The sequence below is a fragment of the Grus americana genome, chromosome 17 (assembly GCF_028858705.1).
Source record: "Grus americana isolate bGruAme1 chromosome 17, bGruAme1.mat, whole genome shotgun sequence".
NCBI lineage: Eukaryota > Metazoa > Chordata > Aves > Gruiformes > Gruidae > Grus > Grus americana.
The window spans coordinates 6,845,417-6,982,805 of NC_072868.1; the positions used below are offsets into that span (position 1 = coordinate 6,845,417).

Here is a 137,389-nt window from a genome sequence, read left to right on the forward strand (position 1 = left end):
TTTGTGTCGGGTTTTTTTAATAAGCTTTTATTGAATGTTATTTAAATACTTTTCAATACGTTGAAGTTTCACTAATGCTTCCATAAATAATGAGATGAAAGAGCGCAGTAATATCATTCCAGGGCATTGGATAAAGGTGAACATTTCTCTCCGTCTGTTTTACCAATAACCTAAACTAACGCAGTTTCCAGACCAGAGCACATGATCTGAAGTGAACTGAAGTCAGTGAAAAGGTCTCTGGTGACACATAAGGACTTAGAGGAGACTGAACAAAGGTGTCCTGTAAAATAAATTTCTGGCCAAACAAAACTGGAAAGGCACAAAGATTACAATTCCTCTATCATAACAGCAGTGACTCATCCAGTTGCACAGTCACTTGGGGTGAAAAAGAAAACAGTTACTCAATCTCTCAGGGATTTAGACACAGAAGAATATATTATGCAAGTTTTAGCAGCGTTACTAATGGCCTTGAAGCGCACAACTCTACTATGACTCTCACTCGGCTCAGCAGATCACAAATAAGATGACTCACGTATCCATGACATGATAGGAAAATAGAGAGTCTGAGAAGTGCAGAGGCAGGTGCTAATGCAGTCACAGAGCACACAGCCAAGGGAAGATGAGAATTATAAAATCGTGAGCAAAGGACTGTGGAGAAGTTTGCATACTTGAAGACTTGAGAGTGTGGACTAGGTTGATGTTTATTGATCTCAAACTGCAGGGGCTTGCGAGTGTAACGCCAGCCCGTACGCAGAGAAGAGACGCTGCTGGCACCGGTCACCTGCGGTTCCCCCGGGAATCACAGCAGGCAGCACGCGTGGCCTCTGCGTGTCAGCGGTGAGCGAGTCCCTGCGTGCGCTGCACACCATTAGATTAGACCCCAGTGCAAGTCATCTAGGACCACCATAAACTTAACTATATTTATACTTGGGAGAACTTGCTACCCTGCTGGAACATCACGATTTTGTAGAAGCAATTAACTCTGACCATTTAAAGACTAATTAAACCCACCGGTGGTTTCAGCCGTAGCAGCTGAATGGGTTTCAGCCCATTATCTAATGACTAACTTCCTCACAGATGGAGGACTTTGACAGCTGTTCTCAGATCTGGATTGTGGAATAGAGCTCAAACCAAAGCCTGAACTAAACAGCTGGAAAAGCAGTTGTCCCTAAAGAAAACTGTAATTCTTTATGCTCTGGAGATCCAATCAAAGCAGTTATAAATACAGTTTAAAGCCAAACACTTTATAGAAGTCCAGTAATTAGGAGGGTTATATTAGAAAGCTGATGCCGATACCTCAAAATTTGGAAGTTTATGCAGGCTAGAGCACTGCAAGATGTTTAGGCCTGTATATGGATCAAGGCAACACTACTGTAGAAACACAGACTACATATGATTTTTTAATTTTTACAGTTGGTTTGACCCAGTCATTCTAATTTGCAGTTCCCTTCACCTGACTGAAAGATTCTGGATGGTCAAAGGATTATGATTCGATTATAACCTGTACATGGGATCTGTTACCTGCAAAAATACAGCCCGTGCAGAGCTGGGACCCTCAAATACGCCAGGGAACCGCAGGAGAAGTTCTGGATTGTTGTTATCACGACAGGGAGACCCTTGAGATTAACAAGAATAGCACTAACGCACAAACTCAAATGACATTTTTTTATGAGCTCAGATGCACAAAGAACTGCAGAGAACTACTTTATCTGACACATTTCCTTTAAACATTACCTAACTTCAAGGGTTTTATTCTAGGCGTTTGACCTAACATACAGATATGTATGGGATGTAACGTACAGACACATGAGGGATGCACCGTTTTGTTCTGCTGTCAGAACTGACTAATGTACCAGAGCAGGGTATTTTTGTACAAACTAGGATAACCTCCTGCCATATCCTGTCTTGTTCCCATAGCTGACAGTCACTAGGCTGACTTCATCCTTATCTCCTGTTAAACACGTGTGGTTTGAGGTGATGTTATGCAGAATCAGAGGGGGTTTATACTGGGAAGTAAAATGAGCACTTGGAAATCTCTTGTTATGTGGACAGTGGAAGGAAAAAGCTTTTTATCTGTATCCTTTGTGTTTCCCTAGGATAATCCAGTGAGGATCCCACAGTACTTAACAAAACTATTAGTCTCAAATTTCCTGTGAAGAAAACATTCTCAGACTCAGGGTTTAGCTGAGCTTCATTGCTGCATTAGTAATATACCTATGAAATTATTTGCCCAGGATTACTGGAAAGGGAACACAGAATTTTGGATTCTGCCTTTATTCTACATACATTCATGTGAACAAACAGTAAAGTAGTAGGGACGTGTCAAAAGTCTTCCTACAGATCCAGCTGGTGCACCTGAAAGGGTAATAAAAATATGTTAATAATAAAGTAAAGGCTCATATTTATCTGAAGGAAGCGGCTTCAATGATTTATGGTGTGATCTTTTCTGAAAGAAGGCTGTGTGTCTTCATGAATGTGGCTGATTACAAGAGAGATGATACTGTTAACATAATGTTCATATATTCTGAGTGTTAAAGCTGCCGTGGAAAATAAGTGGCTGGTTTACTGGGTGCCTTTTGTCATTTCTTGGCAATTTCTGGATGGCAATAAAGCTGTCATTCTGATTATTCATCCCTTTCTGTGAAGGAGGCAGGTTTTTCGGAAAGGGACTGTGTGAAGGAAAGAAGGGTCTGACACAGTAGGAAATTATGTGCAATAGCTGGAATTGCTATAGCCAGAATAAATCCTGTAATTCAAACCGGTCAGTTCTGACCCTGCCCTCTGATATTTCGCAACACTAACGCCAATTAAATAGCTCCAAAGCGCTTTCCTAAACTTCTCTGTAAACTTTTGTCACCTTCTCACTATTGTTTTATCCTCACGGCCTCTCATCCGTTTCGTTCTCTCCCAGACTTTACGACGAGGAGCTGTTTCACTCCTCCAAACCGCCAGCCGTGCGGTTCGCCGGTAATCCAAAACCGGGGAGGCCCCTTCACTGTGGGCAGCGGCAGAACAACGTCTCTTTTCACATGGTTCCTCCACCTCTTCTTCCATTTCAAAGGAGCACACCTCTAGCTTTTACAGCCGTGCGCCTTTGAAATACAAAGCGAGCGTAGCGTGAACGGATGCAGAAGTGTCTCCTTGAGCAACCCCACCGCCGAAAGGCTCGGCAGCTTTCCCACTTCCACCCAGGGCCCCATTATGACACTGCCCGAACCCCAGGGGCACCGTTCAGCGCTCAGCAAAGCACGCGGGGAAAAAAGGGGCAGCGACACGCCATAAATTCAGCGGCACGAGCGCTCGTGTTCGTATCACGATGGGACAAGAATGGGAACGAACCACGGATTTCCCCCCCGGGCTCAGGCCGGGCAGGTGACCGCCGTGTCCCCAGCCCCTGGGCAGCACCGCGTTACTCGCAGCCCCGTACGTCAAGTGGCGGGAGGCCGCACGCCCGCCTCCTGGGGCGTCCCGCTTGTCGCGGTCCCTCCGGTGAGGTCAGCGCTTCAGCGGTGACGCAGGTGTAACTCATACAGCTCCAACGCAACCTTTGCACGGACGTGACGCTTGTCACCGCGCCCGGTAACGCCTTGTCCCCTCTGGAACCCGAGGGGGGGGGGGGCAGTTGTACCCGTGGGGCCGGGGCACAGGACGCGCTAGGATGCCTTGACGGCTGTTAGCGCTCAGGGGCAGGGAAACGTAACGTTCCCAAATCCCGCGTGTGGCGGCGGCGGCCCGGGGGCGGCCTTGGCACCGGCCCTGGCACCGGCCCGCCATGTCGCCTGCCCGCCCGCGGCGCCCGCGCTGCTGCTATGGCAACCGCCGAGCGCCATCACCGGCCTTAGCTCGAGGGAGGCATTGAATGGCTGCCGATCGGCCTCATTCATTGGCTGTCCTGCCGGAGAAACCGCCCACTCACTGACCCTTTCGACCAATCGGCGTCCCTTCTCCTTACGACCGCCTCGCGTCGTCACTTCTTCCAAGTGTTCATAAACAACAATTCTCCCTCCCTCGCCCTTCCCCGTCCCCGCCTATCCTCCTGCTCGCGCGCGAGCATTCTGCCTTCTTATGGGCGGACAGCCGTCTCAGAGCGCCCCAGCATGGCGGGGACAGCCAATGAGCGGCGCCGGCGTTGGACAGCGTCCACCTGACGCCGCGGGGTGAGGGCGGAAACAGGAAGTGGCCGGAGGGGCTCGGTGGCGGCGGCGCCATGGGGGCGGCGCTGGGGGTCTGCTCGCTGGCCAGCTGGGTGAGTGGCGGCGCGGCGGAGGGAGCTGCAACCCCCGCCCCCTCCCCGGGAGCGGTCCCGGCCCGAGCGGTGGGGGCTCGGCTTGAGCGGGCGGGCCCGGGGCCGGTGACCCCGCTGCCCCCCCTCCCCTCCCGCGGCCTGTGGGCAGGAGCCCGGTCCCGGCAGCTCCGAAGAGCCGGGGGAGGCTTCAGCCCCTCGGGGCAGCGCGGGCGCCGGGCTGTAGCGATCCCGCTCCTTCCTCGCCTGGCCGGGAGCCGGGTCGCTAACGGACGCGGCCTGGCGGGGCGGTGCCGAGCCCGCTGCCGGGCGGCTGCCCCTCGCGTATCCCAGGAAGGGAGCCCGGGCTGGGTTATCCGCGGGTGCTTTCGAACGGGCTGTCGGTCAGAAACGCCGATGGAGCGGTTTCTGTGTGCGGCCCGGCGGGGAGGGAGTTTGGGTTTTCCTCTCTTCCTGTCGCTGTGTACCCGGTGTGAGCTGCGAGGGGAGGAATGCCGTCGCTATTTCTGTCTCTGCCCTTCAGATTCCCTGTCTGTGCAGCGGTGCCTCGTGTTTACTGTGCCGATGCTGTCCCAACAGCAAGAATTCAACAGTGACGCGTCTTATTTACGCCTTCCTCCTCCTCCTCAGTACAGTTCTTGCCTGCATTATGCTGGCACCGGGGATGGAAGAGCAGCTGAAAAAGGTACGGAGAGAGAAACCTCTTTCTCACTATTTGCCAAACCATTACTTGTGCCAGTGACTATCGATCCTGTTTATTTGGAGTGGATTACGTGAGAGACACAAACACCCCCATGTGCTTTATCCTGTGAGTTAAGAGACCACATGTGCTGAATAGCTTATAGCTGAACTAGTGAATTCAGTGAATGTACGTTTTTAAGTATGTGCCTGGTCTCTGAAACCTGAGCAGACCTGGAGGTGGCCAGTTGTTACCAGAGGCGTGCTGCTTTGGCATCTTAATCTTCCCGGATGCTTGTAGTGATGGCACGGGGACAGAAAGATGATAATAAGGTCTGTGCAGGCTGGCTGAGCACAAAGTCTTTTGTTATCAGATCTCCCAGAAGACAGCTGACCGAGAGCCTTAGCTGTTAGAGGGTTTAAAGAATGTAATTGCAAACACAGATGTAAATTCACAACTAAATGTGTCTTTACTCAGATACCTGGATTTTGTGATGAGGGGCTTCATACTCGGATACCGCATATGAATGGCTTTGTCGACTGTGATGTGTTTGTTGGATACAGAGCTGTCTATCGAATCAGCTTTGCCATGGCAGTGTTCTTCTTTCTCCTCTCTCTCTTCATGATAGAAGTGAAAACAAGTAATGATCCAAGAGCCTCGGTACACAATGGGTATGTGTGTGAGCCAGCTGTCTGGTCTTCCAACTTGTTTTCTCTCTCCTCTCAAGTTTCTTTGCTGAACACAGTGGGAAATTGTTTATGCACACATTGACAGCCTTGAGATTCTTCTGAACTGAGCACAGAGTAACATTTTAATCTCCTAAAAAGCCTCCTATTTATGTAATGTGTCAGCATAGTGGTAATGGGAAGCTAGACATCACTGCTAGTACTCTGAGGTTGGGTAATGAAAAGGACGGTGCTCTGGGCATCCCTCAGTTTCCATAGAGATGCTAGGTTTCAGTTATTTTATATCCCCTTCCTTGTGCTGACTAGCGCTCATTGGGTCATTCACTAGGTCAGTCTGACTCAGTAATCCAGCAGAAACTGGTTTCTGATTCACTGATTTAACTGGGTTAGTTCTGGGCTAGATAGCTGGATTATCATAGCCATGTAATTTGAATGGGACCTTTGGAGATCATCTGATCCAAGCCCCTGCTCAGAGCAGGACCACTGTGAGCAGGTTATCTGGGGGCTTGTCTAGTTGAATCTTAATGTCCCAAAGGATGGGGATGCTTTGACCTCTCTGGGCAACCTGTGCAATTTTTTGCAATATCTAATTGTAGATTCTCTTTTTGCAACTTGTGTGTGTTGCCTCTTGTCCTTCTACTACGCACCTGTGGGAAGAGCCTGGTTTTGTCATCTTTACATCTTTTGTTTAGGCAGCTGAAGACAGCAGTTAGATCTCCCTTTTCCCTTCCCCGAGCTGGATAGTGCAGAGTTAGCCTTCCTCCCTGCAAGGATGAGCTGCTGACTCATGTTCCGTTTGCTGGAGCAGGAGCTCCTCTTTCAGCAAAGCTTTCTAGCCAGTCGACCCCAGTCTGTTCTGTCACACAGGGTTTTTCTGTCCCAGGTGAAACACTCTGTATTTGCTTGTGTTGAACTTTGAGATTTCTGTCAGTCCATGTCTCTAATGTGTCAACCGTTGCTTCACCTTATCCCTCTGATTTGATGAACATCTTTATCTGCAATCCCACTGAATATATTTTTTTTCTTTAAATTACTGTTAGACACTCACCTATGTACAGCAAGGTGCTTGCAGATGATGTAAAACATGACTGTTGTGTGCGGAGCGAGACCAATATTTTCAAGTTGTATCTTCTTTTAAAGGTTCTGGTTCTTCAAAATAGCTGTCATTGTGGCTATCATGGTTGGAGCGTTTTACATTCCTGAAGGGCCTTTCACAAGAGGTATGGTTAATACATCATTGTGGAATTCTGTTTAATAAACTCAAACCTTTTCACAGACTTACCAGGCTATAGTTGCGATAGCGTAGGTTTTCTTGTAGAAGACACAGATTCTGTCCTACTTTAGAGTATCTTGGTTCATCCAGTATTTTGGTGACCAACTGCAGTTATGGCAATAAGCAGTCTCTCTTCAAGTGCAGAAGTGTTGTGTATTATTAATTTGGTACTCCATGACATGATTGCTACTGGGCTGAGTCTTCTGACACTACTTAGAGGCAGCTCAGAACACTGACGAGTGCTAAATACTTCCCTAGAGTCTCGGAAAAATCTGCACCAGAAACCTTTACTGTCTGTCCACGTCACAGGAACTTGAAATGGTTGTTGATTCTCAGAGAAATGTGCCATGATGGTACTTTTGTATGCAAAGACGTCCTGTGTTAGATCTTGCGTTCGCTCTGAAAACACATTGGGCTAAACGTTCCCATGCTCAGCTTGACTAGCATAGGCTGCACCCTTCAAATAGCTGGGACTCCTTGCATGCTTCTGTAGGACAGAGGCCAAGGTGATTCACAGCATCTGCATTTCTAAATATAGCTTCAGATTTTCTCATTATTTGCCTGCAGTATAATTAGGAGCTTTTTGTGTTGTGGTTTGTTTTTTATTTTTTTTAAACTGGGATAGCATGCAAATGAAGAAAGCTAACCCTATTTTTCTTTCTCCCTTTTCTAGCTTGGTTTGCTATTGGTGTTTGTGGAGCCTTCTGCTTCATTCTTATCCAGTTGGTGCTGCTTGTGGACTTTGCTCACTCCTGGAATGAGAGCTGGGTTGAGAGAATGGAAGAGGGAAATTCTAAATGTTGGTATGCAGGTAGGAATCTTAACCTGTAAAGGATTTGTTTCTGCTGGCCCGCACTTTGCAGAATATCACTTACTAGTTAGCAAACATATCCTAGAATTACACTCCACAGTCTTACTAATGTAAACATTTGGAATTAATAGCTGCACTGTTGCCTTTTTCTCATTAAATGCAAAATATTCTAGGTCTGACGGTCATAATAAACAACACTTAGCTACTTCCAGTGTGAGTGCAGAGCTAGTAGTCTGGATCTCTTCAGCTCTGACTTTGCTTTGCCACCTCCCCTCCTGAGGTTCTCAGGAAGAGAGTTGTGTCAATGGCGGTCTGCAGTACGACACAAAGCGTGCCTTGGCGCGTGCTCCCGCGCTGACCGCTGAATTACAAAGTGCTAATTGTTGTGGTTCTCTGCTTATAGCTACGAATGCTGCAACAGCATTTTGTAGCTTCTTATAAAGAACATAGCAGAATGGAAATGAAGATGGGTGGCCTTTAGCACCGAAGGGGGAATTCAGGGCTTGTAAATAGCCCACTAGAAGTGTGTGCAAAAAGCACTCTCATTTTGACACTGTGGCTTGACATCAGTTAAACCGCTGCAGAAAGGCAGGTCTTATTCCCCTGATGGCAGCACTGGATTTCCCTTAAGCTACACTACCTAGTAAGCTGAAACAGAAATTTAGCCATACCTAATAAAAATGTGTTCTGCTAGCCTAACTTCCTGAACCTGACTTCCAAGTGAGGAAGCAGGACTGTCTCTTTACAGTGGTAGCCGCTTGTTAAATCACCTTTGTGCTGTTAAACTACATGCTTATAGTAACAGTTATTTCTTCCCTCCAGCTCTGCTGTCCTGTACAAGCTTGTTCTACGCCTTGTCGCTGGTTTTTGTTGTGCTCTTCTATGTTTTCTACACGAAGCCTGATGACTGCACCGAGAACAAGTTCTTCATAAGCTTTAATATGATCCTGTGCTTTGCTGTCTCCGTTGTTTCTATCCTTCCAAAAGTTCAGGTATTATTTTTCTCTGCTATTTTCTTCTGACATACAAAGCAAGGAGGCAAGAAAGACATAGCACCAATTCAGTCAGACATAAGAACTTTAAAATTTGGCTACCACAGCTAGGAACATCTGAAAAAGTCACGTGCTCACACCAGTGCATTATGTAGTGATGTATTTCCTGAAGATAGGCTTTTTTTGGCTAACGTTGTTTTGGACTTTATTTCCATGTGGGGCACTGCTGGTGTGGTTTTAGTGGTGAAGGTTCTGGCAGAACAGAGAAACACATTAGGGAAAAGCAAAATAAGCTGGGAATTTATTGGCTTAATACTGTGGCTTTGAAATTATGGGTAAGCGTGTCGAATGTGAGAGGAAGCTTGTGTATTACTTGATTCTGAACTGGTTATTGCTCAGATAAATCATGTGCTAGATTCATATCTACAAAACTGTTAAGCAAGTTGGGATTAACTCAGTAAGAACCTGTAACTGAGTCTTGGGCACAGAAAAATTTGGTTTGCTTATCCCTTCCATGTTTGAGTTGCTCACTGCATAAATTGTATTACTCTAGGGAGTTTCTTCCAGTCTTTTAAACAGAACGAAGTCCAATGCATTTTTAAAAAAATTAAGTTTTTCGTGCTACTAATTTTTGAATCTGTGGCAGTAGGGTAAAACTATCCAACTATACATAAAACTTGGCCTTTTGGTCTTGGCTTGGTATTCTTTGAACAGGAACACCAGCCTCGGTCTGGCCTCCTCCAGTCCTCTGTGATCACACTCTACACCATGTATCTCACTTGGTCAGCCATGTCCAATGAGCCTGGTAAGCAACAGTGGGTCTTGAGCAACACAGTTTGGTGGGAAAGCAGACGTTGGTGGTGGGGCTCATAGTTATTACAGATCACTGTGGGGATTGCTGATCTGTCTAGATAAAATCTAGCGAGGCAGTAAAGCTGGCTTTACTGAAACCATCAAATTGCTTCTTTCAAGAACTAAACTGAGGGAAAGAAAACAGTGTCGGGGCATTCTGATTTTATTTATTTATTACATCCTTGCCTAGCTCACAGGAGGGAAAACTATTCCATGCCATTACTGCCTCTGGGGAATCAAAGAGATCAGCAGTTGAAGGGAATGAAAAATTGCAAGCTTATTTGTCATCTTTTCTTAGCTATAAATGCTGTCAAAGCTTGTCTTTCTTTAATTGGCCTTGAAATCCCTTTCAGAACGAAACTGTAACCCGAGTTTGCTGAACATCATTACCCAGATAGCAACACCCACGCTTCTTCCGGCAAATACCACTGTGGTACCTGCTACGCCAGCTCCGCCCAAGTCCCTACAGTGGTGGGATGCCCAGAGTGTTGTGGGCTTGGTTATCTTTGTCCTTTGCCTCTTGTATTCCAGGTAGGATCTGCACTGCTGTCAAATGCTAAACAATTGGGATTTGTCTGCCTTTTTGTTTGAAACTGGGTCTAGTGAAAAATGCACATGTGTTTATTCATATCCAGCTGCCCAAGCCCAAATATGGCTAATAAAACTGCATTCTGTTTTGTGGATATCTGCTCAGATAACAGAACAAAATGTGTTGAGAGACCTGGACTAGGAACACTGTTTAATTAGGTTAACAAAAGCTCAAATGAAAACAGATCTGTCTGAGGAGATTCTTTGTGTTTCCAGATGGATTTAAGAAATGTTATTTGCTAGTCCCAGATGTTCATTGTGGTCTCTTGCTTGATTAGCAAACACAGCTAACTGAAAAGGAAGTTTTTAACCATGTCACTCTTTGGGTTATACTGCAGCATTCGCTCTTCGAGTAACAGCCAGGTGAACAAGCTGACACTGTCTGGGAGTGACAGTGCCATTCTGGAGGAGACGGTGGGAACAGGCAGCGGGGCTGCAGAGGAAGGAGGAGTGCGCCGTGTCATGGATAATGAGAAGGATGGTGTTCAGTACAGCTATACCTTCTTTCACTTCATGCTCTTTCTTGCCTCTCTTTACATCATGATGACACTCACAAACTGGTACAGGTAAGAGCAAGACAGAAAGTGTTTCTAGGTGGATAGGAGACTCCTGCCCTATGAGTTAAGGTTTCACTAGAGTTGTGCCTTTGCAGTTGTGTGTTGCTGAATTAAGATGTAAAAAGGCAAAATCAGCAGCTGTAGTCCTTGTGGACTGCTTCACAGCTGCAAGAGCAGAAAGGGTGGTTGCCATCCTTCATTGGGTTAAGGTCCACCTGGGAAGTTTGTCAGAGGCAGCCTGGTGTTACTGGCTCGCAGCCTGGGAATGGTAGGCAGAGACAGCCATGCCTGCCACTTATTTCCTAGATCCTCTGTTGCAGCTTGTAACTGCTTTCCCCAGGACTACCATATTGTATAAATTAGCAAATACAGAGCAGCAGCCCTCAGGAATCTATTTCATACCTCACGGAAAGATTTCCTTTAAAAGTAGCACATCAACATATGCAGCCAGGACATTGCTGGTTTAGGTGTCTCACCATACTCCTCCCACAAAGGCCTGTGCACTGGAATGTCCCAGATCATTGTTCTAACTCCATGTGAAGGTTAGCAAGGAATAGTGGAAGGTGCTTTCTGTATCTATTAATTGACTACTTTACTTTTCAGCCCTGACGCGGATTTCAAAACAATGACAAGTAAGTGGCCAGCCGTGTGGGTGAAGATAACCTCCAGCTGGGTTTGTCTCCTTCTCTATCTTTGGACCCTAGTGGCTCCTCCTGTCCTTACTAATAGGGACTTCAGTTAAATTGCTGCACTGTCTGAGCTTACAAAAGTGGGGAACTCTTCACTGAAAGCCAAAATGTTCATGTATTGCTTTAGTTATACTGTCCATGTTCCTGTTTCTTATGTTAATATCAACATGCAGGTGGATAGAAGGTTATGTATTGTGTAATGCTTGATGCAGGATCAAAATTATTATCAGTTACCTTTCTAATTTAACCTTCAGTCCATGTTATCTTATTACTATATTTTTAAAATTCACTACCACTGTGCTGTCAAAGCACAAAAGAAAATACCTGTTCTGTCTAATAGCCACAACCTTTCTAGTGAATAGAAGTAACATTTAGCTAAAGATTAAGTAATATATTTTAAAGGACAATTATATTCAGTATAATGCACTAGTATGCTAACGCTTCACTTCCTGGAAGTGTAAGCTATGCTGCTTGATTTCTACATTCCACTGCAAAAGTTTTATTTAAAGCAAAAGTTTATTTAAATTATACTTACCTTCCTGTGTTGTGGCAAAAGAACAGGACTTTGAGGTTGAAAAACTGGTTAACTCTAATTCCTTTTAAGAACAAACTTGCCCTTTCTAAGAGCCAATTTCTACATTAACTTCTTTTTTAGTATGTTTGCCAAATATTGAATGGTAAGTGTATGACTAGCTTAAACACCTTTATGATTATGGTGGAAAAGTAGAGCTTCTAATGGATTTCACTTGTCTAATATGCTTATAAAAATAATGTACATTAAATGATTTGTTATTGGCACTAAGGTATTTGCACTGTAAACTCATTTGAATAAAGCAGACTAACTACTCAAACTGTCCCAGCTCTGTTGAGAAGTGTTAAGCAGCAGCAAAATACTACGTACTTACTGAAAAGCTAATTAGCTGCTGTGGTGCACTGTTGGATATGACTGGATGTTATCTCCATGCAGCATAATCATATTGTATTTCTTTTGAAACAAACAGCATCTTCTGTGGGATTCTCTGAATGTCAAATTCCATTCCTTGAAGTTTCTCAGGTAAAGTAAAATTTAGTTCTGCAGTAGAAGGCAACACCTTTTTCTAATATAACACTGTGGCACTGATACTTAGTTGCAACTGTGGGTTTAGTGTGGAACTAAAGTAGAAGTTGCTTTTGACTTTTACAATAAACTACCGCAAGATGACACAAGGCAAACACAGTTAAAATATCAAATTAGTAGCTGTTACAATGTATTTAATTACCCAGTCATGCATCATAAAATTACACATTTTGACCACTCCATTTTATAAAATGCAATATAAAAATAAATTTTGTCAAAATAAGATGTACACTTAACCACCCAACACCTCTAGGCCCACGTACAACAGAAGGCAAAAATTATTAGTTTGAATAACACTATGATTAACTCATGCCAAAATGAGATTTAACAAAAAAATTACTTCACCCAGTTCCTGAAAATACCTCGGGGTTTGTAACACCCATTTGCAAGAGTATAAATTCAAGTACTTTTATGTACAGTATGCAGCTACCTTTTCTCCTACTTAATGCTAAAACCCATGGCTGCCCAGTACAGTTCAAGTAGCTTTCCTTAGTGTGTGTTGGATTTGGCAGGGGTGGTTTATGAACTGGGCAAGGCATATAACCTCTGGAAACAAAGTTATTTCAAGTGGAAAAAAGAACAGATCAGTTCTAGTGCTGTGGGGAAAAAAAACCCCAAACAAACAAAACTAAACCCTGTAAGCTTTTCCTATATCTTAACTTGCAGATAAGGAGACTCTATACTTAAAACAAGTGTTTATTGTCCAAATGCTGACATGAGAAATTTTGGGAACAAACTGATTGCTTTGCTAGTAAGTGCTAAAGCTCAAAGAGCACTCTCAGCGCAATAGTCAGGCATGTATAAGATAGAGCTGTACTCTCTAGAAGACAAGCCAAGTGCTGGTTACAAACCTAAAAAAGGGTAGAGATACAGCTCGATAAAGTTGCAACTCTGAGTTCTAAGAAAAAGCAAATTAGAAGTACTAGTTAGATGCTTGACAAAGGTAAGCCTGGCTTAGTTCAAGCATCCTGACATCAACTGCCCAGCAGCCAGTTTTAAGAAAGAGTTCTAGAGGCATAGCGCAGGCTATTTTCAGCATCAGTAATGTAGCCTTATCTATTATGTTTAAATCATATGCTTTAGTCTTAGTTTCTCTGTGAGCAGAGAAAAGGGGAGGGAGAAATGGGTCTGGTGTGCCTACTATTTAAGGCATGCAAGAGAATATAAAAGCCTGAAAAAAAGAGTTGGTTTCTGTAGAGGTTCCTCAGCCTTCTGCTGAACACAACTAGATTTTTTTTTTTTGAAGGACACTAAATTGAATTTTGAATATTCAACCTCCCTCCCTAGTAGTTACATAAGGGGATCCAAGTAGCTGTTCTTATAGGTTAACTGTCAAAATACCGCTTCAAACCCTGCAGCACAATTAAGGAAAAGAGTATCAAATGCCGGTCATGCTTTCACCTCTAGGAAAAATGGTCCATCCTACTACTATTTTTTTCTTAAATGTATATTGTGGCTGGAATTAAGAGGCACTAAAACAACATGACCACCACTGGCTATGTTTGGGTGGTTAAACAGCATGGGCAGCCACTTAACGTTTCTAAATCCTCGTGCTGTATGCTACTGTCTTGCTAGATGGCACAAAGAACTGAATTAATCTCTGTAAAACAAGCAGCACCTTCTGGTCAGAAATGAGGAGGAAGGGGCTAGCAGTACTTTTTGACCTTATTTTAAGTAGCTGAAAATGATATGGGTTGTTTCCCCACACTAAAGGTAATAGCTGTCAAAGAAGAGTAAGAATTGACTTACAAGGGTGGGAAAAATCAGATGCTTTCAGTCAGGAAAATTCATCTCTTCCCACCTTTAATATCTAAAGCAGTTCTAGTGATGAGTTCCCTGCTCCCACAAATTCTGAACTGCCACCCAGAAAAAAAGCTTCATTGTTTGCCCCTTTTCAAAACCCAGTCTCCTCTTATAATACTTGGATGACAGGTATGGCATTTGCTACCCCCTAGTCCCAGGATGAGGTCTGCTGCCAGATCAGGAAGTCAGTACAGTGGTTGAGGAGTCTCTTTTTGGCAGCGCAGTCATGCTGTGGGGAGACTGAGAGGAAGACAGACATTCAAAACAGAGTTTGGCACTTTGAATGTCTGAAATCCTCAAGATGCTTTAGATTTATATTTACAGAAACATAACCAGTAACTATAATCACACTTGGCACTAAATAAAGATTTCATCGAGAGAAAGTGCTCTAGAGAGAAGTCTCCAATTAGAAGGGATGTTCTTTTTCACCAAAGAGTGAAATACTTCACCTTTAATTAAGTGGGTGTGCTTTCCTGGTCCTAGTGAGGTTTCCCATCTCCACACTATTATAGTGCAGAAAAACATGTGCAAAGAGCATGCTGAGAGTTCAGTTCTAAATCAAGAAACAGATTGAACTTGGGGAAGGGGAACAGCTTATTTAGACATAGGTATCTTACCCTGATTTGACATCGGAGTCTTAGTTCTGTCTCTAGACAAAGACCTAGAAGCACAGGTGTACAAGCTACAGGTAAATATTTCAGAGATAATTAATGTCTAACTTCATACAGGAACACGACAACCAAAGACAAAAGAGGTCAACAAAGTTGAAAACAAAGCTGTAACATTTCACAAAAGAGCCGACAAGCACAGTGAACAAAATGCTACAATACCAGGAAATTTAAGAATGTGCTTTCAAATAGCCTGTCTGCATTCGGTTTCACAGACTTAAACTCAAATTCTGCCCAAAGTAACAAGCTAAAGAAGCACCTTGCTGTCTTACATGAAGTATTGCCTTCTATATATCATATGCCAACTGCTACAAAGCCTCCTTACAAATTCTATGTATGAGTTACTTACCAATTCCTCATCACAACCAGCTAAAGAAAAGAACAACTGATAATGTGGGAAGGTGGCTGACATAGATTTTTCTTATTTGGTCCTGAACCTCATTAGTTGAAGCTGTATCTAATCAAAAGCATTAGCACTTGATCTGAGAGACTTCCTGTTTTCTGAAAGTGAAGATTGCATCTGTTTATAATAAGCTTTGGCACAGATTTGTAGTAGTTGATTCACCAGTTATAGTTCTTCCTACTGTGAGGAAGTTTCAGAGATGATATCCATACTGGTATTCATGGATAAGAAAGTTTTGTTCTGTCTTAATTTGAGATATTCACAGAGCTATTCCAGAAATGCCAACTCACAATCTGAACCAACTGCCAAGTTAGACTTTTATGTTTTTAAGCAACCTTCACTGACAGAACTACATTTTGCAGGGTTCAGAAGCAATTTTCTTGTCTTGGATTACTGGTGTTTTCATAAGGGGAAGGGAACAGATGGTCACAAAGCTAGTAAATCATCATTGTCACTTTTCACCTGGGCAGGGAGAGGATACAAGCTTACCATCCCGCAATATTTTTTTGTTCTTTATCATTAGAAAGAATAGGTCAGTTTACATCATTCAGAGGTTGACGAGCCTCAGGTATTCTACATAACTTGTGCCCTTTGCCTTTATCATCCCCGAACTCTGCCCTGCCCCCTCTTCAGCTTCCTTTGGTTCTACAGTGTAAAGTGCCTCAGCAGTCTGTTCCTAAACTCCAGGTTTAGGAGTAAGGCAGAGTTCACAACATCACCTAGCAGAACAGATCTTAACTGTGCCAGAAAACTTCCCTTCACTGGTTTGTTAATAACAGTAATAGAGCTGAGGTTTCATGCCTCGCAGAGAATCATCACATTGCTTTTCATCAGCATCCCCACTCACTAGCATGTCATGGGGAGAGCTGTCACAGGGGAGAACCAGCTGTGAAAAATCACGCAGAAAGTCCTCTTCAGAGGCTAGCAGTAGCTCATTCCATGCAGAGATGTCCAGCTTCCCTGAAGTACCACCATACTCCTCAGGAAGGATCACTGGAGGAATGTTTTGATGAAGGGAATTCAGATCACAGCCATGAAGAAAAAACTGAAGAAGAAAGCAAAAGATAGCTTTAATAGTGCATATCAAACACTTCACAGCAAATTACTGAAACAGTCAGGTAACAGGCTTATTTTGAGTTAAGAAGCAAATTTTAGAAGTGATGTCTTTATGGGCAAGTGGTAGCAAACAGCATTGGGCAAGTGCAGTTAGACACACTAGTGAGAGAAGTCTTCAGACAACCCAAGTCTAGTGCAGCTGAAATCCCAGCCATAGCGACTTGACGTTTTCTAGTCCATGCGGAGGTTTCAAATTCCGCTCATCCCCAAGTTCGTTCATGGGATTGGAAGTATTTTATCCTTGTAAAAAACATCATCCTTTGCAACTCCATCCAGTCCTACGGCGAGAATACTAGTGCCATGCAGGACATGCCTTGCATAAGGGAGAAGAGCAAGGAAGGGACAACACAGATTTCCTGTGACACCACCTCATCAACAAAGTGTTACTCGCCAAGATAATCCAACCCCAGGGGTGGGATCAACGTCCCAAATGCACAGCATATGTACTAAAGATCCATATTAATGCTATGCCAATATTAAAAACCTCAAAGCTTCTCTCTCATGAAGAATTTTCCCAACAGGCATATTTTAAAAAACTAAAGCAGAAAGGACCAGTTAGTCAAGTAAATGGCACCAACGTTTTTCTAGCTGTCAGGTTTTTCAACAGTTTTTACTTGTAGTGGCCAAGGAAGAAACTTACAAACATTAACATTAATGTTAGAATGACACAAATCCTTACCCGGTTTGCTATCTTTTCCTTCAGAAAAGGCTTGATGATTGCAAAAATGCCTTTGAATATACGAGGCTCATTTATTATGTTAACAGCTTTTATTCGAATAGGGAATCCATCCTGAAGGGTAAAGAAGATTTTTATAATGCAGTTTAAAAAACATTTGCCATCTTTCTCTTTTTAAAATCTCCTGAGACTGACTGCCAGCACAACCCACTGGCTCCCAAACTTTCGTCTGAGGTACCAACATAAACCAATACGGTTACAGAAATGCACCTTGCGATAGGGAACAGTCTTAGGATGAGATCTGTGAGCATAAAAATAAAGAGAAAATAAAACCTTGCACCGAGAAATATAGTGCTGTCAGTAAATCTTCATTTCTTATGCTGTGCTTCATCTCCCCTGACAAAGGCACTTAGGTAATCACTGTCCTTCGAGTATTCCCAACGCCGATAAGGATGCAGTTACAAAGTGATGACCCTAGCTTCTGAGGAGTACACCACACTCAGAGCCAGCACAGGGTAGGTCCAACACTGTAGTTACAAGATTTGGTGCCCAAGATACTCTAAAATGTGTTTTTAGGTAAGGAAGAAATCTACTATCACTATTTTTCTGCCATTCCAATTATTCTGTCATGCTAACTGCAAAAGACAAACAGGCTCTGCTGCCAACAGAACACAGCGCCTCCTCTACAAGACAGTTTAAAACAACAGTTAGTTATGGGATTTCTGCTGGAAAAATTTATTTGCAGAAACATTTTTCCAAGGCAAAAGCTCATTATCAGCAATTAAGGTCTCATGTGCCACAGTGAGGTTTGTTTCCCTTATAACCAGCTCTCCATATACAAAGCATGCAGTCAATGCTTGGACTGAAAAGCAGGTAACGTGCGCTGCGGGAGTCTTTTTCTCCTTATGAAGGTCAGTGAATTAGCTCATCTTTGCAAGAGATGCAGCTCAGCAAGGTCAATGCAACACATTTATATACCACTCATACCTTTATGTCCTTCACAAAGTTCAGCTTTTGTTTTGTGAATCATTTCAACTAATAGCAGCAGGAACCCATTGCTTTATTTGTGCAACTTAAATAGGGGCTCAGACAGTTAAATGACACATTTAGATGGTAATTTAAAGGAGCGAATTCTTATATACACATTCATAAACTCACTAGTCTCATCTCCATAAACCCCACTGATTCCCCCTATCCTTCCTTATCCCCCACAGATACAACAAAGAACATAACCAGCTCAGGCCAGAATAAAAGTAATGAGGAAATGAACCCATTCAAGATAAGTTTTCCTCATCTCACTCCTCCAGATAATAGGGTAGAACATCAAGCAAAATCACCAGACCTTCCTGCCATTTTGGCCAGGTTACTCCTCCCACCTTCCTATTTTGTACAACTCCACTTGTGCTTACACCCACACTCTAACTCGCTCTCCATCATTTTCCTTCCAAACATCTCATCAGAAATCTTTTTTATTACTGTCTCTTTTGCTGCCCCTATGCTGAAGAAGCCTCTCTTCCTTCAGGGAGCAGATAGAAATCCTCCTCAAATCACACCCATTCAAAAGTCCTCTCTGCAAAATTTTTACAGCAGTACTTGAACTTGCCCCGTGGCCAGTGAGTGACCTGTTCCACCTTGGCTGACAGAAACCATTTAAATAACGAGCCATTTCTCAGCATTCAGGCAAAATGAGGCCTTCTCTTTAACTGTAATTCACTGCTGTCTCTTCCTTATCACTAGCTAGCAGGACTATTTTTTTCTGTTCCAACTCAAAGTTTGCATTTCCAATGCAAATTTAGTTTTAGGGATGCAAAAATAAAAAAAAAAAAGGGCAAGTGAGGTAAGGTGGCAAGGATCTGAGAAACCGGTTGGGCAGAGACATGTTTTAACTCTGTTAGTAAAAGCCAAGATGCTTAAGGTTCTGGTGACATAGTCAAGAGCTCTAGACACAGAAGCAGTCATTTACAATGCACAAGCTTATTTTCCCACCAGTTCAGGTCTTACCTGAAGAATTCCAATCACTTTTTTGGCTACAAAAGGACCAAAATGAGACGCCTTAGATAAGCTGACTCCTTTGTAGTCTGCCAGGATTACAATTCCATTCACCTGGGTCTCTTCGGACTGAATGAGTTTTTCTAACGTTAAGTATATGGCACGAATGTTCTCAGTAATCGGATAATTACTGGGTGTCCATCTGTCTGAGGTTACAAGACATGGATGGTAAGTCGGAGAGTAAATATAAGCTAACAATACACATTCCAAAACCTGATTTTCTATTCTCCTGGACTCTTAAAAGTTAGTCTTTAATAGCCACAGTCCTAGTTCAGAGCAGCCTTTCTTAAGCAAGGGATTAAATGGCAACTCAAGTTTACCTCAAGGAGCAAAGGCAATGGTTTTAAGAACCCCGTTCTCCACCCAGCACAGTTTATTAGAAGCAGTTTCAGCTCAGAAAGAAAGCAGGTAAATGGAAAGGAGGAGAATGAATGAAGAGAAATTTACAGCAAGCCTGGCAGCACCAAAAGCACAAGGAAGGCTCTGATTGTTTACACGGGAGTCAAAGCCATAGGCTCCTCTCTCCACTTGTTGTCAAAACAAATTACAAGCTTCTAACTGTAGGCCAGTAGCCCTGCTGAGTTACTACACGTTAATTTTTCTTGAATCACCAAATATTTCATCAACCCACCTCCCTGCATTGCTGTTTTGACATAACTGCAGTTATTGCTGACACAGGAAAAGGAACTGGTATAACGTTAGCTAACGACAAATGTGTCCCTTCACAAGTTAGCTTTTCCAATTTCAAAGAGAACCCAGGTACCCTGCGTAAGTAACCACCGTTCACAGAAGAGCAGGAAACAGAGTTTTGGCCCAGACACACCTTGAAGAGAGAGAACAAAGACATTCCTGCATTTCAATACCTGGACGGATGCAGACGACATGGCGTCCCTCTGGGTCCAGATGAGGCAGCACAGTGACAAAACCAGACTCTAGGACAGGCTTTATTGCGGACGGCTTCAAATTATTGAAGACCTCAGGCCAGCTCCTCCTGCAGGTGTGGTAGTTCACCAGAAGCTGAAGCGCTCGATCATAATCGAATTTCCTGGCTCTGAGGAATCTTAGCAAAAAGGCATCATCCAGGCAGGTCCCTAGGGAGGGATAGTCTTTGCACACCATATCTCGGAGTGCCTGCACATCACGGAGCCTCCATTCAGGTTTTTCTTGGAGCTCTTCCCGGGCTTTGGTAATGAGATCAGGAGACAGTGAGCAAACATACTTTGGCCGATCTGGCAAGAACTCATTGTCTGATGGAGAACCTGCTGACGGACTTGTCCTGGTGCAGTCACTGTCTCCTGACATAATGTAGCAGGAATCTGTCAAAAACCAAGCACTACACATGACAAACAATCCTATGCAGTAGCAAGCATATTTATTATTTACGTATTTAGTATGTCCTGTATCCCTCCATTTCCCTTCTGACAAGACTGCCTTTGCAAGAATCGGTACTACAGCCAGAAGTACAGTTAAGACATTTTAATTCTCTTCCTAGGATTAGAAAGCGCAGGTTTCTCTAATCTCTTTATCCTGCATAGCAAGTAGAAAACAACCTTGGATGAAACCTAACCACATAAAAAAATATAGTAATTAAAATATAGAATTACACAGCTTCATTACAAAATACAGAATTTAATTTGCCTTAACATTTATTTCCTATGTCCAATTGGAAACAAAGGCAAAGTAAACACACCTCAGTTGGGCAGGATTCTCACATTCGGTCAAATTATACCCTCTTCTGAGAAACTCTCCTAGCTGAGCCCAGGCAGCTGGGAGTTTTCATTAATTTCTCTGGCAAATACATACATCAATCAGCACGTCTGCCCACGTGAACGTTTTGAGCAATTCAGGAGAAGTGGCCTTCAGGAATATAAGAAATGGTTCCAGTTCACAGACTGGATGAGCAGGTGAGAAAGTTACAGACTCTTATGCCAGTAGTACACAGGGATTACAGTGGGCTTAATCTAGTTTTCAGTGTGCTGGCAATATTTCTGAACTGGGAGCTGAATTTCCAGATATGGTTGCAAGTAGAGACGAGTGAAAAATTATAAAATTACAAGTCTGGTGTACTTCCTGTAGCTTGACCTGGGGCTGGAAGAGAAAAACATGCCTTTTTTTTTTTTTTTTTTTTTTTTTTTTTTTTTTTTTTTGGTCCTGAGCTACTCCAGAGTCACTCACAACACACTATATCACTCCTGGGTGCCACACAGGAATCGCCTGTCAGAATAACAGCTGTCCTGCATAACCGGCTCCCTCTTGCAGCTCAATCGCTTACTTCTACCACACCTTTTCCCCGGTCTCCTTCAGGGAAGGCCCGGGGGTGCCGGGATCACTCACAGGGACGTGTTTCGTCTGTTACAGCCTGGGCCGTGCAGGACACGCACAGACAGGCTCCTGCAGGGGAGGTGGCAGCAGGGAGCAGCCCTCCCTCCCACCTTTCCCAGGGCCGCGGACCCCAAATCCTCGGGCTCTGCCCCGATGGCCTAAGCGTCCGCCTGCGGGCAGTGCAGGAGCCCCCGCGCCCTGCCAGTGCTCCCGGCACCGGGGTGGGCATAGGGGCGAGGAGGCCCCCTCAGCTCCGGCAGTACCCCCTCAGCTCCAGCTGATCCCCGATCCCCCAGCCCCTCAGCTCCAGCACCCTCCACCGCACGACCCCCAGCACCACCACGCAGCCCTCCGCCCACACCCCCCGGCCCCACACCTCCACCCCGGGCCCGGCCCCGCCGCCATACCGGAGCGCTCCCGCGCAGCAGCGCCGTTTCCAAGCAGCAGCGCCCCGGAACTACACCGGCCGCCCGGTAATGACGCACCCGCCGCGCATACACGATGGCGCCAGGGGCGCCAGGGCCGTCAGGGGCGTTGAGGGCCCCGCGGTACCGGGCCCCGATTCTCTCCGGCGGCAGCGCTCCCCCGTGAGCGTCCCACCGGTGGGCCAAACGCTCCTGAGAACGCCGCGCAGCACGGGCGTGGCTCGGCCTCGGGCCGTAAAACGCGGGTTTACCCCGCCGCTGGTATCTGCGCAGTGCAGCGTGAGGGAAGCCCGTACCCCTTCGAGGGGGCACCTCTGCCATTTAATTCCACCTCGTCCCTTTCTGTAACCACATTTCATTGCCTCCAGCCATCAGCCACAAAGGCACAATCATGTATAATTATGTGCATGTTTTATGTATGTGTATATAAAGCCCCCCGGTGCAGGAGCGCTCGGGTGGTGACCTGCCATGTCCTCAGCTCCCTGCCCGAGCTGGGCCACCTTCCCCCATGTGTGGCCAAGCCGGTATCTCCCAGCAGCGACCTCTGAGACTGCGAAGAGGAGAAAGGCGGCCGGGAAGGGGGCTGCAGCACGATCTGCAGGCCCCGAGCCTCTCCCTGCCAGCAAGAGCTCCCCAGCGAGCTGAAAGCAGGTGCAGAATTACCTGGTCAGAGCTGTGGGAGCCTCAAAGCAGGGTCCAGGCCGGTGCTGCTGGCTCCTGCGGTGGGATGGGAGCGGGGCCCAAGAGATGTGCTGGCTCTAGCCTGAACTTAAATGCCAACAAAGGGAGTAAATGCTAATAAAGTGAGAATTATTGTGCTTTTTTTGTTTTGGTTTGGCTTGGTTTTTCAGAGGACAGAAAGCTGTATCCCACAGGAGTTCATTCAGATGGTGATGCCTGACCTCTCTGCATAGAATTCGTAATAAAAGTAAACAAAGATGGTCACTCCCAGGCTTGCTGGATTAAAAAGGGGTTCAACAGGGAGCTCTGGGGAGGGGGAAGGACACATGGTTAACCCCACTGATCAATTGACGCAGAGCAAAACGGGCTCGGCATCCTGCTGGGGACCGTCCCCAGGCTGCAGGGTCCCAGTGAGCTTGGCCTTTTCCCTTGGCTGTAACCCGTGTTTTCAGCCAGGAGAGGGAGTCAAAGATAGTTGATAGACAAAGAGCGGGAACCCCAGGAGCCCACAGTGGGAAACAAGGCCTTTCTTGCAGGTCGGAGATTCAGCTCTACTTTATTTCTTTTCCAAGGTTTCATTCTTCCAAAGTGGAATATATTTCAGTGACACCATGCCTGGCGAGAGATATGCCAGCGTGGCAGCAAACAGCGTGCCACAGGCGTTTACCTGCAGAGAGACATTTCAGAGCAGGGGAGTACATTGATCCGACCCCATGCTGATGTTCCAGCCCAGCCCCGCTTTGCGTCCGGCCAGCTCAGAGCTGGGTGCAACCTGGCAACTTGGTGCCCTAAACTGGGACCAGTTTGGATCTGTGTGAATTAGACCTGTTCGTGATGTTACTCCATGCCTTTTCGAGTAGATCATGGGATAAATGAGGTTGGAAGGGACCTCAGGAGGACAAGAGAGCTTACGTTGCTCCTGTTTCCACTCATACAGCTCCTGGGCTCGAGACCTGGAGTCCCAGGGCAGAGGTAAGAGCTTGAAGGTGGCAACTGCAGATACAGTGTGGAGGGAGCTGTCTGGGCAGGATTTGTCCCTCTGGAGGGAGGGAGAAGGTGCATTGGGGAGACGGCTCTGTGACCTCACAGCTGTAGGGATGAAAGAGGTTCTGGGGTGCACCTGATCCAGCTAATTGCTGAAATTAGCAGGGAGGCAGGGCTGATCTGAGAAAAGGCTTAAAAAAAAAAAAGCAGCTGGGAAGTACTGGAGTTGCAAACAGGAGTTTATGCTGCAGGTTGCAAAATCTGGTTGGAGTTTGCACCCCTTAAACAAGGGAGGAAAATTTAGTGTGTGTGGGGTGGCATTTCCAGACCTGACTGGTTAATAGCTGCTGCAACAGGGTGTTAGGAGTGAGCAGGGGTGTTTGAATGAGTGATGTGTGAATGAAGCTCTGCTTTGCAGGACAAGAAGTGCAGGAACCAAGTGAGAATCAGTAGCAATCACATTGAGAGAGATGTGAAAAAGGATATTAAAATAAGAGCAAGAGCCTTAGGCAGGTAAGAGGGAATAAGGAAGGAAGGTAGAAATGAGAATACTGCACAGTAATGAAGGACTGCAGGTGAAATATAACTTGGGGATGGTCACCAAATGAAGTAATTACCTTACCTCAGTTTTCCTTATGTGGGGAATGTTAATTTGAAGAGTGTGGTGGGTGGTGAATGGAAGTGAGGGGTTCAAGCACCAAGCCAAGTTGAAGGGGAGTTTTAAAGTACTGGCACATGAAATCACAGGAACGGTAGCAAGAGTTTCTATAATTTACTCTAACTGGTGTTGGCATCCTGTGACTAGAAACTGAGAAAGGCACAACCTGTCTATAAGGAAGTAAAAGCTAAAAACTGAAAATAAACATCCAGGCACCGACAGTCCTCTCCTAGCTGGAGAGTTTTGTCCTTCCCACAGCTGCAGGAGAAGGACATACTGCACCACATGCACGCAACCCTCCCTGGCCAAGAGGATACCAACTGCACCAACTCTGCCACGGCATCAGCTCCAAATCTACAGGTATTTTGCAGGAGCTTTAGCCAACAGTTGTGTTGCCTGACCTTGGGAGCCACACCTGGAACCCCATGGGGAATCCAGCCATTCTCATGTTCGTCTCTCCTATCACATGCGATTCATACCTTTCTCAGCTCTGCTCCTGGGTGCTCCCGCGCCCTGCCGTTGTGTTATAAATGAATGGCTGTTGGTGTTGGTTGATATTTAATGAAGTCCGTGTAATACTCTTCACTCATTTACTTATCCAAACAGTCTTAATACCCAGCCTGGGAAAGTTGTCTTGGCTTCTTTAAGCTTTTCCACCATTAGCAATAAACATTTTACAGTCTTGGCAAGCTGAGGCTTAAAAGAGAGTATGACTTCAAACAGCATTGCCCACAGAGAAGGCTTTAAACTGATATTAAATCACTAAACTGTGCAAACATAACAGTCCTGTAATAAAGATAATCTATGTGCAGTTCAGGCCAAGAGGGGCTCTGGTCCTTGGGGTGCAGGTGGAACCTCTGGGCCCCACAAATTAATTACACAACCCTTTTGGGCAGCTCGGCATCAGAGCAGAGAGCCGCTAGTCTGGTGGTGCTGGGCAAGGTCTGCCCAGGTGTGGGGCTGTGTTGTATCTCAAGCCTGAGCTGCAGCAGCCCAGCAGCATGGGGAGGGCTGTAGGGGAACAGCAGCCCCTACTAATCTCCCAGGCACGGCCACACCAGGCTGGTGTAAACCTGCTCTGGACATGGTGCCTGGCCCACAGGGCGCTTGGCCATGATACAATCCAACAGCTATTCCTCTGCGCTCAAAGGGTGAAGTGACTGAGAAAATATGCCCTAAATTACCATAAAAATTCATGGCCTCAAAGCCTGGAAGCGTACGTCCTCCAGGACAGGTTTCCATGCCTGTCCTCACCCTGCATGTCGCGGTGTGAGATGGGGATCTTGCGGGTGACAGCCTCAGTTCTGAGAAGCAGAGGCCGTGCTGCAGAGGACTGCACGTGCTCTGCCCACCCACTATGGCAGGCCAGACCCACATGCAAAGCTACGGAAACGGGCACTAATAGGCAAATGCACCCAAATCTGCAGCATCTGCTGCCGAAGCAGCTGTACGCAGGCAGGCACCCCCCAGCCAGGCGTATAAAGTCGTGCTAACGTGCAGTTAGACCACCAGGAAGCCAAGTGTGCGGTGTGACACAGACACGCGGCCATACCCAGCCCAGGCTTTGAGACAAGACTTCCCCCCCCTTCCTTGGCTTGACTAGCTTCAAGACCAGCAATGTTTTTCCAAAAGCTTGGCAAGGAATGCGCTTGGCAGGGCCTCTGAATGTTTTAAATATTACGGGATTTTTGTAGTTTAATTTACTCTGAACTGAGACAGTGTTTTCCCAGTCTTTCATCATGTTTCACGGAGCCCTCGCACACTGGAAGGAAAGCAGCTGTCTCCATGGCAGGATGGGTCCCTGGCAGGATTAGCCCTCGCGGGGGGCTGTGAGGGTGCTGCTCAGGGACCTGTGCTCCTTGCTAGCCCCTCATGGCAATGTCTGCAGCGCTGTTGAGTGTGTTAGAGCAGAAGCACCCAGGTTTACTCCTGCAGGAATGTGGCCGGTAAACAGTGTAGGATACTTCCCAGGGGCAGGATGAGGGAAGCACTGCTGCTCCCTGGATGGACTGGGTGCTTTTGCTCTTGGGGCTTTCAGCCTGGTGTCCATCACAAGCCCTCATATCAGTGGGAAGGAGTGAAGCAGGGCTGGGTGTTGGAGTAACCCCTGAACAGTATCTCAGGCACTTGCACAGCCTTGAGGTGAAGGGATGGAGCTGCATGGTGGGCTGTGAGGAGAGGAGAGAAGCTGCGTGCAGGAAATAGTAGGATTTCAATGGAAATGTAAGAGCCTGCAATGCTGGAGCTGTCTCCGCTGGCTCCTCTATGGGCATGCAGCACAGCAGGTCTCCAGTGTGCTCTCCCAAGTGAGAAGGTGCCACTCTAATCCCACACCTTAAGGTAATTTTGAGAGAGGGCTAAAATCCAGCCAGTGAGGATCCCAATGGTTGTCCTTCATCTGTGCCAGAAGTGCTGTAGACCAGAGTCAGAGATTCTGGGTCTGGCACTAAAGTTTCTCTTTGCTGCTTCTGCCTCAAGTTTTTTTGTCAGTTGCTTGCCATCTTAGCTGGTGCATGAGCTGGAGACCTCCACGTCTCTCTAGGTGGACCTTTAAGGCTTTGTATCCTCTGCAAATCAGGTCCGAGTGGATCCTAGGATATGCATGAACCAGTGCGCTCCATGTCAGTGGTTAATGGTAGTACTAACCCATTGGCAGGATTAATTAATGGGTGTTTTTAAGGCACAGTGAGGTTTTGGAGAGTCCTGGAGAGGAACAGAGAAGTGTATTATTGAGTTACTTTATTGTAATGATTTTCCTGGTTAGTGAGGGGGAACAGGTCATGTTCCAGCCATGCTAACACCTAGGTTGGCAGCTGCAGTGTCCAGCTCGTGATGCTTTCTGCTGTGGGTGTCTTCACAGGCATGTCCCTCAGGCAGCTCTTGACCTGTTTATTGCACCTATAGCAGTTTCTAGGAGCAGGTAGGGAATCACAACGGTTCCCCCAGACCAGAGTCATCTGGTGTGGGGTCCCCCAGGCTCAGAAGGTCTCCCTGGACTTCTTGTGTCCATGGGGTCACAAGGGACTGCAGGTCCCAGCCAGGCAGAGCTGCCGGACATGAGGGACTGAAATGAAGCATGGCCTGCAGACACCAGTGGTTTGTGTAACCCGTATCTTCTTCTGTGACTGATCTCCCAAGTTAGGGGTGGCCTCAGGCCTCTGAAAGCTGATGAGGCAGCCAGGATCAGGCAAGCCTGGCATCACTCCAGGTCCAAAGCCAGAGTAAGCCTTGGAAATACAGTTCCCAAACCACCTTCCTTCCCAAGACCCAGGTTTGACTCGGGGCTCTTCTCGCCGTGGCTTGGGCTGGGAGCACTCTGCTGACCCCAGCAGCCTCTTCTGCCTTGCGCAGGACGCTGACCTGAAGGACGTGACTGCAGTCTTGTTTGTGCCGAACTCCCGGCTCACTCTGCACCTAACGAAGCTGACAGTACATTGCCATTTTTATTGGCCTGGCTGGCAATTTTTCAGGTGCTAGGCGTGTTTATGATTATCAGGGTCACACCTCAATTAGGAATGGGGAGAGAGATTTTAAACATACCCACACCTTCCCCTTCCTCCCCCAGCCTCTCTGAGTGGAAGGGGGTTGTGCAGTGTGTGGCCTGGAGTCCCAAACTGGTTGGTGATGTTTGCGCTCAGCCTTGAGGGAACGGGCCAGCCTGGCACGCAGAACTGCCTGGCTCAGCAGTGCCACGTTGCTGAGCCGTCCCTGCTGCCTCTTGTTGTTCATGACTATCTGTGCCTGTGTCTGTGCTTGCAAGTTTAATAGCAGCAATAGTTGCTTTTGTCAGAGATGATATGCAAGCCATAAAACTCGTTTGCCATTCTTTTTTTTTCCTTTTTTTTTTTTTCCCCTCCCACTGAGATATGAAAGCTGTGGAAAAGGCTCCAAAGCCTGTTGGCTATTTCAGATGAAGGTTATATAAGGAATATGAAAAGAATGCATTTCATAGTGGCCAGAGGACCTAAAAATACCACTTTCACAGATCTTTGCTTGTACATCGTGAAAAGATTTTACAGCTGGAGATACTGCTCTCCAGGAAATCATCCTTAGTTTAGGTTGCAAGCACAGGAGAGGACAGTGAAAGCTCTGTTGTCTAAAAACAACATAAGGAAGTTGCATCTTAAAGGCCGGTACTAGCTGTCCTTATGGCAGCCATCTCCTGTGACATGGGACGTCGCCTGTGGGCTCCAGGGAGCCCAGCAGGATAAAACATAGCCCACCAGTGGCAAGACCAGTGTCTCCGGGTGATTCCAGGCTGGAGTGACAAAAGAGGCGAGGGCTCGGATGAAGGCACCGCTTAAGGACAAGGTTGTCTGTGGGGCAGTTTGTGGGTTTTTTACCAAGTGAGCTGAATCCGGCAACAAGAAGCCTCCTGTAGGGAATGCACTGATTTAAGATTAACCAGGTAAAGGGCAACCTTGATAGAGCGGATCATGGGAAGGAATCCAGGAGAATTTATTGCTTCAAAGATTTGATATTACATATACGGAGGTTTTAGGCCGTATACCCAGGTAAAACCAACTATGGGTTGCAGGGTTCCTGTGGCAGGCAGAGGAGTCCTGGTTTTTATTAAATATTGAAGAGAAGGAACAAATTCCTTTTCCTTCTCTTGACTGGACTCGCCACTCAGTCATTGCGTGTGTGCTGACATAACACATGTCCTGCGACTGCCTTTGCTGACCTTGTTCAGGCACTCAGCGATGGTGTCGGGGCTCTGGACTGTCACGGGTATTGAGGGCATGTTATCTGAGGTCTGTCCGATTCTCCCGGGTCCTTGGCACCAGAGTGGAGGCAGGCTCTAAGTGATGTCTCCACATGGTCCTCAAACGCAGTCTGACTCTCATCCCTGCATCTCATGCCTGCTGACAGTTCTCACCAGCATGACTGTCGCTGGGAGGCCACTGGATGTGCAAGTGGGATGGAAAATCAGGCTGCTTCTCATCCCTCGTGCCTGGGATGAGACTGCCCACCTCATTTCACATCGGGGCGGGAGATGGGGGAACATGGGGGGCATCTCCTGCAGATCAGAGCTGAAGTGCTGAACGTTGTTGCTCCCCAGGTACCTAATCTTTACAGCCATCTAGACCTCTCTCCCCCTTCCTGTTATCTTCCTGGGGACGCTACAGCTGAGAGCAGGCTGCATGATCAGAAGAGCAAGTCATTAAGAGCCTTCTCTTATTGTCAGCGTATTTCTTCACCTTTACAACCAGTGACAAATTGACTTTCACTTTATCGTCTTATTGTGCCCTGTAGGCTCAGTCTGCCTTTGGCTGCACCTGCTGCCAGCGTTAGGTTGGCTGTGTGTGAACCAAAGCAGAATCATCACCCCAAAGTGCTCAGAAATTACCTTTGAAATGTAAGAGGGACTTAAAAATGAACATGTTCTAAATGCTAATAACATATTTTGGCTTCCTTTGCTTGGCTTTCAGAGTGTGGTTACTTCAAGTATTTAAGCTCCTTGGAATCATGAAAGCAAATATTTATTCTTCGTGTTTGATTTTCTTTAAATGAAAATTGGGATTGTCATTCAATCTTACGATTCCAGCACACGTGGCTTCAGGACAGACACCAGCTAACATTAGGCTTGCCAGAAAATAGTGACAGCTGGCGACAGCATCAAACACTTGTTTGGGCTTTTTCCTCAATACACATATGTTTTGTGCTCAGACCAACAGGGAGGTGAGCCCCTTGATTTAAAATAAATCCTCCCAGAAGAAAGAAATCCATCTGTCTGGGAAAAGTTAGAAAATATTTTTGCATTTATTTCCTTTTTTTTTTTTTTAATGAATACAAACTCTAGTGAAGAAATATTCCTCTGTTTCCATTGGAAGGCAGTAACCAGCAAAAATTAATATACAATATTGAGGAATGCTTGGTGCAAATGGACCAAAAAAGGTTCCCCACAGAGTATGTCCACGTACAGAAATAAAGGTTGCTGCAGTTGGAAAAGACAGCCTGGTTATTACGGATTTTTTTGCATTTAATCTCTTAATTATAAATAATCAATGTGATTTACAAAATAATTTACGGAAAATGATTGGATTCATCATTGCAATAAATTACTCGGTACAATGCCACCAGCGTTGAGAGACGATACAATACTTCTGACACCGTCAGCGCAAGGCGAGGTGTTTCATTTTTGCATTGGAAATCAAGGGACAGACCCGCAGCTCCTCTGGCTGGGCTGGCTCAGGCTCGTCCCCACCAGGGACCTCTCAGCAGCCATGGTTCCCCCAGGTTCATCTTCCCGAGAGGCCAGCACCCCACAGAGTCTATGGTTAGTAAGAGCTGCTATTGCCATGCGCTGCCAAAAATTACTCAGGCCTGAAGTCGTGCAGGGCTCTGCGAGCTCCAGCCCTGCCGGCAGCCAGAGAGGCAAGCGCTGGGCACGGGAGGGCTGCGGTCCTGCTTTCAGCTGTAAACCAAAGGTCGGATCTGCGGGGTTTTGGCACAGGCGGGCACAGAGGAACAGGGACTGTGGCAGGGATGGAGCGGAGCAGGTGGGGGCAGACCCAAGGCTGGGGCAGACCCAAGGGACTTGGGCAAAACAGGGTCTTTCTTTGACCTCTGTCTTTCCTCTCCGCAGGACTCTGCATTGTGTTTTTGAGGTTGCTGCCCTCAAACCCTCTGAGGTCTGAAGGAACCACAACGAATTCTTATCGTGTTATGAAGACCTATAAATCTGTTATCAGCCACTCACTCTAAGCTGAAGGAGTGGCACTGCACTGGACAAGGAGATTACATGGCATATCTTAGCATTAAAGCTGGGTCTGAACCAAGATCCTGGGTCATGATGCTCCCAGCACTTGGACAGCCCAAGACCTCCAATCCGTGAGGCTCAGGCTCTTCTCACCCTCACAGGTCTGTCCCCTTCGTACGCCCTTCCTCCCTGCTTCCTTCTGAATAGGCATCCAGTGGTCTTCTGACTGCTGACAAGCAGTAGTGGGGCCAGTGATATTTTGGGCAGTGCTGCCCACTGCCAGCCTGTATGGGGGTGACCCTATCCCATTAGTGAAATCTCCTGAATCTCATGGTCCCCCAACTTCCCAGTCCAGGTAGCAAGGAGGCAGTAAGTGGTGTAAGGGAGGGATTTGGCAGTGGTTGCCTGTCTGAGCCTTGTGCTGGGAGGGAGGCCATGGCATGGAAATAACAAAACCCCTCAAAAGGCAGAAGGATCCAAATAATGGAGATTCCTGGTGGGCCAGCTTTTGCCCCAGTATCAGCTGAAACGATTCGTTAGACCTGGCTGCAGGGGTTAGTTTGCTGGAGGGTGACACCATGCAAAGATCTGGGACTAGCCAAGGCTGAGGAGCGGTTCTGCCAGTGCTGTCTGGGCAAAACCCACATGCTTCTTCTGCTGCGATGCTCCTGGGAAGCTTCCATCTCCATCAAGTTTGGCTGGACTGACTGTCTGGGGAGCTGGGATGGCTGTGGAAGGGAAGCCCTCCATTCATGCAGCACAGAGAATTGCTTGTTCGCAGGGTCTGGTGTGTGCTGAACCAACGCTGAGAGGTGGCAATGGGGGAACAGACAGTCTCCAGCCAGTCACTGCAACCTCCCCACAGAGGGAGGCAGAAATCTGGCCCTTCTTACAAGGACTGAGGGTTTCAGTAAGATTTCAGCCTTAGTTCTGGGACTCGGGGCTGCCCGTGGCACGTGCCGTCCGTAACTGCAGGAAGACAGCGTTTGGTGGTGGTGGTCTAGTCCAATAAGCAAGTCCATGTGTTTGCGCCCAAGGACCTCTGGACGGCTTCTCTTTTCACAGTGACAGAGTTAATTCAGGCTTTTCTCCCACACAGTCTTCTAAGCGAGGCCAGCTGGTCTGCAGATTGCTAGATGACCTCCTGTTTCGTGATGGTGGGTTGCGGGATGGAGGTGGGCTGTTTTGCCACAGTTGCAATGGCTCCAGGCAGCAGCTTATATTGCTCTGGTCCTGAGCCCGCAGGTGGAGATGGCTGTGGAGTTTCTGGAGTAGCTACAGAGAGAGAAATACAATTAGAAGACTTGACAGCACTGGGATTTGTCCTCAGTCATGCCAGGTTCAGGTGTAAGCAAAGCAAAGGTTCTGTAGCAAAACCATAGCCCTAATGGCTCGTGTGTTTGCTGCAAGGCAGCCTGGACACACAGGCACAGTTAGATGCCCTGGAAGAACCACAATAACAAACATGGAATGAGGGGAGCTGCTGGCATTTTGACCTGTACTGGCCACTTTTTTGGTCAGATGAGGTCATCTGAGCCCAAATTCCCAAGTGATGACCCTGTGTGGTGGCCCTGTGTGGCAGACAAGATTATCCTGTGGTTTTGCAGAGGGCGAAGTAAGGTATGTCTGAACCATTCAAGGGAAGGGGAACCTTTCCACTGATTTCAGTAGGCACTGGATGGGATCATTCAACCCTAAATTTAAGGGCTATGTAAAAGGTACAGTCTGCCAGGGAACATCTTGTTGAATCAGTCTAGCCTAATCTAATCTAACCCAACTCTCTGTTTGTCTTTCCCTCCTTTCTGCATAGGAATTTCTCACATGCTTATTATCAGAGACCCTGTCTTGCATGGAAATTTCCTTGCAAGGTAGAAACTACCTCCACAGGCATGCCGGAAAGCTCTCAGTTTCTCCTGTGAGCTCTCCATCTGTCTGGCAATACTCACACATCTGCCCATTGTGCATCTGAGGAGGCATAGTGTTGGCCACAATGACGTTTGTTCCTAGGTTCTCCTGGATCAGATGAGGGTGCAGGGGGTGGTGAGCATGCGGCGTTTCACTTGATGAGCCTAAAAAAGCGCATATGACATTAGTTGCCACAATGACAGAAGGAGACAGTTCAGATGGGCAGACCCACTGCACTAAAATGTCCAAGGCTTTGTGCTCGATCAGCTTGTGCAGGTGTGATTGGAGCACACCCTTCCCATCTTCCTCCATGAATGCTTTGGGCTCACTAACCCCTGCCTGCTGCCTGCATTTCCTCTTATACAGGATTATATTCCTCTCCTCCTGAGTCACACCTCCATGTAAAGAATAGCACAGTAGCAATTTTTCATTTTGTTTTGTCCCATTGGATCCTCCCAGTAGAAAATCTGGGACGCTCTTTCAACCTGAGCTTTCAGACCCTTTTGTTTTGATGACTCCCTTCTGACACAGAGGAGGATTAGTGAAATGGCTGGCTTATAGGAGTTTGGGGGTGGGACAGCAAAGCTTGTCTACATGCAGGGGGCTGGGGACACCTCTCCGTAAATAGATGCACAGCTAATGCATCTCCTTAGATGAGTAGAAATGGAGGATCCTTTGTTACTACTGCCAATGACAGGGGGAGATGATTTTGCGTGAGTCAAGGGCTGACCTGCATACAGGCTGTCTCCACCTTTTTCAGGTAGGAAATGATGACTATGGCAGTTCTCAAGGTGATCAAGGAGCACTGAGAGGCCTCTAGTAGGACCCTCAAGTACTCACCTCCCAACAGCATCTCCTGCAGCAGGTTGTCGATCTTAGCCATGCCGAAGAGCTTGACAAACTGGATCTGCTCTATCATCTGCCAGGTGATGCTCTGCAGCACAGGCAGCAGCAGCAGCAGCTCCCCGAAGCGGCCCCGTGAGTCGTATTGCCGGTCATTGATGTAGTCCTCCAGGCTAACCTGCACCTGGTACCGCATCCGCTTGATCTTGGAGGGGTCACTCAGTCCTTTGGCATCTGAAACAAGCCACAGAGCAAACTATCCAGGCTGCTTCCCGAGAAGCTGCCCTCCAGTAATAGCATGAAGTCTGGGTGCAGGCTGAGGTGAGCTGTCTCTGATTCTCTGTCATCTGCTGAAATGGATTTTTTTTCTCTTCTTAGGCTGACCTCTCCCCTCCCTCTAAGAACACTTTGGCCCAGAGAGCAGACCAGGCAGCATTTCCACAACTCAGGACCAGTATCAGTCCGTATAACCCAGACTAGTCCCCTCTGATGGTAACCCTCACCAAGCTGGAGCATACCTGGGTCAAAGAAGATGATGGCTTTCAAGCAGGCATATTCGTTGTCATCTATCTGCAGCTCCTGGAAGGGGAGGACCAGCTCATCCAGGATGCGGATGGCCACGCGGCTCACCTCCACCAGCTCGGGGCAGTTCCGCGGGATGATGTGGTCATTTCCTTTGGACAAGCAGCACAGAGACCATCGCCTTGTCATTGCCCAAGACTTATCAAGAGTGACAAAGAGTTCAAAACCCAGGTAACCAATGCGGGGATAATTTTGAGGGCGGAGGACTTAAAAAGTTCCTCCTTCTGCCCCTTCCCTGGCTCGGCCCGCCAGAAATGCTGATCCGTGTTGCCAGAGCAGCTTCTCCTTACACAGGAGTCACTCAAGCGAGGAAAAGCTGACTGAGGAGCAAGAGCCTTTTTCTCAATTGCTCCACAGTCTGCTTATACAAACCTGGGGGGCAATGTGAATGTTCATAGTTCCACAACTTTGCCACACGTCATGGCCTTGATGTCAATGTCAGCCAGGCCTAGCTGCACCCAAAGGTTGTGCTAGGCTCAAAATACAGGAGAGATCAAGGCACCACACTGCAAAAAAGATGCCTGCAAACACTGAACCACCCTCTCCTTCACCCCAGCAGGGAAGCTTTGCAGAAGTAGATGGGCTGGGAGCAGAATTGCACTCCTTACCTAGCAGCAAGACATCCTTGAACACCATGGACCTCTTGGTAGCTCCCAGTAACAGATGTTCCCCTGCATGTGCTCGCAGCAGTGCTACCTGCAAGGGCAGGGCAAAGTTATTTGGGTGATGCAGAGACAGAGCCAAGGCTGTGATTTCATGTAAAAAAGAGAGAAAGCCCAGCATTCCTGTACGGCACTCATGGATGGGGGGTGAGAGCCCCTCTCCGGTCACAGTCAGATGTCAAGAAATGGTTTCCTCCTGTGCATAAACAGCTGTAAATCCAGCAGAACCGGTAACAGACAGCACCTGAAACATCCCATACTCATGGCACATGTCATATGAGCAAGACCATGGCAGATGGTCCCAGGACCTCATGCCAGCATGGGACATGTTCACAGTGGGCCGTTTGCAGACAAGGCAACTCCTACCAAGTGCAGAGCCGGGCACCATGCTCCAGCCCAGGAAGCGGGGAGAAGTACGATTCCACTGCTGGGGACAGTTGCTGTCACTCTGGGCCATGCCCACCTCCCACTGAAATCATGCTCATGGGGACCCACGTCCACCCGGCTGGTGGGGTCACCCTCTGGCCATTTGTTCCTCTGCAGCAGTGGGCATTCGGGCCAGAGAAGCCAAAGGGATGTTTTTCTTGCCCTGACGTTAATGATTGAAGTGTTTCTTTTTACACCCTCCAGTGGCTCCTGAGAATGTTCTGAATCTTTTGCCCTCCTTCGGTTAAAAATTTCAGAGATTTAGGCAGAAACAGAAGTTAACGATTGGACAGCCTGACACAAAGGCTTCTTAATGTCCAGCCAGGAGCCTCTTCTGGAGAAAACAATCATTAAACATTAATGGAGAGATTCTGAAAAGTGTGTCCTGATGGGAATGGTCCCCTTTTCCAGTGTGTTATCCCTCAGCATCTGACAAAGCCAAGAGAAGTCCTACCCTACCAGAAATGCCAGGAGAACGTGTCACCCGTAGAAGAGAGCTCTGGTTAGAAGAGATGCTGATGTCCGAGAGAGGGATTTTTTTTTTTTTTTTGCAGAGGGCGAAAAGGAGTTATGCAAAATAAACAGAGTGAAGGTCCTTGCAAAAAGACTACACACACATGATGCTGGGGAACCTTTATCTATATGCCAAAATCTAGCCTCTCTGTCGCTATCGGAACATGGGCGGATGTGTTAGCCAAGCTGTTTGTATTTACCAGAGCTGCACAAAACTGAGCTTTCCTATCTGACGAAACTTTGATAAGGATGAAAAAACTGCGAGTCCCAAGGGGCAGCAAAGCCCTCATGCAGAAATTTCCTGCCTAATGCAAATTCAAGAAAGCTCAGTTTGGAATCACTATTTTTGTTTCCATAAAATTTGCTTGTTTGAGCAGGGTTAAATTAAATTACTTCCACAAGGCAAAACCATTTCATTTGATATTTGTTCTTGCAGTGATCAACCTGAGATACATCCTTCCATTGTGAACTAGGATAAATATAAAAGTTGTAACACAACAAAGTAGAACTTTAACTTTGAAATGAAATGGCTTTGCCCCACCAAACCCAGTACTTTGACATTTTGGTGCAGAGGAAGAATAAGGAGTCGGGTATGACCTTTCCTATAAAAATATTGGCAGAGATGATTCATTCTCAGGCAATATTTTAATGGCAATGTAACAGCGCTTCCCAACATTAAATGTTCCCACTGGACATGTCTTGACTGGCTCTCATGCCCCTTGGGCAGCTGGCTTGCATGTAGTTTTGTTCATTCCTGCTCCCTGGCATCATTTCTGTCCTTCCTCCTGCACTCCCTGACTATCTGCTGCCTCTGTTCTCACACTGCCCTTCAAAAGCACGGATGGCATTCACTGATTAGTTTTAATGCAACACAGTTGTTCCTCTCAAGCCCTTGGGGAACTGCTCATGATGGGGGGTGGCTGGTCATAACAGAAGACCTGTTTCAGTCGATACGAGCCTGTGGAGCATCCTGAGAGCAGCCTCTCCTCTGTGGGAAGGCAGGGTTCAGACAATGTCATCTTTAGGCTCTGCTTGCTTCTTTGAGAAATTTTGCAGCCCCACAATTGTAAAATGAGCTCACATGGAAGTTTGCGGAGTTATTAACCAGGTTTACTGCCTCTGTTCCAAATGGCACAAGGATGCAGTGGGTTATGCAGAGCTGCCCCAAGCCTCCGCTGGGCTGCAGCCTGTTTGCTGTGTAAATGTCACCTGCCATTGGAGTCCATTTTGGTTTTCATAATTTTTGAGTTGTATTTGTCTTAGGAGTTTAACAGATTTCTTACCCTTTTAAACAATTTAGCACTTGCACGCAATAGAAAAGAGGGAAATGCTCTCCTCTGTTAAGAGCACTGAATTCCCTGGGGCTCTGTGCTGCTGAGTGATTACTGAAGAGCTCAGATTTAGGATTTAGAGGTTTTTGATCAGCTGGATACTCTCACTTTCTGGATATCCTTTTTCTTCATGATATAAAAATTACCTCTGGGTCAGTAGGGCTGGAGAGTGATCCTAGCCAAAGAGAACACATGCTGGTTTTGTGACTGTACATTGGGCAGATTGGAAATACCTTCCTAACTGTGACAGGACTTGTGCTGGCCACTGCCAGAAGCGCTGTCCCTTCCCTCTGGAGCCTTCCCACCGTGCACACATGCTGGGCACACATCATGTCCTGAAACATCGGCTGCAGACCTCTGAAATTTAGACTTACGCAGAGGACATCTGCTTGTATCTCTTTGAGGCTGCCTGAGATCCTGCAGTATAGGTTTACAGAGGATTTCAAACCCACTGTGCTTATCTTGGTTATGGAATCAGCAAACATCATTTTAGTAATTTGTGGTAAATGCAAATATATTTCTGTTTTTTAACTCTAAAGAGAGATTCTCTTATTGCCTTGGGAGCCAGCTAGTGTTTAGTTTCAATAATTCCACACCAGCAGAATGGCTACAAACATTATCTCCAGGCAAGAAGCAAAAAGAAAGATAGACAGGCAGATTTGGGTTTAAGTCTTGAGCAGTTCTTAGGCTGGAAATCTGTCCTACTAAGTCTGATTACCCTAAGTATTTGTATAGCACTTCAGGTTTTCAAACTGCTGCACAAACTATAATTAATAAATAATTGACCTATAGACCCATGCAAAATGCGCACCTGATTATGTACCTAATTTGAGCTCAGTGTTATCATGCCTCTGCTCATCGACTGATTAGCTGCACAAGCAAATGGCCAGCGCTGGCATTGTATGGATGCCGTTCCCAATCAGCTGCGGCAGTCAGGATAACAGGGCGAACAATGCACATTTTCTTCGAAGGTCTCAGCTGCCTGGCTCTCCCTCGGCTCCCCGCTGCCTTCGCCAGGGCAGAGCGAGGTGGGGTGGCCGGGGGGGACGGGACTTGCCTGGTCATCCAGGGGCAGCTCACAGAAGGCAGGGATGTACTTGGCCCATTCCACCAGCACCAGCAGCTGCTGCTTCATGGATTCACACACGTCTGAGATGTTAGCAATCTTCTTCCCTCGGATGTCTCCGTTGATCACGGGAACTGGGGATGATATCTGGAAGGAGAGAAGAAATCTTTCAGCTTTCAGTGCCACAAAGGAAACATAGACGGGAAAATTCCCCAGCCCATGGGTTGTGCTGATGCAGACTCCAGCATCAACGATTACTTTTTTCTCTTGCACACCCAGCCCCCAGAATGTGTGGCCCAGCACAACTCATTTAAATTGAGATCAACTTGGGGATCTATGAACATGAAATGCTTCAGAGCTGAGGCTGTGGATCATCTCGGTAAACTGTCGTGCCTTGAATAGATTGGAAAGCACAGAAGAAATGTTTCCAAAGCTGAGATCTTCCTCCCACTAAACAAATGTGCTCAGTCAAGATCCAGGAGGGAACAGAGGGACTCATGCATCAATCAGCCTCATCAGTTGGAAGGACACGTCCAGCCAGCGCTGCTGCACAAGCTACGTGGTCCCACGAAAGGGCAGAGAACTGCTCCCCTTCCACCCTGCTCCAGAGCCAGCGCCCAGACCTGCCTTGTCTGCTTTTGACAGGAGACACACAGGCTCTACTCCTGTCTGAGTCAGCGTGGGCACAGGTCTCTGCTGAAGGTAGCTTTCCAGGTCTGACATTGCTTTCTGTGAGCACCAGGTCATTAATACTTGGCATTACCCACTTTGAAATGCTAAAGACAGACTTCAAGGACAACAATCTCCCACCTCCCCCCATCTTTTAGGCCCTTTTGGCAAAACTGCAAACAAGCCCACAGGTCACATTTTTTTGTGTGGCGAATTATTTGTGATTGCAAAGGCAAATGGGGCCATTTCATTTGCCAAAGACAAGCCTGACAACTTGGCAAGTACAGTCACACAGAGAGGGAAAGAACATCTCCTCCAAACCAGGCACCCAACCTCCTGCCTAGGTCTCATGCATAGCTGCTCACCCAGCTCATCTAAAAATTTGCCCTTAGTCACTACTTTATCCTCATGCTTCTGTAAGCAATTAACTCAACCCCATCGCTGCCCTCCGCCTGCCCTCTGTGCTCTTGTACAGCATCAGCTCTTCCTGTCCTGTTCCTGCCAGCATTTTCAGCTTGGACCCTGCCAGCCTCCCCAAGGAAATGGAGTTCAAATGCCACCTGCATTTTTTTTTATTTTTTTTTTTTCCAGGTTGTATTACCTGGAAGCTTTCCAGCTCTCGAGCTATTATTGAATAAATAAGATTGTAAAAATCTCACCATGTATTACCCTAATCAGAGAGCCCGGAAGGCTTAGCAAATAAATAAAGACCTCTGAGTGAGTGACCTGAGATCTTGGAGAAAGCAGCTCCTCAGCAGTATCTTGTTCTAATTAGCTAGGCACATAAAAGTTACCAATTACCGTGCTGGAGCCTGCCTTGTTTAATGAGTCTCTCTGAGCTCTGTGGGAGAGCAGGAGCTCCCCTGGATTTGTCGATGGTTGTAGTTTTTATCAGCAGCCCCTGCTCAAGACTTACATGTGATGCCACTGCAGGACTCAGAGTCCCGGAAATGTCCTTCCCTTGTAGATCGGGTGACTTGAGACCCCATTATCTCACACCTCTGGGAGCAGCACCAACATTATTTTTATAGGGTATATAAATATATGAGGGCCTGCATAGGACAAGGTGAGACATGGGATGGGATATGCTCCCAGCATGGAGCCTAGAACACCGCATGTCCTGTCCTGGAGCATCTCCTGCGGCAGCCTTCAGGACAATATGACCCTTGAAGGAAGGAAGAACTTGGACTGCCAACTTGAACCCCTCTTCATTTTCACCAGGACAAGGAGTGCTGCTCTCCCCAGCTCCCATGAAGAGTGGCAGCTCCTGCCTCCAGCACAGCCCCATCCTCATCACTTTTCTCAGAGACAAAGCCTCCACGCAGCTCCTCTCCTGTCCTGTGTCCTCCCAGACTGCGCTGATTTGACCTACACTGTTTCCAATATCCAGATTCTTAAATCAGACTTGTCTTTTCAGGTGAACACGCTAGGAGACAGGCAGTATGCTTGTGGAAAACGGGGAATTGCAAGCATACCATCTGCATAACACAAGCATGAAACCGATTCCTCACGAAACTCTGCAGGAAGCCAGAATCCGGAGTTCCTAACAGCCGATGGGGAAGGGAGGCTGCTCGTGCGAGCCCAGCCCCTCAGCTGGCTTAGGCAGCCGCAACACCTTGGATTTCAATCATTCTACCCTGTTTTCTGCCAGCAGGTTCTCCAGCCTTCATGTGTCCCATCAAAGCCAAACAGATTATTGCATATTATTACAACTGAGTTCTGGAGCAAGGAGCATTACAGGGATGGTTTCAGGTAACAAATGCCTTTGAAAAACCAATGTTGAGTTACTCAGAAAAGAGGTGGTAGTTTGAAGACTGAACTGTTAAATACTCAGCTGGCTCTACTAGCTAGATAGTGCCTGATGCTTTTGTATTTGCCAAAGAAGAAAGAAGAGGTACCTGTTGTGCCAGGACTTCTGCCTGCAGTAAGACGTTGATGGAGGGCAAGCTGCTGTCTTCATAACTTGTTCTCCGGGTGCTGATTCGGTCCCGTTCATTTTGAACAGCTGTAAGAGAGTATTTTGCCTGAGCTGCAGGTCGGTTGTGGCAATGCACGCTGACAGCTAGCACAGACTTTTGGCGTTCCCCTTCGCAGTGCTCTGGAGCACTCCCTCAGCTGCAGTTTGCCTGCCTGGCAGGGCAGAGGTGCAGCTGCGTCTGGTGACGGGATGCCTGTGAGAGCTGACTGCATCTGGTGGTTTTGTTTTCATGTTTATTTTATTAGGCTTTCCTGGGACGGGATCGTTTCAGAGCCCAGGCACCTGGTTCAATGCCTGTAGAGTTCAACGGGAAAGTTTCCTTTCGAAGGATCTGGCTCTTAAGTTCTTTGATTTCAAGATATGGGGTCTGAAACGGTGGCCATGCTCATGCATGAGGTGCAAAGCTTATGCGTGAAATGGAGGAGTCGAGTATCTGCATGGCTGCTTTCCCTGTCCACATGACTTCTGTGAGCTCCCTTTGGGAAGCTCTCGCACCGTGTACGTGCAGTTGGAAAACTTCCGTCTAAGCTACAATAAGGAAGGAAGTGCAGAACAGCTCCTAGTTATCTATACAGGGCAACAAAACTCTCTCGTACCTTATTGTAAAGAGAGTCCCAGGACGGGTTTGACCTGAACGTGCCTCCCTGCTTGGTCTAGTCTTGAGGACCCGGGCTTTGAGTCTCGAGGTGGCAGCAGCCAGAGCAGAAGCAGTAGCGCTGAGGGGGAGGATTTGCCTCTGTATCTGCCACGAGGCTTTGGGCTGGCTGTAATTCTCCACGGCCACGCCAGTCAAAGCCATCTGCTCAAATAAGGTATTGATCGATGGCAGGGGAAAGAGAACAGTCCCTGCCTTAGGCTGGTGGCTCTCTGGATTGATACATTCTCAATGTATAAATCCGCCTGATAAAAAGCAATAATGAGGCTGGGCCAGAAGAAAAGCCCTGCAGTCAGCGGCTGTAAATAGGAGCTGTCAAGGTTATGCTGCTGTTATCAGTAGCAGGCCCCCGAGTTCAGTCACGCCATGATGTTTTCCAAATGTTTGCTCAGTATTAGCTGGTCATGCACCTAATGTAACTTCTATTGAATATTAACAGACAGCAGCAAAGCATGGGATGAGTGGGCGCTGCGAGGAGAGGAGGATTCCTATGTTCTTCAGGAAAAATCAAGCCAAGTTCCTTGCAATACCTCATCCCCTTTAACAGGAAAAAAATGTTCCTGCTCAGAGGTGCTCCCGCAGGCCAGGGTTCCTGGGGAAGCTGCTCAGGTGCTGCTGGTACTTCCCTGTTGTCTTCAAAGACCTCTTTCTCCTAAACTTCTCCTCGAGGGAGTGTGAACTGGGGGGAGCACAGGATTTAATTTCTCTACATGGAACAACAGGACCAAATGCCTCCTGGTTGTCCCTTTGCAGACATCAATGGGGTGCGCTCTGCAAGGTGCCAGGCAGCTCCTCTGGGTTGCTTCTGGCAGTTTGTCCCTCCACCAACAGGGCCACCAGTGGGGCCACCAGCAGGACCACAGCAGCCCCAGGTCTCCTTGCCACTGTGAGTGAGAACCAAGCAGGACTAAACAAGGGTGAGCCCTGTCCCGTCATGCCTGAGTCATGGCGACCTGGAAGGGCTGCAGAGACAGAGAGGCAGGGAAGTGGTGGGGTGAGCCTGGGCCTTGCAGGGGGGTGGATATCTTTACTCGTTTCATAAGGAGTTAAATAGCCAAAATGTTCCCCCTTGCTCTGGGTCCTTTCTGCTGTGGCTGATGTTACAGACAAAACTAAGCTCTCTGCAGAGGGTCAGCAAGAACTTATATGCACATTAGGAAAAAAAGGGCAAAATGACGGTTGGACCTTTGCTGGACTCACCCATCCAGCTGTGGATTTCTGAGTGTCTCTGGGGCAACAGCACTTACAGCAGTTTTTCCAAAGTGTTTCCAGATTTCCAGGCCTTCTTTGAAGTTTCTGCTTCTCACTGATGTTGAGAAGCGTTCCCAAATTGCTCGGATGCCCCAGCTATGTGGGAGCACAGGTGACGTGTGTGTCAGTGTGAGCGAGAGGGAGCTGAAGAGCCCTGGGTGTGATTTGTGTGTACAAGCACGGGCAGTTCTGAGACACAAGCATGGCCCTGCGGCACTCTCATGGGCTTGTCTTTGCTGGCGTTTTGAGAGGTGACCTGAGAAGGGGCTCTGAAATTGAATTTGGGAGCATGCAGGGCCCCCGTGCCTTGCCCTCACCTGTTGGGACAATGGCTGCTTGCAAGGACTTCACATGGGTGGGAGTGGGGCAGGTTGGGCACATGCAGGGCTCATGACTAGAGGCCAAAACTCTCCCTAAACCCCACTGTGATGGGGGTCTGGATCTATGCACAGCAGAGCGCCGTGGAGGGAAGATGGGGCTAAGATGGCTGGGCAAGCGTGCACATGGCAGGGACTGGCCTCAGGCTGCGAGGGCTTCCTCAAACATCTACAGCCAACACGACGGCTGCTGGGGGGAGCGTGGGGAAGCCACACCATCACCCACCTTCCTTCTTCATTCCTGCTCGGAAGCACTTCTTAAGCCTGCAGTATCGGCACTGGTTTCTTTTGTCTTTGTCTACCACACACTGCCTGTTAAACCTGAGAAGAAAGAGAAGTGTGAGGAGCAGCAAGGCTGAGCCTGAAGGCAGGACAAGATAGAGCCCCAAGCTCCAAGCTACGCTCAGAGCAGGTTCCCAGAGGCTCCCCCTGAGAAAGGAGCCCTGCTTGCTTTACCCTGAGGTTTCTTCTTTGCACTGAACATCTCAGCCCTCTGCTCTACCTCTGGATGTTCAATAAGGATGGGCTAGAGCTGACAGTCACATGCAGGAGCTCAGGCTGCTGATCTTACTCAGGATATTATGCTCGTGATGGACTAACAAGCCCCAGTGAAGCTAAAAGTGTGAGCCAGGAGGGCCAGACCCCCTTGGTAGCCTCTGTTGTAAGTTAGATCCTAGTTAGAAGGGAGGAAGAATGCATTTATTCTGCATAAAAAAAGGGGTAGAAGATTGTTCTGGGGCTCTGTGGAGCTAGTAATGTTAAGAAGTGGGTTTAAATCCCTGCATCTCTCCAGGGCTGCGTCTGGGATCCAGGCAAGTTGCTTCTGACCTCTGGGCAGTGTGCAAACAGCTCTGCAGCCACCTGTGCTTCAGTGAGAGGAGTTGGGAAGCAACCAGCTCCTTCCCTCCACGCTTGTATCACCAAAACCATCACACATGGCAGGGCAAACACTGATCTCCCACGTGTGTGGCTCTTGCATGCAGCACAAGCCTGGTGGTCATTTGCAGCATGAATTTCGCTTGCAAATTTAGTCTAATTTACTGCTGATTGATCAAGCTTGCCAAGTAAAGCCAAAGGCATACGGAGCTGGGACAGGGCTCCCAGCCATGCCCAGTTCTGTAGCTTTTGAAAAGCCTTGTTTCTACTGTACATTTTAAAGCCCCAAGCTAAGATTTCCCCACATGGATGCCTGAAAGCAGCTTTTTAAGCATTTCTGTAGCATTTACATAAAAGTCCCAGTCTCCAAAGAACTGGGCACCTCAGCTTTTCCCACTGGAACTGTGGGGAGGGGGCTCGCTGGGCAACCAGCCTCAATAGCCCTGGGGTGCAAGTGATAATGTGCTTCACGTGCATTCACAAACCTGCGGCTTCTTTCTGTCACTCAGGTTTTAGAGTCATGTTGCTGTTTGCTCTCTCCAAGTGGCTGTCCGGCCATCAGGAGTAACTCAAAAAGCCCAAGTGATTTAGACAGTCTGAGCTGAGGATTCCTCGATCTCCCCTGCGACTCTCTGTCTCAGTCGCTCAGAGCAGGGAGCAAGCAGGTCACAGCTGCTGATGGCACGGGAGAGCCGTGGGTTATCACCAACAACACGGGGTGCAGCACATAAATTGCAGGAGGAGCATGGGTGCCTCATCCTCAGAGACGTGCACACTACGCTGCCCAGCTTGCTGCTCTTTAGATGTTCTTTTATCTTGTAACAGACAGTGACAGCATTTTAGGTAGGTGGCAGACACACTTCCATCTCGTGATGGAGAAGGGATGGGAGGCCACTGAAGTGCCCCAGGGAGTGAGCGGGGTTTGTGCTGCACTCAGAGCACTGAGTGGCAAGGTGCTCAGCCCCTGTAATAGGGCTTCCCTCCCCGGCATCACCTCGCTTGCTGGCCGCATCCACGGTTGGCCATATCCATTTGCAAGAACACATGCTTGGCCCCTAAAGACTGGGGCAAGACCTCCCAGGGTCTTTCCCCAGTGATCACTGGAGGGCAATCCCAGAGTGAGAGTGGTCTCTGACCCTTCCCAGCTCGGGGGGTGAGGTTAGGGAAGGTGGTGGAGGATGCAGGGAGGGTGAAGAGGATGAAGGACCATGCTGCTGCGCTCTGAGGGCTTTGCCGTTCAGCTCCTGGGGACTGTTTCATCTCAGCCACATGACTGTCCCCTCTGTCCTTACCTGCAGGAGTACATGTGGTTCTTCCTGACGCTCCTCCTGAAGAAGCCTTTGCAGCCATCGCAGCTGGAAGCCCCGTAATGCTTCCCCGTGGCACGGTCCCCACAGATGGCACACAGCGCACTCACCCCGATGCTGTTGGAAGTGTTGAGGTTGGCTGCTTCTGATGGAGACGTGTCTGCTTGGGGAAGGACACAGGAAGAAGACGACAGTGAGACAGACAGCCAACATTTCCTAACTCAGTTTCCGGTGAGAGACTTGATTTCTGGAGGAACCAGGCAGCTGCAGCCAGGCTGTGTGGCAGGAGCTGGTCAGAGAGGTGTGTAAGGAGTGGTGGGCGCTCCAAGTGTCTTAAGTCATTGCATTTTGCGAGTGCAAAAGCCCCCCCCTATGTGCCAGGCTGAGACAGCTCTTCCTAAAGGCCTGACTCCACCAATGCCTTCAGACTAAGCAGAAACCCATTTGCAGGAGTCATAGACCAGAGCCAAAATTCCCCGGGGATTTGCAGACGTTTGGGCTTCAGTAGCATGGCCAGAGAGAGAGCTGACCCAGAGTAAAAGCTGAGGTATTACAGCTCAGCATGAGCAGCTGATTTATTACAGAGGTATTTGTGTTATAGCACCAAAAGAGCCCAAGATAGCCCTGAGCAGACACTATCAGAGAAACAAGGTGACCAGCTCTCTTTGCTGCAGAGCTTCCCTGCCAGGCATGGAGCTCCAGCCTGCATGACAGTTCTTCAGGAGAACAAGACTTTAAGTGCACAACAAACTCAAATGACTTCAGCTGGGAAACTCATGTGGGCAAACACTACCCATGGAAGGAAGGACTGATCAAGCTAACGCAGAAGAAAAAAAAAAAGGGGTGATGCTATGGCATGGAGGAGGCTGTATGCTGGGTGTCTTCCAGACTCTGGCAGCACCGCAGCTGAGACCGATGTGCGTTATAGTTCTTACAGGCCAAGGAGGACTGGCACTTGCAGGGCTTTTTTGGGAGGACAGGGAATTGCAGCAGCCTCTGTAGGAAAGGACATCTGAAAGGCTTGAAACCATACAAGCCCTACACTAAAACCCCTCCAGCAAGCCAAACAAACCTCAAGGCTGAAGGGATCAGCCCTTAATTCAGTTGATCTAATTGTCCCCTCCCATGCACATTTTCCTGTATCAGCACAGGCACATTCCCCTGCCTCAGTGCAAATCCCAGTTGCAAATGATACCCAGGACCTACAAAGCCATCGAAACCTGCTGGGATTTTAATGCCCGCGTCTATTGGTCCCTGGTCTCTGGGTTTGGCAGGGACGCAGTTAACTCTAGCCCCAGGAGGGCCACAGCTGCTCCCACTTGGCACCCAGCAGAGAGGGGCTGGGTGCTATAAAAAGGCTGGTCCCGACAGGGATCTCTCTGGTAGCTGCAGCATGGGTGCTGGGGGAGGCTGAGGCAATGCTGCCTGGGGCAGGGCTACTATTTTAGCATTTATTTTGCAGGGAAAGGGATATTGCAGCAGGTGCTGCACAGCCTCCTCATGCCATCCCTTGGTACGAGTAACTGAGCGGATCCTGTGATCCCTGGCAGTGAGCTGGCACAGGGAAATCTCCAGCCAGCCCCTTCCCTGGCTCTGGCAGCAGCCTTCATTCCCCTGCCTGCTTTCTGTCTTTCTAATTCCTTGTGCCGCTCCTGTATTTCTTTCCCAAGTCAGTCTGCTGCCTCTCTGTGTCTTTCCCTGGCACGCCCTGTCGTGCAGCTGCATTTCCACGTGTGCAAAGCTCCTCTCTCTGCTCCCAAAGCCCTGAGCTCCTTCCAGGCCAGCTCTGGCTGTCTCTCATCCCTGCGAGCAGCTCGCCTCCACAAACCTCCTTCCTCCAAATGCATCCTGAGGGCTCAGCTAGATGAAGGTCATTCTAAGAAGGAAAGTTAGATTTCCACTTTCAGCTAAACATAGGACTTGCATGAGAGAGGAAGAGATGATCTGCCTATAATCACGTTACTCGTGTATCTGTGACAGCCCAGATATAAATTCCTTTTTAGCAGTACATCATGCTCTAATCAGATGAACATAGAACAAGAAAAATTGGCACTGCTATCAAAGAAATTACAACATCTTAGTCTAATAGCCAACCGACAATGAAATTATTGCCTAATGGATAATTTTTCAATTAAGTTTATTTTGTAGTGCCAGAAATGTGGGCTTCTGGCTACTGCAGTGAAGTGGATTTAGCGGGATTGATTTGGAGTTACAGTAAAGAGAGGAAAGAAGAAATCCTACTTAAAATTTGAGATCTCACAGTAGAGACTCATGTTAGGAGGACAGGAGCTCCTTGAGAAGTCCCCAAGCCTCTCTGAACGCGGGATGCATTTGGTCTGTGACAGCGGCAAACTTGGTCACTGCTGAGCAGCCACCTCCGGGCTGGAGCTGCGGAGCTGTGCAGGGCAGGGGCCGAGCTCTCCTGCAGTCCTCGGCCAGAGAAGGAGGCAGAGGTTCTGCAGGCAGAGGTGCAGGCGGTTGCTGGAGTGCCAAAGCAGCCCTGGAGGTGAGACCTGCCCTGGTCTGCAGCCAGGCAGAGGAGGAGGAGGAGAGGTGCTGGTGCCGCCTGACCCAGCTGACTCATCTCCCCCGAGGGCGTATTTCCCATTGTGCCTGATCTCCTCATATAAAATTATTGTCTCCCTCTGCCCCGTGAAGCCCTTGGTCTGGGGAGGCCAAGTCGCAGCCCCCGGTGCAGGAGCTTCTGTGTGCTGGGTGGAGAGGGGCACGGAGGGGGAGCAAGACCTGGGCTTGTCCCGGAGGACCCAGATGGGCAGAGCTGGAGGGGGCTGCTCTCGGCCCTGAGACCCCTGGGTGGGTAGGACCAGCCCCTGGGAGTGGAGAAGGAGCTGAGAGCCAGGATGGCAACGGGTTACTGCACAGCAGAGCCACTTCGGCACCACAGTGTCTCATCCGTGACGGAGCAGAGCCATAACCCAGGGAAGACCCGCGCAGGCTGTGAGGGGAGAGCCCGCATTGCCGGCACAGCTCTCCCGGGACAGGGGTGCCCGGCAGCTTCGGTGACTCAGCAGGCAGGAGGAAAGGGCTCGGGGGGCCACTTTCTGCGGTGTGCTTCGTTTAGTCATTAACCTCGTATTTAGAGAGACTTTAGGGGGGACTTGGAGAGGAATCTCCTGTTATCTCTGAGCATTTAATCACCAGGACTTTTTGGTCCCCAAATGGGTGGACCAGTGTTGCAAATCCTGGTGGGTTAAGTGTGACCCTACCCTCCTGAGGGGATGGGAACACTCGTCCATCCTTGCCTGGTCTCCTCGCCCCTCTTCCCGGGGGCTGAGCCTCACGGCCCCGCAGCGCTCCCAGGGAAGGGGATGCCACCACGCACCCCAGCACCGCACGGGGAAGGGCCATGGCCTCGGGGCAGCTGCGGGGGCAGCGCTTGAATTGCTTTTCGTAGTGATTTCCACCCTTGCTAGGCGCTAAATGGCTTTCTGCTCCGGGAAAATCCAGCATCAGCTGCCGCTGGGGTGGGACTGGCTCTCAGCTCTGGAGCCACGGGCTCGGTGGTGGTGGGGAGCTGTCGGCAGCGTTTTGCTCAGAAACTTTTGGCTGGTGTTTTCTCTTGGTTGGAGTCTGGGGGTGGTGAGACCACCCTGTGCTCAGCCCCAGCCCCGGTCCCTGGGCTGAATGTCCAGCGGGGACCACTCATTGCACCCCGCTCCTGGTCTGTGCCTGTCCCCGAGGTGTCTGGCCTCTAGGGCACCATCCCACCTGCACCGAGCACAGCGTTGCTTCACCACCTCTATTTCTCCCCGGGGGGAAGCAGAAACCCCCCCAATTTGCTGCTGGGAGCCCCACGGCCGACACCCCTACCATGCCCCAGCCCTCCCGGGAGCATTTCGGCAGCTGCCCCAGGGACTGCTCCTCCTGCGGCCCCCAGCTCATCCCACCACAGTGGAGGGGAGAAGACGGAGGGGACTTACCGTTGCCCATAGCCAGCACCTGCATGTTCTCAAACTCCAGAGTAGTATACGCCGGGTCTAGCGCTGCGCTATAATCTGCCATCTCCATGTCTATTAGGGCTTTGGAAAGGCGCATTATCATCAGCAAACACGGGCCAGATTGTACCGATTCCCTGTCCGAGGCTATTGGCCCTTCTGCCTCCCTCTGCCTTCACTGCGTCCCCTATCTGTTGTCTTTTATTTCAGATATTTCTCTGAAAGGATTTGCTGAGCCTCAAGGCCTATAGTCCCCAGAGGGGTGGAGGCAGGAGGCAGGGGGTTAATCTTTAATCATCTCACTCACTGCTGAACGCTGCTAAGCTTTGGGTTGGTTTTTTGTTTTTTTTTTTTTGGTGGAGCAGCAGTGATTCTTGTTGACTGTTTATTATTGAATCTCTAGGTGCTTTGCCGATCCCGGCTGCCGGGCGCAGACAGGACCGCAGAAGCGGGCACTCGCCACCCAGGCAACACCTTCCCGGGATATTGACCTTGATGCTGAGCTGCTGGTGTAGGTCTTAATTGTACCTGAGTTGGAAAACTTGGAAAAAACCCTGCCGGGAGAACAAGGTTGCTCTTCACTTCTGTCATTGCCTTCCCCTCTCCACTGTTGGTTGCCTTCTCCCTGATCTTCCCTTCTCGCTCCCTCCATCCCTCCCACCCCTTTTCCTTCTTCTCCCTCCCGGTCAGAGAAGGTCAGTGCCTGCCTGGCAATTTACACGTTGCTATGCAAAGTAACAACGTATGACTCCTTTTACTTCCCTATAAACCCAGTTTTACAGGGACTAGATGCTCTATAAACAGATCCCTCTCTGCAGCCATGCCCAAACAGCGAGTGGGGCCGGGGGGGGTGGCACAACACCGGCGTTGCTCCTGTCCTGCCGCTGGAGGCACCCTGTGCCGGACACCCCCCGGCCTCGGGGTCTTAAAATGTCCATTACGACTCAGCAGAGCTCCACTCTGCAGTGGGGTTTTTCCTTCTGCAAATGCAGCCGCCACCAGCTCGCTGACGCTGGCACCGGTGGTGCCACCGCTCACCCAGACCTGAGGTCCGACCCGGCGGCAGAGCTGCCTGTGCTCTCCTCCTTGCTAGCCTGGGTGCTTTCCTCCCCAGCTGAGCCTGGGCACATCGCTCCTCCACGTTAGACAGGACCGAGACGTTTCAATGTAATTGCAAGATCAACAAGTGGGAATTTAATTGATCACTGAATGGCATCAGCTGGATGGCGCGGGAGAACCAGCAATTAATGGTTCGGTATCAGCTCGCTCTGCATTGAAAACGTCCGTGTGATTTCACAGCCAGCAGTGGGTGACTGAGTCCACACGCTGCTGTTTTGGACGCCCAGCTGGCTCGTATTTGTTCTTCCCAGGCACCCCAATGCAGCCCTGGCCCCGCTGGTGCCCCGAGCTGCCCTGGCCACGGTGGCATCACTGCCACAACGTGACACCAAGGTCCCTGGCTCCACAACAGCACGTGCCTTTGGGCAGCAGTGCTAGCAGCAATTTGCTATTCCTATTTTAGGAGCATAGAGGATTGTTCAAGCAGCCCTTGCCCCCTCAAAACTATGACCTAGGTAGCGTTTCCAATCAGCTCAGTTACCCAAAGGCTACAGGTCTGCAGGAGCAAAGCTGAGCACGGGGAGAGCCCCTGCTTTCTCACTTGGGACTGGTGGTAAAGGATCCTTTGCTGCAGGGAAAACAGTCATCCAGTCTGTGCTCCCCAGGGACAGAGGCCAGAGCTCTCCGCACTCACATGCTGGTGGCTCTTCCCTTCAGCAGGAGCAGTCCTGAGCAAAAAATGATTTTAATGACATGTGCGCTGGGATGGGGGTGCTAAGGTAGAGCATAGCCCCCACCGTGGCCTCGTCCCAGGGACCTCCGTCCCAATCCTGGCCAGGTCACGGTGATCCCTTTGATTAGATAAATGCTACAGACACTAGGTCAAATATGTGCAGGATTTGCCACAGTGTCTAGTAAAATATCGTAAAAGCATGGCCCGTTTTGCTCTTCTCAGCAAAACAAACCTTTTGCTTAAATAGCCTGCTGAGCAAGGAAGGCTGCATAGGCCATTTGCTCCCCGGGCAGGAAGGATTAAGAGGGCCAGGAATAGAAATTGGAGAGGCAGCACGTGTGGGAGAGCGGCAGATAAGGAGCGGGGAAGTTTGGAGAGCATTAGGTGGCTCACGAGGCTGGGACTGTCAATGGGACGTGGCGCTTCCCGCCCTGGGGTCGTGTTGACTGTCATTTTCTCACTACCGGTGTCCCGCGTCAGTCGCTGGTACCCCCTCCCAAATCCCTTCTCGCAGCGTGGAGGTTGAGGACCAAACCAGCCAAGGACACCATGCCTTTCCTCTGCCCCAGAGATGGGCTCGTGATGGAAACATTTCAGCTGCTCCCTGGGCACAGTCTGCTGCGGGAGACGGATGTGTCCCCGGGGATGTTCTGCCAGGGGAGTCCTTGTCTCCCCCCGACATCCCTGCGCGGTGGGCTTTGGGACAGCTTGCCAACATGGTCATGGCTTGTACTAGCCAACAGGACCCCGAGGCCCTGCAGCTGTTTTAGGGTGGAGATGTTCAGGTCAGCAGCTGGTTGTGGGGCTAATTCAAACACTTCTGTCCTACAGATACAATAAAATGTTTTTATTCCAGAGAGAGACAACTCGTAGCTGGCAAACCCCCACTGGTAGGGGAAGGCTGTTCCCAGACCAGGTGCTCAGGGAAAGTTCAGCTTTCAGGCCCTCTCCTCTCTCCTTCTGTCCCCATTTTCTGTGCCCTCCACCCACCGTTTCCTATGCTAGGAGATGGCTGCAAAGGAGTCCATGACAGCTGCAGCACATGAAGTGTTCTGCACCAAGCGATTATTTAATTTTTATCCATTTAGCAGTAAATCCTTTCCCGCACTGGCACATCATGACACAAATTCTGCCTTGTCTATAGATCTCTGATGGCAAATTCATCCAAAGCAAAAGAGGATTCCCTGAAAATAAGATCTGTGCTTCTCAGTAAATGAGGATCAGGAATAGACTAACAGAGCGTTCATGATAAGGATGCCATCAGCTACCGTGCTTGCTAGCTCTTCATGTCAAGTGTGCTGAACAGGGTTTTGTAGGTTCAAAGGATAATTGAGGTTGGAAGGGACCTCAGTCTCTCTATTCCAACCTCCTGGCCAGCTGCGAGAGCAGCGTGGGTTGCTCAGGGCTTTATGCAGTTGGGTCTTGAACACCTCCAAGGATGGAGACCATACAACCTCTCTAGGCAACTGGTGCTTGACTGTCCTCGTGGTGAATAAGTTTCTCCGTAGACGCTGTCTGAACCTCCCTCATTTCTATTTTTATGCCTGTTGATCTCCTCCCACCATGCACCCTGTGAGGAGCACGGCCCCATCTTCTCAATCCCATGTGTGTGGGTTATGCTCCTATAGTTCCTGCTAGCCCATTTCTCCAGCCGGCCCTCCAGTGTATCAACTGGACCCCCCAGTTTGGGGTCGCCTGCGGACTTTCAGAGCATGAGCAGTGGTCAGGCTGCAGCTGGGAGCCTGGGGCCCTCCTGCCCTTTGCTTTTCCCTCTCACAGCTCTGCACTCTCAAGAAAACCCTGGCAGAAATGCCAGTGCCCAGAGCCAGCAGGACCAACCTTGTCCTACATCAGCGATGCCACCGCTGCCCCTTGCAGCTCCCGCCATTGACTCACAGCTCCAAGGCCACTGCGGGGCTGGAGTGGCTTTTCCTTGGCATGCAAGTGAAGCAGAGATGGGCTCAGGTCTGAAACATCTCCAGAGCAGGAGAGCCCCGAACAAGGTCACCAAGCAAGCTGTTGGGGAAGCACGAAGCCGAGTTACAAGACAAAGAACAAAAGTCCCAGGGGAACGTCGCCAGCATAGTCATCTCCACGCATGCAAAGGTCCCTTCTGCTTTTTTTTTTTCCCCTTTGAAATTTCAAATTCCAGTTTGTGGACAAAGTCCTGCCTATCTGAGAATATAGATCTCCGACCACTGACCAAACTCCACTCCAAGCAGTCCCGAGGGCTGCTCTTCCCCTTGCCCACGGATGCCTCCGCTCACTCCCCAGATCTGCCAGGATCGTGCCGAAACTTTTGCACCGGAGCAGAGTGCTCATACTTGCACAAAACGGATTTTGCTCATTTCAACCTTAATGTCAGCAGCTCCCTTTCTGCACAAGGAATGGGAAGAACCATCAGGAATAACCAGGTAGGAACCTTATCACCTGCAGTTCATTTGGGCAGCCACTGCACACAGAAAATGAGAAGGAGAAACAAGGGCTTCCATTGTGCTTATACCAGCAATTTTAGCTCATCATTTAAATTAAAGAAGGGAGAAAAAAAAGACAGCTTCAGAGGGGATGGAAAACGAGGGAACATGAGCTTGTGGAGGCAGAGCCACTCCATATGGTTAACTGATAACTCCAATTTGCCTCTTCCCTCTCATCTTTTCTGATTCTCCTGATTAAGCTCAACTTATTCTCATGCTAATCATTTCTTGACCTGTTTATTCTGCATTAAAAAATTAACAGAGAGCAGTTTACTGCATGACTTGCTCGCACAGAACTGCTACAGATTAGCGGGCAGGCTTTAAGCCTCTACGCAGGACTTTTGAGTCTAGCAGCCAGTCTGCACAGCTCGAGGATGAGCTTTTTTCCTGTTTTTAAAGAACAGCTTTTTCTAAAGTCAATATAAATCCCCATCCCTTCATGCCATAAGTATATTTGCTCTGTGGCTATTTCCAAATAGGAAAGATAAAGCCAAGGGCTTGTGTTTTGTCAGACTTTTTGTAAACAGGGATATTTACGCCACACCGTCCAACCCCTCTGCCTTCTGCCTCGGTGTGCCGTGACTCCGGAGCAGAGCTGTCAGTGTTAATAAGCAGCTCCAAGGAATTTGGCAGGGGCCGGGGGGCTGCAAGTCAGTGCAGCTGAAACAAGCCCCCGGTTCAAGCGGGGGATCTTTGCCTCCGCTCAGGGCAATCATATGACGGACGCACAGATGGGGGTCTGCTCCCGTCTCCGTCCCCAGCAGCAACGAGAAGCCTCCAGGAAAACCGATGATTCAGCAGAAGTTGTTTAGGGTCTATTTGCCCCTTGCTGACTGCACACAGAACGTCCCTGCCCCGGCAAAACACTTTGTGAACCGGAAAGATCCAGCACCTCCATCCTGGGGGGTGGATCAGAAAGATCCAGCCCCGAGAGGCAGGAGGTGACCACAGCCACGTGCCAGACGCGTGTTCGGGGGAAGGCGCAGGCATTTTATCGTCCTGTTCAACAACAAATCGCTCTTGGTGATTTATTTTCCCCAGCGCTGAAGCGCCTGTCGCTGTGGTTGGGACAGACGCTGTTTGGAGCTGGGGGTGATGCCCGGGACAGGCGATGTCTGAGCAGACCCTGGATGTGCTGTCACCGGTCAGCTTGTGACATGCGGTGGCACCCCGGGTTCCCCGGCACGGCTAAGGGTGACAGAGGCAGCTTCACCGCAACCTCTGGCTATTTCTCACCAATGCCAAAATTATCAAAAAGTGGCCAAACCAACCAGAACCGTCCAGGCTCCCAGGCCATAAAATCACCATATGGAACATCAAGGCAGTTTTTGGACATGGGGAAGAGACACTTCAGAGAAGGTAGCAGACTCTGCTTGAACTCCTCTCCAAAAGCAACATGTGCATTTCACCCAAAGCTGGGATGGATGTTAGAGCCCGAGGCAATTAATGGAGCTAAAATAAATGGCTGCTATGCAAAAGCGGTACAGAAAGAACTGCAAACGTGGGGACAGACAGACCATTTCAGCATATACTGCTCTAGCGATATGCTGGAGTGCCTTTCGTCCCAGAACCAGAAAGGGGTTTATTATTCTGCCTAACAAAGGCTCTGAACACTTGAGGAAGTAATTATTTGTACTCTTGGGAGCTGTTGTTTTGCAAGGACAGTAAGTCTGAGCTGTTCTCAGAAGGGCAGCTGTACTCCGAAACGCCAGTGCATTTGCTGGTGTGTATTTGCAATCACTGGCTGCGCTGCAGCCCTCGAAAACAGCATCTGTCCTCTGGGACGTGCAAATTGGCACTTGTGACTCTGGGAATCTGACTGCTGTGTTTTTATGCAAAATCACGCAATGAGCCCAAGACAAGCGAGGAAAAGGAACTGTTAGATTCATCTTCTTCCATTACACCACAGGCTGCAACTTGGCCAACGCTACAGCTCCCCCCGCTGATCCCACCTGCCCCACCTAAACCCCTACGCTGTGAGCACATGGCCTCCACCCAAACCCCAACCCAACAGAGACCCAGACACTTTCCATCGAAACGCTCTCCTGCCTATTTGGGAGGAAATCCAGAAAAGCGCTGACTTTGCCACATGCCGTTCCAGATTCACTGTCTGCGCTGGCAGATGCTCAGCTCGAATCCAGCAGTTTAAGTTTAAACGGGGGACAGAAGCCACAGGGGAGCTGCAGCTCTGGAAAGAGTTTGCTGCCCGCAATGAGCACCTATTGCCTTCCGTGCCTTGCCAGCTCACGCGTTTAGTGTGGCAGGGGTCTCTGCAGCCTACGTCTGGACCTGGAGAGAACTTGTTTAGCAGGTGGATATGATCCCTTTGGAACTGAAGTAAACTTGCAGCTTCCCGGGAAAAGGATCCCGGCTGAGCCCACAGTCTGGCAGGCAAGCGAGTCCCTTCACCCTTGCCAGCTGTTTGCAGGGCTTTTAGGTTTCATCAACTTCATACTTTCACGATATACACACGAAACAGCCCCTGAATCGTTCCAGCTGGTGGAGCAATAAGTTGAAGAGGAGAACAGCCAAAATCAACAAGGGTTACAAAGCAAGTTTTACCTTTTAAAAATTTATTTTATCTTTCTGCAAAGATGGATGCCTCAGCGCACCATGCCTGCTAGAAGGGACCTCCAGTCTCTGCTGGGGCTCTCCGGATCAGCCCCTGCTAGGAATTATGGCAAAAGTCTGCAAAGCTGCTGGAGGGAGAACTACAGCGGGACAAGGGGGTGGGGGGACAGCCTGAGCCCACGTGCCCCCCCGGAGCAGGGCAAGTCAAGGGCTGTTCAAGGACAAAAAGCATCTTCCTGAATCAGGCAGCTGTGGGCTGCTGTTGCCGCTCTCCTCGTGCCCCGGGCTGGCCGGCAAAGTCAGCCCAGGCTGAGGAGCTGAACTTTGGGGGAGCATCTCAGGAAAAGGCCACCCGTGTGTGACGGGAGGCAGCACGAGGGAGGGGGAAGGCTGCTGAGGGTGGGAGCACTGGTTGGGTCTTAACTGGGAAAGGTAGGCTGAGCACGGGAAAAAAGAGATTAGAAGGATGGCAAGTTAAAATTTGAGAGATTCTAGTTGCTGGAGTCAGAAGGAAACAAGTTAGTGCAAAATGCTTTTTCTCCACAGGGTGTGCGGAGTGTCTGAATAGTCTGTCTTGTCCCCAATGTCCTCAATTGCCAGAGCACAGCAAGTGCCAGGGGTAACTGGGAGCAAAACAGTCCCCAGGGGCTCCACGTCCACAGCAGCTTGGCAGCCCTGCAGCCCGTGGCCCCGCCGGCACTCTCCTGTGCAGCACAACCATCCCGTCCGCTGCCGCAGGAACAACCGCAGGCAGAAAGCAGGGTACAGGCACGATGGAGCTTTCCACATGCAAGGTTTGTTGCACAGGGGGACAGCAAGGGGAGGGGTTCACACGTCTCCGCAGTCCCATAAACCCATTGCCAGGGCACTGCAGTGCCGACTGCCTGGCTCCCTGCTAACAAACAACATGGCAAACTGCTAATTAGCCTTTGAGTATTCGACCTATGTCTCCAAGGCAGGATAACACTATTATTTGTCCCTTTACACTCCTGCAAGGCCCAGTGCCATTGGCCACCAGTATCATAAAGAAATTAAAATATATTATGACCATAAACTACATCATTTGAGGAAATGAACCATTTCTAGTAAACGTATCATGGGATGCCGAAGCCATGAACTTTTCTAAGTCAATCGCCAGCTGATAAAGAGCGCAGGTATTTGCTGGGAGCAGCTCCCAGCATGTGGATCCCAGCGTGGCGCTGGCATGGGGACCTCATCCCGTGGGATGGTGGTTCGGGGTGCAGGCTGTCCCAGGAGGCACGAACCCCACCGCCAGCGCAAGCCCTGCTTGGGGAGAATTGTTCAAGCAAGAGGAGCCCCAGAGTTTTTGCTGTGCCCCAGGGCTGAGTGGGGGCTGTCGGGGTGTTTTGTGGATGAAGCTCTGCAAAGAGCAGTGGTCCGGGGCTCAGGATGCACCAAACATGTCCGAGTGCCTGCAGACCCCCCGGCAGCACCCAGAGCCCAGCCAGCCTCCTCGCTGCCTCACCTCTGCGCCAAGGTCTCCGTGGGTGCTGGGGCCGAGGGGCTGAGCACAGAGCTGGCTGGTGAGGGGTGTGCGCTGGAGGGGGCCATGGAGGGGGACCCAAAAAACCTTTCTAGTAAGAGCTTTGTGCAACCAGTAAGGTTTGCATTGAAACTGTTTTTTTCTTAGTTGCTTTTAAGCTTTCATGATGAGGGCTGGGTAAGCCCGCTGCAGACCTCTGGCTAAGGAGCAGGCAGCAAACAGGACAGGACCTGAGGTTGCACTGCAAGCTGGCAGGATCCGTCCCCAGCAGTGATGCCAGACACTGGGAACTGGGCTGAGAACGACCAATTCATTTCCCAAATGGTGCAAGCACTCACCGGGGTGTCCGTGGGACGCCAGCCCGGCTCCGCCACCTCTTCCCCCAGGGAGTCACAGCACCCTCTCCACTGTGCCGCCCACGTTGGGGTGTCTCTCTCTCTCGAGAGCCCCAGGACCGTGCTTGGGGCCATCAGCCATCACCACCCCCAGTCAGGCATGTTCCCTCCACACAGCCTCAGGGCAAAACAGAAAACAGAGACTTGGGGGTCCCATTAGATGGGGACCAGCATATGTGGGGATGAGCGTATCTCGGCTGCTCCGAAACCCCACCGGAGCCCCCGTTGTGGGGTTGCCCATGCCCTTCATTCACATCACCTCCGCAGCGCTGGCTACGCAGCTACTTCTCTCCCCTCTACGAGTACCAGGGGGAGCACGGGGGGTACCTGGTGTTTCCTGGAGCAGGTCGTATCTGCTGCCATTCATCTTCCAGGGGCACTCAGCTCTGCGGGCAGGGCTAGGGGAGTCTTGCCCTCCGACGGGGCCGTCCAGCCGGCAAGCGCCCTGCGGGCAGCGGGGCACGAGCCATGCCCGGAGCTGGCTGCGGTGTGGCGGCAGGGACCCGCTAATCCCTTAATGCTGGTCACAATGAGATTTGATGGGGAGCAGGAGTTTGTGCTGCAGAGCCGAAGGTTTTAAAGGGTTCTGGCTACTACCCTTATAATTCCTGGAGGGGAATTATAAGGTGGCTCCGGGTTTGCGCCCCACTGCCAGTGCCCGCAGCAAAGCCTGCTGCTTTCTGGGCCACCTTTCTGAGGTGTCCTCACCCTGGCCTCTGGCCTGCCGCTGCGTTTCTGCGGGGCAGGGGGTGCCCCACTGCACATGCAGCTCTGGAGGCTGCTCTGGAAAATGTGCCTGGGTGTGTTTAACAGCAGGAGCAGGTCTGACTCCCTCTTTGGGGAGAGGCTGGCTGCTTTCGCTTTAAAGTGTTTCTATATAAATACCCAGAACACTGTATCCTTGAGAAACAACCTTTGTCTCCCCTCCCAGCCGCCATCACGACATGCAGGGCTGGGACAATCGAGAGAGAAGCAGGGAAGCAGGCAGGGAGCTGCCCCATCTTTGGGCAGCCCTGAGCTTTGTGTCCTGCATGCAGAGCCCGGAGAGCATCTCCAATGGTTCAAACCACCCTGGGGACGTCACTGCCAGAGCTCTCCTCCGGCTCCCCGGGTGCCTGCCTGCTCTGTGCCCTCCTCTCCCCATCCTCTCCCAAGGAAAACAGGACCTGGAAAACTCTCAGGGCTGAGATTTCTTAATCGATTATACACATTGGTGCTGTCGATGGGGAACCAGGAGCCTCCGTGTCCCAGGCAGCCCAAGATTTTGGCTGGCACCTGGCACCGCGTCCCCGCCGAGACAAGCCCAGCAGGAAGAAAAGGGATTTTCCAACCGCCAGGCTACAAGAAACCCCTCTCTGCCACCGCAGCGCTGCACTCTCTGCTTTTTTCGTCTGGAGATGAAGCTGCTGCGACAGTCTCCTTTTGACTCGTTTGGCCCCGGTCCAGAGGGGAGCGCGGAGGCTGCTGAGCACCGAGATTTTTCTCCTCTGCAGGGAGCGTGTGCTGGCATGTGTGGCTCTGCTTAGCCCAGAGGAGGGAAGTTAGGCGAGGGATTAGAGTGGCACTTCCCTGGGTTTTCACAGGCTCTGAGCAATGCATTGAATGCTGAAAGGGAGAGCTGGGCTCCCTCGCAATGCAGCCTGGTGCTGTACGGCTGTGGCCCCCACCAGCGCCGGGAGAGAGTGTGGCCTCACTCAGCCTCTGTGCCCAGAGGAACTGACTGCCAGGGCCAAGCCCATCTGAAACACCCATTTCCCTGCACTTTTCTTCCTCCTTGGATGGCTTTTCTCCTGCCAAGCCCGCCTCTGCTTTCACTGTGCCAAGGACGAGAGAGCTTGTTCCTGCCCTCCAGAGATGTCGGACCCCAAGTACCATCTCGAAGGCACGAGTCTAATGGAGAAAAACCATTCCTAAACCCTTCCCGTCCCATCTCCATGAGCCTCTGCTCCCACCCAGGGCTGCCTGGGGTTCATTCGAATTAATTTGGAGAGCGCATGGTTGCCAGCAGCTTCCAGAAGGCTCCTGGTGGGTCGGGGATGGGGAATAACCAGCAGGTCTGTACCTCAGCTCCATGCCCAGGGAAGGGGGCAGATGCCCAGCATGCCCGCATGGAGCAGGGACCAGCATCGAGGGCAGGGCTGGGTCTGAACTGTGCGTAACCCCATGACACCTCCCTTCACCCATCTGTTTCCACACCGGTTTTAACGCCTGTAACAGGGAAACACGCCCAGGTCAACAGATTTCTCCCAGACGGTGGCAGTCCCTGAGCACACCCCCATGGACGAGCTGCAGGCAGCACCCAGCTCTGCTTCCACCAGGGTGTCCACGTGGTGGCAAAGCCACCACCTCCATCCCACCACCAATTAGTCCTTGAAGGCAGCAGACTCTGGGCAGGGGAGCAGCCAGGGCTGTGGATCTGAAGCCCGGCTGTTTGTCCCCTTGTCCCTCCCACCTCCCTATTCCACCCTTCATTTCCCGGTTCTTGCTGATGCCAGGCTCTCTGCACGGGCTGGCTCCCCCAGGTGCCCATCGGTGCCTTCTCTGCTTCTCCCTGCCGGGGCACCTCACCGGGCTGAGCCTGCCCATCCCTGGGGCAGGACCTGATCCTGCTCACAAGCCACGGTGGCTGCAAGCGAGAGGCCACGCAGATTTGCTGGATGGGGACCTGCAGCACGGGCAGGGTTTTTTTCCATGGGGAGGCTGCTCTTTTACACCTTCTGCTGAGCCCCCAGAGTTGCCTTGTCCGTTAACCTGACACCCTGCCCAGCCTTGCAGTCCATGGCCAAATTTCCTTGGGTGACGTTAGCACCCGTGAATCCTCCTCCCAGGCTGGGCTGCTGCTTTTCACTGGGAGCAGTGGGATGGACCCTGCTATCCCGATGGACATGGCGGGGTGGGATGCAGGACTTGTCCAGTCAGCTGGAAACCATGGGCAGGCTGGTGCGCTGGAGATGAGGAGCAGCAGCAGCTTCTTATCACGGGGCATCAAAGCTTTGGGAACCGTGCAGCAAAATGACGAGCACCCCCGGGAGCAGAAGGGGAGAGAAGTGACCAAGAGTGTCAGGAGGAGCCGGGCTCTGCAGCCTCCATGAATGACGCTGGGCCATAAACGTAGTGCGGTGGCTGTCATTTATGTGTCAGCAAACACGTCGAGTGGGCTTGACTATTGATTCTGACCATATAAAAGAGTGTTGTGCCACTTGTTCAGGTTTGTGCAGGTTTTACGGCTCTTGTTCTGAGAAGTGCCCATGTATTTGGTTTTGCTCCTTCCTTCAGGTCTGTCTGTTGACATTGGCTCTCCTAACCAGAGCGTTGGGCCATGCCAGGAAGCTGAGTGTACGGCTCTCTCTGCGTTTCCCACTTTCCCAGGGGTTATCGCCTATAAAATCTTGCACACACCTATGGCCGGTACAGGTTTCTGGTGCAGAGGCAGGTGAAAGGTGCCCACTGGTCCCATATTGGTGAGTTCAGGTGCCCCACGCTCAGTGGCAGGAGCTGAGCCACCCATCTTGATAGAGGAGTTTTAGGGTGGACGGGCAATGCCATGGGGAAAGTGCTGCCCTGGGCAACCTGGGGCAGGATGAGCAAGGTGAGAGATCTGTAGGGCTGTGATGAAAATCAGGATGTCAAACCAGCTTGGCTGTCCAGAGAGGGAGAAGGTGTTAGAGCTCCCAGAGCATCACCACAGAGGGGATGGCCCATGCGTGGTGACCCATGGCAGGAGGCCTGCAGTATTCCTGTTCTCCACCTCCAGCCCCCTTCCCACCGGGAGATGCCAGCACCAGCTGAGCTCACAGGGACACCTTGGTGCTGGGGGCTCGGAAGGTTTGAGCCCATGGTGGTGGTCCCCATCTGCCCCTTGGCACCAGGGCTCCTGGTACCGTGGGGACATGGCCAGAGTCCCTCCGGTGGCTGCAGCATTTTGGGATAGAAAGTCTGGTCCAGCCATGCAGAACCCCGGCTTTTTGGAGCCGAGATCCGTCTGCTCCTGAGATGCTGGTGCCTTTGCACATCCGCTCACTCTGCATGGAACTGCTCCTCTCACACCTTTGGTGCAGCATCCAGAGCCCACCATTATTTTTTGAGGCATGTATTTCCTGAACGGATTTGCTGGGTAATTTCTGTTGATGCTCAGGCTGAAGCTTGGACATGAGCCATTCCTGGGAGTAATTGCTTCTGGGACCCAGAAGCTTGGAGGTCCTGGTGGGAATGTGGCGCCTCTGCCCAGCGCAGGTGAGCAGAGCTGTCAGCCCTGGCTTCACGATACAGCCGCTACCTTGAAATTTGCCTTCCATGAAAATTCTGCAACATTTGCTGTTTCCACAAATATTTCTGCCAGGAACCTTGTTTGCGTGAATATTTGAGGAAAGCAAACAGAGAAGGAGCCTGAACACAAACAGTCATGGACTTTTTTTTGCAGTCTTTGCTCTGTTCTAACCCTGAGCCCGCTGGCAGAGACGCTTGCAGGAGCCCCCCCTGCCCAACGTGCCCCTTGGCTCTGCCCTGTGAGCTGCCCTGCCCCCCGCTGCTGGCCCCAGTCCTGCTGCAAATATTGCTGTATTTAAAGGAAAATTGGCCAGACCTTGCTGTCTGCAGGACCACCACCACCGCTCACCACCCCTTTGCACTCACTTTAAATAAAATAGTTCTTTAATGCCATTTAAGAAATGTCAGCAGAAGACTAACCGATCGTGTTCCTGCTAAGGGTGACTCGCAGACCTATACCTGCCCTGCGGAGAGCTCAGAATAGCTCGCAGACACTCCTCAAACCTTCCCCAGCCTTGTGCCGCTCTTCTCCCAGAGCTGGAGTTCATTGCCCGCTGATAGCAGTGCTCTGGGCTCACTCCCCCTTATAAAAATACCATCGTGTTTTCAAGCGAAGCCGAAGACGAGGGCGTGCTGCTGGCCTGATAAGCAGTCGGGGTGAGGCGGCTGCCCCGGCGCGGTGGAAGTCGCAGCCCTGCGGGCAGGCGCAGCCGCCCTGCGACACTGAGCAGCATCTCTGCAGCCCCCCTTGGCTCTCCCCCAGGAAACCTCCACCAAGCACCAGCAAACAGCACTCAGGATCGGACCAAGGCAGCTAAAGCAGCGATTGTCCCTTTTGCATCCTATGTAAATACCAGCGCTTATTCCTGGGTCCAGCAAGACCCTGCTCAGCTGTTTCTTGCCCTGGTAAGTGCTGACCCTGCCAGCACCAGTGTTACGGTGGGGGCTGTGCCGGGTGTCCTAACGCCCATCAGTCCCCAACAGTCTCCAGGCCATGGACACAGAGCACAAGGAGTAAACAGAGATATTAAATAGCAGCTGACATGAGAAATCAAGAGGAAAAAGCTCAGTTTGGGTCATATCTAGGGGAAACCTTTAAAAAATTAGATCTATTTGGCAAAGAAAAATAATTGCTTCACAGTGAAAAGTAAAAATACTCAGAAATTCTACCTCCTCTTATGTTCTTCAGCTGAAACTATTTGCCACATCTGACCAAAACGCCTGAGCAGCTCTGACGTCTCGCATTTTTCAGCTAATTTCCAAAGCTGCTTTACAGGGCTGGCCCCGATCGTGCGCCGGTCCCTGCTGTAACCACCAGCCCTGGGGATCCCCAGCTCCGAGAGCTGCTCCCAAAATAAGAGGGAACGGCGCTGCCTGTGCTGGGATTGAGGGCAATTGCCTGGGTTGTCCCCAGGTCTCATCAGGAGGATAAAGGTGGAGCCAGGGGCTCGTCGCCTCCTCGCTGGCTGGGAGGGGACCGTCCCCTCACCCCCCCCCATCCCCTACCCTCTCGCACACCCTTTTGCAGCCTCCCCCAGGGATTTAGCACCAGCATGCCCAGAGGAGCCCGTTCCAGCTCACAGCCCCCCCTCAGCAGGTGCTGGTGAGGATGCTGAAGGTGCACCCCAGCCCCACGGCTCTCCAGGAGCTGCAGCATCGCCCCCTTCTCACCCAGGGACCCATGCAGGGTGCTGGGGACAGGACACTTTTGTCACTGCCTGGCAAGGTGTCCTCCGAGTCCTTTACACAAACTACAGGGACTGGAAGCCGATCTTTCCATCGATCGAAGGAAACTCTGACAGTAACCGCATCACCCCGCCGAGGCTGAAGGCTCTTCTGGTAGACCCTGGTGTGTATCTGCCGGCTGAGCCCCGGCGATGCCAGCGCGATGCCAGCTGGGCTGGCCCGTCCTGCCACGGGCCAGGAGCCACCCAGCCACGAGGGCAGTGCTGGTGGGCACAGCTGGGGCTCAGCACCGACACCGCTGCCTGGAACACCCCCAGGGCTTTGCAGGAATAAACTTCCCGGTGACCCTGGGAAGGGTTTGGCCACCACTTTGCATCCGCCCCACGGTGCATCCCAGCTGCTGTGCCCGACCTGCCGCCCAGCCCAGCCCAGCCCCAGCCCCGCGGTGCTGCAGGCTCCCGGGGAAGCCAGGCGCTGCCCGGTCCCCCATCCCCTCCAGCCCTTCCTCGCCTCTATTTGGATAACTTTTTCATCCGTTTTATTTATGAGGACTCCCTTCCTTCTGCCAACACTCTGAGTTTCCGCTTGCTTTGGTCTGGGAGGCCCGTCTCACTTTTTTATTCTTCTTATTTTTTTCTCTCCCCCTTGCAAGGCCCCAGGCTCAGCAGCCCGGCCCCGCGGCAGGCTCGCAGGCAGCGAGTGCCGGCCGGAGCGTGCCTTTGTTTGGCCACGGGAGCAGATGGGGAGAGTGGCCGCAGGTGGGATGTGCAGCGATTCTTCCCCAGCCACCCTGTGAGAAAATCAGGATTTAAAAAAAAAAAAAAAACCAGGAGAAAATTAACGGCAGAAAGATTTGCCTGCCTGTGTTTAAGGTCACCGATGTGCCGGGACTGGCAAGCGGCTGCTCACGTTAGAGCCAGCTACAAGTGAGCAGAAGAACTAAATCATAAGTGATTAAAGAGCTTGTTCAGCTCCTTGGGTTGCATCTGTCAGGCAAAGCCTGTTGCTCCCTGCGGAAACAAGGCTGGTTTTACACCCCGGGGCAAAGCAGGACACAGGCACCCTGGGTTTGGGGGCACCCAGACCCAGCCACCCCGCACTGCTGTGTCTCCCAGGCTGACGGGACATCACTTGAGCCTCTTCTCCTGCAAATGAGGCACAAGGCAGTCGCTGCGAGCTCAGCTCGGTGGGTCAGGAGCCATCTCCCCGCCAGCAGCAGAGGGACCAGTGTCCCTTCCTGCACAGCGACTCACTCGGGGCTTCAGCCTGGGAGATGCTCAGCACCCACTTCTGCCGGGCCAGCCCACAGAGGTGCCCTCGCTCCAGGATCTGACCCTCTGTACATCTCAGAGGCATCAAACCTTCGTTTTACCTGCTCACAAGCAGACTTTGTTGCGCAGCTCCTTGCACGTTGTCCAAGCAGTATCAACTGGACACAAAACCACAATCTGCACTGAACAGACCAAAAACTCGGCATTTTTCTGAGTCCAGCCTTATGCGAGGCCCTGTCCCACTGCTGGCTCAGAGCCGCAGGTGATGGGAACTCCTCCAGAGACCTGGCTCTTGCAGGCCTGGCACATACAAATGAGCGACCCAACAAAAATGGGCTAAAACTCAGCATTTCATAACTGCCTGACTGCTCCAGCTTGGCCCAGCAACACGATTGCAGACCCTATGCAATTCCTACACGTTTCCATTGCAATGAGACGTGGACCCACCAAAAAGTTGATAAGCCCCACATCCAACCATGGCTCACCATGCGAGACGATATTGAATTGGGTCTGGAGAGCAGAGAAATGCTGGAGGCTGGGGCAAGGAGGGACGGGGCCTCGCAGTGGGCATGCCCAGCACAGGGGCAGGTTAGGGCTGGAGGTGGAGACATGGAGCAAAGGAAGCCACCACCCAGAACGGGACCTTGAGCAAAGCATGAGGAGGTGGCCTGGGAACCGCACAAGTCCTCCTGGGACCTGGCTGCAGCACACGTGGGGGCTGGAGCGTGGGCTGGTGGGGCCGTGTGTGTGCATGAGTGGGGTGTGGCAGAGAAGAGGAGCAGGATGTGAAAAATACAGCGAGGAGAGCCAAGGTAGCATGATGGAGAGCCATGGGATGTGATGGAGAGTGATGGAGAGCCAGAGGAAGTGATGGAGAACCCTGCAACTGTGAAACCTCATCTGCTGGAGCCTCACTCTGCACCCCGGCCATGCCCAGGGAACTGGGGTTCCCAGATCACAGGGGGCTGAAGCAGCGCCAGCCCCTGGCCGTGCAGGGAAGCTGCAGCATGGGCATGGTTGGACTCATCCCAAGGATAACGGCAGGCTGACAACAGCCCGCGCAGGGGACCCATCCCCCAGTGCCCATGTGCGTTTGTTGGCGGTTGGCACCTGGCACAGCCGAGGAGAGCTGCGGCGCGGGGCTGCCCCGGGGCTGGTACCTGCTGTGCCACGCAGGGAGCACGGGCACAGGCCTGGCGGACATCTCCCTGCGGCCGGGGGTGCCCGCTGATGCTCCGCACCGCAGAGCCTGCAGGCCGCCATTCGTCCGGGCACCACACTCCCTGCTGGGAAACCAGCCCGGCCCCGGCCCTCGGCGAGAGCGGCAGCACTGGCAGGTGCCCGCTGTGCCCGTTCCCGCAGCCCGGGCGTGCCACGGGCCGCCCGCAGCCTTGGCGTCGGGGCTGGCTGCGCGTCCTAGGGCAGCACGTCACCTCCTTCCTAAACTGCTTCCACTGGTGCTGCGAGCCCTGCAGCAGCCCCTCCGCCAGCAGGTCGGACAGCTCTGCTCCCTCGGGCACGTGCCTCCTTCTTCGAGCCAAGCAGAGTGAAAGAGAGAAAATACATTTATATGTATTTATATGATATAAAAATTAATCGGGGACCCTTTTTCTGTCTCCGTCTCCAGCCTTTGCAGGTGCCTGAGCCAGCGGGGGCCGGGCAGCGCGGCAGAGCCGGGGTGCAGGACCGGGGGCCGCTGCCCGCTCCCAGCCCCGCTTCCCGTGAGCGACGCCGGGGCGGCAGCGCGGGCGATGGAAACGCTGTACTCACCATATGGAGCCTCCATCTTAGCGCTTAGCTGGGTGCTTACATTGACCATGTCTCGCCGGCTACTGCTATGGGGACTTGGGGTGAAAAACCAGAGGAAGTGGAGGAATAAAAAAGAAATCTAAATAAATAAATAAAAATGTCTTTCACTAAGGAACTAGGTGAAGGTAGGAGGGAGCGCGGAGAGGCAGGGCAAGGAAACCTGCCTCTCCTGTTATCTTATTGATTCGCTTAATCAGGGCTAATGTGGGTGGAGATGTTAAATAGTAACCAAGCTCTTATGGAAACCAATCTGCAAGGTGCCGTTGCTGTAGCTATAGTAACTGCTGCCAAGCTAGAAACTCAAACATGGCTTTTACTGGACACTTTTGGGGCTCTCATTTCCACCCGGTGTCAAGGCTGGGGCAGCCGCTGGGCTGGGGTTCACCCCCGGCTGTGGGGGGTACCGGGCAGCTGGCTCCAGCTCCGCAGTGCTCTGGGTGCTGCCGGTTTTTGTGCCTCCACCCATCCGCGATGGGAAGACCACGGCGGAGCCTGCCTGCGGGCAAGGGGCAAACACCGCGTGGGGGGCCGGGGGCCTTGGGATGTGCCGCGGGGGCTGGCACACGCTGGCACGGGCAGAACAGAGCCTGGCCCAGGCGCAAGGGGTGAAACGCCCCGGCCGTGGGTCAGGGCTTGTCCCCTCGGTGCAAAACCAGAGGGGTCACTTGGGGATGGGCAGCAGCGGGGATGCGGCGATGGGACGCAGGGTGGTACCCTGAGCGCAGGGCCGGGGCACAGGAGGGTTGCAGCTCCTCCGTGTCTCCCTCTGCTCCCCAAACTGGGGGGACTTGTGAGATGCCGCAGCCACTCGTGGACATCTGTGCTGCCTCCTGGACTGCAGCACCCAGGAGGAGCCCTGGGGACCTCATGGTCCAGGGCGTGCAGATGCGGTCCCCAACCTTGGGGTAGAGCCCTGTGCCGCTGGTGGCTCCGTGGCAGGAGCAGCCCCTGCTCCCGGGGGGCTGCGCTGAGGCGAGCAGGGCCACGTGCAAGAGGTGATGTTGAGGTGGCACCAAATATATGGGGAATCCAGAGCTGGAGCTGAAAAAATGATCAGCCAGCAGTGCAAGGCCTCCCGTACATCTTGGGAAGGGATCGGGCTGGAGGAGGCACCGAGGGGTCCCTGCCAGTCCTGGAACCCCCCCAGCACCCCAGCTATCAAAACCCTGAAGCCCCAAGGGGACAAAATTAGGGATGTCTGCTTCTCTGGATAGGAAAACACATCCCAAGGGAGCGTGCAGTGGCGGGGGGGCGGGGAGCAGGCAGGGGGCTGCCAGGACACGCTGGGCTTCGGCACAGGAATCTGCAGCTGGGGGCTCAGACCCAAGGCCTGGGAATTTGGGGACCCCTGAGTTTTCCGAGTGGTGAGGTCTTAGAGAGGGAGAGGATGTGGATACCGGGGTGCTCGGTAGCACTGGGGGTGAGGCAGGGCAGTGGGGTGGCGTGGGGCAGCCTGGGTGGGATGGGGAACTCGTGTCTCTCCAGCATCATCATCACCAGGTGTCCCAGCAGTGCTGGCTTCTCCCACACGATGGAGCAAAGTGCCCAGGCATCTCCCGCAGAGGTGGCCCACGCCGAGGGCTTCTGCACCCCTTCGCCGTTTACCCCCAAAACCAGAGCAGAGGCACCCAGCTCAGTCTTACCCCGAGGCTCCAGGCTGCGAGTGAGGGAGGACGGACACGAGCATGGGGGTGTCCAGGCTGCTTTATTGGGGGGCTTGTGGCTGGAGGGGCTGCCAAGGAGCAGGGGCACGCTTGGAGCTCCCCACTTCTCCTCCAGCCACTCGCCACGAGGGGAACATCTTGGTATTCGCTTACACCAGCCTCTGCTTAGCACAGGCGGGGGTCAGTGGGGAAAGCCCCCAAGCCTGTGGAGCAGGGACCATGCCAGCCAGCCCCGCTCCCTCCGTGCATCCCCAAACTGTCCCTCTTTCAGGCAACAGGGATCTGAACCATTCCTATTTCCCCCAAAGTGGGAAGCAGCCAGACGACGCGAGCGCTGCTGGAGACGTGTGTTAAAAAAGCAGTTTCCTACACGGCACTAGGGATGAAGCAGGTTGGACAGCCGGGCTGCTGGGGGGGTTAGTGTTATAAATAATTCTGGTTCACCCCGTCCCCATCGCCGGGGGCTTCCTCGCGGGGCTGCAGCCCTAGAACCAGCTGACTTGGTTGGATTTCAGTCCGGTGAAGCACATGTTGTTGGAGCAGCCCCCACCGTAAGTGGGGGGGCAGGCTGAGCACGGCCGCCCCACTTTGTACGGCGCTTCTCCCAGCCAGTTGCCCCTAAAAAAAGAGGAGAGCATCACCTCTGAGCACCATCATCTTGCTGCCAACAGCGGAGCAGGCAGCGAGGTGGGAGGACAGCACGGGAGGGCTTCCCTCCATGCACTTACTTGATGGCGTAGTTGCAGACGAGGAGGACGGCGTGCCGCCACGTGCTGCCCCACACCTGCACGTTGGCGCAGGTGCCGAGGGCGCAGCCCAGGCGGCTGGAGGACGCCCACACCATCTGCACCGGGACAGAGAACAGGCGCTGTCGGCAAACGTCCGGCCCAGGCGTCCCGCAGCCGGTCACCCCGGGACCCCAGCGCAGGGCTCCATCCCACCAGTGAATCACATCCCACCTGCCCGAATTTCTCAGGCTGGATGCTGTGCCCACCACGGGCAGTGCTTTGTCACCAGAGGGTGATTTCTTGCTGTCCCTCTTCTGCCTGCAACCCCTGCTGCCTGCAAGGGGCTGCCTTGCCAAGCTCACTTAAATGAGCAGCAAAGTCTGGGTCACTTCTCCGACTTACCCAAATTAGTTCCCAAACCTCACCCTGAATCATCGCCGGCAGCTTACTCTGCACACAGGGAGGTGGAACAGAACCAGAAGTTCCTCCTAAAGCTTCTCCAGGCTGAATTTCTTCCTTAAAAAATGTACCTTGCCCATTTGCAACCTGGAGCATCCCCACAGATGAGCCGCAGGGGGATGCAGATGCTCAGGTTGGAGCCGTGCAGAGGAGGTAATTAGGGGCTGGCACAGCTTTGCCACCGGGCAGGGGAGCAGAGGGAGGTTTTCCACCTTGTGCCGGCCAGGCTGCCGGTGGATGTGCCAGGGGGTGAAGGGGCTGCACTCCCGGGGAGCCAGGCACGGCTGGGCACTATAAAGCTGCTCCGTCACAGAGGAGAGGATTCATGCTCAGCAAAAGCACAAAGGAGCTTTTTTTTCTCTTTGAGGTACCAGTGGGGTAATAAGGAGAAAAAGGCCAAAGCAGGGAAATAAGGTTAAAAACCCCACAAACCTCCCAGCCGACTGGCCAGAAGTTCCCAGCTGCACTTCAGCGGGCTGTGAGCCCCTGGGACCTCCATGCCAGCAGCCCGATTCCCGCAGGGGTCCAGGGTGGGAGGGAATTGCTGCCAGCTGCCTGCACCCCTCCAGCAGGCATGCTGCCTGCTGCCAGCCCCGCTGCCTGATTTGAAGCAGGCAGCTGCCAGGATTCGATCCTGGATCCCAGCTGCTGCTGGGAGAAGGGCTGCTCTGCACGGGGTGCTGAGGCAGCCCAAGGCGCTGTGAGCTGCCCCCCGGTTTGCAGCCGGGTCGCGGGGGGGCTGTGGGGGTCGCGGGGGGCTGTGGTGCTCACCTGCGTGTAGTGGCTGCAGACAGAGCCGCTGCATTTGGAGGGGCAGCGGGGGTTGCACTCACGGGGATGGGGGAAGGAGTAGTGCTGCTTCTCCTGGTGCCATGATTTCACCATGTCCACGACGGAGCGGTACCTACAAAAGGTGCTGTGCGTAAGGTGGACTTCCTCCACCTTGGAGGTCATGGGTGAGGGAGAGGAGGGGGATGAAGGCTCCACATAGAGGGAATGGGGGAGAGAAGCGGGATGGGGCAGGAGCAATGACATCCTTGGGCCATGTCCACTTGTGCCCGAGGCCGAAAGACCTGGTCCTCACTGGAGGCACCTGAGCGCTCAGCTGCATGGTGGGGATCCAGGAGCCACGTTCCCCTGGTCCGTGTGCCCAGCAGAAAGGGGATTAATGCCGCACTCCCCAGATGAGCAGCGGGCACCTCTGGTTTCCCACATTTACCCTGCTGCAGGAGTTGGACCCTCCTTCTCCACCCCAGGGGGAACTTGATGTGCTTCTTGGTTGCATCTCAGTCTCTGCAACCCCAGCTGAAAACCTCTGTGCTCCTCGACCGAGGGGCTGCTGCTCCTCCTCCAGCATCGTGGGGTGCAGGGGAGCCTGCTCTGCTTGCGGGGCACTCACCTGCCTGAGTGGATGGAGAGGTTCTGCCCCATGTATTTCATCAGCTGGGGGGGGCCGTGGTCCCACAGGCAGCGTGCAGCCCACGCCTCTGCTGCCCTGGCCAGCCGCTCGTCCCACACCTGGCCAGGAGGAAAGGAAAAGGGCAGGCAGGGATTTCGGGTGCCCAGAGAAGGGAAGAGGAGAAACCCACTCCCTTGTGCTTAGAGGAGGTTTCTGAGCACCCATGGGTGTCCAAAAAACATGACTCACACATCTGGCTGAAAAAGCCCAGAGGAAGCACGGCAGTGTGTCCAGGAGTGATGAACCACCCCAGCTGCCCGTCACGGCCCCTGGGCACGGAGGGTGCTCACTGCCCTGGAAGAGCACGGACGCCCTGAAGCAGTGCAAGCCCTGTGTGTGTGACTCCCTCCGGGAATGAACTCCTTCTGCAGAAGGTGGAGCTGAGCTCAGGGATGAAACCCTGCAGCCCTGCGCTGCCGCTGCAGCTCGCAGCTGTCCCCAGTCCTCTACTGCAACCCTGGCTGCAGACTAACTGGAGAGGACAGCTGGTTCCTTCATGTGTTATTTAAAGGTTCCTCACCCATCCTGAGCTGCTTTGGGGAGATGCCTGGGAGAGTTATTTGGGAAGGCAGGAGTTTAGGCCAAGGAAGAAGCGGCACAGGATGCTCCCGGGCACATCTGACCCGCTCTGGTACCCAGCAAGCCGGGCTGCCGCCTGTCTCTCCCAAACCATCATCCAGGGACCACCCAGCCACTCCGTTGGAGCTCCAGTCCTCTCCCTGGCAGCAGAGCAGCACATGGCGCCTCCTGCCCCAAGGGTCCCACCTTGTGCCGGCTGAAATCCCTCCTCTTGGTGGCTCCCCATTTCTTCTCCCTTTAGGGCTGGAGCTTAGGAGCTCCAAGCAGGGCGGAGACAACCTGGGGAACGCTCTGCCCAGGGTGGCCATCATCCAGAGGTGCCTGACACGGTGAGGCTGCACAGCCCCTCTCCGTCTCACTCCTGGATGTTTCTTTTCCCGGGGGGGCTGGCATCCCTGGGCGCAACTCCCGCACCAGCTCTCGAGGGACCTTGGATCTTGGGACAGGACTGTCCCTCTGGGGTTCAGTTAGGGGAGAGGCTCCCACCTGGGTTTTGGGTTGGGACCTGAGCTTTTCATACTTGTGATCACCTCCCTTCCCCTCAAGCTACCTCTGCAGCTTGGCTGGATGGATCTTGCCATCCTGCAGCTGGCAAGCTCCCAGGTGTCCCAGGCGTGGGACCAGGGGCCCTAAATCTGCCCCAGGTGCAAACATCACCCTGTTGGGACTCCATCCCTCCTGCACTGAGGCTGTATGGGTCTGCCCTGCACCAGGGACGTGAAATGTTTCCCAGGACAGGCATTCAGCCGCAAATCCGGGGCAGCACCCTGTCATCCCCACGTGTGGGTGCCCCATCCCTACCAGGTTGGGTGCCCACATTACAGGTGAACCCCTCGACCCCACCACAGCAGCCAAGAGCTGTGGACCCAAACCCACCCTGCCAGAGCCCGACTCACCATATACTCCATGTTGGCGGCAGGGGGGGAAACTTGTGCCCGCACTTGGTTATGGTAATCCAAAATTGTGCTCATGTCGCGGGGGGAGAGGTATCGCTTCCGACGGCTACGGGGGACCCCCACACCCCACAGCAGGCCCGCGGCTCTGCCCCCAGAGGGGGACAGGACTTCGGTGGCATTGGGCAGCAGGAAGGAGCTGGAGTGCTGTGTCAGCCAGAAGCCCAAGGCAGTGAGGTACAGGTGCAAGTGGAGCACCGTCATGCTAGCCTGGCCGGCGGGATCGGCCAGCGGCTTTCCACTCCTGCACGGGGTTAAGCGAGAACAAGGTGGGTCACTGGTCACCACTGCTGGCCCGTGGATCTAGGAGAAAAAACAGCAGAGGCACCGCTCAGGTTTGCAGTTCACGTGCAAACACCACTTCCCAAAATAAGATGGAAATAAATTCTCCTTTGTTTCCTTTTCAAAATAAATTTTTAAAATTAATCTCTTTGATAACCTCATTTACCACAGCAAATTCCCCAGGACCAGCAGAGAGATGTCTAGGGAATTGATTTTCTTGTTTCTTTAAAAAAAAAACAACAACAAAATTGGTACAAAATCTCCCCCATTTTTTCACTTACCACACGTACCTGCCGGGCAGGGGCTAATTAGGAGCATGCTGAGATATTCGCTGCAGCCACCTGCCCTGTAACTTCCCAGGCGTTTGGTGTGTTGAGTAAGTCCCCAGCACAAATGGAAATGTCATACAGATAAAGAAATGCACGGCAAGGTTTAAAAGCATCAGCGAGAAATCCTAACGACTCCTCATCTTGGGGAAAGAAAAATAAACCACCGCAAAAGCAGAATATTTTTTTTTTAAAGGAAAATGCTGAAATATCTCCTTGTCTGTCAGCCGATGCACCTCCTAACATCCCTGCCAGCCCTTCCCCAGAGCGGTGGGGAGGATGTTCCCCCGACTACATACCTTGAGGACTGAGCCAAGAGCGGCTGAGCTCGGCGGCGGCAGCCGGTGGGATTGACCTTTGCAAACAACCTGCTGGGGCAGCTGCGGGGGAGAGGTTTAGCCTAGCCCTGCCGGAGAGCCCGCCGCAGCATCTGACGCAAAAGCTGCATCTTAACTCTTCCCCCGGGGAATGTCCTGAAGTTTGGAAAGAGCCCTGCTAGGAGATTTATAGGCTGGTGGATGCATCCGCGCGCACAGGCGCGCACGCAGGCACGCTGAGCCGTGCGCGGTGCCGGCGGGGGGAAGCGAGCAGCGCCCGGGTTTTTATTACGAGCTACCTATGGGGAGAGATTCCCAGAACCGTCTCTCCACCGTTCACCCCCCAGCTGGGGTCTCTCTGACGGCTGTGGATAGGGAAGAGAATCCAGGTCTGCAAGGGATGCGGAGGGGGTTTTGCCCCGGAGCCCCGGGGTCAGCCTGCTTTGGCGCGAGCTGGGCAGATGGCACAGATGTCCCTTGCCAGGGGTGGCTGGAGGGGACCTGGTGACCACACATGTCCCTGGGCCAGCAGCTCTCCCCGTTAGGAATGAAGCCGCTTGCTGGGTGGGTTCCCCAAGGACTAGGGTTTGCCACAGCCTGTGTGTGTGGGGGCTCTGCCCACGTCCCACCACTGACCTGGGCTGCTGATACCCGGCCAGGGGCATCTCAGGGGAAAAGAGCCCTTCCTCTGCGGGCTGTGCTCCCCCAGGTGTCTGTCCCCAGGGAGGGGAAATGGCTGCAGAAGTCTGAAAGCTGTAGACAATCCTGCAGCATCAAGTATGTTTCCCTATGACATCCCAGCGGTCACGATGCCTGGGGCCAGCTGAATTATTGCAGGTCACAAAAATGCAAGCCTGGCAGGCTGGAGGGGCTGCTTGCAATGCCGGTCACATCTCTTCCTCCCGCCACGCTCGGAGCCAGAGCAAGCAGCTGCGTGTGAGCCGTGGCAGGGCTCGCTGCCATCATCGCTCTGTGCCATGATGCCCTAGGTGAGGAAGGTGCTCACCCCGTGCCTCGCCAGGCCTGGGTTTGCCAGGGCAAAGGTGGGTTTGGAACCAGGATTTGGCTCTTCGGTTGCACAATGGGGAGCACCAAACTCCTCTCCTGAGCTGGCAGGAGGCAGGGAAATGGAGGCACGGAGCTGAGACCAGAGTGTGCCCATGGGAAAGCTGGTGCTCAGGCAGGGAGACAAGGAGGCTGCTGGGGAGGAGAGGAAGATGAGGCAGTCCCAGAGCCACAGCCCATCGCTGCTTCTTGCCCTCACTGGGAAAAGAATCGAGGATCCTGGCCACGCAACTCCTGCCCTGTACCAGGACTGACGGCACATCCCAGAGCCCAGCTGGCTTCATCCACAGCCCCTGAGACCCGCAGCGCAACAGAAGCCAACCAGGAGCTCGGGAAGGAGCAGACCTGAGCATGGAGCAGGAATAATGCCTAGGGGCTGAGCTGCTGTGCTGTACCAATACAGCCTCACCCTGCTGTGAGTCTCTGCTCACAGTCCCCCGTGTATATTTTTCCTGGCACCCACTCTCCAACTCAAGATGCTGTGGGCCCTGAGGAGCAGCTGGAGACGTGTGCCGGAGGAATATTTCCATCCACTCCCCACCCAGCGGGTGGGATGATGATTGTGCCAGTGAGGAGACAGGGAAAACGCTGCGGAGGCATCTCCAGCCCTGCTGCAGCACCACGGGAGGGGACCCCTCGGTATGGAGAGCAGAAGCACCCATGGGCTGGCAGGGCTGGGCACGCTGCTGGGGGCTGTGCTGTGCCGTGGATGCTGGCACTGGGCACGTCGGGGTGTCAGGGTGGCTCCCAGCGCCCACCAGCTTTCCAGGCTGCCTGTTGTAGAGGGTCTAACCAGCTCAGCTTCACCTTCCCAGCACCAGACCACCCCAAAACACCAGCCACCTCTCCACAGGTGCTGGGCAAAGCACCATCCCCAGTTTGCCGACACCCCTACTTTATGTTCACCCATATGCAGAGGCAAGTGCCAGCTCCAGGGTCCGATGGCGGGACGGCCCTTTGTACCACACCGGCACAGCACACACCGGGGCTGCCTCCCTCCGCTCAACCCCAGCTCTCAAATCTCTCATTAGTAAGGCTGGTGAAGGCAGTTTCATTCCCAGCGGATTAGAAAGGCAGATGGGGACACACAGCAGCGATCTCAACTGGGCAGACTGGGGACATGATCTGGGCAGACTGGGAGGAGCAGCTGCCACCAAGTGCACACTGAGGTAGGGAGGGCACTGGGGCTGTGTTATGGGGAAGGATTTTTTTAATGATTTATTATTTCACAGAAGACCGAGCCCTGAACAGTGAATGCTTGTCCAGCACTGTGAACTGGAAAGATTTGCATTTAGGAATTTTTTTGGAGTTTTTGTTTCCCTGGGGCTTGGGGAGAGCAAACCCACCGCAGCTCCCACTGCCACGCAGCACCCGAGCTGCGCCGAGCCTCTGCGCGGAGACAAGGCAAGGATTTTGTCTTGGGTGCAGGTTGAAAGTGCTGCTTAATCAGCACTCCGTGAGACAATCCAAATTCCAGGAACTGGAAGGGGTTTGTGTCCCTGCCAGGCGTAATATCCTGCAGCCCAGACTGGCCCGGCTGCCAAAGCACACGGTATCTGCAGCGAGGAACTTGCTGGGAGCCAAGAAGCACATGCATTCAGCTGGATACAGCAGCAGTGACGGCAAATTCTTATTTTAATGAGCATTGGGGGGAAAAAAAAAGAGATACATCACTGGGTTCACAGCACTTTCTTGGCAGAGATGCCCACCGATGCTTTCAAGACTGACACACGTAGCAGCTCACTCCAGGACAAGGCACAACGGGACTTGCAGGATTCCTCTGTCATGTTTGTTTCTCCCATTACTTGGCTTTGGGCATCACCCATCACCCATGTATCAAGGTGGCAGGTGGTGACATGAGCCCACACAGGACTGAGCAGGGCTTTGCCCTTTGCTGAGCGACGGGATCTGCTGCGATGCCTGAGCACCCCCAGGCATGGAGGATGTGGCTTTCCAGAGCAGGACCCTCCTCTTAACTGGGGTAAAACAAAACCAAAGCAAAGCCCTGTTTGAACAAAACTGTTTTCCCAGGTGATGCACAAACTCTGTTGCTCTAGTAAAATATCTCCCTCTTATGAACTGACAGAAAGGCTCGTTTTCCAGCTTTGCTGAAAGCTATTCATTTCTCCCAGTCCTGCCCCAAATGGCAGCAATGGCTCCAGCTACCCTGGTGCCCACCTGGGCAGGGAAGGAAGGTGAGGCTTTTGATGGCTTTTTGCATTTCTAGAGCCCTGTAGAGGTCCGACACATCCAGAGCTTGGTTCCTCCTCATGCATCATGAAAGGAGATTTTCCTTCTGACGTAGAGGTCAGAAGATTTGATGCGTCCATGTTGTGATATGAGAAAACCCAGGCTGAACTCCTGCACGTTTACTTGTGATCTCCCTGGAGTAAAACACACCGTTGAGTCGTAACCCAGCTGAGATCAGTCCTGAAGTCTTAGGACTTCAGAGTCATCCTTCTTGCTAATTAGGACCAGCTCCTTTTAAATGTTGAATTCCTTTCTGAACCAAGCTGAGCCTTGGAGAAAGGGGTGCAGAAAAGTAAAATCTCACGCTGAAGAGGTGACCTCCCAGGCTGTGGGAATGGACAGATGAATTCCCGGCTGCCAGCAGAACTGCGCCCTTCTTGGCCAGAACATGGGGACACCTCATTGGGATGGGCTTTTCCGAAGAATTCAACCTGTCCTCATCAAAATTAAAGAAGCATCAAACCCCTTGTCCCTGATATCTCAGACATCACAGGGACAGAGAGTGTTTCTCAAAGGAAATTTCATAATTTTAATGAGAATTAGTTAAAATTGTGAATTTTGATCATCTGAACTTTTCCTGTCATTCACTGCTAAAACCTGGGACGGAGCAGAAAGCCAAGGTGCGATGCATATTCACCTCAATTTCCCTCACTGCGCCCACTGGACCATCTCCACACCCAAGAACCTGCTTCCCCCATGCCAGTGCAGCACAGTCGCACCAGGAAGGAGGCAAAATTGAGCATAGGCTCCTAAGATCACCAGTAAATGACAAGGTCTTGCTAATTTGGCTTTCAGGTCTACCAGGGAGGTTCCTCGCTCCTGCTGCATGCATTAAGAGGGCTCGGTGACAGGCATAGTATAAGACAAGCTATGGAGTGGTATAGCTTGCACCTATAGCTCCATGCACTGGGCATCCGGGCGGTGGGGAGCACAGGAGACACACCAGCCAGAGCAAACCCTCCGGCTGGAGGCTCGTGTCTCCTCCAACAGCTGGAATCTGTGCCACAAACTGCAACGCTCTGGGCTTTACAGGAATCTTTGGAGCAAACTTGAAGCAAAATAGCCCATGTGCATTTGCCAGAGCTTGCAGGATTATTTATGAAGGCTTCAGTTATTGATTTCTACTGGATTTCTTCCTGACCCCAGCCCCATGTGAACCCTGCTGTTGGAGACTGCCTCCTAACCCACTTGGGCAGCGATCGTGTCTCCTGGGCAGCGTTTGTGCTGTTCGTGGCCAGCTGGCAGCTGCAGCGCAGCCGAAACCGTACACTACCAGCCCCTCGCAGGGCGAACATTGCACCTCCGCCGGGCTGTGATTATGGGGAGGAGGGGAGGGATGGCAGGAGGGAGGAGTGCCCGAGCCAGCCGTGGGGCACAGCTCACGCCGGGGGCACCACGCGTGTCACCCTGTAATGTGCAGCCGCGGGAGCATGGATCACAGCAGCACAGGTTGGAGAGGGCCAAGTCTTCTCCAGCCTTTATCTCAACTACTCAAGGCGTCGTCGCCTGCCTATGACAGCAGGCTGACACAGTGGCAGCATGTGCCTTTTAAAGTCTGGCCCAAACTCTGGGGTTTAGAGCATCTCCATTAATAAATGTGAGATGCTTCACTACTCCGTCCTGCTCTCTGCAATCACAAATACATCGAACACTTCTCTGATTTGTAGGACTGCTTGCAATCCATAGGCGTTGCTGTAAAATCCATCCATGGGATTGTTCCTGTGCCAGGGGTAGGCTCCTCCATCGGCAGGGACAGGTGGTTGCATTCTCTGCAGCTGAGCCCAGGGTCCTGGAGCCTCTCATACAATGCCTCATGGCTGCCTCTGCTTCAGGTGCAATGTCCTCTCATAACCCACTGTTTCTGCTTGCACATTTGCTAGGATATGAGAAAAACTAAAAATAAAGCTGAAAAAAACCCTTTCCCATTTTATATATAGTGATGCTGCGGGGAGTTGGCAGTCGGGAGCGCGGGCAGGAGCCTGCACGTGTGGGTCCGACCACCCAGGCTGGGCTCGGCGGGGCGGCACAGAGCAGCCTTGCCCACAGCCTGCCTACAGAGCCACTCTTCTAAGGCCGCCTGGGCACTGCCCCAGTTCTGCGAGCTGCCATTTGCTCCTTTTACTGGTGCAACTGGCCAGGTCCTGATAGAAGCCCAGTCCTGGGAGTCTTTAGTGCTAGCAGCAACCGTGGCTGAAAACATGGCAGGACTAATGCCTTTGTGGTGCAAAGTAAAAACCACTTGTTTTGGGTATTAACTAAGGTCTCCATGAAGGCTAAGGGGATCCTACCTGATCTCTTTGGTCAATAGGTGGGTGTCAGCCCCCCCACCTCTCCCGCTGTCTCCCACGGCACCGTCGGAGCTGTGGTCCCCACCAGCAGCCCGCGACTGCCTGCGAGGAAGCTGCGAGGGCCACTGGCCCCAGCCAGCACTGAGATATAATTGGAGCCTTTGAAAGGCGAGAAATTTTTCTGCCAGTTCTAGAAATAAATGCCTCTGAAGTTGAGCGCTGCGGACGGTAGTTTCTCGCAAAGGTATTTTTTACAGTAACTGTGCTAAGTTTAGAAATCCACTTAACAAATAGCACGGAAGCTCCTCTCAGCACAATTCAGAAGATAGTTAATTTGCTGTTTGCTAACGATTTATTTTTCAGCCTGGTGCTGCGGATGCGCGATGGTCTCGCTGCACTCTGCCAACGTGAGAAGAATCTGACAGGTCAATGGAAAGAAGGGCCCATCGCGCCACGCGTCAGCGAGATAGACCCAGACCCGGGAGCCACACATCAGCTGCGACCCCCTCGCCGGCCGCACCCAGGCTGGGTACCAGGAGCCCCTGCCCCCCGGCAGCGCTGTGCCCACCACCCCACCGTCCCCATCCCCGCTGCACACCCACAGTTTGCCCAAGGGGGTGCAGCCCACACCCAGCTCTGCCCACGCACACGGACACGCGCCAGAGTCAACAGCCCTGGAAACACGGTGATGGTGGGGGTTTTTTCACTGTGCTTATCGCCTGCTCGCTGCGTGGTCAGCTTTCAGGTCAGACCCATCAGTCCCACCCAGGAGTCCCGGGGGGAGTTCACCATCCCGTGGGGCAAAACCAGCCTGCACAAAAGGCATTATCTGGGGCAAGCTGAGATCATTTCTTTCCTCGGCATCGGACACAGTAAGCACTACCTGTGTAATGGTTGGGAAATGCTGCAGCTCCAGCAACGGGCTGGATCAGCTGCCGGTCGGGGGCTATCGGATCACAGCCCCGAAAGCCCAGACCCAGCGAAGTGAAGTCAGGACACCCTGGCAGCCTTACCGTGTAATTTTCTTGCTTGGACGGGTGTGTGCCGCAGCTTGACTGCAGCCCCTGTGTATTCAGTCCGTTCCCTTTTTTTCCAAGACCAAAATTAAGATAGAAACTGAGCACCTGGCACTGGTTCACAGGCGGGTTTGTCATGGCTGCACAGGGAGGTCTTGTTCCTGTTGCTCCTCTTCTCGGGGGTGGCCCCCATGCTCACGTGCCCGGGCCCCCGCTGTGGCACCGGCAAACACCCTCCAACCATCCCCACCAGTGCACGGTTCACTGTCTCCAGCTGCAATTTTTTTTTTTTTTTTTCGCAGAAAAACGCTGCTGTTTGTTTGGCTCGGATTAAATAACAGCGGGGCTAAAAGAGATGCTGCTTTTCCTCCCTGGCTCTGAAGGAAGAGTAGGATGTTTGCAGTGGTTTATCACTCCATGGGATGTTGGGACGGGGTCTCCTGAAGGTGCTGCTTCTCTCCAGGGTCTGCCTGAGGCATGTCCAGCGGGGAGGAGGGTGCAGCTCAGGTGGGTGGTGATCACTCCAAGCCTGGCCAGCTTTAAGAGCAGACTCTGGTGAGCACAGGAAGGTGGTGCAGGAGGAAAGACCCAGCACAGGAACTCCCAGGGGTGTCCGGAGGAGATGGGGAGGCTTTGGGCAGGAAAGACGTGCCCATACGGGCTCTCAGTGTATTAACATCTCTTCACAAGGCTGAGCACCAGCAGTGGCTCAGCTCTCCTGGGGCTCCCCAGGGAGGCCAGCAGTGCTGTAGCGGAGACGGCACCTAAGGAGTGAGACAGGAGTGTAATCCTGAAGCTTTTGGTCTCGAGTGACACTGGGTAAACCACTTTCCATACATATGTCTCCATCCGTACTGGTCATACTGATCACACCTACCAGAGGGATTTGAGGGTTGCCGATGACCAGCACCACCTCCGAGCTGGTCCTGCCCTTCCAGGTGAGCAGGGCAGGACCACGCAGGATTTCTGTGACATCTGCCTGTTTCTGGCATTGAAGCTGAAATGACCCTCAAATATTTTTGCTCACTTTTAAAATCGCTCACTGTACCTGCACATCTCGGGGCTTCCTGGCTTCTGCCCACAGAACAGGAGCAGCTTGATGGACACTTTGTATTTTCACCCCTCCACTCTCCCATAAAGATTTATTGTGACTCTTTGCCAAGAAATCTCCCCTTTCTCATGGGACTTCCAAGCTTTCCCACGTCCAGATGGCTGGATCCAAGCCACCAGATTTCTGTCTGCCTAGACATGAAATTTCTCAGGTTCAACCATGGAGGTTCAGATGTTTGCAAGAACCATTTTGCTCAAAGCTGGACAAAGGCTGGAAAAGCAGAAAAGAAGGACCTTGGGGTGCTCTTTTCTGCCTTATTCCTTAACCTTTACATAAGGAAGACCACACTGCCCTGCAAACACAACTCGTGCAGCCCCTGTTGTGGCACACCAGGCAGAGATTGCAGAGCCCATAGACGTACCACCACTGCTGCCTTCTGCCGGACTTACCGAGGCATCGTCTGCTCTTTCTCTGTCTTAGACTCCACGTTTATTATGGCAAAATGTGCATGTTGGGGGCCTGCATGCACTTTACCATCCAAAAAGCAACCTTCAGCTTTTTGGATTGCTAACCTGAGGCTGAGCCAAGCATGTATGTGAGGTATAAAGGAATGGAAATCAAGAGCTCTGACTCCACAAGTATTTGCCAGGTGACATAAAGGAAGGAGCTCTCTGGCTCAGCCTGTGCCAGACACTGCAAGGAGCTGCAGTCCCCAAACCCGCTTACATGCCGCATCTGCCACAAGTGATAATTTTGTTGTTCCAAGAAGGTAAAAGCATGTGGGGAACCATGGAGCTGGAGGTCCCAGCCAGATGTGTCATCTCGGTGGCACGGCGTCCCTGTGGAGCTGCGTTGTGCTGCAGAACCCGGGAGAGGGTTGAGCTGGGAGATGGGCATGGTGATGGTTTTGGGATGCAGAGCTCAGCAAGACAAGCCAAAGGTGGTGAGGAGTACCTCAACGCCTCCTTCCCGCAGGGTTCTGAAATGGAGAACAAGCAAACAGTACAACATTGTTACAGATAATCTGTGCACAGAGAAAAAGAGAAGAACCCATGCTTGCAGTGCAAAGCCCGTATCAAATCTTCCCTTCCTTTCAAGTGAAAGAGGCTGCCATCAGCCCCTTGCCCATGACCTGCTGCAAGCATCGCTGCTCGCTGGCGCGTGTGCTTGGGGGGTTGTTACCCCTCTGCTCTGGGTGTCACGGCAGAGTTTGTGCTGTTTCATGCTGGGATGTATTTCCCAGCCCGTGGAGAGGTGGTGGAGGCTGGGTCAGTGGCCACGCTGGCTGCAGCGAGGGTTACCTGCAGATCCTGCCTTGTGCGAGCTTAATGTCAACAAGAAGCCCACGAACTCTCTCAACTGTGGGCTAACCTGCCCGGCGGTGAATTATTCCTGCCTGAAGAGCTTGAAGCATGGCTGTAAGCCCCAGAGAGCTTTCTGCTGCCCACCAGCCCACCGCAGCATGGCCAAGGCTGCCTCAGCAGTGCCACCAGCTGCTCCCCACTGCTGGTTGGGGGGAGCCATCCCGGGGGGCTCCCACCAGGAAAGGCTTCCTTGCAGGGAGGTTCCCTTTTGCTGGCCCTGCTAAGGGGCTGGTGTGGCAGTGCATGGCCTGGGTTCCTCAGCCAGGACACCCGTGGTGGGTGGACACCAGGGTGACTGTCCCAGCAGGGCATGACTCCCTGATGTGCATGTGCTTTGATCTGCTGGGGATAAATGAGAGTGTTTAAAATACACTGGGAAAAAAACCCCGAACATATCTAGGAAGATATAGAAGCGAAGCAGATTCCAGTCAAAGCCTTGGAAGGTCCAGACCCATGATCTGCAGTTTAACTGAACACACCCAAAACGGAAGCGATTGTCTCCACATCTCTCTCAGCATGGACACATGCTGCCTGGGGTCTTTTCTCCCCAACCAGGGGATGTGCTGACATGTAAGTCCCTGAAAACCCTGGGACACCTCGTCTGAAGATAGCTACCTGATCTGAGGGTGCCCTGAGTGCTGCAGCTCCACTGAGCCCACCTCCCCAGCGCCCGCCTGGTGAAGCACAGAGGGAGCTGGATGGGGGATCCCTGCAGCTCATCAGCGGCTCTGTCCATCACTCAGGCTGTGTCCACGCAGAGACACAAAGCTCTGACTGTGGCTTGTGCTCACACATCCGTGCTAGCGTGACCTTGCCCACGTGCCACGAGCGACGTGGAGGAAACAGCAGTGGAGCTGGGCACACACCGGTACCTGGAGCACGCAGCCCATGGGGACCTGGATTGTGGTGGGTAGTAAGGACCACGGCTGATAAGGTTTATGCTGCCTCATCCTCCCCGCTGCTGCTAGCAAGATTTAACTAGCCCGTGCAGGCAAGCATGGTACAATCCAGCCTTCATGCTGCTAGCAGATGTGCTGGTGCCAGCTCCCGCAGAGGCACCTGGCGGGGCGGAGGGAGGTGCTCAGTGAAGGAAAGGACAGAGCCCATCTGCCCCGCGGCCGGCGTCTCGCAGGACAGCAAACACTGAGCTCACCGAGACAGCTGTTGCTTTTGGCACATCCCTCTCCCCGCTCCACTTCCCCAGCAGACGCGGGGCAGGGTTTTACCCCGACGTTCCGTCTGCTGCCCATGTGTTGCTGCAAAGCCGAGCCTGCCGAGGCGGTGGAGTCCCCCGCGCCTGGCTTTCCCTGCCTTGGAACTGGGGGAGGTGAGAGCCATGCAGAAGCACCACGTCCCGGGAGCCGGGAGGGGGGCACCCCCAGAGCCTCCCCCAGCATCTTCCCAGCGTGTGTCCCAGAGCCGAGGGGAAAGACGCCCGCAGGGGCTGCACGCGCTTCCCAGCTGGACCCTGTTACAGCCCCAGCGCTTCCTCTGGGGCTTGTCAACATCCAGCTGCGGGTTCCTGGCTGAGAGAAAGGCAGGGTGGCATTGCCCCAGGGGCCATGTCCGAGCAGGGGGGTGCTGGGTCAGGTTTGGGCTGGGAGGTGAGGAATGAGTCTAGCCCCATGCGTCTCATCTGGTGCTCAGCTGTTTCTAGTTTTCCCCTTCCCTTTTTCTTGTTTAAGCTAGTATTTGCATGCTGTGCTGATAAGAGAGACGAAGCCTGGGAGCATGGATGGGTGGTTTGGTGGCTGGGGCTAGCTGCTGGGTGTCCTCATCACCCCCCTCCTGCAGTACAGACACCAGGGAAGAGGGGCCCAGCAAAGCCCTCTTTCCAAATGAGCGCTCAGCCTCTGTGAGCAGCTGATGCCCATCTGGAGTAACTGGGCTGAATGAAGTGGTTGTAAAGCTGCAGTAGCAGCACTGGGAGCAGGAGTGGTCTTCTCTCCAGACAAGAAAAGGGCCTTCCTCTCTGCCTGCTCTAGTGATGGAAAGGATGAGATGTCTCCAGGAGTTCACGGACCGTGCTAAGGGGAAAGCCTCCAGGTCTCCTCGCCGCGGTGTTTTGTGTCTACCCACCTCCCGAAGTGGTTCAGTAAATCAACAAGGCTCTCCTCTGTGCCTGCCGAAACCCCTCCAGCCATCTCACACAGATGACTGTTGAGGTGATGAGGGTTAATTGACCCTGACAAATATTTACCTGTTTCTCTGGGTTTACAGAAACCTCGCTCCACCTTTGAAGTGGAGTTCAAAGCTCCAGCAACGCTGTCTTGGGGTGAGTGAGCTCTCACTGGCGTGCAAAAACGCTGCTCTACAAGGAGGGAAACTGCATCCCCTGTCCTCCTCGGAGAGCACCCAGTGCAACATTGGCGTCTTCCATCATCTCACAGGGTCCTGCTCGTCTCCCAACACCAGGGGAAGATCTGCTTTGCCAATTGTTTGGAGCCTACTTTAAATAAACAGCCCAAAGAAAGGCCTTTTTTCCAGCAAAGTGGCAGAACATGCTTCTCATGTATTTTTTTTTCCTAACCTCTGAATGGTGTCAACAGAGATTGGGCTGAGTCGCACATCTGTGGTGGGCTCATATTTTAAAAAAAATAGCTTGTTTGAACTGTACAAACAAACACTTGTGAAAAGAATCCTGTTTCTTTAAGTGAAGCTGGTAAATGCTCTGATTTAGTTAAGGCACTAGGATTTGGCTTTAATTTTATTTTTCACCAAACCTAAAGATGGGGGCGGGGGGGGAATGTTGTTTATTCTCACAATAGGTAAGGTCCAGGCAGCAGGAGCACAACCTTCATCACCCACCTCCTCCTTGGGCTGTAGGTGACCCCCCGCTCCGTGCACCGTTGAGCACCCTCCGTACATTCCTCGCACCATGGTGAGGAGCAGACCGGACCGCTGTATTTTGGGAGATGCTCCATTCCTGGCAGACTGGGATGTGCTTCCATGAGGTAAACTCATTTCTGCACTGCCCTAATCCCAGGGGTGGGTGACCTGGGCGCTGCTCGGCACACTTCACACCGACACGTCCCCTCACCTCGCTGTCTTTCTGCCCAGCTTGTCTTTCAGATGCTACCTGTGGTTGATGCCCACGCTGATAAACTCCACGGCCTCGGGCATCCTTGTTCCTCCTGAGGAAGGCTGAGATGTGGGGCAGCCCTGCGGTGAAAGAGCGCGGTGAGGCGAGCAGGAGGCATTCAGCCGGCTGAACACAGCAAAGACGTAGGTAAAAAACTGAAGAAATAATGTGGAAAAAAAATAAATTCTATTAATTTAAACATCCAAATTAAGACACTGACAATCTTGAGTGCGCTGGCTATTCAGTATACCCTTTGAACATCTTTTGTAATTATTATTATTGTTTTTATCTACAGAGTATTTCTATAGTCGTTATGGTCAGGACACATTCAAATCACATTTCCAGCCAACACTTATATAATTAACCAAGCCAGTAAAGCACACATTGAATATTATGTATGTATATTTTTTAGTTTTACGTTTAATATTTGTAAATCTATATTTGACTGAAATAGCCAGCGCTCATGTTCTGTGGCTGGCTCTACCAGGTATCCAGTCAAGAAACCAGAACTATTAACTGTGGTCCCTGCAGCTAATCAACACAAAGTCACTTCCAATTTTACACCTGAACATATGACTCTGATTCTTTCCTGCAAACATACGAGCTAAAAATGCACCAGTGAAGTCTGAAAAGTTCATACTTCTGAATGTGAATGAATAAGCACAGACCATTTCCTTCCCATATTTGATCAGTTCCAATAAACAGCAGTTTCTTCGTCTAAAAAAAAAATTGCAACATTTTTGTACTGTAGCTCAAGGGCCACCGAGCAAAGGGTTTCATGGAAATTGTTGTTGTGAGTTTTGCATGGTGTTTGATCTGTGATTGATAATCCTTACAGAAAGGGAATAAATAGAAACAACAACTAACACTTTTAGCACGTGGCTAACAGAAGGGTTAATCGGACTGGGCAGGAGTTAATTCCCAGTGACTCAGCCTGCAGGGAAAAACCCACCCGGCAGCTCCCCCCAAAATACGACACAGCGAGAATGGAGGTAATTCAAATACGCAGGTGTTGGGGGTGAGGATTTTCTTTGGCAGACGCAGAAAGCGTGCATTATATGCTGTGCAAAACAAGGGGAATACTTCAGCAAGGAGCTGCACACGCAGCCACCACAGCTGCTCAGGGAAGTCGGGCAATTATAGATGTACCTGACCAATGAAGGCCATTTTATGTCCAAGCACATGTGCACTTAATCACATGAACTATATATTTTTTTCATGCGTAATCTCATCCCCACTTCATCTGCTAATAGGCTGTTTAATTTGTATTGTCGGAAGAGTAACTTTTTTACATCTTTTTGAACTCTGGTTATTTTTAAGCTCTTCAGACCGTTATTGTATCCCTCTGCAACCTCACAATTATCTCTGAAAGAAATTTAGGGAGGAGGAGAACGGAACCTCTCCCGTATCCTGCTCAGGGCATGGGGATGCAGAGGTGAGGAGACTTGCCTATGGCTGGAGAGGAAGTTTCAGAGCCACAAATTAAACTCGGAGTCCGTGCTCATCATAAGACCATTCTCTCCTGTAAATTAAAACCCATCATTAGTCTGCTCAGCTGCAATCTGGCTGCGTGGAACAAGAAATGTAAATATTTTGTAGCAGTAGGTATTAATTTGTAGCATTAATAAAGTTTGTGCCACTGAAAACTGAATTAGTTCTTTATAATGCTTTGCCCAGTATCCCAAAATATTTTGATCTTTGGATATAACCACCAAATATGCTGAAAATTCCCTGCAGCTCAGATCATATGCTTCCTATTCATTTGAGGAGAGTTGGAGGGGAAATGTGGGACCTGCAGAGGTTTTCAGGCCGGGTCCAGCGATGGTTCAGTCTGTACAAATTCCCTGGGGTTAATTTCCACACCTTTTTCCAAAATTCTTGGGGTTTCAGGACTGCGAAAGACCTTTCCCATTTGTTTGGGTAGCCACACAGGTGGTGAGTTACCATCGTCTCTCTCCTGTCTCTCGATTCAGCATCTCTGCTGTAAATAACGCGGCGTCCGCTCGCAGGAGCAAGACTGAGCCTGGGTTCTGCCCAGACCGAGGGCAAGACCGGGGCTCGTGGGAAGAGCATCCTTCCCCGTCAGAGATGGGCAGCAAAGATCTAGGTCAGTGTGAGGGGAAGGCTGCTACGCCTCTGCCCCAGGCTGCGTTTCAAAGGTGTCACTGACACAAGGGAACAGAGCACAATATTTTTTTTTTTTTTTTTTTTTTTAAGCTGACAGCAAGTAGAGAAGGCTGTGGAGCTGAAAGCACTGAGGTTGATGAACAATGTCTCAGCAAAGGGCCAAAACTATCTTAAACTCCAAGCTTAAGCTTCTATTAGGCAAAGAAAATACAGCACAAATTATGCTTATGTAGCACCTCTCGTGCAAACATCCCAGGACGCTCCACGATCAAAGTCAAACACAATCAATCATGGAGATGTGAGCAGCGCTCACCAAGGAAAACAGGGAGCGGGGGAGGCTCGGCAAGAATGAGCGGCACGGCCGCCACGAGCCCCTGGCTTCCGAAGGGAAGGGCTGGGGGGCTGGCGGGGCACAGCCGGCCCCCGGGCAGGCGGCGGTGGGTACGCAGATGCCAGTGGGGTGTGGGAATCTCTGTGAGGCAGGAGGACGAGCCGGGAAGAGAGGAGATGTCCCAGTGTCCGAACGGGCCATTACGAGTGGGGTAAATCGGTCCCACAGGCTGGTGGCTCTGCCGGTCCCGCCGGGCAGCCTGCTTGGGGGGCACCCCCGTCCCCTCGCGGAGCACACCTTCCCTGCCGTGACGACTGGCCTGGGAGAGCCCACCTTAGCCCTAATTCGGGTCAGAAAAGAACCACTGCTTGTTTTTTGTAAAAAAAAATTGAGTAGCTTTTCACTCCTCTTCCTCCGGGCATTCTTCCTTGGTTGCAACAGAGAGCAGTGGACCCAGAAACCTCACAAAAAAAAAAATTAAAAAATCCTATTTAGCACAGTCAAGAGGCTTAATTTGACAGCTTGAGCTGAAAATTTGGTTCAAACTTCTTGGTCCTGCTCCATAGCAAATCTCAGTCCTGCAGGGCTTTGACAAAGGGCAGAAGAATTAAACTCCAGTAGCTCATCCTGCAAATGGCTTTAAGGTACAATCGACTTTTCGGTAACAATCTCTCCTTCTTCTAACATGCAACGGTTTTGAGCATGTGTAGCAGGAAGAGCTTGTGCATAGGGGTCTCATGACGCTCAGGTGTGAGGCTGTGACACTACTGCAGCATATTGGGATACAATGTCATTTTCTCAGCATCGAAGCGACAGCAGATCACAGTGCAGCACCATGAGCCTGAGCAAAATACCACTGTCTTGCAAGAAGGTCTGAATTTCTCCACAGGTAATTTTAAGCACTCAAATTAGGTGTACAGTTGCCCTAGGCTCCTGGCAAGGGTTGCTAAGGTTGTCTTTCCACTGGCCGTATACTGAGACCGGGGTGACTCTGCTTCCAGATAAGGATCCTCAGTTGTGCGGACGGTATCCATACCATAGTCTCACATCAGCAAGACAGACTTCTTTGCAATCAAAGTGATTAACAGATGATTAACAGAATCACCAAAATGAGACAAATTAATTTTCTAAGCCACTTAATTATTGAAAATAATTAAATCAAAGTGTCGTTCTTCTTGCTGTAATGAATAGTGAAATACCTGATACAACATGAACTCTCTGACCAGGAAAGATTTCCCCCAAACCTGCCGCAGCTCAGGAGTAAGGATGCTCTTCCCAGGCGTGTTGGATCTTACTTCAAGGCTCCACTCAGGCGGCTAGGGTCTCCACATCGCCTCTCCAAATGAGTGCCCTAAGCTCTGGGTGACTGGGCATGCAGGGACAAGGCTTACCAACCACTCCTCAGCTCTGAAAGTGGTTCTACAGCCCTAATGATTCTATCCCTGAGTAACTTAGAGGCAAAATGTGATTTCTTAATGAAAGTGAAACAATTTGGGGGGGGGGGGGGACGGGACACGACTTGGTTCAAATTAAACCAGAAAAAACAAACAAACAAACAAAAAACCCACACCAATTTTTTTAATCAAATAGTTTGGAAGATTTCGGCTTGAATCAGACAGTGATTTGGTGAGGTTAAGGAAAAAGCTACAAAGGGAAGGACAGCTGCATCTGCTATACCTGACAAATCAATTCAGTTTAGAACGGTTTATACCTGTCACGCTTGACCAGATGTCCGTGAAGCTCTTTGGGAACCTTCTGCAATCCCCCTGGAACAAACCCCATTATGTGCTTATGAGTAAAAGTCTTTTCTGCAATTTTACAAGACCTAACTTCTGCTTCTCTGATTCTTTACAGAGGAGCTGCGATCGGCTCCTCAGAAGGACTGTTGCCCTTGGCTGGTGCACATGGCAGCAAATACATGGCCCGAAAGTGGAGATTTAGTCTAAATCTGCAGGACACCTGGACCCAGCTGAGCTTTGCTCACTGCACTTGCGAGAATCCGCGATTTACAGAGATAATCCTCAGACATTTCAAGCTGGGCTGAAGATAGACACGTTTCCAGCCCATGCCATCAACTCCATTCATCTGGAACAGGTGCCAAGCTTATGAAATCTTCCTGCCGTGTGGTAGACACCACGGCACGCTTCATTAGCAACCAGCCGAGCAGCTCACCACCTCCAGCTTGCAGGCATTGCAAACAGTCTGGAGATCAGAGCCCCAAACCTGGGAAGCAGAGGAGGCAAGGTTTCAAAGGCAGAGGGGGGATTTAGGCAGACAATGCCGGACTCTGTAAAACCTGCTCCCAGCCCTTCTCATCCTCGCTCGTTTGAGTGAACGCAGCTGGTCTGTCTTTTCTAATTCAGGGGTACAATGCTCTGGCTGGAAGGGCTAGACGTGGCCGTGGCAGTCTTATTAAAAACAACATATAATAAATTGCCAAATGTCATTTACCCTGGATAACCTCCTTAGCTGAAACCTTCCGTATCTACTGCAGCTGCTTTGATGTGTCCTTCTGCTGTTTCAGCCCAGATGTTGTCATAGATTCGCTGACGATGACTGCAAACCGGCTTTGAAACGCGCTCTGGCAAGAAATACTTTCCCATCCTGTCTCAGATAGGGTCTGTTTTTCTCCCCCTCTCACATTTTGCTTCCTGAGGCCATTGGGGTGAATAAAGGCTCTTTGTTCACTTAGCCATTTCTCTGCTTGCTGATGCTTTTTTATTATTATTATTATTTTTTAAAAGCTAAGTTGAAATGACAGCGGCAGCAGTTCAATAGATGAAATGTCTCAAATACCGCAGTGACGGCCAGGGCTTGGACACCACTTTCAGCTATAAACATGGACAGTGAAAAGGGACAGGAGCCTTAACAGCCCTGGAAAGACTTTCTCCCTCTCTCTTAAGCCCCAGGAAAAAAGCAAAAAAATTCTACCGAATGAGGAAATTCTCAAATTTTCTCTTGAATGTTATAGTAAGACATTGCCTTCCAGAGGAGCTGGCACCTTACTCTAGAAGTAGTGGATGCTCGGTTGTAGGATGAGAGAGCAAACAGCCTCAAGTCGTGCCAGGGGAGGTTTAGATTGGGTAATAGGGAAAAACTCTTCGCCGCAGGGGTTGTCCGGCACAGGAACAGGCTGCCCGGGGAGGTGGTGGAGTCACCGTCCCTGGAGGCGTTTAACAGACGTGGGTGTGGTGGGCCCGGCAGCGCTGGGGTAACGGTTGGACTCGAGGATCTTAAAGGTCTTTTCCAGCCTAAGGGATTCCATGGTTGTGTGATGCTGTGGGCCGGATGCTATACGCCATGAGCCCCTTAGAGCATCTCTTCTGATGTTCTGGTCTGGAAGCAACCTGCCCATCCGGTGACGGATGTGAAACGTCATCTTTGTTCTCATTTTGACAGGTGGGAGCGGGACAAGGAGGTTCCCGAGCAGCCGGTCGGACGCACCGCTCCCGTACGGACCCCGCACCGGCACGGGCCCGCTGACGGCCCTGCAGGGGGCGCCCTCCCGCCCGCAGCCGCCGCGCGGCAGCACGCATGCGCACACACACCCCCCAACACCCCACACCCCCACACCCCCACACACCCCCGCTGCTGTTTCCGCCTCCCAGCCTGGCGGACGCCGCGAGGGGGCGCCCGAGCGGTGACGGCGGAGGGAGGGGCCGGCGCGTGACGCAGTACGGCGGCCGAGCGGGTGCGGGCGGCGGGCCGCGATGGAGCGGCTGGAGCGGTGCGGCCGCTGGCTGCGGGCTGGGCTGGCCGCCGGGCGAGTGCGCTGCCGGCTGCCCTGGCTGCTGCTCGGCATCGTCCTCCTCGGGTCCGCCCTCAAGGACGGCGACATGGTGCCCGAGACGCCCATGCGGAACAAGCGTAACCCGCTCAACGTGTGAGGAGAACGGCGGGGGGGGGCCGGCGGGGAGGGAGCGGAGCGCAGGAGGGCGAGCGGGCCCTGGGGGGGGGGGGGGCGTAGGGCTGCGGGGGCCCCATAGGGCTGCGGGGGCCCGGTGTTAACGGGAGCTGCGTCCCGCTTTTGTGGCCCCGTGTCCTCTCCCGGGGCGGAGGGGCCTTTGCTGGGGCAGCACGGGGGCGGGAATGGGGGGCTGGGGGCACCCGTCTGCTCCAGGTCCGGGGGGCGGGCGGCGCGGGCACCGGGCAGGCACCGGCGGTCGGTGTGACCCGGGCTGGCCCCAGCGCCGGGGGGTGCAGGGAGGTGGCGAGTCGCGGAGCCGGTGCTGGCCAGCAGCCGGGAAGCGCTGCGTGTGCTGGGCTTGAAAGGAAGGTTTGTATTCGGTTTCCTGCCCTGAATGTCCGATACAGTCTACAGGACTGCAAGACTCCAGAACAAGTGGAATTTCTTGCTCAGTTTTTATTGGAAGAGGAAAAGAAGGATATTTTTTTTTTCCTTCTTTAGTTCCCAGATGATTCCTTAGGTTTGAGAAAACTGATGGTTACTGACCGGATCTAAAAGCAAGCTGAAGAAAATAAGTCTTCTAGCGTCTTTTGTAAAAGCAGAGTTGCTGCAATCCTTTTCTAGTACTTAGGCAATCATTTAACTGGCTTAGTCATTCTTTAAAACTGAGCTTGAATGTTTTGAAGGGCACGAGGAAGGTGATGAGCTGGCACGGTGCACGTGTGCTTTTACATGCTATAGATCAGAAAGTAAAGCTAAAATTGCTGTTTTCCCCTGTGACTTGGGGAATTTTGCGCTTTATTGATTCAAATTTGTCGTTTGGTGATGTGTGGGAGAGAAGCTGCTTTTAATGTGATTGAAAAGAAGGATTGGCAGGAATGCTTAGAGAGTGAAATTGATCTTCCGGTAAAAACATACTGCAGTTCAATTCTCCCTTTTTAAATAGAGGAGGGTTGTCTGTATTGACAATTCCTGAAGCAATTTTTTTCCCTGCAAATTACTTGCCTGCTGGTTTGCCGGCAGCTGTGATGTTAGCAGCCTTTTTTGCTTTCAACTGTCTCAATAAAATGAGGATTTTCTTTTCAATTACTCTTCCATGGTAGCAGCCGTGGTTGCCACACAGATGCCCCTTCCACTGTAAAATGAAGAATAAAGGAGGTACTCCTCAAAATCCTGGGCAAGGCCCTGATAGTTTTTGTTAGGGTCTCAGTGAAGATGCAGAGCTCTGTTCCTGCTTGGTTTTGTCTTAGATGCTGAGGTGATGATTACACGATGACAGTGTGCCTAGCTATAGCTCAGCCACAGACCAGAAGTCTGCTGTCTCTGTTTTTCACCTGGAATGTGGGTAAAGAGGGGGCTGCACAGTTCCCCTCTCCCACCAGCTGATAGGAAGCAAGCTGCTTTGGAAGGTACTAAGGGGAGAAAGAAGATCGTAGACTATGGTCTCCTTAACTCTTTAGTAAATTCACTTGTACCTGCTCCACTTTAAGATTTGAAAAGAGGACTAGTTGCACAATGCTGTCTCATGCTAATCAGAATATCAGCACATCATCAGATGATTTGCAACATTTTATAGGCATCACAGCAAAAAATTTCAAGGTGGAGAGTGAATTTAGATATGGAAGGATTTGTATTTGCCAAAGGAAGGCTCTCATCAGCTGGAGGGATGGCAAAGGAACAAACACGTTATGTTTCTTCATTTATTCTATACGGTGATAACGGAGGAAAAGTTCCATGGATTGATTCGGAAGAGTCAGCCCTTCTCATGACTCTCTTATTCAGTATTAAGAGGGTGAGGTTGTGAACCAAAGGTAATTGAGATGGAGGAGGAGGGTCAGAGGAACTGTTACTGTGGACAGGGTGGCAAGCTAAAAATACACTCTGTAGCTGCATTCTGAGTAGGGCAGAGTTGAGCGGGTTTGTAGGGTAAAAGCAATTGAAAAACTAAACTGCAAGTCTGAACAAGGGCTCTAGGTCAGAGGGAACGCTGCGTGGGAAACTGTTGAAGTACCTGGATGAGGGAGTATTGAGGTGTTGGGCCCGAGAGAGATAGTGGGAAGAGGGTTAAGATTTTAGCTATTCTTCACTTTGAGGGGAGGGCACAAGTGTCTGATTTAGACAGCTCTAAACACTGACCTTGAAAACCTACTTCTTCAAGTACCACCACTTAGCTCAGCTCCTGTGAAGTTTCACACATGCATGTTCTCTTTTGGCTTTTCTCTGGCAGATATTTTGTCAAGGTGGCTTGGGCATGGACGTTCTGGCTTCTGCTGCCCTTCATCGCAGTCACCACCTATCAGTTTGCCAAGAGCAAGTTCCTCTATGGTCCCACAAAGAGCATTTTGATGGTACTGCGGCGTCTCAGTGCACTGCTAGTGGGTACTGCCATCTGGTACGTCTGCACCGGACTCTTCATGTATATCGAGAATCTCACCGGCATGTGCTCAACCTCGGGTAAACTCAGCGAGCCTCGCCGGCTGTATGCCACCAAGCAGGAGTGCCACCAGGACAACGGGATCTGGAATGGTTTTGATATCTCAGGGCACTGTTTTCTGCTCTCGTACTGTGCTCTGATGATTGTGGAGGAAGTGGCTGTGCTGGAAAGCTTGTCCATAGACCAGAACTCTAAGCTGCGTGTTGTGATCAACGGCCTATTTGTATCCTTGTGTTTTCTCACCATGATCTGGGTATTCATGTTTCTCTGCACTGCTGTGTATTTCCATGACTTCAGTCAAAAGCTTCTTGGTGTGCTGATAGGTCTGTCAGCTTGGTACGGAACATACAGATTTTGGTACTTGAAACCCTTTTCTCCTGGACTGCCTCTTCCAAATATACCTTTGAGTTCAAAGAAATATAGTTATAGCAGATAAAATAAGTTTTAAAATGTTTGGATGTTGCTTTTGGTACTGAAAGGTTTCAGTAGTTGAATGTAGGAATAGTAATGGTATTTCCACTGTAAGGAACAAGGTGATGGACAGGAGGAAACCAAATCTGTACTAGCTGATGGCTGGCAGGTGGTAATGAGCTTCTTCCTTGGGAGAGAAAAAAATTGGTGTTGGAAGAGGTCTCCTTTTGTTTAGGAGCTGCTGACTGGCATTCCCAGCAAAGAAATCGGAAGTTGGATCTGTTTCTCTTATTAATAAATGGAGGAGCAGCTCCAAGGCTGACAGAGGCCTTTTGCTCTTTAAGAGCTTGACTGATCTCAAATTAATTCTCCCTCTTTTTGATTTATGTATGTCAAAATATCATGGATGATCCAAACCTCATATTTCTTTTTTTTTAATACTCCTATTTTTATTGCCTTACGGGAAAACTCTAATAATGACAGGGCCGCTAAGTTGCAAAAATATCAATACTCGTTAAAGCAGTATATAGCTCTGTTGTGAAACTGGAACATCTCGTGTTATCAAGTGTTAAATGCACTAACTTGCCAGAAATGCTTCTTAGCTGTCTGCAACAAAAAGAGTAAATCTGAGATGTAATGTCTTAAGCAGACTGTGACTTTAAATTCACGCCTGCCTTTGAAAAGGAAACTCTTGAAAAACAAGCCTTAACTTCATCCTTAGGTGAAGTATCTGTAATAATCTTTTGTCATTTTATTCTTGACATGAAAAACAAATTCCTTCCAATTTTGCTAAAAAGTCTAATATGAGAATAGGGGTTTTAATTTTTTTAAAATCTTGCAAGTTGTACTCTTTGCGACAAGTAGTACTACGTTCCTTCTAGAAGAACAATGAAACTTGTTATGAACGAGTTAGCTTAACCTGCTATTTCCCTAATAGTATGCTTGGTAATGAACGAAACACAGTGTTTATCCTAAGAGCTGCAAAGCAATGTGCTTGAAGCAATATTTATTCTTGCTTATCCAGCAATATCAATAACCAACATAATTTTGTTTGCACATAAAGCTGTGGCCGCTTTTGATGTGGCTGGAAACCCACTACTGAATGAAACACTACTATTATATAATGAATAGGTATGAGGTGGGATGTGTTTACTCATCATATCAATCAGTCATTTAGCATAGTTTTTATCTTGAAAAGCTTTTTATTATTTCATAAAGGCTTATTCATGATGCAGTTGCACAAAATCTGTTTGACAGTTGTAGTGATGAGCAAGACAGCCAAAAAGGGCCGTGGGCGAGGCTGTAGATAGTGTCCGCTGGTCTGAGAGTGGGCTTGATCTGTCTGTAGCGTTTGACTCCAAGGTGATTATTTTGCTGAATATAGGGTATGATGCACCGTAATCTAATCTCAGCGCGTTTCTTTTTGTCATCTCAACAGCTCTCTTCCAGCAAGAGAGTGGTAGCATTTGCAGTAAATACAGCAGTGTTAATTCCACACTTGTGGTCTGCCTCGGAGGTGAGCTGAATTCATCTCAATTTTCACTGAATTCGGTGGCAAGTAGGAGCTGTGTCTTTAGAAAGTCCAAATCGCCTCGCAGAAATAAGCCGTTTCAGGAGGTTGTGTATTTTCCGTCAAGCTCCTCCTTTTGTTTTTGCAGTAAATTGCCTTTTAAGCTGAGTTTTTGGAAAATTTGCACTGATTAACTCATATTGGGTTTAACTAAATTTGTTTAAATGATGCAAATTCATTTGCAGACATTCTTTTTAGGTAATGTAAGCCTGCTCCCAATAGAGTTTAGCTAGACTGCAAGCCACTTTGACCATGAAAAAGGACTATATATCCAGGAGGTTTTCTGATTAATGTCATTAGATTTAAATTTCTATTTTAGGTTATCTTTATGTAACTTTGCTATACAGACAAAGCCTTGGAACAGAAAATGCTATTTATTTAAACTGACTTGCTGAAATGATCTTCAGTTTCACAAATGTTTTGTGCAATCACGATATGGATATTTCTGTCCACTTCTAACCAGTGCCATATAACGTTTTTATTATGGAAATAATGTGGGATATGGTTATTTGCAAAACTTTTATTTAAACAATGAAAGAAAACTTTTATTTAAACACTTGAAAACTTTATCAGTGTTTGTGTCTTTGAGAATGTTTCTGATGTCTGTAAAGATGATTGCCGTTGCTCTTAATTTCCTTGAATGATCCAACCTCGCGGTGGTTTTGTGACTACTAAATGCATGATCAAACTGGCATTGATGGTTCTGCAGTATTTGAACAGGTTAATGTAACACAGATTCTTAAAAGTACAGGGTGTAAAAAGAAACAACAAAGACAAAACAAAAAATCCCCGTGCCTGACACAAGCAAGTTTCCTGATGTGTGCCTGTTACATCAGGCAGTTGATTTTGTAGACATGGACCGTTGCTTATTGTAGCAAAGTGAAAGCCTAATCCATTGAAATCTATAGAAAAATTCCTGTGGGCTGTAATACTGCTTAGGAGTTTGGAAATCTTGGCATACATGTCTTTCTCAATACGCAGAGACCACGTGCCAGCTGTTGGCATAGAAGGTTCCCTTGTGCTCCAGGCCTTTTCTCTGAGCTTTTTGACTCGGTTTCAGAGTAACTCTTTGCTTCCTTGTACTTCCACTGGAAATCAAAGGTTGCAAATTTTCTGTTGGCATATTTGCCATCACCTTTATCAGGCTTCTTTCCTTCCCCTAAATACGCTTTTATCATTAAAATGTGGCCTCTCTACAACAGATTTGCAGCCAAAGAGAAACTGCTGCGATTAGCTGAATTTGGTGTCCTCTGCCAAAGGGACAAATCCTTTCTTTCAGCTTGCAACTGTTACTGTTAATTTAAGGGTTTTTTAAAAAAGTGCAGCATTTTAAAGATAAATGTTCACATTTTGTAGTGGATTCCAACAGACAGCACCTGTAATCACAAGAAACACTTGGTCTAACCCTTTTTTTTTTTTTTGGCTGTTCTGTGTTAAAGTTAATTCAGTACAGTATTTTCCTTGTTCCTGCAGAGCTGTCTTTCTGTGTCTCTAGAATTATTTAGGGAACTTTTGTCTCAGCATCTTACTGGCCTATTACTTACTTCAACATAGGTTTGCTAATTTTTCATTGCCAGCGTTTAGTTTGTCTGTTCTTTCCCAGAAGCCACATTTGACCTGACTGATGTGGCTGAGGCAGTTCTTTGTCTCGGTGCCTTCATTTTCCTCTGCTGGGGCCAGCAAGGAAGGGACTCTTAGCTACAACACAGTGAGAAGATTAATTGGATTAGGATTCATTTCACTCTTCACCTACCTGGGATTTTTTCAAAGGTTTGCATCACTGGAGGCAAGGTCAGGCAAACAGGAAAGTTTAGATCTTTCGTAAGATCCATCTGAACAGTTGAAACTTTAAACTTACCTGAAACTGGGGTTTGATTCTTCCTCCAAGTCTTTGTTGAAAGCAGACTTGTTCCATGAATGCTTCGTTGGTGCTAAATGCTATTCTTGGTTTGCCAATTTATTTGTGTGTACTGAAACTTGGGTTGTGGAGTGGCTACAAAAATAGAATCCTGTTTTCATGACAAAGCAAGAAACACCTGGTTGTGCCCTATGGTGCATTTTAATGGACGAAACTGTAGGGGCTGCTGTGATATATTAAATGTTTTGGAAAATTAGGTTTTAGTTGTGAACACAAGTCTATGGTCACTTTTCTTAGTGAAATAGTATCTCTTTTTTCCACTGTAGCTTAAAGCAGATCCCTGCAGCTTCTCTGCAATCAGCCTTTTTCAGCTCTTTCCCTTTGATCAGCCCGCATTTATCTCTGTTCACTCAGAAACCTGTTTCCTGGGATTTTATTTCTTTTCATAGCTTCATCTCATTTCCTGGAGCGCAGATTAGTAATAAATGCTCTTTACCTCTGCTATATGTATGCTTTCGCTGTATTTTGTCTTCCCCTCTTTCAAGTATTTTGCCAAAGCTTAAGATGAAAGTAATTAATACTAGCAAAAAAGGCTGTTGTGGCTCTGAACTCATAATTAACCATTGTTAAAAGGAGTCGGTCTGTCACTGTAATGGTGTTCACCTGGAAAAAAGCATGTGCTTAATTTATTGAAGCAGAACTACCCCGATGTGATTGAACTCGTGGGAGGAAGGAGAAGGTAACTTGACAGTGCCACTTGGTGCATCAGTGGAGTTGGCTCTGGCCTTTCCTTGGGGCACGCTCGCTGCATTTCTTCAAAGAGCAGTTTCACGCCGGTGTTTGGTAGGAAATTGTTGATTCATTTGAATGTGAGAAGGGTACTTCAGGGTACTTCAGTGCTTAAAGTATGCAATGAACATAGAGGTTACAAGCTGGGAAAGCAGAAATGGAAATGACTATCAGGATTAAGTGCAGTCCCTGAAGTTTCAGGCAATTATGTAGTAATATTTAGTCTGAAATATTATTTATTTTTAAACTACCCTCTGTCCATCACAAAACACGGGCAATGCCGTGTGCCTTGTTACAAGCTGTAAAGCTTTGGAACTATAATATGGCACAGAAAATAAGCAGTAGGTGAAGAGCTTTTGTCAGCCTTTCAGGAGAATGCGAAGGGAAAGTGGTATCAAGGGAAAGTGGTGCTCGGAAAAATGCCCTTTCTCAGTTGTGCTTTTCCTGACTGTGTCCAATGAATGGTAGGAGACCTGTGCATCTCTCTAGTGGAGTAAGGCTGGAGAAGGGAAAGCATGGAATAAACGTTAAATACAGATGATGATTACTCTTGTCTCACATCCCTGAAGCCTTTTTCCATGTTCAGTCTGGGTTCATTTTGCACTTTTAGGTCATGTATTCCGTCAGTCATGTAATTTAATGCATTTAATCTGTGGGAAACACAGTGATATCAGAGCAATAAATAGGTGTCTCCTCGATGTAAATGTCAGCTCTCTTCTGAAGTGTCTTCCCTGACGCCTGCGCTGCCTCTGTTCTGCAGAGCCTTCCCCGTCTCGTGGGGACTGGAGGGGAGAGCAGTGCGAGAGGTTACACGCGGCGTGACTGTATCAGTGACAGCCTTAACGTCATGACTCAGCGCTGGAAAAAATTCAGCTAAATAGGTTGTGGCTGAAAATAGTTGACTGTGATGGAGAAAGCTGTGCAAAAATAATTAAAAATACAGATGATACTAAGCCCACAAAGCCTTATATCCTAATGTGTGAATTGTTGCTGCCAAACCCAGCGGGATTGTGCTGATTTGAAAGGGCCCTCGGGGTCTGCCCTCTGTGTTTTGCAGGTGATGAAAGTGAGCACGGATTTAATATGTGCTTGATAGAGTGTCATTCTGGACCACAGCTCTTCCCAGCACCGTGCATTCTTGCTCCAGCTTTGCCATAGCCTGACCTGACTGGTTTGGTTTTTAGAAGAATGGGAGTGATAGAGGTTTGAGGCTTTGAAGATTATTTTTTTTTTGGTTGTCATGCTTTGGAAGTTAAGAGAAAAAATTGTGCCAGGGTGGTTTTTTTGTTTTATTTTGTTTTCTGGGGATTTTTTTTGTTTGGGGTTTATTGTTTTGTTGGTTTTGGGGTAGGTTTTTTTCCCTCTTGTGGCCAAGAATCCTCCCTATTGCTGTTCTGTAGTGGTTGGCTCCGAGGGCATAGAATGGAAAGACATTGCTTTTGGTAAGCAAAAATAGAAGAGCGTTCCAGGAGGCTTGCAGCAAAGTGACATGACCTTGTGATGTACAGAGCATGTGCAAAACAGCGCTTAACTATGCAGAATACTTAGTTCTATGTCAAGAAGTGCCTGCAGCATTATAAAGCACCCTCAAACCTGGTTACACTCTGTTCTGATTGCAGAGTAGCTTTATTTGGATAACTCTCCTGGAGCTGAAAAGGATTTAGGTCGCGGGTGTTGGTGCGAAAGGGCTGAGACAGGAGGCAATGAGGGTAGGGGGTTGGACAGTGTTATTTTTAAAGAAAGGCTTCTAAGTTGTCATTGGTCTGTGCTGTGAAGAGCTTTCTAGCAGATTGTGTCTCCTTCGTTTCTTTGCAGTCCTTTCTCAGAAGGTGGAAATGGGAGGTGCTGTGTCCACTGATGCAGTTTGACATCCCGTGGGCTCCCGCCAACAGAAATGTCTCTGAAAAGGGTCACGTATCCCTGGCTGCCTGCAGCAGGGGTGAAATCGGGCTGTCCGGGAGAGGGGAAAGGGGTAGGATGGTAGAGAGGGGTAAAGGAAAAAAGAGCTGAAAGTAGATCATTGTGCAGAGGAGAGACACAAAAAGGAAGAAAAAAACTCCTGTGAGCTTCTGAGGAGCGGGTAGAGGTTGACACTTTGCTCATCAATGCTCTTCAGCATCAAAGTCGCATGGAAATGGAAATAATCTGCTCTGGCAACAGCAACTGCCGTCTGCAGGTAGAGCCTTGGGCTGCAGCACGCGGGTTGCTGCAGTCCGCAGCCTCTGCTTTCCCCCGCTGCAGCTGCAGTGATAGACATCTGTGTTCTGACAAAGCAATTGTTCATCTAAATTATTTATGGCATATGGAGTATTCTTCCTTTCACTGTGAGGCATTTAAAGCAGACTGTTTTCTCTCTGTTTAATCCTTCAGAGGAAGGCATGTAAAATGGAGAGCGAGACAATGATAGTCAATATGTCACTTGAGCACACTTGGAAATCAGCATGAGGGGAAAAACAGGAAATTTGTTTGTCATGAATGCACTTTATCTGAGAATACAAGTTCCAGTGTGTTTTCACTGCTGCCTAAAACCTTAGATTCAATATTAGAAACGGCTTGGTCTGAAACCTCTCTGATTTATCACTGAGGCCGTGCTTTAGGGAATCCTTTAGGGATATGAAATATGTCCCTGCTCAAAAAATACTTAGGCAGATGTTTAGATGTTTTCATTCCCATTCATACCTGTGGGTTTGAACTTGTGTCTGGGCACAGCCTGCTGACCGTGGGCTGGGGGCTGGATTCTGTCCCGCCGAGGCAGATGAAGCTTTTCTAGAGACTTGTGTAGTAAGAGCAGCTTTGCTGATGGTGTGAACAGATGTGAAATTACCCTCTTATCCTCGCTGTGCCACAGATAACTGCTGTGGTGGAGTTAGAGTAGTTAGCTCTCACGTTGTACATTGTCTCGTGGTTCTTTGGTTATTTAGTTTTTCATCCCATAGCATATTTTGTCTTATCCCTGGCCCTCTCAAAATACTATTATCATATTATCCCGTATTATTTTAATCCCAGATATCTCTCAGGAACCTGAGAGGTTTAGTTGCTATCATTCCGTGCGCTGTGGATCCAGTCTGGCTCCTTGGCTTTGATGTTGATGATGGCAGCAAATGCCACAAAATGCAACCTGATGTTAAATATTTTCACAAGCTTTAATGTTTTCTGTTTGCTGTTCTCAGGTGGGGAGTCCTTCATTTACTTTCACAGCAGAAAGAGAGTTTCCGCTCGCTTGAAGGAGTGACTCTTACACCGTCCCCTTTCCTCCTCAGCCAGGATACTGAAATTGCAGTTGGGTGGTAAGGATGGGTTTTTTCATTCAGAAACAGAGCAAGACTCAGCAATTAATTTCTGAGAGGACCACGAGATGGTCACTAGGTATTCTTAGGCAGCCCTTGATCTCTATTTCTTTGGCAACCTGTGACAGACAGGCTCCGTGGTGTGTTCCGTGTCCTCTGGCAAGCCTGGGTTTGAAATCCTTTATTCTGCATGGAGAGGTTTTCTCCATCCCTTGACAACCAAAGGAGAAGGCTGCCAGCCAGCTGCATGACTGACGTGTACATTTTCAATTTTCATAATTGAGTCTTTTGAGCAAAACCCATAGGATTAAAAAGATTTCAGAAGCTGTAGTTCTACAGATCTGACCATTGGGAGCCTATTAACCAGGAGGCTTGGCAGGGAGTAGGGGTGACCGCTCCTGGCGTGCTGGGTACCCACAGCTTGCCCCGTGTCGGGAAGCTCCATCTCAGAGGTGCTCGGAAGGGCTTGGACTTGACAAGTAGCCCCTGATTTTCTCCCCTCTGATAAGTATGAGTGCAGCATTTCAGCACAGATACAGGCCCTGAGGTGCCTAAAGGCACATTTTTCTCTTAAAACCCAGAGGTTTTGAAGACTAAAAATGTGCTTGGGTAAATAAGTACCTCTAGGGTAAAGCCTGAGAAGGACCCTACCTGGGGTCGGACCAGGTACACAGAAGTATTTGGTGCAAGACACAGCACAAGCCATTCCCTCTGTCCAGTGTGGCCAAGCCAGTGCTTCGGTGACGGCAGTTTGCTACAGAATTGCTCAGCAGCAAATTGTAAGGTGTCCCAGAGCAGACATTGCTCCAAGTAGTACCTCTGAGGTGCCTTATCCCTTAGGTGCTGCTGTTACCCCACACCTTGCTGAGAGCCAAGCGTAAAGTCTTGGAGTCAGAAAACAAATTTTTGCTATCATTTTTGTATAACTCTGTACAGAAAGCACCTTGGGCAGCAAACAGTGGGCCAGTGCCCAGCTTACGGCCGTGTAGTGCAGTGGTCTCCCCTTTTAAATGGAACTAGAGCAGAAAAAGTCTGGTTAGGCTCAGAGCAGCGAGAGCGAAAGCAACTTTCTATGATGACAGCCTGTAATCACCACAGGGCTGCTTATAGTAACTCGCTAATCTGGATCGATCGGGGTGGTGACATTCATCTCCCGGTTCGTTTCAGCATGGTCTTGAACATCAATCCAGCCTCTGCCTGGCACAGTAATTGTCTTTTATCGCTCCCACAGATTGCTTTTCCCTGGAGCAAAGTCCTGGTATTTTTTCATTACCGCAGCAGGGAAACAAGACTCAGCGACAGGGAGTGGTGCTGTCTTCACTGATTTTTGCTTTTTTTTTAAATTTGGTCTGAAACAAAGGTCTGTTAGTGAATAGCCCTTGCTGAGAACCTGTACCAAACTCATAGCTGCAGCACGTGTGGCCTCCCAGCAGCTCACAAAGCGCCATGACTGGCAGCTCTCATGTCCGAACTGACCCGTGCCTTGTTCCAGCTTGTCTGGCTTCCTTATCGTAGTTGCACTTTTAACAGCGGGCTCCAGAACAAAACAAATGCCTCTTTTTCTCCAGTGTTTAGAGTTCTGATTTGCTTCATGATTGGAAATTTATTGTTTGGTTTTAAAAAAAAAAAAAAGAGGAGCAAAGTTAGCAGCAGTGACAGACATCTGCAAAGCAGCTTCTTTCTGCCTCATGTTGGGCTGAAATCCTGGGAAGTGAGCGAGTATTTGCCCTCGTTCTCTCTGGGCTCCCTGGCCTTGTACCCCCATTAATATTCCTTCCTACCCCTGGTGTGTGCATTTCATCAGCTTTTGGAGATCACCAGGGAATGTGCGCGTAGGACAACGGGCAAAGGTAAGAGGATGAAATCCTGGTAAGGTTTCATGCCGATGTATCTTTATAAATTCTTTTGGGAGGGTTTAGTATCAGCTAATGGACCAGATGAACTATGGGCCATCATGTGTGTTCTTACGTCTTTCAGATTCAGCAGCAGGGATGACCTCAGGGGACCCTCTTGCCTCCCACTTCAAAAAGAAGCAAAATAACTGTTTTTTCCCAAGTCATTGACACCGTGAAGCAAATATGTCACTGTATCTGGGGGAGCGTGTGTCTGCAATGTTTCACTCGGCAGCCTCGGCTGCGGGTGCCTGGTCTGCATGTGCCAGTGGTGGATTTGGGGTCTCGCTCACCAGTTTTAAGTGTTGCCCTGGTCGCTGGGGGGTAGCACAGATAACACAGCACCTTTGTAGCTACACAAGTCATTGTATTCCAGAAGTATGCCAGACCAGCCTACACAGACATGACAAGCACAGCATAAATTTGTGCATTGTCCAATCTCTGTGTGCTCATCCCTTCTAATTCCTGCTAAATACTCGCAATTCCATGGCTGCCAGGTTGTATCAAGAACCAAAGCTCCTGGGAAATCCTGCTGCTTTCAAATACATAAAGATAATTTTTGAGTCAGAGGCAAATGCAATTTGTATTGCTTCAGCCACGCTTGGCATACCTTCCCGAGCCTCGAGATGCAGGATGACGCGCTAGGGATCTCCGGAGTGCTTGGATAACCAGCCAGAGGAGGTCCTAGCAGGCTCAGCGCTCACAGAAATGAGTGCTTTGGAAGAGGAACATGTATTGTTGCCATGCAAGTTTTATACCAATGCAGTACAGGAGAAAAAGCACAAGCCACCTGCACATCCCTCTGCCCATGGGCATGCTTTGAAATAAAACCAGAAGGATGCTGAACGCATTTAGAAATGTGAAGCCGTTACTCCTCCCATACGGTTTATTGAGGATCTCAGTTTTCAAAGCATGAGTAGCAGTGAGGCCCGTTATTCTTTCCAACATGCAAAAGGCACAAGAAAGTCATCAATGTGATTCTGTGCAAAATGTCTCTAGGAAAACACACAGCGAGGAAATGACAGAAAAGAGCCCCCAATGGAAGAGAAAGCCAAAGTGCCTTCAGGAAAGTGCTGAAAAGTTCTGAAAATGGTCGTACTTTTTCAGAGTCCAGATAGGCTCAGTCGGTGAAAGATGCTTTGCAAATCCGTGAAAGAAAACCCAAGAGACAGAGCCAAAAGGCTTAAAACAATAATCTCCTCCATGTGCCAAAATTCAGGATGGAAGTCAAAATTATTTCTCTCAGGAAAAAAGTGCAGCAGTTAAAGAGAGACATTACATTCTTTAAAAAAAAGCCCACCAAAACCAGACGTAGAAAGTGGATACGTTCTAAGAGCAGCTCAATAAAAAATATTCCTTTTAATGAAAATAATTTAAAAAATGGATACTTGAAGAATGCAAATCCACCTTGACTGTGACCAGCTACTGCACCCTGCTCCCAGGAAAGCCTCCGAGCACAACACAATGCCTTCTAGAAGAAGAAAGTCCCCACTACCTGCATGTGTGAAATGTGGCCAGTGAACACAAACGTACAGAACCGAGTACCCGAGTCCCATTAGTTAACCTGGGCATCGGGAAACTTCCCGGGGTTCCCGTCTCTCCCACTGGAGCCGGCTGGTGCCGGAGGTGGCGGCGCTTCCCAGTGGGTTCGGCGGAGCCCATGAACCCCTGAGCCTCTCGCTGGAGTTGAATACTTAAACCTAAAAAAGGCATTTACAAGTTGACACATTTTGTTGTTGTTGTTGTTGTCTTATTTCCTTGCAGTATACGTTTCTACTTCTAGACTATGGAATGTTACATTAAACAATATAATTATTCATTACCTTGCTTCAAATTTCGTTACAGTTACTGAGGCTTCATCATAGCTTCACACAGCACAGAGACACCAAACTAAACACCAAGCAGCCAGCACTAGATGTATTTTTTCTTTAAATACCAATAAGCAAAATATCCCATTCCCCCCAGAGATCCCATCAGGAAGGAGGCTCCGAAGAAGGAGGGAGGTTTCCGCTTGACCAGCCTGAAGGCGTTGGGTACCACCGCGGAGAGGAGCGTGGTGTGTATATCTCCCAAAACTTTCCTGAAGGCGAAGCGTTTTTGTATCCTGTCGAAGAAGGACTGTAGGTTAGGTCTGCTGCCATCTTCCCAGTATTTCTTAGAGAGTCCCAGAAACTTGAGGCGGTGCAGGGTAGCTCCTAACAAGACATCAGCCAAGGTAAAGACGCATCCGCAGAGCCAAAGTTCACACTTCTGCCCTGCAGAGAGAAGCGACAGAGCAGGCAGGGTAAGAAGAAACCCTTGGGTAGGCACCTAAAGGCTTGCTCTAAAGACCCACGAAGGCAGGAGCATTTGCATTAGACCTGGGGTGGTTTTTTCTCAGCTCTCCGGTATCCCAAGAGTTCAGACCCTGTCTACCAGGCGTAATGAAGGATACGTGGGGCCACAAAGATGGGAATGTGAGATTATCATCTATAGCCCACGTGAAGGTACCAATCGCTGTCTGCAAAATGGCTCTGTTGCTTCTCTCCCAAGTCAAGAGCAGGAGGAGATGGCATCCTCCCATACCCAGGAGGTCCCTGGAAAAGGGCCCTTGGCCCCCCTTGAAGGAAGATGTGGTGCAGTGACCCTTTCTGCTGTCTTAGTGCTCGGGGAGAGCAGCAGTGTTTGTCCTTGGCTGTACGGGCAGCTCTTTCAGGAGTGTCATGTTAACTTGTCCTATTTTAGGGCTGTAAGAAATCCTCAGGAATCAAAACCATTTGCTGGCCCAGCCTGGCTGTTCTCCCTGTGTGCTGTCAGGCAGGTCCTGCCTCTGCGTACTCTCCCACAGCCAGGACACAGCTCTGGGACACCAAAACCAGCAGCACATCTGTGCCGAGAGCCAGGCTCTCGGGGGAGGCAGAGCTCGGTGCGATGCTGGGCGTGAGGAGAGGCACCAAGGCACGGACAGCCCTTGGTAAGGGGTGACCCTGGAAATAACCTCACCAGAGAGATGTCTAGGAATAAACCGAGCTGTTGTTAGTCTGGAAGAAGCGGGCTCAGGCCAGGATAATGTTAAACGCTCCCCTGCTGCCCTTTCAATGCTAAGGAGCAGGGCAGCGATGGAGCTAAGGCAGATGGAGGGAGGTGCCGGTAGGAAAGAACAGCAGAAGGGGCGTAAAACCTGGCCCGACCCAGCCTGAGCCCCCAGCTTTGCACCAAATGCTTAATTTTGGGGCTTTTCCACTGCCCTGTGGCTGTTGCATCCAGGAGGGGGAGAGCAGCACCTTTATTGCACCCCTGTGCAGGCACTGGTGCTGCCTGCAGGGCCAGGCCAGGGGAATTCCTGCTAATTAGCAGCCCTCATTTGTAGCCGCTTGGCAGCCTGCCCGATCCTGCTAGAGGCACAGCCCAAACGGACAGATTGCCTGTGCCTAATTAGTCAACAAATGTTTTCAGTGGCTAATGAATTGTGGGGTGCTGCAGCCAGAGCCTCCTGGGTGCGCCGGGGACCCTGAGGATGCTCCGGCTCAGAGGTAAGGGAAGCGGGGCTGAAGTGTCTGCCGGGCTCCCGGGCACTGCTGCGGGTGAAGGAGAAAGCACACGTGAGGATGGCGGCTTTGGGAGAGACCCGTGATCTGGCCCTACCCCTCCTGGCTCTGGGCTTGCACCCACCGCTGATGCCTCACCGGGCTGTGGGGTGCCCCGGGGCAGAAGCGTGGGCAAGGGCAACTCGTCCCCTTTGCATCCGCAGTGGCTCCCGCACGGATCGGCCTGTCCCAGCTGAGCAGGGTGCCTGTGGCAGGGGGTCACCCTCTGCTCCTGCAGCATCTCCCACCCTCCTCCTGCCTGCCCTGCCTGCATCACTGCGCGTCGGGCCGGCAGCCTGGGCTGCGTGGGAGGAGAGCTGCTGCACTGCGGCTCCTGGGAAGTTGCCAAAGGGCTGGTGCTTGTGCCCACTGCTGAGATCCTGACCTGGCTGTGGGCACGGCGGGGGAAGTTTGGGGGCCCAGAGCAGAGGGCAGGGGCAGCACGCAAGGACTGAAGGCAGCGGACCGCCTGGGTGCCGGTGGCAGCGGCAGCAGCCACCCCTCTGCTCCAGGCACCCGGGACGTCCTCTGAAGGCACCTCATTAGGCTGAACTCTGCTGAGCTGTCCCAGCTCTCAGATCAGTTAATGAGGGGGTTCATTGGAGGCAATTAGGGCAACGCAGGGTGCCACTGTGAATGCATCAGGGCTCTCGGCAAATCCCTGACCTTGTGCCTTGCATGGCCAGACCTTGGCACCTCCGAGGACCCTTCGGTGTGGCCCCAAGCATGACGCACGGCTCCCCGTGGCCGAGGCCAGCCCTGAGGGCAGGGACAGCTGCGGGGCCATCCCCCGATTAACTGCGTCTGGGCTCTGCTCCGGGCCTGGCACTGCGGCGTTGGCGGCTACCGGCTGTCCCAGGGCTGGGGTTACGAGCCCTGCCGGCAGCGGGGACGGGAGGATGACGGCATCATCCTGGGGTGACAGCGGGACAAGCGATGCCCAGCTGTGCCCATGCATCCCTGTCTGCCAGGGCACCGAGCAGCATGTATTTGATGTCGGGGATGGCTGGTGTCGCTCTCTCCCACCTGCTGGTGTTTGACGCAGGTCCTGTAAAGGCTCCCACCCCCACCCCCACCCCCCCCCGCCCGGGTCCCTCAAGCTCCTGTTGGATTTCCCTGCCCGTGCTCTGCTGGGATGTGCTGCAGCCCATGGCTGGAGGGGGCTTTGCTGCAGGACGCGTCCCCAGCCCCACGCTTTTGTCAGTCTGTGCTCCTCGTGGTGCAGCAGCCCAGGCCCAGCCCGATCCTTCCTGATCCAGCCAGAGCACCAGTCACCGGCAGCCCCTTGCTGGGGCAGAGGGGACCTGCCACCACCCTGCAATGACTTGGGAGCTCCCACAGAGCAGCCGTGAAGGCAGGGGTCCCGCTGTCCCTTGTGGCAAGGGGTGCAGGGGCTCCCCAGAGCAGGGGTGGTTTGCCAGAGGTTAGTAAGACCACGGCTGCAACAGCATCGGTGCACCCAAACGCAGAAGAGCCCAGCAGCAGCCCTGGCCCCACTGGTGGTTGCCCTGTGGGGGATGTTCATCAGGTGCAAAGCCATCGGCTGTTCCTGGTGTTGCACCTTGGCCTCGTGTGGAAAAACACCCCATGAAGGCAGCCCAGCGCCTACCTTGGTACTCCAGTTTCCTCTTCTCCAGCTCGGCCTCGATCTGGTCTAGCACCATCCCCAGTTCACCAAGGATCTTCTTCAAGTAGTTCACGTTGTCGTGCTCCAGGATCTTGGCCTGGGTGGAGAGCGGGGTTAGGATGGAGGATGGATGGATGGACAGACAGACACATGTCCCTGCAACCGTGCAGGGACACGAGGCACCACGTGCCCATGGCAGGTCTGTGGGTCATGTCTCCCACCACCAGAGATATGTGTGGCTTTACCCACTCACCATGAGCTTCTTCTGCTTGGAGAGGTAGGGCTCTGATAGCTGTGGCTCCTCTTCGTGGTCCAGCTTCATCAGCTCCGTGCTGGCATTAGCTAAATGTCCTGGGGGGAGACAGACAGACAGACAGAGGGGCTGGGGGAGCTGTGTTTGGCAGGGGTAGGCATGACCTTGTGGCTGGTAGCAAAGCACCTTGTCCTGCAAGCAAGAGAACCAAGAAAAACACCCCAGAGAGCTAAAATGGGCCAAATTCATGGCTTGCTGCCACTGTGCCACCAGAGGGGCATCGCACACCCTCCCAAGGGCATGTGGCTCCTTCAGCCCTCCCGTCCGCTCACGGCAGGGCAGGTGGCACAGCAGATCCCCCTCCCTGGCCTTGGCGAGTCCCAGCTCTGCAGGTTTTGGGGGGTGTTCAGCTCTTTATTTCCTCTGCTGGATTCATATTAGAGCTGGCAGCAGATCTGTCTGTCTGTCACTGTCTTAAGAACATCCCTGAGCTTCCCCATAACCTGGTTCCTGCAGCCCCATCCCCAGCAGGTCGATCCATTGGGACGTCCAAGCCGGCTGCCCGCGTGTGGATGTGCAAGCAGAGCAGCGCGGCAGGGAGCAGCACAGGAGGAGATGTTCCCTCCCAAATGAAGCTGTCCCACCCCAGCTCGGTGTCGGGGGATGCAATTTGGTAGCATGGAGCCCAGGAGAGCACAGGAGAGACACCCACCGTCCTCCCTCCAAGGGCATGGGGGGAATGCAAAGGGCTTTGTGCAAGGGAGCTGACAGAGGGAAAGGAGCAGAGTAAATGAAAGAAGAGAATACAAGATGCAGAGTAACACCTTAAGGACGACATAAATTACCCAAAGCTGCGCTAATGTCTTCCTGGCAGGGACCATCTGTCTCTCCCTCCTTGTTCCCTCCAACGAGGGCTTGGCTCTGCGGATGGGTGCAGGAGGTGCCAGGGCTGGCCAGGGCAGCAGCCAGCAGCGGGCTGTACGCTGCCACAAAATGGTGAAACTCCCTGCTTTCTACCATGAGCCTTGAAGCTCATGCTCCCTAAGGCTCCCAGCCGGCTCTCCTGGGGCTGTAACTCAGAGGGAAGCCTGGATATCACCCTGGGGTTGTTCCCTGTTCCCCTTGGGAGACCGTGGCCCTCGGTTCACCCTCTCTTGGGACACAACTACATGGATTTGCCTCGGCACCCACGGCAATGGGGCAGCCCAGCCATCGCCTGGCTGTAGGAGATGTGCCGGGGAGGAAGGGCACCGCCGGCACTGGGGCATCCCACTCCCTGCCCACAACCTCTCCTTTGCAATGGCTTGGGAAAAATGCCACCAGCGAGGAGGTTTGGATGGTGATATATTTTTAAGGACCTCGGCAGAGCACGGGGCAGTGATGCGAGGCAGGCGGCTCTGAAGCCATCACAGCGGCACTCTTTGGGGGGGGGGGGATGGGCTCTGGGGGTGGAGGTGACGCTTGGTGACATGTGGAAAGCAGCCTGTGCAGGGTGCCAGCAGAGGTAGGGCAGACCACGAGATGCACCTCAAGAACAGCCTATTTCTCTTTGTGCATGAGTGCATCCCGTTTTGGAGGGACCATCCGTGACCCAGACAGCTGAAGGGACAGTGGTGGGGGAACCCTGTTTGCTACGGGTGCTGCTTGGGGCCAGAGCCTAAAGGAGGGGAGAGACACCAGGCATGCCAGTGCCCTCCTGACAAGGTCACCTCTTTGGTGAGGGACTCCCTCCAGGAGTGATCCTTGCCGTTGAGTTATATTAAGCATCGTCAATGTTTCATGAGCGCTTGAAGGTCAGGTACACAATCTTATGCCGATTCATCCACTATCTGCAGCTCGGTCTGGCTGTAGTCACCCACCGTTGCCCGTAGAACTGTTGGAGGGAGAGGGGGTGTGCAGGAGAGGGAGCAAATTCATGTGCCCCACAAAGAGCTGGGCGAGAAGCGGGCATGGCTCGTGGGAGCCCGGACACCCCCAGGGTTAGGAAGCCTCCACAGGGTGCGTGCAGCTCCCAAATTAGCTGCGCTTCACCATTTCCCAGCTATGTCCCTGCCCGTGTTGGTGGAGAGGGGACATAAGCAAGAGCGGGGGGCTGGCCGGGCTGCGGAGCCAAACCGAGCCTAAAGGAAGGGCTGGGGGGGGCTGTCCCGCTGGCACCAGCCCTGGGCAGCCCCGCTGGAGAGGCGACTTACTGCGGATCTCAGCGGTCGCGTACTTTGGGATCATGGAGTCGGTGGTGAGCTCAGGGTGCAGGATGCAGCCGTGCGTGTAGGCGTCCATGGGGAGCGAGTCCAGCAGCTCCCGGTACTGCAGCACCCGTGAGTGCAGCAGGCTGCCCGGCTCGGGGATCAGCTGCGTGACGTTTTCTGCCAGGGCAAAGGGAAAGGTGTTAGGAGGATGCTCATTAGTGGCTCGTTAGCCCGCGTGGGACATGGGTGTGCAGTCCTGGCTTGAGCTACCTCTGAGCAGGGGCTCAAACCTGTACTCCAGGCTGGGCTCTGCCCCCTCCCTGCTGCCCGTCCCAGCCTGCGCCCAGAGACGGGCAAACCCGCAGGACCACGGGGACGCGTACACGTGTCGTTCCCCAGCCCCGCAGCCTCCGCGTCCCCAGGAGCTCAGCATGGCAAACCCTTCAGCTCTGCAGCCCCTGAATTTGCATGCTGTCGTTACACATCTCTCAGAAGGGCAACAAAATCTTCCTGTTCTGCAGAAAAGAGCGAAAACACGGGGATTTGAGTTTGGGAACTCCTGAGGTACACACTCCTTACACCAGTGGCAATGAGACACCTAATTCTCTTGGGCTTCCTCAAAAATCCCATTCAAAATGAGTAATCAGGGAGCTGATGACCAAAGAAGGAGCCCAGCATCTTCCCTCTGCGCTCAGCCAGTGCCCCAGCCGCAGGAGCATCCCCCAGCCCAGCCGGCTCTGCTCCTCCTCGCCTTGTTGGGTTTTATTCATCTTTTGTGGATGGCAGTTTGTATCCTGCTCTTTTTATTACACTTTCAGCTCAAAATACACAGCAGATGACACCACAAGGAGCAAAATGTTGCTCTTGTCTCCCCCAAAAAATCAGGTCCTTTTTTTTTATGGGATCATAAATGTTTATGGCATTTTCAGACAGCAGTTAACAGGTAGTGAGTAAATTTACCACCAGGACTCAGTGAAGCCAGTTGCCCACATGCCACCCGCAGTGCAGGGCTCACCGCACGCCGGCGTCTCAGCACATCGGCAGAAGGACTTTGCCAGACGTGGCCAACACGGGTCCTTAATTAAGGGCCCGAAATGACAGTTCTGCCCAGCCCCGCTGCCGGTGGCAGGAGGAAGGCTGCGGGCACAGCCTGGCGATGCCCACCCAGCACAGACACACAGCTCGCCCTGCCCTGGGCCAGGCAGCCTCGCGCTGGCTGGGACCCGCGGCTGGGCAGGAGCCAGGGAAATTTTGGCAAACCTCCTGTATTGCAAACCTCCTAGCAGCTCTTATTCAGGGCTGTCTCTGCTGGTAGGCTCCGTAAAGTTGTTCTGACCGATGAGCATCGGCATTACTGTCCCCTGAGCGAGGGGAGGATTTGGTAGCTCCTCTCTGCCCGCGGGCTGCTCGCTGCCTGTGCTGCCTGGAGTCCAACTCTCCAAGCGGGGATTTTCCATCCGAGACAAGCGACTGGCTGAATGAAATAATAATAACGGACCTATAGACTGTGTGATTCTTCCTGATGGGCTGGTGCTGAGGCTGGAAACCAGCACATCCAGAGTGACTGCCCCGTCTGGCAGCCAGACAGAGTGACCACAATGAAATAGCGGCGTGCTGGCCGCTGGTCCACGTCCTTCAGCGTGTCCCAGGGAGGTTTTGCAGTGGGAAGGTGGGAGGGGGCTCGCTCTGCCTTTGCACGCCACGGCGGACCTGCACGTACGGGCTGCTGTTGCATATAGTGATGGGTCGTGCAAAGGCGGGATGGGGGGAGCCTCAGAAGGACGGGCTGGGGGCTGCAGTTCTCGGAGGAGCCCCTCGCCCAGGCTCTGAGATGCATTGCCACCAGCCAACCCATCGGTAGTTTCTTGGCACTGCTGGGCCGTGCCCTAGTGAGAAGCACCCTCAGAGGTGGCTTATTGGCACTATTCACTGCTCTTTTTGGTGAAAGAAAACCATTGCTCATCACATCACCCTCTACTGACAGCTGCCCTCAGTGTGTGTGTGTAAGCGTGCTCCCAGCTCAGGGGAAAGCATAACTCAGTGAAAACACTTTCTTATAAAGGCATTTTCAAGCTCTGCATGTTTCTGCAAGGTGAGTGATTCCCCCTCGGACCAACGCCGTGGCATCCTGGTAACACTATTGCCAGCTAGCGTTGGCGGGCAATGGCTGGGGGCAGAGCAAGCCGCAGGGAGTGATGCTCCGGGCCCTCTTCCCTCGAGCTTCCCCTCTCTGTTTCTCAACAAAAAGGTAAGAAATTGCACCTGGCCGGAAAACCTCAATGGCAGGAGTTTCCCAGCGCACGGGCAGTGCTACGTCCCCCTCCCGCTGGGGACAGCCTGTTGTCACATATGCCGGACCACCTGCCCTTTGCAGAGACCGGGAGAAGCGGCGCGGGGACCGCAGCCCCACGCATCCACGATCCCCACTGTCCCTCGGCCCCGGGGCTGCTGCTGGGCGGGAAAGTGGCTGCCGTTCCTCAGCCTGCTGCCAGTGCAGGCTCCTCCTGACCGATCCCATCCCCGCCGCCCCGCCAGCGAGCGAGCATCGTGCCTCTGCCGAGCAGCACCGCCGCGGCGGGGCCGGGAGAGGACAGCGGCTGAGCTGGCAAGACGCCCTTGCTTCGGGAGCTATTTTGAGATGTTTTTGATGTCTCTGTTGCAAGGGGAATGGATGCTGGGGCGAGCGTCGTGATGGCACAGCCTGAGTTCCCTGCTCAGCTTTGAAGCCTCCCCGGCGGAGCGTCCCAGCCTGACAGCCCGCAGGTCTGGGGAAATGAGGGTGAAGGAACATGAGATGCCGGGGAGAGGCTGCCTGCCGCAGCCGCCCTGCAAACAGCCGCCTTCGAGTGCTGTCTCAGCATCCCGGTGTGCTGGGCTCGGCCGGCCGCTGACTGCTCCGGGGGGAATATGAGCTTCCCTCTCCTGGCTGTCCCTTCCTCTGGGTTTGTGTCACATCATCCTCCCATGGTCCCCAGCACCGATGGCTTTCTTTGACTTTAAGGAGGTGGTTTTCTCTGAGGCACAGCGGCACCGGGGATGGCAGGGTCCCCTGCCCACGGCCAGTGGCACAGGGCTCATCGAGGAAGGGGACAGGGGCGGCAGCACCCGGCTCAAACCCACCTTCTCTCAGCAGGGCAACCTATGGGGGCTGCTGGGGGTTTTACACTGTTACCTGAGGCCAAAGGCCAAAGGTGGCCAAACCCAGAAGCATTCCCAGGGGCCATGCCCCAGCTGTGGCCCTGGTGAGATGCCACCACGCACCATGGGGACGGGGGGCAAACGGTCCGGTTTGGGAGTGTGCCTCCAAGGCAGAAAAAGGGGCACCCAGCTATGATCCCCCACAGTCCCCCAGCAGCACTTCCAAGGGACGTTTGGGGATTTCTGCTGGAAATCCTTCTTTTTCATGGGAAAATGTAAAAGTTTGGGGAGGAGCTGTAGCTTGCTGCTCTTCTGGGGTAAATCTAAAACTTTAAAGGAAAAAGTGGGTGTATTTGGCAAACAGCATCTGGATTAGACCTGAGTTTCCCCCGAGACGCAGCCCACCCCCCCCCCTTACCTCCTGTGAAGTTCTTCTCCATGTAGTCAATGATCTGGTTGTAATCGCTGATGATGTTGTCCCTGTGGATGATGACGGGCACCTCCTCCCCCAGGTTGAGGCGCATGAACCAGGGCTCCTTGTGCTCCATCAGCGGCATGCTGACGTCCCGCTCCTCGCAGGGCAGCCCCTTCTCCGCGATGACCAGCCGCACCTGGAGCAAGAGGCCGGGGAGACAGGGCTCAGCCCCACGCACCGAGCTGGCCCCGAGAGCCCTCGAAGCATCTCGAGAGCTCCGCTGCCACCCCATGGCCCCTCCCTGGCCCTCCCCTGTTGCTTAAGCACAGCGATGTGCCAGGACACACCTCGTCCTGCAAGAAGCCAAGCAGCCCTTGGCATGGGGCAGCTGCAAAATCCAGGCAGCCAAGCGAGGATTTCCCTTCCCAGGAAAGAGGGGAGACCCAAACCCATCCTAACTTTGCGGGATCATCCTCCCTCTGGTCACTGGTGGCACATGGGATAGGCAGAGGGGCTGGAGGGGCTGAGAGCCCGTCCCTCGGCAGCAGGTGGAGGGAGGCAGCAGCTCCCCAGCTGGGGGGGATGAGCGATGCTGTGTGGGTCCCAGCACAGCCCAGCATTTAACCGCGGAGCAAGCAGAGGCTGTGGTTGTGTTGGTTTGCACCCAGGCTGCTACTGCCTGGCTGAAGGAGGCTTAGGTGCCAACTCAGGTATGTCCTGCGCTTGGGGGGGACACATGGCACTCTGGCTTTACCAGGCATGTTTTGAGCAGGGAGAAGGCTCTGTTCTGTGGAGGGTTTCAAGCAGCCCCTGCAGCTTGTGCAACATCCCTCCTGCTCTGTGCTGCTGCTGGCCTGGGGTCATCGCCTGCTGCCTTCACACCCCTTGTGCCAAACCTGCTGCCTTCCCCTGCCCTCCTCCAGCCCCCAGCTGGTGAGTGGCACTGCTGGGGTGGCACCCACCTGTCCTGTGGGTGGGAACACTGAATCCAGTGGGGTGCAGGGGCAGGAGTGGGGCTGGATGTGGGGTACCATCCCCATAGCTGGTCCTGCTGCTTTGCTCTGTGCTTGAGATGGTGCTGAATGGTGCTCACAGGTGGTATTTTAGGCTTCTGGGTTATAAAAACCTGACTGTTGTGAACTAAGTATGTCAAACAGGCCAAAAAAAACCCTTGGGGGATGTGAGACAGCCGTGTTTTACAGAGCTGCTGAATGAGGGACAAGTGCTTGTTTTCCTCCAACTAGCAGCAGCTAAAAATACAAGTTAACAAATATAAGCATTTCTATGGGTACTTCAGAGTTCCTGGGGAATTAGTCATTAATTATTTACAGGGCTGGCAAATTAATTTTTGCTTTTGAAGTCAAACAAGGAAAAGCCTGGGTCCCTCAACTGCAACTTGCTCTCGGCCTTTTCCTTCCAGCTGATGGATAAACCCTGGGCAGGACCACCCAGGGCATCTGCCTCCAAACCCCCTGCGCTCCCTGTTTTGTTATCAAGAGCTGAGGCTGAAGGCAGCCGTGAGGCAGGAGGGCATCGGCTCCTGGGGTAACCCCGATGCCTGTGGGTGAGGGGAGCCCTTACCAGCACCCCAAGGAGGGGTCCCAGCTCGTCCCCGCAGTGCTGACGTGGCTGTGATGAGGCATCTCGTATAAAAACCCAACATTGGCTGTAAAACCCCAAAAATCCCTTTGCAGGGAGGTCCAGATCCTGGTGGGGGCTCAGGATCCTTCCCACAGCCTCAGCACCCCCCAGCACCCTGGGGGCTGCTTCCGAGCAGCTCCCGGGGCAGAGCAGGAGAAGCTTTGCCCGCAGCCAGCTCCCAGCAAAACCCTCTGCAGAGGGTTCCCATGCAGCCCCTGCCGCTTCCCGCCCTGCCACGTCCATCACACCAGCTTGTGCTCATCTGCCTTCCAGCAAACGCTCTTTCCTTGCAGGTGACCTCAAAAGCGAAGCTCGGAGCAGCGCCAGTGGGTGCAGTGGCTCTAGATGTGCCCTGCCCTGTCCCCGGTGTCCCCAGCCCTGCAGAGGTGAGGCCGGTTGTAGGAAACCCCCTACAAGAAATGCCTTAACAGCTGCTTCCCCGCTGCTGGTGGCCAAACGAGCAAGACAAAAAAAAAAAAAAAAAATTAGCAGCAAGCTCAGCGCGAGGTGGGGGACCCGGGTGCGAGCATCCCTCGCTGGTGTCGATCAGAAGCCCGTTAGTCACCCGGTGCTGGTGAAGCCGACCATGTGCAGCCACCCTGCTGCATCGGGCGTCCTCCCCTTTCTTTGTGCCCGCAAGTAGGAACGCGCGTCTCTGCCCTTGGCTTCCCCTGGCCTCCCTGTGGGGCTCAAGGGGGCCCTTACACCGGGGGAACTTTGTGTTCCCCCCACCCCTCTGAATAGCCTGTTCCTCATGTAATATATCTGGCATGGGAACGATGGGGGGGTTGGGGCCGGGAGGAGGTTGGATTTGCTACACGGCTGCTGTGCTGCAAAATGAGCATTTACTATTGCCTGGAAAATGTGATTTCTCGCTGCTCAGCCCCATGAGCCTTGCATGGAGCTGAGGCACCCCAGGAACAGGATTTCCAGGGTGCTGCTGCAATGTCACGGGTAAATTGTCACGGGGGGCTGCTCAGGGGCTGCCTCCCCCTCTCCCGGCAGCAGGGTGGTCCCGGGGCCCGGCTCATCCTTTGTCTGCGCTCCTGGCCACGCCGGAGTGGGGCTGCGAGCGAACACAAAGCCAAGGCGGCTCCCGGTGCAAGCTGCGATCCCAAAGCAAAAGCAGGATTTGGCTGAGCCCCCCCCCCATCCCCGTCCCCTCCCCAGGCAGATGCTGTTAAAATGCAGAACCGCAGGTACAAAAGAGCTGCCCGGCCACACGCTGCTGCCCTCGCCAGCCCTGGGGATGAGCCCCTTGCTCTCCCGGTGAGTGCGTCCATCCTCCCCAGGCAAGGGGATGCCCTGCGGACCAGAGGTGATTCTTCCCTGGGAACCCAGCTGAGCAATTATTTGTTTTACCTTTTGTGAGCTGAAGGACTGAGTCCAGTGGTACAAAACCAGTCTGTCCTGGGATTTGAGAGCGGGGTCTGTCGGGTCCTGATTTTCCTCCCCCTCCGTGGATTTCCCTGCGTCGTTCTCCAGTGCTGAGATGGGCCACCAGCTGCAGTTGGTGGGAGTAACATTATTGGGAGTCGCCATGACAGCCTGTGCGCGAGCGGGGAGAGGGATGAGGGAGCGAGCGAGCAGCGCTAGCCCAGCATCACATGGGCTCCTGCCAGCAGCATCACTCCCGGGGCAGCTCCATCTCCCCGGCTGGGGTGGGCAGCGCAGGGTGGTGGGCGCAGGGGGTCACAGGAGAAGATGGTGACAGCAGCGTGGGTGAAATCGCAGCCCGACCCCGCTCGTGGCGGGGCTCCCACGGAAACGTGCAGGCATCGCTTCGATATGCGAGTCAGCAGCGGAGGCTCCTGCTGCCTGCCAGCTCGGCAATCCGGGGCAGCTCCAACCCCTGCGCCTCCTTAGGAATATTTTGCAGCAGAGATTAAGATTTTTTTTTTGACAGGTTTAGATATGGCAGATATGTAATAAATAGCTACATTGATGGATACTGGCTTGAAAATGTCTAGTAGGTATCTTGCCTGCTTTGCAACCTTCATGGAAAGAACAAGCAATGGCTCTTTAAAGGTATTTGGTGATTTTTGGAGAGCATTGATTAATTACTGTCTAACGGGTGTTCTGTAGCCTGTGCCAGGGTAGACCCCAGGGGCCCTCGCTGTGTACCAGAGCCTCAGGGGGCCCAGCCAAACCAGACAAGCCCTCCTGCACCAAAGCAGGCACAGCTGGGGGGCATTTCCAGAATTAGCAACGTGTGTCACAATTGCAAACCAGTCGGGTTGCCGCTGCTCAGAGAGCACTGGGGTTTCTGGAGCTGCTGCTCGCTGGGTGCTACGAGCATCACCCAGAGGTTTGCAGGCAAACTGTGTGTAGGCAGCTGACACCTTTCTGGGCACGGCAACCTGGACATCTGGGCCTGTTTTATGACACTTGGCTTTGTCACGCTCCATCTCCAGCAACCTGGCAGCCTGGAGATAATTTCACACACGTGGGACTAGCTGCCAGTGCCGGGGGGATAAAACCAGCCAGGTTATGGGGGTCACAGGGGCAGGTTCTGGAGAGGATGGAGGAGAGGGCCCTGCAGGTACAGGGTGCCAGCTCACATCTTGGGGCTGCGAGAAGGCTCTGGGTGTGAACGCAGCTCCTCTGTGTGTTGGTCCCACCTCCACCCACACTGGAGCTGGTGAGGTTGCCCCAGGTGTGGAGGGAAACAAGGAAGGGTTTGAGAGAGCTGGTTCAAATGGAGAAACTGAGGCATGCTTCCCTGAAGAGCACTGGGAAGGAGTGGGGCCAAACTGGTACCCAGCCCCATGAGCAGAGTGAAAGGAGCAATTTTTGGGGGGGCTGGGAGGTGACAATGAATCCACTGGTGTCATGATGCCCCACTCCCGGGGGTGTGCGGGAGGGTGATGGCAGAGGAGTGAGGCTGGGAAGCACTATGCCCTGCCTCCTCCCTGCCTTCTCCCCTGCAGGCAGCAGCCCCCAAAACCATCCTCCTTCCCCAGCCCAGGACTTCCCAAGTGCTGCTGGAGACCCCACGCTGGCCTCGGGGACACCCCCAGGGAAAGGCTCCTGCTTGGCCTCTGCTGTGGGGCTGCAAAGTCAGGGTGGTGGCCCCCGCTGCTGCGAACTCGGAGCAAATTGGGCTTTGAACAAAGAGCTGGCCCCTTTGCTGGTGCCGTCCTGCCCTCTGCTCTGCAGCCTCCTCTCCTACCCACTCTGCGCAGCAGAGCCCTCGCTGCCCAGGCAGCATCTTTTGGGGCTCCCTTCACCTTTGGGCTTAGGAAAGGAGCAGCTTGACCAAGGATAAGCAGTTCTCTCCTGCGGATTGCTGTCCAGAAAGCCCCATCTAGTGGCATATTTTGTGATGAATTCATGCTGCGCTGTTGGGAATAAAAAATGACAAGTTGTTCCCTCTGGGTCCTGCAGGTACATGGCGCTTCTGGAGGCACTTCCTTACTTAGCTGGGTCTTGGCTTGCTGAAGTGAGCGAAGCTTGAGGGGCAGGATTGGTGCCAGCCCCCTTTAGGGGTGCCCTGACCTTGTGTGACCTTGAGATCATCCCCAGCCTCCCCGCCTGTGAAAGGGGTCGATGCTGGGCTGCCCAGTGGGATGCTGTGTGGCCAGACCCGGTGGCAGCAGCAGAGCCCTGGCAGAGGGTGCCGTTGGGGGTGCTGGTGGTTCGGAAATACACAATCTGGGGTGTCTTGTCTCAGAACAAACATTACAGAGGGCAGAGAACAGACAGCCAGAGTCGGTCACGGGACTTTGCAGGCACAAAAATCTCCTTCCCTTTTTAAGAAGGAGAGGGTGGAAAATGGGCTGTAGAATCAGTTCCATTGATTTTTTTTTTTTTGGATATTTCCCCCCCCTCCCTCAGTGGCCTGATTCAGCATCTGCCAATGTAAAGCTTAGCTAGGGCTCGGTTTGGCTTCTGTAAGGCAAGAAATAAATATCATTGATCCAGGGTGCCCTTCTGCATCCCGCTTCAGTTGAACTAGTCCTGAAACCAGACAGACAAGTACCTTGTAATGTGCTGGGGGTGGGGGGAAGCCACTGGAAAAAAAAAAAAATCCCAGCCTGGATCTGCTGAGGTAGGAAGTAGAGAGTTGGGATCTGATCTGAGCAAAGTCCTGGGAGTGCTGCAAGCCCACCAGTGTTTTCTCAGAATATTTTAGACACACTGTTCTGTAGATTGACTGGGAACACATCCTGGCACATCCCTGGACAGAAAAAATTCCCCAGGCTTGCTGGGGCAGGTACAGGGGCAGGCTGGGAGCGGTGAGGCTGGCAGGGCTGTGCTCTGTACTGCTCGTACCCAGCCACCTCTGAGGCCAAGTGCCGATGCTCATCAATCAAGCTATCGTGCTATGCAGGCATTCTCGGAGAAGATGCCGCTTGCTAGCCAAGCTTGAGGCTTGAGGCAGGCAGCAAGCAGGAGTCACTGCGTTATCAGAGGAGTGAAGTGGGTGAGCTGAACTGGGAAGGCTTCGAAGGAAACGGTGAGTTTGGGTTTGGGTCCTCTCTTAGAGCTTGTCATTCCACTAATATGAGATGGTTTGAGCCATGCAAATGTCAGCAGCAATGCTTCGGTACGTTTGCTATGAGCGTGGTAGTTGCAGTCAAGAACCCAAAACATCTGCCCTTCCTCTGCCACAGGCAGCGTTGAACATGCTTAAACTCTAGCACAAATGATACTTCAGGCAGAATACACAAGCACTGAGTTACTGCCTCTCTCCCCCATTTCCCTCCCCTCCCTCACCACTAGTCACCTCTGTCTTGCACGGGACGCTACGGAAATGTGCCTGGAAAACTTGCTCTCACTCTTCCCCCATTCTCCCTTGGGGCGATTTGAATTCACTTCAGCCCTGCACTTCAGGGCATACCTTGGGCTAGTTTAACTTCCACGCTTTCCATAGCTGCCTCGCTCTCTCTGGACACAGCAGCCCTGCTCCACGCTGTCCTGCTCCACAGCTGGAACTTGTGCCCTTCCAACACCATCGGTCGCTGCTGGTTTGATGCGACACCAGCTTGAAGGTCTAGATGCTTCCAGGGGTTTGCATATGCTTTACCAAAGAGCAACAAGACTGTCCCGCGGCAGAAACCCCTGCTCCAACGTGGGGCAGAGAGTCTCATAGGGCCCCAGCTTCATACGCACAGACTGCAGGTCAACGCTCGTGAGAGGCAGGGTAGTTGTTAAGGACTCTAAAAGGGAGGAATCTCAGGTCTAGCAGCACCTTCAAAGGATTTTAAAGAGGGCACAAAACCTGAGCAGGAACATGAGCTGCCACCCTCCACTGAAGCAGAAATAGCCTTTGAAATACAGCAGCAGCAAAGAGAACTAGTACTAAATATTTACGTTTAAAAGCCAAGTACATATTAGACTAGATTTCCTGAAGGGAGAAAGCAAAAAAGTGAAAAAAGCACAACCAAAACTGCATGTGTGGGTATGAAAGATAGTGCGGGAAGGGGAAGGGCACAATAAAGTACTAATCCGAGAAATCAAATTTGAGAGTATGAGCCAGTATTGCATGCTAAATAACTGCATGACGCTTAAAACAAGTTTTAGCTGCAGTCTTACCTTATTTGGATTTGAACTTTAAACCAGAACTTTCTGGATTCGTAGTGTAAATTTTAGCAATGATTAAAATAAAAGCTATAGACAGTGATTATCATCTCCTCCCCTGGCACAGAATACCTCTCTAGCACAGAATACAAAGCTAACTGTCTATGCCTGCTATAATCTATTTTTATACAACTGCTTGTGACTCCTTGGCTTGCTGACCACTAGTTTTTAAGTGTGTAGGTAAAAATCACAGTATTTTACTCATAGTTGTAAAGTGTGTGTGTACAGCTGATGCTGAAAGCAGACTTTCATGGTGTTTTGGGTTGGTTTTTTTTTTTAAAAAAAAGGTTGTGAGGGGAGATGAGTGTAAGTCAAATTATTCAGGCTTTAATTTGCTGGGTTTTGACAAACATTTATTAATGCAAGTCTCAGCAACAAAATTTTTTATTTCAGTATTTTCAGCCAGAAGGAATGTTATAGCTCTACACCACAAAGCCTGTATGATACACATTTCATGTTTACCCCATTTCCACGCTGCTTTGTGTATCAAACATACTCGGAAACAATCTGTATAGATGGCTCCATGCTCTCCACTTCTGAGACAGCATGGCCAAAAACCCCGAGCCTGCTTCACTCGCCCCTAAATTATTCCATCTGTAAAGCACAAATAACAAAATATATTTTTGCTTCTAAGAGCTTCACTTATCTGCAGAAAAATAAAACTGCTTAAGAGTGAGCTAGTTAGATATGAAAGGGTCCAAGCACACACCTTGCACATTCTGGACCTCCCAACTAATTTGTGAGGAGGAAGCATTTACAATTTGATCCAACTAAAAAGGAGCCAGATAGTGTTCAAGGAAAGGAGATCCATCCTATCCAAAATACTGAATACCTTCTCATTCTTCTCTCCCGAGCAGGATGAGGAGGATAGAGCTGTAGCTGTGAAACACTTCTCTAAGAACTGGAGCACACTAAGAATGAACCTTCCAAACACTGCAAAACTTCAGAACAAAACCTAAAAGGCTTCCCTGCCGGCCCCCCCAAAACATAGTGAAAACAGCATACAGAGCCTGAATATCCACAGCACAAACCAAAAAACAAAGGGAGTTCATTTGATCTACGGTGCTTTTGTTAAGGTATTCAGAGACTTTAGTGCATTCTTTTTAGAACTAAGCTCAGAAACTATATTCCTTTTTTCATTTTATTAGAAAACTAAACTGTATGAGGCAAAGAAACATTTGATCAAACACACAACAGTGAAAACATGGCACTGACAAGGCATTTGACCCAACCATTATCACAAACTCTGATTCAGGATTCTCTATTGCTTTCAGTCAGGTGTACATCATTTCTGCCATGTGAGACATTTTCTTGGGAATATACAAGTAGTATTCCATGTATCCTGAAAGATCTTCAATAGTCACATCATCCACAAAGGCTCGAGCTTGCTCAGAACAAGATCTAGGAGAACCTGATGAGGCTGTCCCACAAGGGGATCTGTTTTGAAGAGACTGGGCACGGACTCCTAGGACTGCCTTCTCGCATTCCGACAGGACGCTCCGTAAGCCAGAGAAGGAGTACACTTCCATGGTTCGCCACTGTCTGCACTGGCATTTCTTGTCCGTACAAGGGCACTGCTTGCCATTGCTAAGCATGGATAAGGACTGGAAATCTGAGGTTTGGCTAGAACACAAGTTAGTTTCAAAGGACGAGGAGAGAGCAGGGCAATTCTCCCTTGACTTTTCCAAAGGCTCTTCAGCGGTGAAAGCTTCCAAAGGTTCAGTTCTGTCATCACTGGCCTCAAATTGAGAATCGTGCCCATCCTTCGTACCGTGCTCTGCTGGAACAAAAATGTCTGAACTGATGTTACTCTTTGATATGTCTGACTGGGTTTTGTGTTTCAGCTGGTTGTTGGCTTTCATATTGCAATATGTAAACTTGGGAGGATGCAGGACAGGAGACTTGGACCGTCTGCGACGTGGGACTCTTGCGGATCCTCTGGAAGGCTTTCTCACACACCTGCAGGGTTACAACAGGTGAGCAGGTAGGTACCTCCAGAATCTACACCGTAGCTCAATAAGCTCTAAGATGTGGCTAAAAACATTTTAGAAGATTTTTTTTTTTCTGCTTAGAAAAAGCAGGCCACTGGTCACTTACAATCTCTGACAGGAACTGTGGAGGAGTCTGAAGTAACTGGGGCTCCCCCAAAGGAAAGATGCACACAAACAGCCCTTATTTGAAGGTACTTCTCTCCCAAACCTTTTGTGTTAAGCAAACGATACTTTGTCATCCCAAACGGAACGGTAGTGCAGAACCTGGATATCAGTTGGAGCTGCTGGCAGAATTGCACTGAGTATCCAGGCACTTCAATACAGAAATAAAATAACCCGAGAAAGAGGTGAGAAGGGTTACAAAGGTGTAAGACTTGAAGAAAAGGACTTCTGAGGAAATCAGTGGAAATTAGTTTTAGATACCCTTTCTAAGAGAAGAGACAACATTAAAGTCTTTGAAAGCCCCTTGAAAAACATGATAGCAAACAGTTATGGTATAGTTTTGTAATAGAAAGGTTAGAAAAGATATGTTGAAGCAACTAATTAACAACTTTCACTGGAAACGGGATGCAAGCGTTAAATGTCTCAAACCAGAAACACATGCAGGGTGCAGCGAATGGTATGCTTTACCCATGCCACGCTTCCTTTGAGCAGACAGTCTGTTGCTTGGCTCCATCCATGGCTGTTCGTGTTGGTGTTCTGAGAATTGCCCCGTCGCCCACAGACAGAGCCGCAATACATCTGAGTAAAGAGGGAAATGCCACGTTACAGTAGTGCCTGAACATGCTGCTTCAGAGGTCTAGATTCAGCCTATTCGCTTCAGATGCTTAGCTAAGACATTTAAGTTTGCAGCCTTGACTTCCTCTACAGTCAGTGGTTAGAAACAGAGATTTATCTAACCGCTCTTACTATACTGACCTCAGTCAAGTGTCTAAAGATAGGTGAGATGAAATGAAAGGAGGCCAAAATGCCCAGAGGCTGATGTCATGCCCTATTTGTACCAAAATGACACATTTAAGGAATGTAAACTCAGGTTCCAAATGTTCTTGTCAGACAATAGCTGTTAAAGATAGACTCCTACTCATCTAAAATGCGAAGTCAGGAACCCACAGCAGCAGGCTGAGGAGTCGTCAGTGGAGAAGCGAATGAGGTACAACAGACAAGGACAGATTATTAATTTTTTTCTTATTCAATTTTTCATTAAATTTCCCAGATAAATATGAAAAAAAAAAAAAAAAAGCCATCAGGCCCTGGAGGTCCAGACAACAAACATAAATGCCTCAGCACATGAATCTGTATTTATGATGGCTGTGTGTGTGACCTGGAACACGGGATAGGAAATTGTAAGAAATGAGGCTGAAATTCTAGCAGAAGAGCCCAAGTACTCTGCCCAAAGGAGATCTTAAGGGATTAGTCACAAGATGCAAGCTGTTCAAAACACATGCCTGCAAAACAAGATCTTTGTATGCCTAAGGATAGGAATCAACCAGAATTCCACACTCTGTCACTCGTAATACATCAAAAGTGGTATGCTTAATAAGCATAGTTCCTTGTTGGAGAACAGCTATTTTTTTTCCACATTTAACAGAAGACCTCCTGAAGTAGAGGAAACAAGTAGCGAAGGAAAATATATTTTAACATGCAGAGGAAGTCACAAGTTCACAGTACTGATGGCTATGGAGATGATTTCAAGGTAACATTATTTATTGCTACAAAGCTTTCTCCTGTGTCTGTGAATTCGCAACAGACTTCAAGTGAATTACCTCATAAAGTGTTAGACCGCATAATTTTATTAACTCCTACTTTTAAGGAAGACACTTATACTACCTGTTATCAGTATACCCAGTACGTTATGAAGTTTTTAGTATAAGAATGTCTGCAGACATTTTACTCTACAAAATCCCCTGAAATCAGAAAGGATCAGCACTCATATTTAGCCTGAGGATTTCCAGTGAGACTGGGCTCTCCAGCACACTATGAAGTGATGGTACCATCCTTCAGATGCTTTCCAAACAAATCTGCACATGCTACAGTAAAGGCTGATAACGTGGCTGAAGGCGCCAGCATTTACATGAATGAACAAACAAGTTCTGTATCACACAAGGTGATTTCAGCTACCACAACAGTTAAGAGAGGGTTCACTGCTTTGGGTGAGTCATTTCATGTTTTCATACAGTCACTGTGTAATTTCAGTTGGATACTGTGTCAAAATTAGTCAGTAATAAAGTACTGCTTTGCCTATCAGAAGTTATAATGACTGCATTTCATGTGAAGCGATGCAGTTGTCTACTCCTGGAGCATAAGGAACCTTTCACCAAGCTGTGACATTTACTTATAGAAAACAAACAGAAGTATGTAATAAGAAACTGTCAAATTATACGGTCCTTTTTGTGGCTCACTTACCCTGCTGCGTCCACTCTCAGCTTTTTGAAAGCTGTTTGCAGGCTCTCTTCCTCTTCATCTTTAGCTTCCAAGTCCATTGATGTGCTCTCAGTGTGTAACCAGCAGTGCCATATAAAATAAACTGAAACACAGAAATCAGGATTTGATGTTGAGGTCTGAACACACATGGTCTCTACAAAACTGAAATGGCGCGTGTAACGGGTGCTCGTTTTTCTGTGGGCAACCTCACAGACTCTCACTGCCTTCTGCCCTGCCCCGTACTTTTCACTGGGAACTCCAAGCTCTGTGTTTCTCAGAACGGGCACAGTGTCAAAAATAACAAAGCGCCTTTTTTTTTATTCCACCGGGTGAAGAGACGATATCTATTCTGCCAACTAGTATGACCCCACGCGTGACACCGCCGGCAGAGCCCGGGCCCGCTGGGCACCGCCCCCGCCCTGGACGGCTCGTCCCTGCGGTGCCTCACGCCGCCGAGGGGAAAGGAACCGACGCCAAAGCCGAAACCGGCCCCCGGTGCCGCCGCACCCCCGTGCCTCCCAGAAGGCTCCGGAGCCCCTGGCAGCGCAACGCCCCATCTCCCGGGGCCGCGGCTTCGCGCCACCCGCGCCCTGTCACGGCTCCGCCAGCTCCCCCGGGGCCTCTCCTCACCGCCCGGGCGGGCAGGCCCGCGGAGGCCCCTCTCCCCCGGCCCGCGCGGCCCCTCACGCCGCAGCCGCCGGGCGGCCCTGCCGGTGTGTGTGTGTGTGGGGGGGGGGGTGCCCGGGCCTCCCCCCGCCCCCCGGCGGTGCCACTCACCGCCGCCCCACCAGCCTCGCGCTCGAGGAGGCGCGCAGCACAACAGGAAGTGAGGTCACCGCCCCGCGCGGAAGCGCATGCGCGAGCGCGCCGTCCGCCGAACCCCAGCTCCTCCGCCCTACCGAGGGCGCGTGCGCGAGCGGCGCCGGTCCCGCCCCGCCCCCGCTCGGCCGCCGTCGCTTCCGGTGGAGGGAGGGGCTCATCCGGGCGGCCCGGCCCGGCAGGAGGCGGCGGAGCAGCGGGACGGGCCCGGCCCTCGGCTGAGCGCGGTGAGTGAGTGCGGGTGGTGGGGCGCTCTCCCGCCGCGCAGGGCCTCTCCTCCCTCCCCCGGCGGTTAGTGCCGGTGGGACCCGCCCTCCTTCCCTCCTTCCCTCTCTCGCGGGTCTCCAGGGCCGCCGCTGGTCCCCTCGCGGGGGTAGAGGCTTCTGGGGAAGCCCCGGCGGTGCGCGGGAGTTGTGCTGAGTCACCCCCGCCGCTGGCTGGGCCTTCCCCCCGCTCCCGCTGAGGGTCTGCGTCTGTGCCCGGAGCTGCGGGACCGGGGTGTCCGCCGGGCCCCGCCTCGGGGCTATGAGGGGAAAAGGCGGGTGCCGCGGGGCCTGGGGCTCCCCGGGGCTGGCGGCGGGCAAGTACGGGGGGGCGGGAAAGCCTGTGGAGCTCCCGGAGGGCGGTTCCGGGCGGCAGCCGTCTGTGGGCGGCCAGGGGACCGCCGGTGGTCCCTCTCCGTGTGCCGCCCCACGGCAGCGCGGCGGGCTGCCTATCCCGGCCCGGGGGGCTGCTCGGGCTGCTGAGGGCCTTGGCCGTGAAAGTCTCGGAGCTTTTAATCCCTTTGCGTGCCCGTCTTCAAAAGCAAGTGCACGTGTTAGTGCATTGCACCGTCACGGCTTTGCGGGGGGGGGGGGGGTGTCCAAGGGCACTAAGCTGGGTTCGTAGTCCTGTAACGCTGGGATGCAGTGGAAAATAAAATGGGAAAGGATGGATGTGTGTTTTCCTAGGAGATAAAGAACATAAGTTTCCATGTGGTTTTTGGCACAACATTAAACTTTGTTTGTTTTTTGTAGTGATTAGGGTTTTTTTCTTGATATCGGTGCTAGTTGGCTGGTGCGTCTAAAATGCTTAAGCTTATACTTATTATCACAGAGTGAGTGGGGTTTTGTCTGAATAAATTCTGCATCGTTTTGAGGGTTTACTGTGTCAGTGGTGAAGGACAGCATGATGCGTATTTATTCCAAGACTAATAGTATGTTATGAATAACGTACAGTGATTTAAAAATGTTTTACTATCATTTTCTTGCTAAGCTTATATAATATAGGGGGCTGGTATTTACAAATAAAAAAGGGTGTAGACTGAATTTTTAATTTTAAAGAACCTTCTGTTTCGGTGAAAGAAAAAAAACACTTTCTGAAGTAGGGACCACATGTTTCACCAGAGCAGTAGTATTTAACTAAGAAAGTACCTAAAATAACAACTTGCTCAGATGAGCATCGTGTTGTCAGTCTGCATGTTAGCTTCATCCTCTGGTGTTTACTTGCTGTCTGACTCACTGGACAACGTGTGCCTTGAAGTTGTTATAGTACGTTATCCTTCTGCGTGTGTCATAATAGCTGTCTGCAATCCAGGGCATCCGGATGAAATCATAGCAGAGCCAGCAGCCGAAACAACAGCGGGGAGAGCTGCCGCCTCCAACTGGAATGAGGTTGAGAGGGAACAGAAATTACCACTCTGTATCTTCATAAGTAACTGAGCTGCAGAGGTTCTGATTACTCCTCTCTCTTCACCGAGAGCTTTTCTTTTCAATGCGACAAAAAAGCTGGTGCTTAGTTGGTAAAGGTAGTACTAACATAGGCATTATTGCTGTATTATTAGGTAGAGTTAGTGCTCTGTATAAGCGCGTTTGTGTTACAGGAGCTGTTATCATTTGCTGGGTTTGGATAGTTACCTTTGTAATAGATTCTTGGAGGTTCAGGAAGACAGAGAATCGTGGAACGGTTGAGGTTGGCAGGGAACCCTGGAGGTCCAATCCCCCTGCTCACCCTCACAGCAAAGAAGCGCTTCCTTGTGCTCAGACAGCACTTCCTGCGTTTCAGTGTGTGCCCATGGCCTCCGGTCCTGTCACCGGGCACCGCTGAGAAGAGCCTGGCTCTGTCCTCTTTGTGCCCACCCTTCAGGTATTTATATACATCTATGAGATCCCCCCTGAGCCTTCTCCAGGCTGAACAGTCCCAGCCCTCTCAGCCTTTCCTTATAGGAGAGATGCTCCAGTCCCTTCATCACCGTAGTGGCCCTTCACTGGATTCTCTCCAGCATGTCAGCGTCTCTCTTGTAGTGGGGAGCCCAACGCTGGGCACAGCACTCCAGTTGTGGCCTCCCCAGTGCTGAACAGAGGGAGGGATCATCTCCTTCCCTTTGCTGCAAGGGCACACTGCTGGCTCACCTCCATCCTGGTGTTTACCAGGACACCTAGGGCCTTTTCTGCAAAGCTGTACTGGCACGTGGGTTTGTTCCTCGCCAGGGCTTTACACTTCACCTTGCTGAAGTTCGTGAGGTTCCTGTCAGCCCCTTTCTCCAGCCTGTCGAGGCCCCTCTGGATGGCAGCATGACCCTCTGGTATACTGGCCACTTATCCCAGTTTGGTGTCATCAGCAAACCTGTTGAAGTTACACTCTGCCACATCGTTAATGAAGATGTTAAACAGGACTGGACACAGTATTGATCCCTGGGGTACACCGCGAGTTACCAGCCTTCAACTAAACTTTGTGCCACTGATCGCTGCCCTCTGAGCCATTCAGTCCACCTGACAGATCATCCAGCCTACGCTCATCACCTTCTCTGAGAGGGTCTTGTGGGCGATTGTGTCAAGAGCCTTACCGAAGCCTGGGTAGACATTTTCCCCGTCTACCAAACCAGTCTTGTTGTAGAATGTCAAGTATGACAACCTGTCATTTAAAAAAAAAGACTGAGACAATGATCTCATCACAACCCATACAGTGTGACCAAAGACTCTCGCAGTAATGGTGCCTGCATCAAATGGCCCTGTTTTTCCAGAAGTAGTCAAGTCAAAAACATTAAATGAAGCAGGCTAATCAGCTGGGTAAACTTAAACAAATACTGAGCTTGAGGTAGTCTGGTGTAGAACTGAGACTTGCCACTGTCAGTAGTTTCTGCTCGGCAAAAGCGAAGCCCATGCTAAGGAAGCAAATCTTTACTGAGTATTTTTAGCAGAAACGTGGCTGGTGTAGGATGTGCACGTGATTGCAGAACTGTGAGGCACCGAAGAGCATCACATTTAAGAGAGATTAGAGATTCCTTTATTGCTAGATTAAATGATGGCCAGGGTAGATTTAAAAAAAAAATATACATCAGCCAGTTTTTATAAATGCCTTTTTTTATTTAAAACAAGGCTTACTGTTTGTCGTTTGTACTCTATTTGCATTTGAACTTGTTCAGGAGCTGATATCAGAAAGTTTTAATGGCTATTTGCAATCAAAATAATATGTGCTGTAGGATTGTGTAACTCTTGCTGGGATCTAGACATAAGATCAAAACATTTAGCTTAAAACTTTAACTCGTTTTAAGAAAAATCTGTTGGGTTTGGATTTTTAAAGTATATACGTAACATCAAATCCCAAAGTTGGAAATAGCAGTTGTAGAAAGTTGACTGTTTCTAATGGCGTTGTTCCTTCTCACCTTTCACCTCTTCTGGAATTATTCTGGTAGCACTGTAAGAAGAGTCTGTCTAGACTGTAATGGATGTGCAAGACACTATCGGCACCAAATTTTACTTTAAATTGCGAATTCACCTACGCAGTTGTACAAGAGACTGTTTGTTCCATTCTTGAGTATCGTAAAGCTTGTTCTGAATCAACTTTCAAAAATGTTTTACTAGAATGACCTCAGCTTTGTGCGCTCAGTGTGCTATTTTGAGTTTATTTTCATGTATTATGCTGCTGGGCAACTAATGTTTTTAACAAGGCATCGGTCCTTATTTTCATGTGTCTCTTTTTTTCTGCTTGTAGCAGTTACATGGTAACTCTGTCACCACCTGGCCATCCCAATAATGAAAACAGAAGCTAAGGATGGAGAAGAGGAAAGCCTGCAGACAGCATTCAAAAAGCTAAGAGTTGACACAGCTGGGTAAGTAACACCACAGGGAGGTACAGAGTTAGCGTATTACAAATGGACTTGAAGGGAACACCCTTGCTGTTAAATTTGAAGGAATGAGGGAATTGCCAAAGGTTAGGCACTGAAAGCCTTCATTTGAGTTAAACAAACTGAAATAAATTCACTAGCTGTAGACAGCACTTCTCAAGGAATTGTAATTTGTTTTATTGCTGTTAGCTCCCAACAGGCTTGAAAGAGACCTAACGATAGTCAGCGGTTGACAACATGCTTGAAATGAATTTTGGCATGAATCTGGCTGCCATAAGTTGTGTCCATGGCACTAGAACTCCACTGTTGAAGTTATCATATTGTCATGGCTCTAGAGGCCTGTCATGAGAATAAACTCCCATCTTTTCCCAGGAGAGAAATGTTCTTTCCATGTCAGTAAAGGAGAGCGTTAGATTCAGTGCATGATTCCCACACAAACTATTTTCGATGCTGTCACTTACAAATTTCCTATTTATAACCAAAATCACTAAATGGGAAAGAATGCTTTTTGTGTTGTCTTGTTTTGTGGGAAATCCGACACATGGCACTTACCCTCCCTGTCCCAGGTAGAAGAACACAAGCAGCATGTGTCTTCTGTGTGATGGTCATTTTTATCGGGGGACGGGACACTTCTATATAATGTTTTTTCTGCTGACAAATGTACACCATTACGTATTACTTGGATAGTACTGTGTTTCAGTAAGCTATTGTCCGTGATGCAATTGTGCTGGCGACTGAAATGAAAGTGTAGGTATGGCAGCGTGTAAATGTCATGGTGGTAACTAGAATTACTATAGAACTTAGATTGCAAGTAGATGAGCATCTAAAGTTAACTTTCATTTAAGTCATTAAACCCATTAGAAATTAATCACCACGTAAATGCCTCTCATTTCTTCAGTATTTCTAGTCCCACCCCGCAGTCAGGCATACTCAATTACTTTGGAGTTTTTACTGTTGGCTTTCAATTTTCTGCTCTGTGTTCGTTATCCTTCAAATGGAAAATAGCAGACATTTGACTAACAGTTTGGACTCCATTAAGTATCAGTTAACCCTATCCTAGATCAGTGTGTGGGGACATATTTTCACTTTTCGGGGAATCCACCCTGCTTACAAACTAATTTAATACAGGATTTGGAAAATAATTTCCTTGTGAATTCCAGTGTAATATGTGAAGTCACAACTTGGAAAAATTGTTCTTGGGATTATTGCAGCTCCTTGAAAATGGGAGTTTGGGATGAATTTATAGCACCAGAAAAATTAGTAACTATCTTCTAAGGTCTCTGGCTTGAATAGAAGTTGAAGATCTGTCACAACTCTGTTGTTCAAGTGATTGAACTTGCAATAGTATGAAGAGTTTTAGCTTATGTTGTCCTAGACAGAGGCTTAAGTGTTCTTCAGTTAAACAAAGTCTATTTATGTCCAAAGAACATTTATTTTTAGGAAAGAATGACTTATTTGTCTCTGGAAAAAGAGATGTGTCTCTTCAGTGATGGTGTTTTTCCCCTCCCCTCTCCTGGGAAACTGAAATTTAGCCATTGTGTGTGCTTCATCGTTGACATGTGGAGTTCGGATTTGCAGCCTAGTTGCTGAATGGCATCATGTTTGGTGAAAGAGTCCGTTATACAAACTTCTGAGATAGGAATGGGTAAACACTATCTTTCTGATTTGAGTCTTCTTTCTGGGCAGGTCTTTTAAGCTGAATTGTAAATGATTTGGAGCAATCTTTTCTGGGAAAGAAGATTAATAATTTTTTCATATTGATAATGCTAACCAGTCTAGGCTGTTAACTTTTCATTGTATCTTTCACAGATCTACTGCTTCTCTCTCTGTGGGTGAAGGGACAAATCCAAGAGCACTAGTTAGAACAGTGGCAGAGGAAACCAAACCTAAGAATGTGTGCACTTCCAAGGAAACCTGGCATGGGTAAGAGAAGCTTGGGGTTATCAGGCTACTTCAGATGATACTGCCTTCAAAGGGAATTTTAAATAGACAAGGTTTCTAGGAACTACACCTCTAAACAAGAGACCCAAGTTTTCTTCATTAAAGGACTATTTTAAATACTCTACACCACCCTTTTCTGTTCATACGTGACTACTATTCTTATTTATGATTACGTGAAGTGAAAGGGAACGCTGTTCAGCTATAGGTTGCTAAGCGTTATAGACATTTCTTAATATAAATGTGAACTGCTGGTTTTGAATCAGACAGTCATGTATGCATCTCTTCCAATCATTTGATGCTGCAGAAGCTCTCACTGTGCCTTGGGAACTAGATTAAAATAAATAATTGGTTTCTGGAGTGTCTACGCAGAACTTCACGCTCATCTCCTGCTGAAACAAAACCACCCTTTGCCCTTGATTCATTAGTTTTGTACTGTCATCTTGTGCTTTGTCCTTCTCTTTGAGGTTATTTTGTCATGTCTCACATGCTTTACTCTAACCTTAAAAGCACACACTTTGGGTTTCATTTCTCATGTTTCTTGACTAGAACAAAGTCAAATTTCAAGATAGCAGAATACCCTGAGCAAATACTCTGAGCTTAAAGCTCTTGCGTGCGATATAAATGCAGTAGAGATTTTGCCCGATATTATTTGTAATCCAGCAATAAGTGTTTTAGTGAATCTTCACTCCCTTTTGTATCTTTCCCTGGTAGGTCTATGAAGAAGCCTCCAAGAGGAGTTGTGAGAACCCAGCGTCGCAGGCGTTCCAAGTCTCCAATTCTTCATCCTCCAAAGTTTATCCATTGCAGCACAAAACCCCATTCCACATGCAACCAGCTTGTGCACAAGAGCCAGATTGATGCCCAGGATGACAGCAGTGGGTTTGGGATGCCAGCCCCAAAGGAAGCTTGTGTGCACGAACGTTGCAGTATTGCTCCTGATGTTGGCCAGAAGGGAACCGATGTTGAGTCTCTGGGAGGTTCTGTTACGCGGTCGGTGTCAGAGAACAGACAGGAGAACTCTCCAGCTGCCGTTTCTCTAGTATCCAAAGCAAGCCTGAAGACTGTGGAGCTTTCTGACTTTCAATCGATGTCCAGGCTGAACACGAATAAGCCCTGTGCATGTGCAGATAAAGCCTGTCAGTGTAAACGATGGCAAGATATGGAAGTGTACAAATTCTCTGGCTTGCAGAACACCCTTCCACTGGCACCTGATAGAAGAACAGTTTCTGAGGATCACTCCCAGTCTTTGTCATCAAGAACTCCCTCAAGTTCTCCACGCTCTTGCTCTGAGCAAGCCAGGGCTTTCGTGGATGATGTGACTATTGAAGATCTTTCGGGATACATGGAATATTACTTGTATATTCCAAAGAAAATGTCTCACATGGCAGAAATGATGTACACCTGACAGCAATGCGCACTAAAACCAGAAGGGTGGCTGGTTTAAATCTGGCCTCAGTCACGCTCATGTGAGACGCAACCCACGCCTTGCTCGCTGTGCTTGCAATAAAAACACTTCTTTGCATCTTAGCTACTGTTCATTATTTAAGATGGGCAAACACTTTAGCTTAAGCATTATAATTTAAGCTTGGAATAGATAATGAAGTGAATGTGTTTAGAGTGAACCTGCCTATTCTTAAGAGATCCAACACTTGGGAAATTCTACTTTGTTTTCAAAATCTTCTTGTTTTGGTTTGTTGAAGGAGAAGAATCTCTAGATTGCTTGGTGACTAAAACTTTTATTGTGAGAAACCAGCTTCTTTGAAATCGTTTTGACCTCAGGTTGTAACACTTATGCTTGTAGTTTTGGACGCTTGTGCCTTTGATTTTGTTTCATAAAGGAGCGTGACTATTTCCTGCGCTCCCCTTGGTACTAGCACTGCTCTAGGCAAATTCAGGAGACAGAGTCATCTTTTCTTGGGTGGTGCCATTGTTATTTCTTTGTGCCTTTGAGGCTTTATTTCTGATCCTGCCCTATCTTTGATAATGTCAATGTAGTCAGATGCTATTAGGTTAACATAACATTTGCTTGCTAGGCTGCCTGATGAGAAAAGAAACTTGGACGATCAAAGCGAGATTGTTTCAGGAGGTTGTTCTGATCTCTGTAGTGTTGGTTAGTGGAAAATGTAAAGCAAACGTAACTTTTTATTGAATGTCCAACAAGCCTTAGAGACTTGTTTGCAGCAGGAGAAATCCCCTGCTTTCTTCAGGGGTGTTGCTTCTGCAGTTAACCAAAGGAAAAATGAGATGATGGACTCTGTTCAGTGTGGTTTTGATGAAGGCAGAAACAGAATTTGCTCGCTTCAGTGGTCTTAATTCATGCACTCTGGGGTTTTTTGGGGTTTTTAGCTTTGTTCAGCCTGCTCTATAACACCAAGTATAACTCTTCAATATTAAGACCCATAGACTTGAGTGAATAGTTGTTAGCTGCACAGCAGGGAAAACTTGAGCACTGTTCTTTCTTTCTCCTCCCCTCCGGTCTTTTTACTAAACTATTGGCACTTTAGATGCCTTGTCCAGCTTTGCGTTCTTCCTGAAACTTACTTCTGCAGAAACGACCAGCTTGACATACTTCATGTGCATCGGCACAATCTGTCTTTTATAAATACGTGTATAGCAAAGGAGCATCCTATCAAATAATATGATTTGTTGAGGGAGAGATGAGTTGTGTTAAATTTGTCTTTACTATTTGGAGTACCCAAACTTTTCTGACCTGTAAGGTCTGGAGAAGACTTGGAGACAAACATTTCCCTGTGAAATCCTTTGCTGTTACTTTTGAGGGTTTTTCTGTCATTTCTGTGGCAGTACCTAGTATCTTAGAACTAAGCGGCCACACAAATATACCTGTTTTGCCAGTTCTGAAATGCCATCTATCCCTTGCAGAACATACTTGGGTCCCACATCTCCCAGTTCTCTGCTCTTAAATAGCTGAATTTCTGCCACCCCTGTTCTGAATTTGAGGCACTTGTTTGGTAACTATTGTCTGCAACAACGGGCTGCAAAGTGCAAAATGACCTTACTTGTCAAATAACTATTCTTTACTGTTCCCAAATGCTTGTAGGCAGCAGCCACAG

At 50.7% G+C, this 137,389-nt stretch overlaps 8 protein-coding genes across 19 annotated transcripts; 3 read left to right on the forward strand and 5 right to left on the reverse strand.

The window, feature by feature from the left end:
* Window positions 1-4,025: 4,025 nt before the first annotated feature.
* On the forward strand, window positions 4,026-12,221 carry SERINC3 (serine incorporator 3). 2 transcript variants are annotated; one of them, XM_054845019.1, is made up of 10 exons: window positions 4,026-4,157; window positions 4,767-4,928; window positions 5,400-5,593; window positions 6,749-6,828; window positions 7,555-7,692; window positions 8,515-8,684; window positions 9,399-9,489; window positions 9,890-10,067; window positions 10,463-10,690; window positions 11,285-12,221. In XM_054845019.1, exons 2-10 carry the CDS (start codon window positions 4,893-4,895, stop codon window positions 11,421-11,423), a joined length of 1,254 nt encoding a protein of 417 aa, XP_054700994.1. In that variant the 5' UTR covers window positions 4,026-4,157; window positions 4,767-4,892; the 3' UTR covers window positions 11,424-12,221. The 2 variants fall into 2 exon arrangements, with proteins under 2 accessions (XP_054700994.1, XP_054700993.1); XM_054845018.1 differs by having other exon boundaries at window positions 4,073-4,246.
* Window positions 12,222-12,595: 374 nt separating this feature from the next.
* On the reverse strand, window positions 12,596-22,034 carry TTPAL (alpha tocopherol transfer protein like). The gene is made up of 5 exons (XM_054845020.1): window positions 21,932-22,034; window positions 20,066-20,518; window positions 19,155-19,348; window positions 17,157-17,267; window positions 12,596-16,406 (listed from the first exon to the last, which is right to left on the reverse strand). Exons 2-5 carry the CDS (start codon window positions 20,502-20,504, stop codon window positions 16,131-16,133), a joined length of 1,020 nt encoding a protein of 339 aa, XP_054700995.1. The 5' UTR covers window positions 20,505-20,518; window positions 21,932-22,034; the 3' UTR covers window positions 12,596-16,130.
* Window positions 22,035-30,016: 7,982 nt separating this feature from the next.
* HNF4A (hepatocyte nuclear factor 4 alpha) lies at window positions 30,017-67,278 on the reverse strand. Of its 5 annotated transcripts, none has more exons than XM_054845565.1 (10): window positions 67,102-67,278; window positions 45,402-45,576; window positions 43,460-43,554; window positions 40,871-40,977; window positions 38,295-38,450; window positions 34,914-35,001; window positions 34,242-34,397; window positions 33,721-33,957; window positions 32,922-33,044; window positions 30,017-32,250 (listed from the first exon to the last, which is right to left on the reverse strand). In XM_054845565.1, exons 1-10 carry the CDS (start codon window positions 67,148-67,150, stop codon window positions 32,108-32,110), a joined length of 1,329 nt encoding a protein of 442 aa, XP_054701540.1. In that variant the 5' UTR covers window positions 67,151-67,278; the 3' UTR covers window positions 30,017-32,107. The 5 variants fall into 5 exon arrangements, with proteins under 5 accessions (XP_054701540.1, XP_054701541.1, XP_054701538.1 ...); XM_054845566.1 differs by lacking the exon at window positions 67,102-67,278 and adding an exon at window positions 58,436-58,834 and having other exon boundaries at window positions 45,402-45,579; XM_054845563.1 differs by lacking the exon at window positions 67,102-67,278 and adding an exon at window positions 49,358-49,592.
* A 1,562-nt stretch (window positions 67,279-68,840) lies between these two features.
* R3HDML (R3H domain containing like) lies at window positions 68,841-74,102 on the reverse strand. Its single transcript, XM_054845547.1, has 6 exons — window positions 73,890-74,102; window positions 72,926-73,285; window positions 71,391-71,509; window positions 70,763-70,895; window positions 69,533-69,648; window positions 68,841-69,422 (listed from the first exon to the last, which is right to left on the reverse strand). Exons 2-6 carry the CDS (start codon window positions 73,184-73,186, stop codon window positions 69,290-69,292), a joined length of 762 nt encoding a protein of 253 aa, XP_054701522.1. The 5' UTR covers window positions 73,187-73,285; window positions 73,890-74,102; the 3' UTR covers window positions 68,841-69,289.
* Window positions 74,103-92,144: 18,042 nt separating this feature from the next.
* On the forward strand, window positions 92,145-97,370 carry FITM2 (fat storage inducing transmembrane protein 2). The gene is made up of 2 exons (XM_054845155.1): window positions 92,145-92,364; window positions 94,616-97,370. Exons 1-2 carry the CDS (start codon window positions 92,192-92,194, stop codon window positions 95,256-95,258), a joined length of 816 nt encoding a protein of 271 aa, XP_054701130.1. The 5' UTR covers window positions 92,145-92,191; the 3' UTR covers window positions 95,259-97,370.
* A 6,989-nt stretch (window positions 97,371-104,359) lies between these two features.
* On the reverse strand, window positions 104,360-119,392 carry GDAP1L1 (ganglioside induced differentiation associated protein 1 like 1). 2 transcript variants are annotated; one of them, XM_054845154.1, is made up of 6 exons: window positions 118,821-119,392; window positions 115,821-116,013; window positions 112,268-112,441; window positions 110,076-110,173; window positions 109,805-109,919; window positions 104,360-106,733 (listed from the first exon to the last, which is right to left on the reverse strand). In XM_054845154.1, the coding sequence occupies exons 1-6, from the start codon at window positions 118,998-119,000 to the stop codon at window positions 106,603-106,605; spliced, it is 891 nt and encodes a 296-aa protein (XP_054701129.1). In that variant the 5' UTR covers window positions 119,001-119,392; the 3' UTR covers window positions 104,360-106,602. The 2 variants fall into 2 exon arrangements, with proteins under 2 accessions (XP_054701129.1, XP_054701128.1); XM_054845153.1 differs by having other exon boundaries at window positions 104,360-106,884; window positions 118,821-119,385.
* Window positions 119,393-123,372: 3,980 nt separating this feature from the next.
* Window positions 123,373-128,346, reverse strand: LOC129214183 (oxidative stress-responsive serine-rich protein 1-like). Of its 5 annotated transcripts, none has more exons than XM_054845456.1 (4): window positions 128,231-128,342; window positions 127,436-127,556; window positions 125,663-125,773; window positions 123,373-125,000 (listed from the first exon to the last, which is right to left on the reverse strand). In XM_054845456.1, exons 2-4 carry the CDS (start codon window positions 127,510-127,512, stop codon window positions 124,316-124,318), a joined length of 873 nt encoding a protein of 290 aa, XP_054701431.1. In that variant the 5' UTR covers window positions 127,513-127,556; window positions 128,231-128,342; the 3' UTR covers window positions 123,373-124,315. The 5 variants fall into 5 exon arrangements, with proteins under 5 accessions (XP_054701431.1, XP_054701433.1, XP_054701432.1 ...); XM_054845458.1 differs by having other exon boundaries at window positions 128,242-128,265; XM_054845457.1 differs by lacking the exon at window positions 128,231-128,342 and adding an exon at window positions 128,084-128,170.
* A 6-nt stretch (window positions 128,347-128,352) lies between these two features.
* On the forward strand, window positions 128,353-135,840 carry LOC129214184 (oxidative stress-responsive serine-rich protein 1-like). 2 transcript variants are annotated; one of them, XM_054845460.1, is made up of 4 exons: window positions 128,353-128,499; window positions 132,245-132,362; window positions 134,187-134,300; window positions 135,030-135,840. In XM_054845460.1, the coding sequence occupies exons 2-4, from the start codon at window positions 132,286-132,288 to the stop codon at window positions 135,721-135,723; spliced, it is 885 nt and encodes a 294-aa protein (XP_054701435.1). In that variant the 5' UTR covers window positions 128,353-128,499; window positions 132,245-132,285; the 3' UTR covers window positions 135,724-135,840. The 2 variants fall into 2 exon arrangements, with proteins under 2 accessions (XP_054701435.1, XP_054701436.1); XM_054845461.1 differs by having other exon boundaries at window positions 128,357-128,489; window positions 132,244-132,362.
* Window positions 135,841-137,389: the final 1,549 nt, after the last annotated feature.

Excerpts from the sequence above, each read along its gene's own strand:
- LOC129214183 (XM_054845455.1), bottom strand. The coding sequence starts at position 127,602 with ATGTGTGTTCAGACCTCAACATCAAATCCTGATTTCTGTGTTTCAGTT. Across the intron at positions 125,774-127,435 it reads CTGAGAGTGGACGCAGCAGG|ATGTATTGCGGCTCTGTCTG; the intron begins GTAAGTGAGCCA and ends CTCTTTACTCAG. Across the intron at positions 125,001-125,662 it reads TCAAAGGAAGCGTGGCATGG|GTGTGTGAGAAAGCCTTCCA; the intron begins GTAAAGCATACC and ends GTAACCCTGCAG.
- HNF4A (XM_054845564.1), bottom strand. The coding sequence starts at position 49,478 with ATGATAATGCGCCTTTCCAAAGCCCTAATAGACATGGAGATGGCAGAT. Across the intron at positions 43,555-45,401 it reads AACCACATGTACTCCTGCAG|GTTTAACAGGCAGTGTGTGG; the intron begins GTAAGGACAGAG and ends CTTTCTTCTCAG. Across the intron at positions 34,398-34,913 it reads CAAGGATGTCTTGCTGCTAG|GAAATGACCACATCATCCCG; the intron begins GTAAGGAGTGCA and ends GCTTGTCCAAAG.
- R3HDML (XM_054845547.1), bottom strand. The coding sequence starts at position 73,186 with ATGACGGTGCTCCACTTGCACCTGTACCTCACTGCCTTGGGCTTCTGG. Across the intron at positions 70,896-71,390 it reads CTCTCCATCCACTCAGGCAG|GTACCGCTCCGTCGTGGACA; the intron begins GTGAGTGCCCCG and ends CACCTTTTGTAG. Across the intron at positions 69,649-70,762 it reads TCTGCAGCCACTACACGCAG|ATGGTGTGGGCGTCCTCCAG; the intron begins GTGAGCACCACA and ends GTCCCGGTGCAG.
- FITM2 (XM_054845155.1), top strand. The coding sequence starts at position 92,192 with ATGGAGCGGCTGGAGCGGTGCGGCCGCTGGCTGCGGGCTGGGCTGGCC. Across the intron at positions 92,365-94,615 it reads AAGCGTAACCCGCTCAACGT|ATATTTTGTCAAGGTGGCTT; the intron begins GTGAGGAGAACG and ends TTTCTCTGGCAG.
- SERINC3 (XM_054845018.1), top strand. The coding sequence starts at position 4,208 with ATGGGGGCGGCGCTGGGGGTCTGCTCGCTGGCCAGCTGG. Across the intron at positions 4,929-5,399 it reads TGGAAGAGCAGCTGAAAAAG|ATACCTGGATTTTGTGATGA; the intron begins GTACGGAGAGAG and ends GTCTTTACTCAG. Across the intron at positions 9,490-9,889 it reads AGCCATGTCCAATGAGCCTG|AACGAAACTGTAACCCGAGT; the intron begins GTAAGCAACAGT and ends AATCCCTTTCAG.
- LOC129214184 (XM_054845460.1), top strand. The coding sequence starts at position 132,286 with ATGAAAACAGAAGCTAAGGATGGAGAAGAGGAAAGCCTGCAGACAGCA. Across the intron at positions 132,363-134,186 it reads CTAAGAGTTGACACAGCTGG|ATCTACTGCTTCTCTCTCTG; the intron begins GTAAGTAACACC and ends TATCTTTCACAG. Across the intron at positions 134,301-135,029 it reads TCCAAGGAAACCTGGCATGG|GTCTATGAAGAAGCCTCCAA; the intron begins GTAAGAGAAGCT and ends TTTCCCTGGTAG.
- TTPAL (XM_054845020.1), bottom strand. The coding sequence starts at position 20,504 with ATGTCAGGAGACAGTGACTGCACCAGGACAAGTCCGTCAGCAGGTTCT. Across the intron at positions 19,349-20,065 it reads TGTCGTCTGCATCCGTCCAG|ACAGATGGACACCCAGTAAT; the intron begins GTATTGAAATGC and ends TTGTAACCTCAG. Across the intron at positions 17,268-19,154 it reads AAGTGATTGGAATTCTTCAG|GATGGATTCCCTATTCGAAT; the intron begins GTAAGACCTGAA and ends TTTACCCTTCAG.
- GDAP1L1 (XM_054845153.1), bottom strand. The coding sequence starts at position 119,000 with ATGGCGACTCCCAATAATGTTACTCCCACCAACTGCAGCTGGTGGCCC. Across the intron at positions 112,442-115,820 it reads GGAGAAGAACTTCACAGGAG|AAAACGTCACGCAGCTGATC; the intron begins GTAAGGGGGGGG and ends TTGCCCTGGCAG. Across the intron at positions 106,885-109,804 it reads GAGGAAACTGGAGTACCAAG|GGCAGAAGTGTGAACTTTGG; the intron begins GTAGGCGCTGGG and ends TTCTCTCTGCAG.